Source organism: Triticum aestivum, chromosome 5B (assembly GCF_018294505.1).
Source record: "Triticum aestivum cultivar Chinese Spring chromosome 5B, IWGSC CS RefSeq v2.1, whole genome shotgun sequence".
Classification (NCBI taxonomy): domain Eukaryota; kingdom Viridiplantae; phylum Streptophyta; class Magnoliopsida; order Poales; family Poaceae; genus Triticum; species Triticum aestivum.
The window spans coordinates 27,942,964-28,087,142 of record NC_057807.1 but is presented as its reverse complement, the minus strand read 5'-3'; the positions used below and the strand labels follow the sequence as shown (position 1 = coordinate 28,087,142).

Here is a 144,179-nt window from a genome sequence, read left to right as displayed (position 1 = left end):
CAATAACCAACAGCAGGATCTGGATACCCATGTTGGCTCCCACATGCTCCTCGATGATCTCATCGGATGAACCACGATGTCGAGGATTCGAACAACCCCGTATACAATTCCCTTTCTCATTCGGTACGTTACATGCCCGAGACTCGATCGTCGGTATCCCAATACCTCGTTCAGTCTCGTTACCGGCAAGTCACTTTACTCGTACCGTAATGCATGATCCCTTGACCAAACACTTGGTCACTTTGAGCTCATTGTGATGATGCATTACCGAGTGGGCCCAGAGATACCTCTCCATCATACGGAGTGACAAATCCCAGTCTCGATCCGTGTCAACCCAACAGACACTTTCGGAGATACCTGTAGTGCACCTTTATAGTCACCCAGTTACGTTGTGACGTTTGGTACACCCAAAGCACTCTTACGGTATCCGGGAGTTACACGATCTCATGGTCTAAGGAAGAGATACTTGACATTGGAAAAGCTCTAGCAAAACGAACTACACGATCTTGTGCTATGCTTAGGATTGGGTCTCGTCCATCACATCATTCTCCTAATGATGTGATCCCGTTGTCAATGACATCTAATGTCCATAGTCAGGAAACCATGACTATCTGTCGACCAACGAGCTAGTCAACTAGAGGCTCACTAGGGACATGTTATGGTCTATGTATTCACACGTGTATTACAATTTCCGGATAATACAGTTATAGCATGAATAAAAGACAATTATCATGAACAAGGAAATATAATAATAATCCTTTCATTATTGCCTCTAGGGCATATTTCCAACAGTCTCCCACTTGCACTAGAGTCAATAATCTAGTTACATTGTGATGAATCGAACACCCATAGAGTTCTGGTGTTGATCATGTTTTGCTCGCGAGAGAGGTTTAGTCAACGGATCTGCGACATTCAGATCCGTATGTACTTTTCAAATATCTATGTCTCCATCTTGAACATTTTCGAGGATGGAGTTGAAACGACGCTTGATGTGCCTGGTCTTCTTGTGAAACCTGGGCTCCTTGGCAAGGGCAATAGCTCCAGTGTTGTCACAGAAGAGTTTGATCGGCCCCAACGCATTGGGTATGACTCCTAGGTCGGTGATGAACTCCTTCACCCAAATAGCTTCATGCGCTGCCTCCGAGGCTGCCATGTACTCCGCTTCACATGTAGATCCCGCCACGACGCTCTGCTTGAAGTTGCACCAGCTTACTGCTCCACCATTCAACATATACACGTATCCGGTTTGTGACTTAGAGTCATCCAGATCTGTGTCGAAGCTAGCGTCGACGTAACCCTTTACGACGAGCTCTTCATCACCTCCATAAACGAGAAACATGTCCTTTGTCCTTTTTAGGTACTTCAGGATATTCTTGACCACTGTCCAGTGTTCCTTGCCGGGATTACTTTGGTACCTCCCTACCAAACTTACGGCAAGGTTTACATCAGGTTTGGTACACAGCATGGCATACATAATAGATCCTATGGCTGAGGCATAGGGGATGACGCTCATCTCTTCTTTATCTTCTGCCGTGGTCGGGCATTGAGCCGAGCTATATCTCACACCTTGCAATACAGGCAAGAACCCCTTCTTGGACTGATCCATATTGAACTTCTTCAATATCTTATCAAGGTATGTGCTTTGTGAAAGACCTATGAGGCGTCTCGATCTATCCCTATAGATCTTGATGCCTAATATGTAAGCAGCTTCTCCAAGGTCCTTCATTGAAAAACACTTATTCAAGTAGGCCATAATGTTGTCCAAGAATTCTATATCATTTCCCATCAAAAGTATGTCATCTACATATAATATGTGAAATGCTGCAGAGCTCCCACTCACTTTCTTGTAAACGCAGGCTTCTCCATAAGTCTGCATAAACCCAAACGCTTTGATCATCTCATCAAAGCGAATGTTCCAACTCCGAGATGCTTGCACCAGCCCATAAATGGATCGCTGGAGCTTGCATACTTTTTTAGCGTTCTTAGGATCGACAAAACCTTCCGGCTGCATCATATACAGCTCTTCCTTAAGATAACCGTTAAGGAATGCCGTTTTGACGTCCATCTGCCATATCTCATAATCATAGTATGTGGCAATTGCTAACATGATTCGGACAGACTTAAGCTTCGCTACGGGAGAGAAAGTCTCATCGTAGTCAATCCCTTGAACTTGCCGATAACCCTTAGCGACAAGTCGAGCTTTATAGATGGTGACATTACCATCCGCGTCCATCTTCTTCTTAAAGATCCATTTGTTTTCTATCGCTCGCCGATCATCGGGCAAGTCAGTCAAAGTCCATACTTTGTTTTCATACATGGATTCTATCTCGGATTTCATGGCTTCTAGCCATTTGTTGGAATCTGGGCCCGCCATTGATTCTTCATAGTTCGAAGGTTCACCGTTGTCTAACAACATGGTTTCCAGGATAGGGTTGCCGTACCATTCTGGTGCGGAACGTGTCCTTGTGGACCTACGAAGTTCAGTAGCAACTTGATCCGAAGTACCTTGATCATCATCATTAATTTCCTCTTTAGTTGGTGTAGGCATCACAGGAACATTTTCCTGAGCTGCACTGCTATCCTGTTCAAGAGGTAATACTTCATCGAGTTCTACTTTCCTCCCACTTAGTTCTTTTGAGAGAACCTCTTTTTCCAGAAAGGATCCGTTCTTGGCAACAAAGATCTTGCCCTCGGATCTTAAGTAGAAGGTATACCCAATGGTTTCTTTAGGGTATCCTATGAAGACGCATTTTTCCGACTTGGGTTCGAGCTTTTCAGGTTGAAGTTTCTTGACATAAGCATCGCATCCCCAAACTTTTAGAAATGACAGCTTAGGTTTCTTCCCAAACCATAATTCATACGGTGTCGTCTCAACGGATTTAGACGGTGCCCTATTTAAAGTGAATGTAGCTGTCTCTAGAGCGTATCCCCAAAATGATAGTGGTAAATCGGTAAGAGACATCATAGACCACACCATATCCAATAGAGTGCGATTACGATGTTCGGACACACCGTTCCGCTGAGGTGTTCCAGGCGGCGTGAGTTGTGAAACGATTCCACATTTTCTTAAGTGTGTACCAAATTCGTGACTTAAATATTCTCCTCCACGATCCGATCGTAAGAATTTTATCTTTCGGTCACGTTGATTCTCTACTTCATTCTGAAATTCCTTGAACTTTTCAAAGGTCTCAGACTTGTGTTTCATCAAGTAGACATACCCATATCTACTCAAGTCATCAGTGAGAGTGAGAACATAACGATATCCTCCGCGAGCCTCAACACTCATTGGACCGCACACATCGGTGTGTATGATTTCCAACAAGTTGGTTGCTCGCTCCATTGTTCCAGAGAACAGATTCTTGGTCATTTTGCCCATGAGGCATGGTTCGCATGTGTCAAATGATACATAATCGAGAGACTCCAAAAGTCCATCAGCATGGAGCTTCTTCATCCGCTTGACACCAATGTGACCAAGGCGGCAGTGCCACAAGTATGTGGGACTATCGTTATCAACTTTACATCTTTTGGTATTCACACTATGAATATGTGTAACATTACGCTCGAGATTCATTAAGAATAAACCATTGACCATAGGGGCATGACCATAAAACATATCTCTCATATAAATAGAACAACCATTATTCTCGGATTTAAATGAGTAGCCATCTCGTATCAAACGAGATCCAGATACAATGTTCATGCTCAAACTTGGCACCAAATAACAATTATTAAGGTTTATAACTAATCCCGTAGGTAAATGTAGAGGTAGCGTGCCGACGGCGATCACATCGACCTTGGAACCATTCCCGACGCGCATCGTCACCTCGTCCTTCGCCAGTCTCCGCTTATTCCGCAGCTCCTGCTGTGAGTTACAACTATGAGCAACGGCACCGGTATCAAATACCCAGGAGTTACTACGAGTACTGGTAAGGTACACATCAATTACATGTATATCAAATATGCCTTTAGTGTTGCCGACCTTCTTATCCGCTAAGTATTTGGGGCAGTTTCGCTTCCAGTGACCCTTCCCCTTGCAATAAAAGCACTCAGTCTCAGGCTTGGGTCCATTCTTTGACTTCTTCCCGGCAACTGGCTTACCGGGCGCGGCAACATCTTTGCCGTCCTTCTTGAAGTTCTTGTTACCCTTGCCCTTCTTGAACTTAGTGGTCTTATTGACCATCAACACTTGATGTTCTTTCTTGATTTCAACCTCTGCCGACTTCAGCATTGAAAATACTTCAGGAATGGTCTTCACCATCCCCGGCATATTATAGTTCATCGCAAAGCTCTTGTAGCTTGGTGGGAGCGACTGAAGGATTCTGTCAATGACCGCCTCATCCGGGAGGTTAATGTCCAGCTGGGACAGGCGGCTGTGCAACCCAGACATTTTGAGTATATGCTCACTGACAGAACTGTTTTCCTCCATCTTACAACTATAGAACTTGTCGGAGACTTCATATCTCTCGACCCAGGCATGAGCTTGGAAAACTAGTTTCAGCTCCTCGAACATCTCATATGCTCCGTGTTGCTCAAAACACTTTTGGAGCCCCGGTTCTAAGCTGTAAAGCATGCCGCACTGAACGAGGGAGTAATCATTAGCACATGTCTGCCAAACGTTCAAATCATCTTGCAGTGCTGGGAGAGCAGGTGGGTCACCTAACGGTGCTTCGAGGACATATGCTTTCTTGGCAGCTATGAGGATGATCCTCAGGTTCCGGACCCAGTCCGTATAGTTGCTGCCATCATCTTTCAGCTTGGTTTTCTCTAGGAACGCGTTGAAGTTCATGTTGACATGAGCGTTAGCCATTTGATCTACAAGACATATTTTTGCAAAAAGTTTTAAACTAAGTTCATGATAATTAAGTTCATCTAATCAAATTATTTTAATGAACTCCCACTCAGATTTGACATCCCCTTAGTCATCTAAGTGTTACACGATCCGAGTCGACTAGGCCGTGTCCGATCATCACGTGAGACGGACTAGTCATCGTCGGTGAACATTCTCATGTTGATCGTATCTTCCATACGACTCGTGTTCGACCTTTCGGTCTCCGTGTTCCGAGGCCATGTCTGTACATGCTAGGCTCGTGAAGTTAACCCTAAGTGTTTTGCATGTGTAAAACTGTCTTACACCCGTTGTATGTGAACGTAAGGATCTATCACACCCGATCATCACGTGGTGCTTCGAAACGACGAACTTTAGCAACGGTGCACAGTTAGGGGAGAACACTTCTTGAAATTGTTGTAAGGTATCATCTTATTTACTACCATCGTTCTAAGTAAACAAGATGCATAAAACATAATAAACATCACATGCAATTATATAAAGTAGTGACATGATATGGCCAATATCATATAGCTCCTTTGATCTTCATCTTCGGGGCTCCATGATCATCTTGCCACCGGCATGACACCATGATCTCCATCATCATGATCTCCATCATCGTGTCTTCATGAAGTTGTCACGCCAACGACTACTTCTACTTCTATGACTAACGCGTTTAGTAATAAAGTAAAGTAGTTTACATGGCGTTCTTCAATGACACGCAGGTCATACAAAAAATAAAGACAACTCCTATGGCTCATGCCGGTTGTCATACTCATCAACATGCAAGTCGTGATTCCTATTACAAGAACATGATCTCATACATCACAATATATCATTCATCATTCATCACAACTTCTGGCCATATCACATCACATGACAATTGCTGCAAAAACAAGTTAGACGTCCTCTAATTGTTGTTGCATCTTTTACGTGGCTGCAATTGGGTTCTAGCAAGAACGTTTTCTTACCTACGAATAACCACAACGTGATTTTGTCAACTTCTATTTACCCTTCATAAGGACCCTTTTCATCGAATCCGCTCCAACTAAAGTGGGAGAGACAGACACCCGCCAGCCACCTTATGCAACTAGTGCATGTTAGTCGGTGGAACCGGTCTCACGTAAGCATACGTGTAAGGTTGGTCCGGGCCGCTTCATCCCACAATACTGCTGAAGCAAGATAAGACTATTAGCGGCAAGCAATTTGACAAGATCTACGCCCACAACAAAATTGTGTTCTACTCGTGCAATAGAGAACTACGCATAGACCTAGCTCATGATGCCACTGTTGGGGAACGTTGCAGAAAATTAAAAATTTTCCTACGTTTTCACCAAGATCCATCTATGAGTTCATCTAAGCAACGAGTCAAGGGAGTGAGTTTGCATCTACATACCACTTGTAGATCACGTACGGAAGCGTTAGATGGAGCGGTGATGATGGAGTCGTACTCGCCGTGATTCAGATCACCGGAGATCCTAGCGCCGAACGGACGGCACCTCCGCGTTCAACACACGTACGGTGCGTGTGATGTCTCCTCCTTCTTGATCCAGCAAGGGGGGAAGGAGAGGTTGATGATGATGGCTCCAGCAGCAGCACAACGGCGTGGTGGTGGTGGAACAGCAGCACTCCGGCAGGGCTTCGCCAAGCACGCGACAGAGGAGGAAGAGGTGTAGCAGCGGGAGGGGGCACCGGGACTTCAGGGTGCGGCTTCCCCTCTCCCCCCTCCCTTTATATAGGCCCCCAGGGGGGGCGCCGGCCCTGGGAGATTCAATCTCCCAAGGGGGCGGTGGCCAAGGGGGAAGGAGTGCCCCCCAAGGCATGTGGTGCGCCCCCCCCCCCCCCCCCCTAGGGTTTCAACCCTAGGCGCAGGGGGTGGGCCTAGGGGGCGCACTAGCCCACTATGGGCTGGCTCCCCTCCCACTTCAGCCCATGGGGCCCTCCGGGATGGGTGGCCCCACCCGGTGGACCCCCGGGACCCTTCCGGTGGTCCCGGTACAATACCGGGTGACCCCGAAACTTTCCCGATGGCCGAAATACCACTTCCTATATATAATTCTTTACCTCCGGACCATTCTGAAACTCCTCATGATGTCCGGGATCTCATCCGGGACTCCGAACAACATTCGGTATACTGTATACTCATATTCATACAACCCTAGCGTCACCAAACCTTAAGTGTGTAGACCCTACGGGTTCGGGAGACACGTAGACATGACCGAGACGGCTCTCGGGCAATAACCAACAGCGGGATCTGGATACCCATGTTGGCTCCCACATGCTCCTCGATGATCTCATCGGATGAACCACGATGTCGAGGATTCGAACAACCCCGTATACAATTCCCTTTGTCATTCGGTATGTTACATGCCCGAGACTCGATCGTCGGTATCCCAATACCTCGTTCAGTCTCGTTACCGGCAAGTCACTTTACTCGTACTGTAATGCATGATCCCATGACCAAACACTTGGTCACTTTGAGCTCATTGTGATGATGCATTACCGAGTGGGCCCAGAGATACCTCTCCGTCATACGGAGTGACAAATCCCAGTCTCGATCCGTGTCAACCCAACAGACACTTTCGGAGATACCTGTAGTGCACCTTTATAGTCACCCAGTTACGTTGTGACGTTTGGTACACCCAAAGCACTCTTACGGTATCCGGGAGTTACACGATCTCATGGTCTAAGGAAGAGATACTTGACATTGGAAAAGCTCTAGCAAAACGAACTACTCGATCTTGTGCTATGCTTAGGATTAGGTCTCGTCCATCACATCATTCTCCTAATGATGTGATCCCGTTGTCAATGACATCTAATGTCCATAGTCAGGAAACCATGACTATCTGTCGACCAATGAGCTAGTCAACTAGAGGCTCACTAGGGACATGTTATGGTCTATGTATTCACACGTGTATTACGATTTCCGGATAATACAGTTATAGCATGAATAAAAGACAATTATCATGAACAAGGAAATATAATAATAATCCTTTTATTATTGCCTCTAGGGCATATTTCCAACAGGTACTACCGCTCAGTTTCTGGCGGTACTACCGCTGCCTCCCAGGCGATGGAAGTACCGCCTACAACCGTTGGTATGTCCCAGGGAGCGGTACAACAGCTCCTAGGAGCGGTACAACCACTTCGCGGTCTACGGGTATATATAGGGGTCGAGGCCGAAGGGATATCTTCATCCTCCCCTCACCCGCGTTCCCCTCGCCTGCCCTGGCTGCTAGTCGCCATTGCCCGTGCCCCGGAGTGCTTGTCGATGCTCTTGATCCGTGGGCCCTCCTTGGATCTGCTCCATGGAGGCCCCCCACCCTCTCGATCTCTTCCCATGGATGCCGGTAATGCCCCATTCCCTCTTTTTAGGGTTTCAATTCTTTATTCCTTTCTTAGGGCGTTGCTTGGCATCCTGTGTTTTTGTTCAAACTATTGGGCGGAAGAGATCTATATGCCTCCTGCTATTGTTTGGGTTTCTTAGAACTTAGAATATTGCTAGGTTGATTCAAATCTCGTAGGTAGTTGTTCTCAATTTGGTGGCACTGCTCGCTTCCAGCGGTTCTACCGCCCTGCGGGCGGAACAACCGCTTGAGCGGTTCTACCATTGAAGAACCGGTACAACCGGGATTCCTGAACCACATAGCACTACTTTACTTTCTCTGATTCACATGCAATATATTCTCCTGCTCTTGTGTGCAATCCTCTCATCTTTGTTGGGTCTCTTGTGTTTCTCCCATGTGTATTTGCAGGTGGCTCTAGTTCTCGTTCTGCTCCTCGCACCAAGACCAAGAAACGAGTTCGAAGATGCAAGCGCACTGCTGAGTCAGATGGGGAGGAGGAGGTTGTGATTCCTACTAAGCCAACCCGTCGTGAGAAGTCTGCCGCTGCCAAGCAACATGTAGTCATGCCTTTGCATAAATGGAAAGCCAAGGAGTTGGATGCCTTCCAGAAAAAGAATATATACACTATTCCTATTGCTCCTCGTTGGACTAATATTCACTTCCGTAATGAGATGCAAGAGAGGATTGTTCATGAACTTTTCGAGCATAACAAGAATCGGTTCACCAAGCAATGGACCATTGACCTTGACCATTGGAGGAATAACATGGAGTACTTTGGAGAGGCCTTAGCTCTTTGTGAGGAGTTTGATTTGGTCAAACTCATGACTGTCAACTATGACTTTGATGTTCAACTTATTCATCAGTTTTATGCAACCGTTCACTTTGGTGAAGATGATGCTTGCACTCTCTCCTTCATGTGCCATGATGAGTTCTTCCATGTGCCCTGGAGGGCCTTCTGCAATGCTATTGGCTATGAGGATACTGGTCTTGAAGGGAATGGAGGTATTCGTCCTCACAACCATCCCCATTCCATGCCTAAGGAGAAGCTTGCTCCTCTGTACATTCGTGGTCGAGGTATTATTGGTGAGTCTAAGGATCTTCAAAAGGTGTATGACATCATGCATCGTGTGTTTTGCAATGTGCTTCTGCCCAAGGTTAGGAATCAGGATGAGATCTATGGGTATCTTGCTGACTTGCTTGTTGGTGTGAAGACCAAAGTGGGGTCCAGTGCTACTTTTGATGTGTCCAACTGGCTTTGGCAGGAGATGTACAATATGGTCATCCACAGAAAGGTTCCCATCTATGCACCATTTGTGATGTGCTTTCTAAACTTTTTTTTGGCTGTTCACCGTCCTGGAGAGCTCCTCACCTTGCCAGATAACCTCACCGTGCATGAGGTCAAGCAGCTCAAGAAGAAGAAGCATGCTGAGCCTCATTTTCCTACGGATCATCCCAAGGATGTGTATGCCACCTCCGATGATGAGGACTTTGAGATGGAGCCGGGTGCCAAGCCCTCCTGGGTGGCCAAGCTCACTACTAAAGTGAAGAAGACCTTTTGCCTTCATACAGATATTCAAAAGAAGATGTATGAGGCACATGTCAATGAGAAGCTTGCTCGGCGCCAATTGCCATGATGAAGCACCTCAATATGGCTGTGAAGAGTGGGTCATAGAAGAGCATCACTCCAGATGACCGGTGGATCTCTACGCACAGCACCTGGACTGATGATGAGGCTGAGGCATCTGGCCCTCCTGCCGCTTCCACGTCTGCTGTTGTTGATGATGCTATGGAAGAAGATGAAGAGTCCGAAGATACTTATTCAGATGCGACTGAAGGGTCAGACGAGGTATACTAAGCTCTGGGGTGTTAGCATCGCTCTTTTGATTTTTGGTGTCTTGATGCCAAAGGGGGAGAGAGTTCTATTAGGTATCAGGATTTGCATGGGAGTTGCTTGGGTTGTGTTTCTTCGTCGAGTTGTGTGTTGAACTTGAGTTCTTTCCTTCTTGAGTTTGTGGATCTTGTAGTGTGTGACTCGACGTGCATGGTGTGAGACATGCTTGCTCTATCTATCTACTGTTTATGTTTATCCTTAGCTTGTCTTTCCCTACTTGCATGCTTATCGTTTATTTATCTCAGTTAGTAGGTATGGTGGGTCTATAAAATCTAGGGGGAGCTATGATCCTAATGTGTGACTTTGCATTCCAAAAGCAAATTCAAAATAGCGCACACATCCGGGGGAGCTCGTCTATATTTTCTAGACCTTTTTGTGCAAATCTCGTTGTTGTCATCATCCACCAAAAAGGGGGAGATTGTTAGAAATTTTCCCATGTTTTGGGTGATGATGAAAACCCTCCTTGTATTCTAATCTTGTGTTTAGTTCTTCAGGTTTTCTATGTTCAGGTTCGCATCGACTAGATATTCTCTCTGGAAGGAATAGATCAAAGATGGAGTTGTCTGCGTGTTTACTTCTTTGGTCGTAGGAAACTCGTACTATCAAGAGGGAAACCACATCAGAAGGCATTGAGTGAACCATTGCACGTACACTCTTTTTGTCACCCACCATTTCATTATGTCCCGTGTAGAGATAGGTCCCCTATGATTCTTGCTGGTGCAGTGGCTTCTCCTCAGCGGTTGTACCGCCCACTCGGGCGGTTGTACTGCTGGCCTATTGTACCGTTTCAACCACCGCCCCAGGGGTAATACCCTGGGGTTGCACCTCCCAGATTCTTGCCAAACGGTTGTACCGCTGCCCCAGGGCGGTAGTACCACCCACCCAATGGTATAACTCTAGGGTTGCACTTTCGGCGGTTGTACCAGCCGGGTACCGCTCGGCCGCCGGACTGGGTTCTGTGATGGGGAGGTACTTGGGCGGTGGTGGCCCAATTGTCTTGGTTGTGCTCCGCATACCGGTACTACTGTGTGTCCTGAGTGGTTCTACCGCTTGGGACTTAGCCATCCCATGCACTAGGAGCAAGCGGTTGTTCCGGAAGCACTATCGCTCGACCACCGCCCATAGGGGTGACTCCCTTTTGTTTTAAGGCGGTTGTTGAGTGGTAGTGAAGTGGTTGGTCCAATTATTCCTAATAACCGGTACTACCACTCTAGCGACCGGTTGTACTGCCTGTTAGGGTTTCAGCAGCTTACCCATGATTCCCGGTTGTACCGGGGAGAGGAGCGGTTGTACCGCTGCAGTGTAAAAAATGTTGTAACGGTTGGATCTTAGGGTTTCCTATATAAAGGGGGTTCTTCCACCTACCCCTTACCTCTTGCCTCTCTCTCCACCATTGATGCCCTTCAAGCTTTCTTGCATGATCTCTCTCTCTCTCTCTAGCCAATCAAACTTGTTGATTTGCTAGGGATTGAAGGAGGAGACCTAGATCTACACTTCCACCAAAGGATATTTCATTCCCCCATACTTTCTTGTGTGGATTTTGGTACTCTTCGGTGTTTGAGCACCCTAGACGGTTGAGGTCACCTCGGAGCCATTTTCCATTGTGGTGAAGCTCTGTGGTTTCATTGGGAGCCTCCAATTCGGTTGTGGAGAGAGCCCCAACCTTGTTTGTAAAGGTTCGGTTGCCGCCTTCAAGGGCACCACTAGTGGAATCACGGCATATCGCATTGTGTGAGGGCGTGAGGAGAATACGGTGGCCCTAGTGGCTTCTTGGGAAGCATTGTGCCTCCACACCGCTCCAACGGAGACGTACTTCCCCCAAAGGGAAGGAACTTCGGTAACACATCATCGTCTCCATTGGTTCCACTTGTGGTTATCTCTTCCCTTTACTTTGTGAAAGTTATTATTGTGTTGTATCGTTTGCTTGCACTTGTTGTTGTTTTTGTTGTTAGCATCATATAGGTTGCTCACCTAGTTGCACATCTAGACAACCTATTTGTTGCTAAACCTAATTTGTTAAGAAAAGCTAAATATTGGTAGTTGCCTATTCACCCCCCTCTAGTCAACCATATCGATCCTTTCAGACGACATGGTCATCAAAACTAAACACATCGAATCATTGGTGGACGATCTCCGCCTCACATTTGACAACCTCCAAATAAACGACATACGACTCAATCCAGAAAAATGCGTCTTCGGTGTCCCAGTCAGAAAGCTACTAGGGTTCATTGTTTCCCATAGAGGAATTGAAGAAAATCTAACTAAGATCCGAGCCTTGTCGCAATTGGTCACGCCAATAGACCTAAAGCAGGTCCAAAAGCTAGCAGGATTCATGGAGGCTCTGAGTCGCTTTATCTCCAGATTAGGAAAAAAGCATTACCCCTTTACAGACTGCTTAGACGCACCGACAACTTTGAATGGACGGAAGCGGCCACGGTCGGATTGAAAGAATAAAAAACCTTACTAGCAGGTAACCCAATCCTAGCTGCCCCAAGTCTTGGCGAGCCTATGTTGCTTTATATCTCCACAACTCACCAGGTAGTAAGCGATGTACTCGGCATCGAGCGAGGGGAAGAGGGACATAAATTCCCAATCCAAAAGCCAGTCTTGAAAGCACAAGTGCTCCCTGGGTGATTTTGGTAATTAATGTCAACATATCTCTTGTTGGACTAACACTCTTGCCTAGTATGTTTCAGACAAGTTCAACAATGGAGTGGCATGGACTAAAGGATGTGGAACCCCTTAAAGATGCTAAGGACAAAGGATTGGCTCAAGCTTAAAGATCAAGACTCTACATTTTCTATTTTAGTGATCCAAGATCACATTGAGTCTATAGGAAAAGCCAATACTATCAAGAGGGGATGATGTGTTGCTTAATAGCTTGCTTGCTCAAAGTGCTTAGTGATATGCTCCAAAGCCCTCAACTACTTTCTCACATCCACATATGTCCTAAACCAAAAAGTCCAACTCGGCCCCACCGATTCTTTCTATCCGGCGCCACCGAGTTCAGATGTCTTAGCCACTGCCACAAACCCTAGGCAAATCGGTCTCACCGATGGGGATCTCGGTCTCACCGAGATGGGATTGTAATCTCTCTGTGTATGTCCATTACCAAAATCGGTCTCACCGAGTTTGAGCAATCGGTACTACCAAGATTACAATGCAAACTCTCTGGTTAGCTTATTACCAAAATCGGTCTCAGCGAGTTTGTGTAATCAGTCTCACCGAGTTTGCCTGACCAACTCTCTGGTTAGCTTATTACCAAAGTCGGTCTCACCGAGTTTGTGTAATCGGTCTCACCGAGATTACATTATGCCCTAACCCTAACAATATCGGTCCTACCGAGTTGCATGTCGGTCCCACCAAAAATCCTAACGGTCATTAAATTTACTGAATTGGTCTGACCGATTTTTTCAATTCGGTCCCACCGAGATTGGTAAATTGTGTGTAACGGTTAGATTTTGTGTGGAGGCTATATATACCCCTCCACCCACTCTTCATTCGTGGAGAGAGCCATCAGAACAAACCTACACTTCCAACCTACCATTTTTTGAGAGAGAACCACCTACACTTGTGTTGAGGCCAAGATATTCCATTCCTACCATATGAATCTTGATCTCTAGCCTTCCCCAAGTTGCTTTCCACTCAAATCTTCTTTCCACCAAATCTGAATCCTGTGAGAGAGAGTTGAGTGTTGGGGAGACTATCATTTGAAGCACAAGAGCAAGGAGTTCATCATCAACACACCATTTGTTACTTCTTGGAGAGTGGTGTCTCCTAGATTGGCTAGGTGTCACTTGGGAGCCTCCGACAAGATTGTGGAGTTGAACCAAGGAGTTTGTAAGGGCAAGGAGATCACCTACTTCATGAAGATCTACCGCTAGTGAGGCAAGTCCTTCGTGGGCGACGGCCATGGTGGGATAGACAAGGTTGCTTCTTCATGGACCCTTCGTGGGTGGAGCCCTCCATGGACTCGCACAGCTGTTACCCTTCGTGGGTTGAAGTCTCCATCAACGTAGATGTATGATAGCACCACCTATCGGAACCACGACAAAAACATCCGTGTCTCCAATTGCGTTTGAATCCTCCAATCCCTTCCCTTTACATTCTTGCAAGTTGCATACTTTACTTTCCACTGCTCATATACTCTTTGCATGCTTGCTTGTTATGTATTGTGAGTGTTAAACTTGTGCCTAAACTGCACTCCAACTTAAAGAAGTTAAAAACTGCAATTTTTGGTACTTAGTGTCTAATCACCCCCCCTCTAGACACCTCTTCTCGATCCTTTCAATTGGTATCAGAGCTTTGGTCTCCATTGCTTTGGTTTAAACACCATTGGAGGAAGATGGATGAGTCTACTATTGGGAGTCTTAGACATAGAGTGCCTATACTTGATGGAGAGTACTTTCATGAGTGAAAAAATGAGATGCTTGTGATTTTCAATCAATATCATTTGAACAAGTACATTGCTAGCCCTTGTGCACCTCATGTTGATCCTATGCATCCTACTCTTGATGAGTCAATTGACATGATTCGCAATCTTAGAACTATTGAACTTATCACTAGAGGCTTGCCTAGAAACTTGATTGGATGTTTACCTACTCTTAAGTGTGCCTACACCATATGGAAATTTCTTGAAGACGTTTTCCGAATTATTCCTTGAAAAATCTAGATGAAATTCTCCATAAGTCCATTGCCTTGAGTAAAATGAATTCCAGTGATCTTATGTTTGGTGATTGTCTATTTGAGCTTACAAACCTTATGTGTGCCAAAGGAAATGTTGGAATCATTAGCGATATTGTTTCTGAAGCTATTAAAATTCATAAACAAGATCATGGTCAAACTCACTCTAGCGAATCACCCTCTCTAGGATTTGATCCACCATATGACGATGTTGAACATGGATACTATGATGAGGATGATGATAGTGACTTTGATCTTGATGATGCAATGAGACACTTTGGTCTTATGGCAAATCTTCGGGGATATATGGCAGGAGGAAAGGAATGGGTTCTTGACAGTGGATGTACCGATCACATGACCGGAGATAAAGACATGTTTTGTGAGCTTGCTGAAAATGATGGTCCTCGAAAGTATGTCACTTTCGGTGACAACTCAAAGGGTAAGGTGGTTGGCCTCGGTAAGGTGGCCATACCACATGATAGCTCCATTCAAAATGTTATGCTCGTTGAATCTCTTGGCTACAACTTGCTTTCAGTATCTAGACTTGCTAATTTGGGTTTCAGTGTCCTATTTACTGAAGTAGATTGCCAAGTGTTTCGTAGAGATAATCATAAAATGGTCTTTACCGGTGTACATAGAGGTGATCTATATATTGTTGATTTCACTAAAAAGGCTCAACCTAGAACTTGCTTTATTGCTAAATCCTCTAAAGGTTGGTTGTGGCATAGACGATTAGGTCATGTTGGTATGCGAAACCTTGACAAGCTTATTAAAGGAAATCATATCCTTGGCGTTAACGATGTCATATTTGATAAGGATAGACTTTGCAGCGCTCGTCAAGCAGGTAAACAGGTTGGAGGAAGGCATCCCGTGAAGAACATCATGACCACAAGGAGGCCACTCGAGCTACTTCACATGGATCTTTTTGGTCCCAACGCTTACAAGAGTCTCGGTGGAAATTCTTTTGGTCTAGTTATAGTGGATGATTTTTCAAGATTTACGTGGGTGTTCTTTCTCGATGATAAATCGCAGGTTCAAAAGATCTTCAAAAACTCCGCTAGGAGGGCCCAAAATCAATTTGAAGTGAAGATCAAGAAGGTTCGCAGCGACAACGGAACGGAGTTCAAGAACGCAAATGTGGATACCTTTCTTGACGAAGAAGGTATTTCACATGAGTTCTTGGCTACGTACACACCTCAACAAAATGGAGTTGTTGAGAGGAAGAACCGGACGCTCATCAAAATGGCGAGAATGATGCTTGATGAGTACAAGACGCCGAAGCACTTTTGGGCGGAAGCGGTTGAGACAGCTTGGCATGCAACAAATCGCTTGTATCTTCACAAGCTACTCGGCAAGACGGCATACGAGCTCCTCACCGGTAACAAACCCCAAGTTGGATACTTACGAGTATTCGACTCAAAGTGCTACATTCTTGATAAGCATCATCGTTCTAAATTTGCTCCTAAGTCTCATGAAGGTTTCCTACTTGGTTATGGCTCAAACTCTCACACATACCATGTCTACAACAATTTCACCCGAAAGGTTGAAGAAATGGTAGATGTGAAGTTTGATGAATCTAACGGCTCGCAAGTAGAGCAATTGCCAATTGATGTAGGAGACAAAGATCCCTCGGAAGCAATCCAAGACTTGTCTATTGGCAAGATTCGCCCAACGGAGGTGAAGGAGAGTACCTCGTCTGTCCAAGTGGAAGCTTCTACCTCACGACAAGGTGAACCAAGAGTTGATATGGAAGCATACACAAGTGGGACACACCAAGATGAAGAAAACAAGGAAGTGCATCAAGATGAACGTCAACAACCTCCTTCTCCACCACGACAAGAGAACAACAACGTCAACAATGAAGAAGGCCAAGAAGAAGAACAAGATGAAGAAGATGTTCAACCAAGACCCAAGCAAAAGCTTTCACGAGTTCGAGCAAGAATTGCTAAAGACCATCCCGTCGAGAAAATCTACAAAGATATCCAAACCGGGAGAATCACTCGCTCTAAAACTCGTTTAGCTAACTTTTGTGAACACTATTCATTCATCTCTAGCATTGAACCTATGAAGGTTGAAGAAGCATTGGAAGATTCGAATTGGATAAATGCCATGCATGAAGAGCTACACAACTTTGAGAGAAATCAAGTTTGGACATTGGTTGAGAAGCCCGACAACAACCACAACATCATTGGTACCAAATGGGTGTTTCGCAACAAGCAAGATGAAGATGGACAAGTAGTTCGCAACAAAGCACGTCTCGTCGCCCAAGGCTACACACAAGTCGAAGGTATGGACTATGGTGAGACTTATGCTCCCGTTGCTAGACTTGAGTCCATTCGCATCTTACTTGCCTATGCTAATCACCATGACATCACCTTGTACCAAATGGACATTAAAAGTGCTTTTCTAAATGGTGAAATAGAGGAGGAAGTTTATGTTAAACAACCTCCCGGCTTTGTTAATCATAAGAAACCTAATCATGTTTACAAACTTCACAAAGCCCTTTATGGTCTTAAACAAGCTCCTAGAGTGTGGTATAAATGCTTGACCAAGTTCCTTATTGAAAAAGGCTTTGAAATTGGAAAAAATGATTATACGCTTTTTACTAAAAGGGTCAATGGAGAACTATTTGTATGCCAAATTTATGTCGATGATATCATATTTGGTTCAACTAACCCTCATTTTAGTGAAAAGTTTGGAAAGCTAATGTCGGAGAAGTTTGAGATGTCTATGATGAGTGAACTCAAATTCTTTCTTGGTTTGCAAATCAAGCAAACTAAGGAAGGTACCTTTGTCTCTCAAACAAAGTACACCAAGGACTTATTCAAGAAGTTCAATATGCAAGAATGCAAAGGTATGACTACACCCATGCCTACTAGTGGACATCTTGATTTGACCAAAGATGGTGAACCGGTCGATCAAAAGGTTTATCGCTCTATGATTAGTTCATTGTTATATCTATGTGCTTCACGTCCCGATATCATGCTAAGTGTGTGCATGTGTGCACGATATCAAGCTGCTCCTAAAGAATGTCATCTTAAGGCCGTGAAAAGGATAGTGAGATACTTAACCCATACCCCAAATTTTGGCATTTGGTATCCTAAGAGGGCCTCATTCGATCTTGTTGGCTACTCCGACTCGGACTATGCCGGTGAAAAGGTTGATAGAAAGTCCACTTCGGGTACTTGTCAATTTCTTGGTAGATATCTTGTATCTTGGTCTTCCAAGAAACAAAACTCAGTATCCTTATCCACCGCCGGAGCGGAATACATTGCCGCTGCTTCATGTTGTGCTCAATTACTTTGGATACTCAAACTCTCAAAGCTTATGGGATATATGTGAAACATGTTCCATTACTTTGTGACAATGAAAGTGCTATTAAGATTGCTCACAATCCCGTGCAACATTCTCGTACTAATTAAGCATATTGAAGTTCGTCATCATTTCATTCGAGATCATGTTGCCAAAGGGGACATTAATCTTAAGCATGTTCGCACCGAAAAGCAATTAGCGGATATATTCACTAAACCACTTGATGAGAAAGTGTTTTGCAGGTTAAGAGGTGAACTGAACATCATAGATGCTTCAAACTTGGAGTAGGAACTCCATTGGATACATGCAAGACATGAGCTTATGACTAATCCTTGATATTTCTCTTATGATGACTATCTTATATCTTGGATATATTTGCACCTTGCATGTTATCTAACCCTTATAGGTACTTGGATGAATCTAATTCCATGATATTGTAACTCACTCACATCTTGAGCAATCTCTACATCACCAAGTCTCTACACAATGGTGGTTGAAGACAAGGAAGCACGGAACCATTCAAACATATCCTTTGACAAATTCTATGTTGAGTTTCATGATTGTCATTTTGGATACATGAGTGCTCTTCCTTGCAAGCACTAACCCATATAGGTAGATGAACTCAAATTCCAAGTGGTGCTCCCAACTTTTGATGAGCTACATCAACCTTGAGCAACCCACACAAGTTCAACTACATTATCACAAACAACAACACCACCCAAGGTATGTTATCCCATCCTAGAGAAGCTTTACTCCAAGTCATGAGTCAAAGCAACTCAACAAGATGTGAATACATCAAGATGCTTAAACGAAAAATGGTAACCCCATTTTGAGCTTAAACGATGAGTATGACCTATGATCAAGTGATCTCACTTGACTCCTAAGTCAATATACTCTAACATAGGTGGCTTTGTCGCCGACAATCTCTAGATGAAGTTTTCTTGTGCTCTTTTCTGTGCTCTTGCATTTGTCTCTTGCATATTTGTTTCCTCTCTCAAAAAAACTTCATCTAGATTTCTTTTCTTTCCTATTTGTTCTGCATTCCCTGCATCCAATTCATTGCAAATCTTTCAGCTAATTCCTTGCAAATCCTTGTGAGATCTCACTTGTCTAGTGAGCTGAGGTGACAAGTGTTTTCTCTATGATGAAATTGGTTCCACCGGTTTGTTATTTTCGGTCCCACCGAAACCGTTCAGTGCTACCGAAGAATATAACTCGGTGCTACCAATCTCACTATAGGAAAAACAACCTGCCACTTATTTTTGTGATTCCTTTGATCCAGCTCCACTCAATGAATCTTGTCCTCTACCAGCATCACATTTTTCTTGCTGCTTTGACTTGTGACTCAAGGACCAAACCCATGTGACAACAAATCCAGAAGATCCTTCTTGGAAATTGATGTCAAAGGGGGAGAGATAGATCACATAAAAAGCTTTATCTATAGAGAGAGATCACATCAAAAGCTTTATCTATAGAGAGACATCACATCAATACTTTATCATATCTCTAAGGGGGAGAGAATACTCAAAGAGAGAGTAATCTTCAAGGATCCCCAGATGCTTGGTGTTCAAGAGGAGAGATGCCACATGTCTTCTTGAGGGGAAAGACATGTTCATATGTGCTCATTTGCATTAGCTCTGTTCATTTGTTTCTTTGTGCTCTGATTTTCTGTTCCCTATCTTCTCCTAGTATCCCATGCTAGATTCAGGGGGAGCGAGACTTCTAAGGGAAAGAATCCTTAAATTCATTGCACATCTTTACCTTCGGGGACATGTCTATAATCCAATGTGGTACTCAGTACTCATTCTCTACATGTCATCCCAGTCTTGGTACTCTTGTGGTTTCTTTTGTTTGCTCTGGCTAGTAGGTGTATCTGTGTTATCTAACCTTATTTTCACAGGTTCATTCCATCCTAAGCCAACTCAAGACCACAAGGTAAGTATATGCATCACAATCATGTGTATGAGGAATTCTTGCTGATGTACATACTGTTTGCAAGAAGGACTCATGAGCATGAAGGTACTTTTTTCAACATTCTTCGCTCTGATGCATATAGCCAAGATACATGTAACACATTGTCTACTCTGTCATGGTTATGCTCTCACATGCTTCTATATTCCATATTCACATGATTGCATACATGTAGGGGGAGCCTATGCTTGCTACATGTCTTTCCAAAGCTTTACTTGCTATTCTCTATATCTTTATCTAAAGCTTTGATGTATGTTGTCATCAATTACCAAAAAGGGGGAGATTGAAAGCACAAGTGCTCCCTGGGTGATTTTGGTAATTAATGTCAACATATCTCTTGTTGGACTAACACTCTTACCTAGTATGTTTCAGACAAGTTCAACAATGGAGTGGCATGGACTAAAGGATGTGGAACTCCTTCAAGATGCTAAGGACAAAGGATTGGCTCAAGCTTAAAGATCAAGACTCTACATTTTCTATTTTAGTGATCCAAGATCACATTGAGTCTATAGGAAAAGCCAATACTATCAAGAGGGGATGATGTGTTGCTTAATGGCTTGCTTGCTCAAAGTGCTTAGTGATATGCTCCAAAGCCCTCAACTACTTTCTCACTTCCACATATGTCCTAAACCAAAAAGTCCAACTCGGCCCCACCAATTCTTTCTATCCGGCGCCACCGAGTTCAGATGTCTTAGCCACTGCCACGAACCCTAGGCAAATCGGTCTCACTGATGGGGATCTTGGTCTCAGCGAGATGGGATTGTAATCTCTCTGTGTATGTCCATTACCAAAATTGGTCTCACCGAGTTTGAGCAATCGGTACTACCGAGATTACAATGCAAACTCTCTGGTTAGCTTATTACCAAAATCGGTCTCACCGAGTTTGTGTAATCGGTCTCACCGAGTTTGCCTGACCAACTCTCTGGTTAGCTTATTACCAAAGTCGGTCTCACCAAGTTTGTGTAATCGGTCTCACCGAGATTACATTATGACCTAACCCTAACAATATCGGTCCTACCAAGTTGCATGTCGGTCCCACCGAAAATCCTAACGGTCACTAAATTTACTGAATCGGTCTGACCGAGTTTTTCAATTCGGTCCCACCAAGATGGGTAAATTGTGTGTGACGGTTAGATTTTGTGTGGAGGCTATATATACCCCTCCACCCACTCTTCATTCATGGAGAGAGCCATCAGAACAAACCTACACTTCCAACCTATCATTTTCTGAGAGAGAACCACCTACACTTGTGTTGAGGTCAAGATATTCCATTCCTACCATATGAATCTTGATCTCTAGCCTTCCCCAAGTTGCTTTCCACTCAAATATTCTTTCCACCAAATCCAAATCCTGTGAGAGAGAGTTGAGTGTTGGGGAGACTATCATTTGAAGCACAAGAGCAAGGAGTTCATCATCAACACACCATTTGTTACTTCTTGGAGAGTGGTGTCTCCTAGATTGGCTAGGTGTCACTTGGGAGCCTCCGACAAGATTGTGGAGTTGAACCAAGGAGTTTGTAAGGGCAAGGAGATCGCCTACTTCGTGAAGATCTACCGCTAGTGAGGCAAGTCCTTCGTGGGCGACGGCCATGGTGGGATAGATAAGGTTGCTTCTTCGTGGACCCTCCGTGTGTGGAGCCCTCCGTGGACTCGCAGCCGTTACCCTTCGTGGGTTGAAGTCTCCATCAATGTGGATGTACGATAGCACCACCTATCGGAACCACGACAAAAACATCTGTGTCTCCAATTGCGTTTGAATCCTCCAATCCCTTCCCTTTACATTCTTGCAAGTTGCATGCTTTACTTTCCGCTGCTCATATACTCTTTGCATGCTTGCTTGTTATGTATTGTGAGTGTTAAACTTGTGCCTAAACTGCACTCCAACTTAAAGAAGTTAAAAATTGCAATTTTTGGTACTTAATTAGTGTCTAATCACCCCCCCTCTAGACACCTCTTCTCGATCCTTTCAAGTCTATTACGTGTCAGAGGTTCTCACACCATGCAAATCCCGATACCCTCACTACCAAAAGATAGCTTACATGGTCTTTATGGCATCCCAAAAACTCTAACACTATTTTCAAGAGTGTTCGATCATGGTGGCATCCGAATTAACACTAAACGACATTATAAATAATAGGGATGCTACCAGCTACATACTAAATGGGCCATTGAGCTCTTACCTTTCGAAATAACATACAAGCCACATCGAGCTATTAAATCTCAGGTGCTGGCTGACTTTGTCGCTGAGAGGACGGAAGTCGAACTCCCTAAAGAGTACAGTTCATACTCCAACTGGATCATATACTTCGACGGCTCTAAAATGCTAGCCGTACTAGGGGATGGCATCATCTTGACATCCCTATGGGGGACATAGTCCGCTACGTGTTGCAAATCATGTATACGGACTCCAATAATGTAGCCAAATACGAAGCACTTCTACATGGTCTCCGCATGGCTGTCTCCATGGGTATACAACGCCTAGAGGTGCGCGGTGACTCAAACCTCACAATATCTCAGGTAAATGGAGAGTTCGAAGCAAAAGATCCAAAAATGGTGGCATGTCGAAACGTCGTATTAAAAATATCGGCTCGGTTCGAGGGGCTTGAATTTCATCACGTTGCTCGAGACAGTAACTAGGCAGCCGACAACCTCGCTCGCATGGGCGCCAAGCATGACCCCATCCTGCCTAATACCTTTGTGGAAAGGCTCTTTAAGCCATCCGTGGTATGGCATGACGAGAGTGGAGACACCAGTACGGACCTGGCCACGCCCCTAGCAGCCGAACACAATACAGATATCATCGGAGGTTTGGATGCCAAAATAACCCCCTCTGCTCATGAGATCATGGCCGTTATTTCTCCATGGACCGAACCCTTCTTGGCCTACCTTAATAGGTAGGAGCTTCCTGATGATCAAAATGAGGCCCGTCGCATTCGGCATTCTAAAGCCTACAAAGTTCACGAAGGTGAACTATACAAGAGAAGCACTACTGGAGTTCTCCAAAGGTGCATCTCCGAACAGGAGGGATGACAACTCTTGGCTGAAATACATGCTGGTCTGGGCGTCCATCATGGCGCAGCTCGGGCCCTCGTAAGCAAAGCCTTCCGGACATGTTTCTTTTGGCCAACGGCCTGAGCAGACGCACAAGCCCTTGTCCAACGTTGTGTGGGTTGTCGGCTTTTTGCCAATCAAAGTCATATGCCTCCCACTGCCTTAAGAACAATCCCCATCACTTGGCCCTTTGTGGGCTGGGAGCTCGATATGGTCGGACCCCTTAAAGGGGGAAGCTACAAAAAGAAATATTTACTGGTTATGGTGAATAAATTCACTAAGTGGATAGAGGCCAAACCAGTAAAAACAGCTGAAGCAGGGCCAGTGATTGACTTTATATCCGGTGTGGTACACCGCTATGGTGTCTCGCACATCATAATCACTGATAATGGCTCCAATTTTACAGCTGGTGAGGTGAAAAACTGGCGTGCTAACTTGGGCATTAAACTCGACTATGCATCCCTCTACCACCCTCAAACAAATGGTCAGGTTGAATGGGCCAATGGCCTGATAATGAGCGGAATTAAACCCAGACTGGTGCGCTCCTTATGGGAGTCGGATATGCATTGGGTCGAAGAACTCGATTCCATGCTCTGGGGGCTGCGGACCACGCCTAATCGAACGACCGGACACACACCTTTCTTCATGGTGTACGGTGTAGAAGTTGTCCTGCCCTATGACATTATTCATGACTCACCTCGATCTCGATCGGCAGGATGACCTACACGGCCTTGAAGAGGAGCGCGATATTGCACAAGCTTGTTCCGCATTTTATCAACAACAGGCCAAGCAATACCAAAGCAGAGAAGTGCGGGCCAAGACATATAACGTCGGCGACCTCGTCTTGTGTCTCCCGGAGAAGAAGAAGGATAAGCTCAAACCAAAATGGAAGGCCCCTTCATCATAGATGAAGTTCTCACAGGAGGGGCCTATCGCCTTCATAATACATCGGATAATCACCTTGAGCCGAATCCATGGAATGCTGCTCAGCTCCGACGATTCTACAAATAGTTTGGTTGCACTCTTTTTATTTTTACTTTGACTAGGTTCTTATTTCTCCTCTCCTTATTATTTTTTCCTTTTTATATCCTAGGGTATGTTTGAATCTACCAAACTGTTAGGGGTACACATCTTTAAATGTATACATCCCACTATAACTGGGGGCTTCTTTGACGAAGCTTATTATTAAAGGCGTGTTGCCTCCATTGTTTCCGTGGTTTGTTCTATACATCATTTGCCATTATATGCACCTCTATGACTTAAGTTTTTGCCAAGCTGGGTTTCCTTGCTCCTATGTTTATATATACCCTATGTTCCCGATTGTTCGGCTAGGGTGTAAAGGGAGTACCTCTGCGATTATTACAATCGGGTAATCCGGATCTGTACCTCAGACGGGTGAAGCCGAAAGCTAGCGTTCTTAAGGGCATAATTGGTCGGCAAGCAACGACAAATTGTTTAGTTTATGTAATTCTTCTAACAAATACGGGATAGGCTGCCCGTAATTCGGATCAAAGCCTAGGCATGCATAATTAAGCATGCCGACCCAAGGAAAGGAACCCTTAACGGAACTTTTTTCTCTAGAAGATGTTTCTTACGTTAAATAGTAATATAACATACCTCCCTGAAGAAATTTTTTCTATTTGAGCAATATGATTGGATTGTTTGGTTTCCGGACATAATGAATGTTTATTACATTCCAACATGGTATCTAGAAATGCTCCAACTTCTTATTTTGGAGGTTGAAGCCGAAGGCCTACGATGACAAATTTTGACAAGTTTGGTTGGAGATAAGTTCGATGATAAAGTACATTGGTACATGGAATTGAACGCCTACTCTTTATCTATGTCATCTATAAGACTGTTTAAGCTATAGTCTTCTTGCGAATATTTCGCAGCTATCATCACTTGGTCATATACCAAGTTCACGGGAATATCTTTTCCATCTGGTCCCTGAGGCCCAACTCAGGCCATATGATTCGGATCGAGCCTGGTGTAGCTTGTTTTCACCATCGCCCATGCCTCTCGTGCACCTTCCCAACATGCTGACGCCTTCCATAGCTCAAAACGGCGTTGGGCACCTTTGAACAGGTTCGCCAACCCCTCCATACTTTCCAGAGGGGCATCGGATGGCCATAAGGCTCTGACCATACTCTTCATGGCTTTCCGGGCCTACTCATGCACTATAGACAACTCTTTTAGAATGTCGCCTAGGAATTCGGATACTTCTTCTTCAGGACGTTCAGTTAACAGACCTGTAAGAACATCATTATAACACTCCATATTATGGGATTATATGAGTCCCCTAGATGGCTCAAAGGTCATACCAAATATGCCGCCTTTCAACTTTTTATTATCTTTTTGTGCATCCGATAATTGAGCCATTAAGCTCTTTATCTCTTCAGCTTGCTTCTCCTTTTCCTCCTCCAGTTTGTTCTTTTGGTCACTGGTCATCGTGACTTTCTTCATTTCCTCTAGCTCTGAGATGGCGGCATGTAGCTTTGTCCGGCTCGTTTCAAGCTCCTGGGACAGCATGTTGTTCTTCTCTTTGAGAAGCTGCAGTGATAACGATCCTTAAATCGGTTGGTTTAAAACCGCTTCAAGTCTCAGGGGCTACTGGCATATATCTATTAATTCTACACAAACCATTACCTGCATATCTTTTGAAAACATGTGAGCAACTCCAGCAAGTCCATCCCAGGCAGCTCGGATACATGCATCCACGGTGCTGAGGGTAGTAAACTCCTGCTCAGTAAAAACTCGAGCACGCATGGTCTCTTTTAGTCATCGATGATTCATCACGCTCTCCATTTAAGAATTTTGTGATGGATACTTCATCCGAATCCTCCTGAGGTGGATGAGTTGGCGCTGTATCCGTATCGGCTCTCGTCCTGGTCGATGAGCCTGGTGCCGGATTAGCTGATGATCGGCTAGCTGGGACTTTGGACACGATTCACCGTGTGCTCCTCCTGGAATAAGATGGGAGGAGAAATATGAAAATCTGGTCTTATGCCTAGGCACATATTGAACGTTATACCTCTTTGATGACGGAGGGGGTTCGACGGTGCTCCCGGTTTCCTTCCATTTTGAAGGCTCACCCTGCGTAGATGCTACCTTCCTAGGGGTCGCTCTCGATTGGGTACGGCTCGCTGAGTGCCGATCCTATAAAGCACAGTTCAGTGTGATGGGTGAGACACGAGCGGGGGCTCCTCTTTTGGAGAATGATTTCCGAGCACTTACCTTGGAGAAAGGGAGAAGGCTAGGGTAGTCGGCCATAATAGCCACTTCCGAGCCATCAAGGCTCACTTGATAAAAGACTCCATCATCAAACTCTATAAATATATCTAGATCCTCGTGGAAGCTGGGGTCTTCGTTGCGAGCATGGTCCTCTAGCTGAGGGGAGGGGCAATGGACATTTTCGACTACCTTCCTCCATGTCTTCTTTAAGACAACCAGAATAATTTTATTAGTGCATCTCAATAACGGGGTAGGACAATGTTGATAATCAAAAACATACCCATTCAATGGGGTTGTACATGGAAAAACCTTCCCGGCAATTTAAGTGGATGAATTCTTCTTTCTCCCTGAGGGAGTCCTGGACTAGGGGGTGTGCGGATAGCCAAACTATCATCATCGTCCGGACTCCAAGACTATGAAGATACAAGATTGAAGACTTCGTCCCGTGTCAGGATGGGACTTTCCTTGGCGTGGAAGGCAAGCTTGGCGATACGGATATGTAGATCTCCTACCATTGTAACTGACTCTGTGTAACCCTAGCCCTCTCCGGTGTCTATATAAACCGGATGGTTTTAGTCTGTAGGACAATAACAACAATCATACCATAGGCTAGCTTCTAGGATTTAGCCTCCTTGATCTCGTGGTAGATCTACTCTTGTAATACCCACATCATCAATATCAATCAAGCAGGACGTAGGGTTTTACCTCCATCAAGAGGGCCCGAACCTGGGTAAAACATCGTGTCCCTTGTCTCCTGTTACCATCCGCCTAGACGCACAGTTCAGGACCCCCTACCCGAGATCCGCCGGTTTTGACACCGACATTGGTGCTTTCATTGGTCAGGCACACACGCGCCCCAAGTTCGGAGAGCGCGGTGCCTCTAGGGGCTATATCGTAGCCCCACCATCGAGCTCCTATGGCTAAGTGAAAGTGATAAAGCATTATAGTCCGGTTGCCTAGTTTGCTATGCAATCACCTCCTTCAAAGGACCAAGACGTTGGATTAAGTGTGAAAATGCACTTTTTTTGCAAACACCCCCGCACTATGTGCGTGGGGGCTGAAGCCAAAGACTGCCATCTTTCAGGTTATACATACATATACATTAACGGCCGCACAGGAGATATTTCAATACTTGAATGCACAAGTACAAAAAGTCGTTATATTATAAATATGATCTCACAAATCATTTGAACATGACATTTTTCGAGCACTGCGACTCTATTAAATGAGCGCCCTGCAGGACTTCCTCAAAATAGTGCTCGGTGGGTAATCGACTCTCGTCCGAACCCCGGGACGCAACATCGGTGGCATTCATCTCCGCCCAGTATGTCTTAACACGGGCAAGAGCCATCCGTGCACCCTCCATGCAGGCCGACTGCTTCATCGCCTTGATATGCGGCACCGCCCCAAGGAATTGCTGCAATAAACCAAAATAACTCTTCGGCTTGGGCCTTTCCGGCCACAGATGAGCCACCACATCCGTCATGGCTAGTCCGGACAATCTATTCAGCTCAGCCCACTTAGCTAACTGATCGGTCAACGGCAGTGGACGCTCCGGACTATGGAATTGAGACCAAAACAGCTCTTCCATTTGATGATCCTTCTGACTTCGGAAGTGCCGAACTGCGTCCGCCACACTCACCGCCAAATCCAGATAAGGATCCTCCGCACTCCACAGCTAGGCCAACTGAGCATACTTCGGATCCGTGAATTTCCTACGCAACAGGAAGGGCTTTCCAGCCACAATGTCTCCGGCCTGACGCAGTTCCTTCTTTATAGCCCGCATTGCAGAACGGGCATCCTTGGCTTTGGCGGTGGCCTTCTTCAGGTCCTCTTGCTCCGCTTGGCGTTCTCCTTCAAGAACCTCATAGCGGTCGGTAGCATCTTTTAATTTCACGGCCATTGCGGCCATTTCCTCCCTGCTTCGACAGTGAGCAGCCTTCTCGGCTTTTAGCTCCTCTGTTGCCTTCAAGGCAGCCGCATCACTTTTTCTGGCTTGGTCCTTGGCTCGAGCAAGCTCCGCCTGAAGGTCTTCCACAGCAGCGGCACCATCTGCATCAAGCATACATGTTGTAAGGAATGGGCGTCAGCTCCCTTACCAGGTGACCGCGGAAAAACCACTTACCTTGCAACTCGCCAAGTCGTTTATTGACCAGCGTGATGTCCGCATCTGCAACGTCGAGTTGCCGCTTCAATTCGGCAACTCTATCAGTCCGGCTGGCCATCGAACGCTCCGCCACCTGCATAGGAAAGGCGACATTTCGTAACTGAGATTATGATCCTCGGCATGTTGTAGCTTTCGACAACATACCGAGTCTCAGGGGCTACTATCTATACAGGGTGCACCCTATGTGCAACACTGTCAAAAGGTATGTCATTTTTTTTGCGTACCTCAAACCCCGTCAGTAAACTTCCGACGGCCTCATGTAACCCACTTTCGGCGGATGAGATCCTTTCAATCACCGCACTCATTAATGCGCGGTGATCTTCTAAGAGAGACGCCCTCTTGAGCAAACCCTGCAGCTCCACCGGCCGCACTCTAGTGGGTGCCGAACTCCCAGGCCCCGCCGGACTCGGGGAGACCCTCCGTGACAACACCTCAGGGTCGTCCGCCCCGCCTAATGGGACGGCAAAGGGAGGCATTTCGCTCTCCATCATCTCCGGACGAAGGTCCCCCGAGGATGAGCTCTGCTGGGAAGGGCTGAGATCCGAACTACAAGGTAAAAACTTTGGTTATCCTTAGAAATAAAATAGGGATGCCTCTTATTGTAAAACTTCCCTTTTTTCTACTTACGGCTCGCTGGAGGGCTGATTCCTTTAGGGAGACTGTACGGCCGGGACTCCTCCCGGTGCAGGACCTTCCGGTGCAGATTTCTTTCCCCGCTTCAAGGCTTTGGCCTCCGGGTTTTCGGAAGCGGTCCTCTTCTCCCCCTGGAGGGAGGGATTCTTGATTCCCCCCTTACTGAGAGCCTCCTTAACAGAGGTGGTAGTTTCCCTGTTCCCCCCTTTGCCTTCCTCCAAAGGCACAACCTCCAACATTTTGATTAACACGGGACCCGGCGTGGTCTCAGGGAGGGGGGCCGGACACCGTATCAGTTTCGCTTGCGCTATCCACTCTTGTTCAAAGGATAGCTGGTTAAAAGCCAAATCCATGATAAATAAATGGATGATATGTCCGGTTACAGGGCTACTTACTTGAGTACCCGGGCGATTGCAGCTTAGGCCAGCGTCCTCGGTCAAGTCCAGACACACTTCTTGTGATCCGAAGAACAGTTTGTACATCTCCACGGGTTTTGTACCCATAAAGTGTTGGAGAGCTCGTGGTCCCTACGGATTGAATTCCCACAGGCGGAGGAGGCGATGTTTGTAGGGCAGAAGACGCCGAATCAGCATAACCTCCGTCACTACGACCAGATTGATCTCCCTCTCTTGGAGATCTCGAATCCGGCCCTGCAATAGGGGGACGTCCTTGGACGGCCCCCAGTCGAACCCTTTATTGACCCACGATGTCAGCCGTGGTGGAGGGCCCGGGCGAAAGGCGGGTGGCGGCTTCTGCCTGCTGCCCCTGGGAGCGGTGATATAGAACCACTCCTATTGCCACAAACCGAGCTCCTCCTGAAAAGAGCCCTCGGGCCATGGAGCATCGGCCCTCTTGCTTATGACCGCCCCGCCGCACTCTGCCTGACGCCCCTCAATCATCTTCGGCTCCACATTGAAGGTTTTGAGCCACAAACCAAAGTGAGGGGTAGTGCGGAGGAAGGCTTCGCAGACGACAATAAATGATGGGATATGGAGGATAGACTCCGGAGCCAGGTCGTGGAATTCCAGCCCATAGTAAAACAGGAGCCCCCTCACGAAGGGATCCATCGGGAAGCCTAAACCCCGACGAAGGTGGGGCACGAACATGATGCTCTCGCCAGGCTCAGGGGTAGGAATGACTTGCCCTTGGGCAGGCAACCTATGCGAAATCTCGTAGGTTAAGTACCTGGCATCCCTAAGCTTTAGCACATCCTCTTCCGTGACGGAGGAGGGCATCCACCGGCCCTGAAGGTCGGAGTCGGACATTGTTGAAGGTCCGAAGTACCCGAATCTGGAGCCCTGGGTGTTGGAACTCGGGGCGAGGGGCGGATTCGATTGAGGATTGAAGAAAAGGAACGGCCTTGGTCTCATTATAAAGGGGGAGAATACCAAGAGCTGTCTTCGTGACCGTTTAGAACTCGCCTTCGATGGAGGGGGCGTGGCAACGGGCACGGTTGGGTTACCCACGCCCGTATTGATGAGAATCCCGGAATAAGGGGAACACGATCTCTGCTTCGACAAGACGTCCCAAGGAAACCGCTTCGCTAAAAGCGCTGAGGCGGTATAATAAAAATGATTCAAGTAAAGGCTTGGTTGTGGTGTGATGTCACGCCACGAAATACGTCAGCAGATTGAACTTGTGTAAATATTATTCTCTCTATGGTGGAATGTGGAATTTATTTTGCAGAGCTGGACACTATCCTGGTGTTCACAATCTTCTACAAATTATTCGGAGAAGGAACCCGCCTTGCAATGCCGAAGACAATATGCGCGCCGGACTCATCGTCATTGAAGCCTGGTTCAGGGGCTACTGAGGGAGTCCTGGACTAGGGGGTGTCCGGATAGCCGAACTATCATCATCGGCTGGACTCCAAGACTATGAAGATATAAGGTTGAAGACTTCGTCCCATGTCCGGATGGGACTTTCCTTGGCGTGGAAGGCAAGCTTGGCGATACGGATATGTAGATCTCCTACCATTGTAACCGACTCTGTGTAACCCTAGCCCTCTCCGGTGTCTATATAAACCGGATGGTTTTAGTCTGTAGGACAATAACAACAATCATACCATAGGCTAGCTTCTAGGGTTTAGCCTCCTTGATCTCGTGGTAGATCTACTCTTGTAATACCCACATCATCAATATCAATCAAGCAGGACGTAGGGTTTTACCTCCATCAAGAGGGCCCGAACCTGGGTAAAACATCATGTCCCTTGTCTCCTGTTACCATCCACCTAGACGCACAGTTTGGGACCCCCTACCCGAGATCCGCCGGTTTTGACACCGACATTCCCCCTTATAAAGATCTGCCAGAATGGCGAATAGAGCGGCTGGGGTATCTGGGCCCTCGTGCTTATAGCGAGATGCGTCGTCCTCCTTGTTGTAACACCATAAAGGGGTCACTCTGGACTGAAGGGGCTGGATGCATCGCTTTATCGCGATGGACATAACTTCGATTATCGAGAGTCCGGAGTGGGCAAGTAATTTGACCTTGCTAACTAACCTCATTACTTCTGCACTATCTTCTTGCTTGGGGCTCCAGGGGCGCCAATTGACTAGTTTCTTAAAAGGGGCACTGGAGAATTCGGGAAGTCCACGTCGAACTGGGTCTGGAAGGGGAACGTCCTCAATATAAAACCATTCCGAAGTCCATTCTTCAGACTCCTTCTTGGGAGTTCCGACAGGGTAGCCTGATCCGGCTATGCACCAAACTTCGGCGCCGCCCACTTCAAATATAGAACCACCTTGATGGCGAGGGACGAGGCAAAAGAACTTTCTCCATAGTTTGAAATGAGCCTTGCAGCCTAAGAACAGTCCGCGGAGAGCGACAAAACCCGAAATGTGCAGGATGGAACCTAGTATGAGGTTGTGCAACTGGATCTCGTAGAATTCCAATAGACCCCTGAGGAAGGGGTGGATCGGGAATCCTAAGCCCCTTAGTAGAAACGAGATGAAGCACACCCTCTCCTCCTTGTTGGGGCTGGGGAAATTCTCTAATAGCGCATCATTGCCAATCGAGGCCAATCCCGCCCGCACGGAGACTAGACCTATGGGAGGGAGATATCCCTGCGTCTGAAGCCGATTTAGCTGGAGGTGAGACACTGAGAAGCTTCACCAATCACCCGCTTGAGGTCCATGAAGGCGCTAGGAAGAGCCAGGAGCGCTCGCCATGTTTTGAAGTTTTTCGTGGTTCGCTCTAATGCTCTTTGCGCGATATGGGATGACATTGGGAGATCTGACCTCCTTATATAGATGCTGCCCTTACATGATAAGGGGTTTATTTGTAAAAAAATATGGACCGTTCACATTCGCCCGACATGTGGAAATCGAGGCGACGATAGGGAGGAATCATAAAGGCAGAACATGAAGGCCAAAACCGGGCTGTTGTTAATTCGGAGTATGATGAAGAACCCGCGTTGCAAAGCCGAAGACATAAGCCGGATACTACATCATCATTGAAGGCAAGTTCGGGGGCTACTGAGGAAGTCCCGGGTTAGGGGTCCTCGGGTGTCCGGTCTAATCGATATGGGCCGGACTGATGGGCCGTGAAGATAATGCAGAAGACTATCCCCCGTGTCCGGGTAGGACTCCTATATGCGTAGACGGCAAGTTTGGTGTCCGGATGTACTGTTTCCTTCTTCTGTAAACCGACTCTATACAACCCTAGGCCCCTCCGATGTGTATATAAACTGGAGGGTTTAGTCCATAGAGGCTATCAGAACGATCTTAGGCTAGACAACTACGATTTAGCCATTACGATCTCAAGGTGGATCAACTCTTGTAACCCCTATACTCATCGAATAGAATCAAGCGGGACGTAGGGTTTTACCTCCTTTAAGAGGGCCCGAACCTGGGTAAACATCGTGTCCCCATTGTCCCTTGTTACCATTGATCCTTAGACTCACAGCTTGGGCCCCCCTACCCGAGATCTGCTGGTTTTGACACCGACAATGACGTCCCTCGAACTCTTGATCCAGCAAAGTGTCGAGGAAGTAGATGAGTTTCGTCAACACGATGGTGTGGTGACGGTGATGGTGAAGTTATCCGCACAGGGCTTCGCCTAAGCACCACAAGAATATGACCGAGGGTGTAATCTATGGAGGGGGCGCCACACACGGCTAACAGATGTTGTTGTGTGTTCTAGGCGCCCCTCCCCATGTATATATAGGTGGGAGAGGGAGGGGAGCAGCAGGGGGCGCCCCAAGTAGGAGCAATCCTACTTGGGCGCCTCCCCCAATTCAGTCTCCCCCCTTATTCACCGGAGGGGAAAGGAAGGAGGAGGGAGGAGGGAAGGAAGGGGGAGGCCGGATCCCTCCCCTTCCTTTCTCTCTTCCCCTCTTTCCTTCCCCTCAGGTGTGGCCCATATGGGGGGCGCAGCAGCCCCTGCTGGCTGCTGTGTTTCCCCTCTTGGCCCATTAGGCCCATATCTTTGTTGGGGGTGTGTGCCCGGAACCCCTTCCGGTTACCCGATATGTACCCGGTACCCTCCGGAACACTTCCGGTGTCCGAATATCATCGTCCTATATATAAATCTTTACCTCTTGACCATTTCGAGACTCCTCGTCATGTCCCTGATCTCATCCGTGACTCCAAACAACATACAAAATCGTCATCGAACATTAAACGTGCGGACCCTACGTGTTCGAGAACTATGTAGACATGACCAAGACATCTCTCCGGTCAATAATAAATAGCGGATCTTGGATGCTCATATTTGCTACCACATATTCTGCGAAGATCTTTATCGGACGAACCGTTATGACAACATACGTTATTCCCTTTGTCATCGGTACGTTACTTGCCCGAGATTCGATCGTTGGTATCTTCATACCTAGTTCAATCTTGTTACCGGCAAGTCTCTTTACTTGTTCCGTAATGCATCATCCTACAACTAACTCTCACTTTGCTTGCAAGGATTCTTATGATGTGCATTACCGAGAGGTGTTGGGGAACGTAGTAATTTCAAAAAAATTCCTACGCACATGCAAGATCATGGTGATGGCATAGCAACGAGAGGGGAGAGTGTTGTCCATGTACCCTCGTAGACCGTAAGCGGAAGCGTTATGACAACGCGGTTGATGTAGTCGTACGTCTTCACGATCCGACCGATCCAAGCACCGAACGTACGGCACCTCCGTGTTCAGCACACGTTCAGCTTGATGACGTTCCCCGGGCTCCAATCCAGCAAAGCGTTGGGGATGAGTTCCGTCAGCACAACGGCGTGGTGACGATGATGATGTTCTACCGGCGCAGGGCTTCGCCTAAACTCCGCGACGATATGACCGAGGTGGAATATGGTGGAGGGGGGCACCGCACACGGCTAAGGAACGATCCGTAGATCAACTTGTGTCTATGGGGTGCCCCCCTCCTCCGTATATAAAGGGGGAGAGGAGGAGGGGGCCGGCCAAGAGGGGAGGCGCGCCCTAGGGGGGCAAACCTACTACAAGTAGGTTTGGCCCCCCTTTCCTATTAGGAGTAGGAGAGGGAAGGAAGAGAGGGGAGGGAAGAAGGAAAGGGGGGGCGGCCCCCTCCCAATTCGGATTGGGCTTGGGGGGGCGCGCCCCCTCCTTTGCTCCTTCTCACTCCCTTCCACTAGGGCCCAATAAGGCCCATATACTTACCGGGGGGTTCCGGTAACCTCCCGGAACTCCGGTATAGTCCCAATCTCATCTGGAACCTTTCCGGTATCCAAATATATCCGTCCAATATATCAATCTTTATGTCTCGGCCATTTCGAGACTCCTCATCATGTCCGTGATCAAATCCGATACTCCGAACAACCTTCGGTACATCAAAACTTATAAACTCATAATAAAACTGTCATCGTAACGTTAAGCGTGCGGACCCTACGGGTTCGAGAACTATGTAGACATGACCTAGAACTGTTTCCGATCAATAACCAATAGTGGAACCTGGATGTTCATATTGGCTCCTACATATTCTACGAAGATCTTTATCGGTCAAACCGCATAACAACATACGTTATTCCCTTTGTCATCGGTATGTTACTTGCCCGAGATTCGATCGTCGGTATCCAATACCTAGTTCAATCTCGTTACCGGCAAGTCTCTTTACTCGTTCCGTAATACATCATCTCGCAACTAACTCATTAGTTGCAATGCTTGCAAGGCTTAAGTGATGTGCATTACGGAGAGGGCCCAGAGATACCTCTCCGACATTCGGAGTAACAAATCCTAATCTCGAAATACGCCAACCCAACAAGTACCTTTGGAGACACCTGTGGAGCACCTTTATAATCACCCAGTTACATTGTGACGTTTGGTAGCACACAAAGTGTTCCTCTGGTAAACGGGAGTTGCATAATCTCATAGTCATAGGAACATGTATAAGTCATGAAGAAAGCAATAGCAACATACTAAACGATCGGGTGCTAAGCTAATGGAATGGGTCATGTCAATCAGATCATTCAACTAATGATGTGATCCCGTTAACCAAATAACAACTCTTTGTCCATGGTTAGGAAACATAACCATCTTTGATTAACAAGCTAGTCAAGTAGAGGCATACTAGTGACACTCTATTTGTCTATATATTCACACATGTATTATGTTTCCGGTTAATACAATTCTAGCATGAATAATAAACATTTATCATGCAATAAGGAAATAAATAATAACTTTATTATTGCCTCTAGGGCATATTTCCTTCAGTCTCCCACTTGCACTAGAGTCAATAATCTAGTTCACATCGCCATGTGATTTAACACCAATAATCATATCTGTATATGATTAACACCCATAGTTCACATCGTCATGTGACCAACACCCAATGGGTTTACTAGAGTCAATAATCTAGTTCACATCGCTATGTGATTAACACCCAAAGAGTACTAAGGTATGATCATGTTTTGCTCGTGAGAGAAGTTTAGTCTACGGGTCTGTCACATTCAGAGCCGTATGTATTTTGCAAATATTCTATGTCTACAATGCTCTGCATGGAGCTACTCTAGCTAATTGCTCCCACTTTCAATATGTATCCAGATTGAGACTAAGAGTCATCTGGATCGGTGTAAAAGCTTGCACTGATGTAACTTTTTACGACGGGCTCTTTTATCACCTCCATAATCGAGAAGTATTTCCTTGGTCCTCACTAAGGATATTCTTGACCGCTGTCCAGTGATCTACTATTAGATCAAAACTGTATTCCTTTGCCAAACATAGAGCAAGGTATACAATAGGTCTGGTTCACAGCATAGCATACTTTATAGAACCTATGACTGAGGCATAGGGAATGACTTTTCATTCTCTTTCTATCTTCTGCCGTGGTCGGGCTTTGAGTCTTACTCAATTTCATACCTTGTGACACAGGCAAGAAACTCTTTCTTTGACTGTTCCATTTTGAACTACTTCAAAATCTTGTCAAGGTATGTACTCATTGAAAAACTTATCAAGCGTCTTGATCTATCTCTATAGATCTTGATGCTCAATATGTAAGTAGCTTTACTGAGGTCTTTCTTTGAAAAACTCTTTTCAAACACTCCTTTATGCTTTGCAGAAAAATTCTACATCATTTTCGATCAACAATATGTCTAACACATATAATATCAGAAATGATACAGAGCTCCCATTCACTTTCTTGTAAATACAGGCCTTTCCAAAAGTCTGTATAAAACCATATGCTTTGATCAACTCATCAAAGCGTATATTCCAACTCCGAGATGCTTGCACCAGTCCATTGATGGATCGCTGGAGCTTGCACAATTTTTGTTAGCACCTTTAGGATTGACCAAACCTCCTGGTTGCATCATATACAACTCTTCTTTAAAGAATCCATTGAGGAATGCAGTTTTGACATCTATTTGCCAGATTTCATAAAATGTGGCAATTGCTAACATGATTCGGACAGACTTAAGCATCGATACGAGTGAGAAAATCTCATTGTATTCAACACCTTGAACTTGTCAAAAATCTTTCGCAACAAGTCGAGCTTAGTAGATAGTAACACTACTATCAGTGTCCGTCTTTCTCTTGAAGATCCATTATTTAACATGGCTTGCTGATCATCGAGCAAGTCAATCAAAGTCCATACTTTGTTCTCATACATGGATCCCATCTCAGATTTTATGACCTCAAGCCATTTCGTGGAATCTGGGCTCATCATCGCTTCCTCATAGTTCGTAGGTTCATCATGGTCTAGTAACATGACTTCCAGAACATGATTACCATACCACTCTGGTGCGGATCTTACTCTGGAAGACCTACGAGGTTTGGTAGCAACTTGATCTGAAGTTTCATGATCATCATCATTAAGCTTCCTCACTAATTGGTGTAGTAGTCACAGGAACAGATTTCTGTGATGGACTACTTTCCAATAAGGGAGAAGGTACAATTACCTTATCAAGTTCTACTTTCCTCCCACTCACTTCTTTCGAGAGAGAAACTCCTTCTCTAGAAAGGATCTATCTTAGCAACGAATCTTGCTTTCGGATCTGTGATAGAAGGTGTACCCAATAGTTACCTTTGGGTATTCTATGAAGACGCACTTCTCCGATTTGGGTTCGAGCTTATCAGGTGAAAACTTTTCACATAAGCATTGCAGCCCCAAACTTTAAGAAACGACAACTTTGGTTTCTTGCCAAACCACAGTTCATATTGTGTCGTCTCAACAGACTTAGGTGGTGCCCCTTTTTAACGTGAATGCAGCTGTCTTTAATGCATGACCCCAAAACGATAGTGGTAAATCGGTAAGAAACATCATAGATTGTACAATATCCAATAAAGTACGGTTATGACGTTCGGACACACCATTACGCTGTGGTGTTCCGGGTGGCGTGAGTTGCGAAACTATTCCACATTGTTTCAAATGTAGACCAAACTCGTAACTCAAATATTCTCCTCCACGATCAGATCGTAGAAATTTTATTTTCTTGTTACGATGATTTTCAACTTCACTCTGAAATTCTTTGAACTTTTCAAACGTTTCAGACTTATGTTTTATTAAGTAGATATACCCATATCTGCTCAAATCATCTGTGAAGGTCAGAAAATAATGATACTTGCCGCGAGCCTCAACACTCATCGGATCGCATACATCAGTATGTATTATTTCCAATAAGTCAGTTGCTCGCTCTATTGTTCCGGAGAACGGAGTCTTTAGTCATCTTGCTCATAAGGCATGGTTCACAAGCATCAAGTGATTCCAAAATTCCATCAGCATGGAGTTTCTTCATGCGTTTTACACCAATATGACCTAAACTGCAGTGCCACAAATAAGTTGCACTATCATTATTAACTTTGCATCTTTTGGTTTCAATATTATGAATATGTGTATCACTACGATCGAGATCCAACGAACCATTTTCATTGGGTGTGTAACCATATAAGGTTTTATTCATGTAAACAGAACAACAATTTATTCTCTTACTTAAATGAATAACCGTATTGCAATAAACATGATCAAATCATATTCATGCTCAACGCAAACACCAAATAACACTTATTTAGTTTCAACACTAATCCCGAAAGTATAGGGAGTGTGCGATGATGATCATATCAATCTTGGAACTACTTCCAACACACATCGTCACCTCGCCTTTTTACCATTTTCTGTTTATTCTGCAACTCCCGTTTCGAGTTACTACTCTTAGCAACTGAACTAGTATCAAAATGCCGAGGGGTTGCTATAAACACTAGTAAAGTACACATCAATAACATGTATATCCAATATACCTTTGTTCACTTTTGCCATCCTTCTTATCCGCCAAATACTTGGGGCAGTTCCACTTCCAGTGACTAGTCCCTTTGCAGTAGAAGCACTTAGTCTCAGGCTTAGGACCAGACTTGGGCTTCTTCACTTGAGCAGCAACTTGCTTGCCGTTCTTCTTGAAGTTCCACTTCTTCCCTTTGCCCTTTTCTTGAAACTAGTGGTCTTGTCAACCATCAACACTTGATGCTTTTCTTGATTTCTACCTTCATCGATTTCAGCATCACGAAGAGCTTGGGAATCGTTTTCGTCATCCCTTGCATACTATAGTTCATCATGAAGTTCTACTAACTTGGTGATGGTGACTAGAGAATTCTGTCAATCACTATCTTATCTGGAAGATTAACTCCCACTTGATTCAAGCGATTGTAGTACCCAGACAATCTGAGCACATGCTCACTAGTTGAGCGATTCTCCTCCATCTTTTAGCTATAGAACTTGTTGGAGACTTCATATCTCTCAACTCGGGTACTTGCTTGAAATATTAACTTCAACTCTTGGAACATCTCATATGGTCCATGACGTTCAAAACGTCTTTGAAGTCCCGATTCTAAGCCGTCAAGCATGGTGCACTAAACTATCAAGTAATCATCATATTGAGCTAGCTAAACGTTCATAACGTCTGCATCTGCTCCTGCAATAGGTCTGTCACCTAGCGGTGCATCAAGAACATAATTCTTCTATGCAACAATGAGGATAAACCTCAGATCACGGATCCAATCCGCATCATTGCTACTAACATCTTTCAACACAATTTTCTCTAGGAACATATCAAAATAAACATATGAAAGCAACAACGCAAGCTATTGATCTACAACATAATTTGCAAAATACTACCAGGACTAAGTTCATGATAAATTTAAGTTCAATTAATCATATTACTTACGAACTCCCACTTAGAAAGATATCCCTCTAATCCTCTAAGTGATCACGTGATCCAAATCAACTAAACCATAACCGATCATCACGTGAAATGGAGTAGCTTTCAATGGTGAACATCATTATGTTGATCATATCTACTATATGATTCACGCTTGACCTTTCGGTCTCCGTGTTCCGAGGCCATATCTGCATATGCTAGGCTCGTCAAGTTTAACCTGAGTATTCTGCGTGTGCAAAACTGGCTTGCACCCGTTGTAGATGGACGTAGAGCTTATCACACCTGATCATCACGTGGTGTCTGGGCACGACGAACTTTGGCAACGGTGCATACTCAGGGAGAACACTTCTTGATAATTTTTAGTGAGAGATCATCTTAAAATTCTACCGTCAATCAAAGCAAGATAAGATGCATAAAGGATAAACATCACATGCAATCAATATAAGTGATATGATATGGCCATCATCATCTTGTGCTTGTGATCTCCATCTCTGAAGCACCGTCGTGATCACCATCGTCACCGGCGCGACACCTTGATCTCCATCGTAGCATCGTTGTCGTTTACGCCATCTATTGCTTCTACGACTATCGCTACCGCTTAGTGATAAAGTAAAGCAATTACAAGGCGTTTGCATTTCATACAATAAAGCGACAACCATATGGCTCCTGCCAGTTGCCGATAACTTCAGTTACAAAACATGATCATCTCATACAATAAAATATAGCATCACGTCTTGACCATATCACATCACAACATGCCCTGCAAAAACAAGTTAGACGTCCTCTACTTTGTTGTTGCAAGTTTTACATGGCTGCTACGGGCTTAGCAAGAACCGTTCTTACCTACGCATCAAAACCACAACGATAGTTCGTCAAGTTAGTGTTGTTTTAACCTTCGCAAGGACCGGGCGTAGCCACACTCGATTCAGCTAAAGTGAGAGAGACAGACACCTGCCAGCCACCTTTAAGCACGAGTGCTCGTAACGGTGAAACCAGTCTCGCGTAAGCGTACGCGTAATGTCGGTCCGGGCCGCTTCATCTCACAATATCGCTGAACCAAAGTATGACATGCTGGTAAGCAGTATGACTTGTATCGCCCACAACTCACTTGTGTTCTACTCGTGCATATGACATCTACGCATAAAACCTAGGCTCGGATGCCACTGTTGGGGAACGTAGTAATTTCAAAAAAATTCCTACGCACATGCAAGATCATGGTGATGGCATAGCAATGAGAGGGGAGAGTGTTGTCCACGTACCATCGTAGACCGTAAGCGGAAGCGTTATGACAACGCGGTTGATGTAGTCATACGTCTTCCCGATCCGACCGATCCAAGCACCGAACGTACGGCACCTCCGTGTTCAGCACACGTTCAGCTCGATGACGTTCCCCGGGCTCCAATCCAGCAAAGCGTCGGGGATGAGTTACGTCAGCACGACAGCGTGGTGACGATGATGATGTTCTACCGGCGCAGGGCTTTGCCTAAACTCCGCGACGATATGACTGAGGTGGAATATGGTGGAGGGGGGCACCGCACACGGCTAAGGAACGATCCGTAGATCAACTTGTGTCTATGGGGTGCCCCCTCCTCCGTATATAAAGGGGGAGAGGAGGAGGGGGCCGGCCAAGAGGGGAGGCGCGCCCTAGGGGGGGCAAACCTACTCCAAGTAGGTTTGCCCCCCCCCCCTTTCCTATTAGGAGTAGGAGAGGGAAGGAAGAGAGGGGAGGGAAGAAGGGAAGGGGGGGCCGGCCCCCCTCCCAATTCGGATTGGGCTTGGGGGGCGGGGCGCGCCCCTCCTTTGCTCCTTCTCCCTCCCTTCCACTAGGGCCCAATAAGGCCCATATACTTACCGGGGGGTTCCGATAACCTCCCGGAACTCCAGTATAGTCCCAATCTCATCCGGAACCTTTCCGGTGTCCAAATATATCCGTCCAATATATCAATCTTTATGTCTCGACCATTTCGAGACTCCTCGTCATGTCCGTGATCACATCCGGTACTCCGAACAACCTTCGGTACATCAAAACTTATAAACTCATAATAAAACTGTCATCGTAATGTTAAGCGTGTGGACCGTATGGGTTCGAGAACTATGTAGACATGACCTAGAACCGTTTCCGGTCAATAACCAATAGTGGAACCTGGATGTTCATATTGGCTCCTACATATTCTACGAAGATCTTTATCGGTCAAACCGCATAACAACATACGTTATTCCCTTTGTCATCGGTATGTTACTTGCCCGATATTCGATCGTCGGTATCCAATACCTAGTTCAATCTCGTTACCGGCAAGTCTCTTTACTCGTTCCGTAATACATCATCTCGCAACTAACTCATTAGTTGCAATGCTTGCAAGGCTTAGGTGATGTGCATTACCGAGAGGGCCCAGAGATACCTCTCCGACATTCGGAGTAACAAATCCTAATCTCGAAATACGCCAACCCAACAAGTACCTTTGGAGACACCTGTGGAGCACCTTTATAATCACCCAGTTACGTTGTGACGTTTGGTAGCACACAAAGTGTTCCTCCGGTAAACGGGAGTTGCATAATCTCATAGTCATAGGAACATGTATAAGTCATGAAGAAAGCAATAGCAACATACTAAACGATCGGGTGCTAAGCTAATGGAATGGGTCATGTCAATCAGATCATTCAACTAATGATGCGATCCCGTTAATCAAATAACAACTCTTTGTCCATGGTTAGGAAACATAACCATCTTTGATTAACAAGCTAGTCAAGTAGAGGCATACTAGTGACACTCTGTTTGTCTATATATTCACACATGTATTATGTTTCCGGTTAATACAATTCTAGCATGAATAATAAACATTTATCATGAAATAAGGAAATAAATAATAACTTTATTATTGCCTCTAGGGCATATTTCCTTCAAGAGGGCCCAGAGATACCTCTCCGATACTCAGAGTGACAGATTCTAATCTTGATCTACGCCAACCCAACAAACACCTTCGGAGATACTTGTAGAGCATCTTTATAATCACCCAGTTATGTTGTGACGTTTGATAGCACACAAGGCATTCCTCCGGTATCCGGGAGTTGCATAATCTCATAGTTGGAGGAATATGTATTTGACATGAAGAAAGCAATAGCAATAAAATTGAACGATCATAATGCTAAGCTAACAAATGGGTCATGTCCATCAAATGCTAAGCTAACAAATGGAGAATGATGTGATCCTGTTTATCAAATGACAACACATGTCTATGGTTAGGAAACTTAATCATCTTTGATCAACAAGCTAGTCTAGTAGAGGCTTACTAGGGACACGGTATTTTGTCTATGTATCCACACATGCATCAAGTTCCCGGTTAATACAATTCTAACATGAATAATAAACATTTATCATGAAATAAGGAAATATAAAATAACAACTTTATTATTGCCTCTATGGCATATTTCCTTCAAGTGGGACCCATGAGGTCAAGTGGTGCGCTACCCCAGGAACGCGCCGTGTGAGCTCATGACTTCCCAGTGCGGCTTCTGTTCCTCTCCCAAAGCTTCTAGGGCCCCTTCTGGTCCAGAAAAAATCACCGTAAAGTTTCATTGTATTTGGACTTGGTTTGGTATTGATATTCTGTGAAACTAAATAATAGACAAAAATAGGAACTGGCACTGGGCACTAGGTTAATATGTTAGTTCCCAAAAATGATATAAAATGACATATAAAATATAAAAAATTGATAATATAATAATATGAAACAATAAAAAAAAATATAGATACGTTGGAGACGTATCAGTGCCTTTGCCCGCTAGTCTCACAAAAGGAGCTCAATTTCATATGTAATCATAGGATGATGTTTTGCTTAGCCACCAACCATTGAGATTCAATATCCCATGATGCTCGTTGTCGTCTGTCGGCTTGTAGAATACCATGGTACAACACTGTAATGCATAACGCCTTAATTTGAAAACTAGAGTTTTCCAGCCCGCAAGATGCTCTATTTTGTTTTGTGTATGTAAGACGGGAATGAGTTTTGACTGCAACGTTTTATGTATGTTGTCCAATGGTATCAAGCATCAATGAAGACATATAAACACAAGAGTCTAAATAGAAGGTTTGAATACAAGAACCGTAACACATCAATAAAAAAACTGCAGAACACCATACAATACCAAAGAGCCCCACATAAAAAAACACATGTAATGATGCACCAATTTTCTCTATGTTCGCGTGGAATGAACCACGTTGCTCTCAAGCGGTTTATTTAAAGTAAGAGTCGTAATTCAAAATAGAACCAAAGCCACAAGACTTGTGTGAAAATGTGTAGAGAAAGATTCAAATATAAATACAACAACTATGCGGATCAATACCACATGAAGTTAATTATTGTCTATTCACTCGCTAGATGGCATCGTACAAGATTTTGACTATCAAAAGCACCCCATTTAAAATTAACAAACAATTATATATTTCTTCATTGCTCTTAGTGGGTAGGGTGGGAATCAATTTCGGCTGAACTTTTAGCTATCCATTAGTAGCAAGCATTGACTTTAATAGGAACCAACACCATAGCTTGACTAGAGAGCGAAGGCGGATGTGGCTCTACCCATCGGGGGTCCAACATCAACATTGATGGCATATGTGTCCAGTGAGTGAAGGTGGATATGCCTCTAGCCCATCAAGGCTGCAACTTCAACATTGATGTCATGTGTGTCTCATCAATGCATATCTATCTACTACTCTCTCCGTAAACTAATATAAAAGCATTTAGATCACTACTTTAGTAATCTAAATGCTCTTATATTACAAAAAGTAAAATAAAGCTAGCTACGAGGCAGCACGGCAACTTGGCATCGTCAACTGTCCGATCCAGCACATGAACCGTCCAGATCGTCACTTCGTCCCATCGAGACATTTAGTGCGTTTTAACCGCGTCGCGACCAACTAGACCCACGTAATCGGGCCGCTGCTCCGCAGACCGAGTCAGGGATCATCCCGTTCATTGGACCAACCAGCCCAAAAGCCCATATAGACAGAGCGACGGAAATCTTTGCCCCCGCCCCGTGAGTTCTCCATACATTCGTCCCTATCTCCGATCCGATCTTCCAATCCTCCTACCCCCCGTCGATGCGTGGCGATGCGGAGTGGCTACTCGGCTGGTGGAGGATCTGCCTCGTGACTGTGAGGGAATCATGCCTTACGACTAGCGGCGACCTAGGACTCGTCCATCGCGTCGGCGGTGACACCCTACCTCCTGCGTCTAGGGATCACAACGGCAAGCGGCCACTCCTTATGGGGCCTCTTCTCTTTGAACTTATTGGTCGCCGGTGATGCTCGGAATGCTGCTGTTGCTACGCGCCTGTGCAACGCCCCCACCGGGTAGTCCATGCTGACCCAGGACGGGAGTGTGGCACTAAGCCCCTGGTCCTCTACGACAGGCAGGTTGGACGAGACAAGAAATTTTCTGTGCAAATTCTCTCTAATTAAGGAAATCCTTTAACTCTTCTAATGTTATGATTATATCATGCAGGAAGGCTCTTGCCATCTTTCTGTATGGTGATTTATTCATCTGCCTTTCCCATGTAATTGGTGCGTGACCGTCCAAGATTGGTGCTCATCAGGCATGTTCTAAAATATTGTCTAAATTATAAGTTCAACATATTTCGATTGTAGCCATAGAATACTACCTACTTAAGATTATTGATATCAATGGTTCAGAAATGTATTCTGAGTTTGGCAAGCTAGCCAAGTTCGCAAATAAGTTTCTTTGCTTCTTATTTCTTGCTAACATATGTGTGATAGTTCAAGTACTCAATTATTATTCTGTTGTAGCTTCTATATTTCCAACACCACCCAACGATTTGGCATCATCTTGTAACTATTCCCTCCCCAAAAATATCAGTGGGATATGATAAGGATCATATCCTTAGATGTTAGACTAAAAATTTCAAGAGTTTTTTTTGCGAATCGAATTTCTAGAGTTAACTCCTAAATAATATATAAGAACAAAATATAGGTTGCTTAGTAATGGTTACGGACTTACTGGAATGAACACATTTAGAGTGCACACAAGTTTATACCAAATGTAATCTCTTAAGATAAATTAAAGGAACACAATCATTATTAGTTTTAATAGTATTTCCATGTTCTTTTTTATTAATAATGTGATTGACACCCCCTTTCCATTAAGCATGTTGATATTTTTAATGCCAATATACTAAACCTTTTTTATTCGTAATTGTCTCTACAAACACCAAGCCTTTCTAAAAATTTCCATCATCTTGCCACACTACTTTGCAGTTGGCATGTGCACACGCATACTATGGCATACCATGCTCCCCATTGGACCGTTTAAATTTAACATTGTGTGTATACATGTATTCATTCTTACAATATAAAGAAAAATATCTCAGATATTTAAACAACCTTAATTAATCCAAAGTATTAGTATATTTTCTTATTACCATGGACGGGCGCGACAACGCGCGCCTTTAAGTTCTAGTTATTTACAAAAGGAGTACATCACTAAGTTCCCTAGGATTAGAGGCATTTAATTGAGGACATTGGTTTTGGATTGGGTTCCTAATTTTTATCTAGTCAAAAAATTTCAAGGATCTTTGTTCAAGTGAGGTGCCTAATTTTTAATTTGGTTCACGATTTTGATAGGTCAATGATTTCTCAAATCAATCGACGACAACAAACAACTTATAAAAATATACCAGTCTCGCGCAACTATAATCGCCTAACAAAAGAAATGCCAACATGCAACACTGTGACACCAAATATGATTTTGGATTGAGTTCCTAATTTTTCATGTGGTCAACAATTCCACAAGGAGCTCTCTCATTCAAGTGAGGTGTTCAATTTTGAATTTGGTTCACCATTTTGACTAATTAGTGATTCTCAAATCAATCAAGAACAACCAGCTTATAAAAATACATCAGCCTCCCACCCTCTCAGCAGCTGAAATAAATAAATGAACGCCAACATGTGGCACCGTAGCACAAATATAATACATGTAGTCACCACTATAAGAAACTTTCCAGCATACGTGTGGGTTAATTTGCAGATAATACATAATTATACTCCTAGAAAGAGCCCATCAAAATACCACGTTATAAAAAAAAAAGAAAACACACTTCAACATCTCCCCCACACGCCAAACCAATTTTTTTTTATTGCAATCCCAACAACACCAATCGCGCAGCAAAGCGCGCCCGATCCTTCTAGTTATTCTTGAATCTCATTTACATCCAAGCTATGCAAAGCGTTTATAGTTGACTTCATCATTTTTCAAAGCTCCACTACTACATACTTACTCCATGCTTTCTATAGGCAAACATGAGCGCGGTGATGCGCATCGCAGAAGTCGTACCCAATGTCACGAATGCAATCCCAAAACAAATCGTTGTCGTGCCATCTAAATTTCAAGATCCATGGTTTGAAGAAATGCCCACATGCCATATTCTGGCCAAAACAGGCAGGAATTAAGTCCTCTTAAAGAGCCTCATTTAAAACGGAGCCAGCAGCGTCAAAACCAAATCAAAACGCATTTCTTTTCCTCCTAAAAAAAGATCGCATTTTTCGAATACAAATACAGAAAAAATCCTCGCTTTCTCCCACCCACGTCGCTCCTCTCCTCTCCGCCGTCTCCGTCACTCCCTCCCTCCCTCCGCGACAGACATCTTCCGCCCCGGTCCCCGAGCTCCGCCGTTATCCCGCGCCCGCCCGCCCCCCGCCTCCTCCCTCGCCGCCCGCGCGAATTCCCAAATCCCCAGGGGCTCTCGCGCGCTCGCCTCCCTCCCACTCCCACACCTCCCCGCGATCCCATCTCCTCGCGTGGCCGCCGGCGGAGCCTAGGGTTCAGGCGATGGAGGCCGCCGGGGACCGGTGAGCTCCCCTAAAGGCGGCTGTCTTAGTTTCCGTGACCGCGCGGGGGATCTCGAGCTCGCGGAAACCCTAGTAGCTAGGTGCGACGGCGGCGGCCATGGACGTGGACGCGCGGATGGCCACGGAGTCGGACTCCGACTCGGACGCCGCCGCGGCGGCGCAGGCCGGCGGCACCGTGAGCGTCCCCGTCAGCGGGACCGAGACCCCCTCCGTGTCGCCGCCACCCGAGCCTGCCACGGGGGCGGCGGCTCCTCCCGCGGCGGTGGCGGGGCCGAGGCCGGCCCCCGGGTACACGGTGGTGGACGCGTTGATGGACAAGAAGGAGGACGGGCCGGGGTGCCGCTGCGGGCACACGCTCACGGCCGTGCCTGCCGTCGGGGAGGAGGGCTCGCCGGGCTACATAGGCCAGCGGCTGATCCTCTTCGGCGGCGCCACCGCGCTCGAGGGCAACAACGCCACTCCACCCTCGTCGGCTGGGAGCGCCGGGATCCGTACGGCCCCTTCTACCTGAGCTTTTTTCCTTGTTTCAAATGGGTTTGTTGGGTGCTGTAGGCTCCTGCTTTCTAGCTTGTGTTGTCCGTCCGAGAGCCATAGCTTGAAGGGAGATTGAACAGTAGGCACTGATGTAGTTGGCGATCTTGCTTTTGGACTGGGAGGGAGGGAAAACACGATTTTGAGGGGAATGTTTTACTGGGGATAGACCGACTGCGAATTTAGTCTTCCAGTTTCTCATTAAGAGGTGAAGTTCAGAGTATTGCCTCGCGCTCGTGCGGGTTTAGGCGGGATTGGGTTAATTAATGATGCTGTGAGAATTTGAGGCGCTACCTTGTTTTTTGGATACTAAAATGAGTTGGACATTGAGGCGTTATTCGCCGTGTAACTCTGCTCACCTTAATTGGAAGGCTAAATATAGGTCTCTTATATTGTTTGAGGTGTAACATAGTCTGAAGGTAATTTGAACAGTAGTGAATGGTTTAGTTGGTAATCTTGCTTTGAGAGAGGGAAAAATAAATCAATTTTGGGAGGGGATGTTTTGTTGGGGATAGAAACTATGTAGGATGGATTGTGAATTTAGTGGTCCAGTGTCTCATTAAGAGGTGGAATTTAGAGTGTTGGCTGCTTGGTGCTCTTCCGGGTTTAGGCGGGATTCGGTTAATTAATGATGCTGTGAGAATTTGAGGTGCTACCTTGTTTCGGAAGTAATAACGAGTTGGAAATTAAGGCGCTATATTGCCGTGTGATTCTGTGCTCACGCTTTTAATTGGATGGCTAAATATAGTGCTCTTATATCGGTTGAGGTGCCAAACTTAGTACTCCGAATGTGAGTACAATTAAATTCCACTCACGAGATCTCAGTCTCTGTGATGCCTGCCCTAGTCGTGTTGTCCCGTTAGAATTGTTTTAACGTGTTAGAAATAGTACACTATGGTCTCAATCTGGAAATGTTGATTTGAACTTTTATGTGTCCGTACTTTATGGAGGTCTAACAAAGGATCAAATAAATTGCTCAAAACCCATACTTAGAGGTGTTGGAGGATCTTAGCTGGTTGGAAGGAAACTTGGTTTATTTAATTCCTTTACTTGAACATGTCTGACTGGTTGTACATACAATTGATTTGCTTAATGATCTCCTTGATGGCAGGTCTTGCTGGTGCCACCGCGGATGTTCACTGTTATGATGTGTTATCAAATAAATGGACCAGGTACTGTTTTCTATTTTTCAGTTTGGTGCTTCGGTGCTGTGTATTACTCCTTTTCCTAAGTTCTTTTTATAGATCCCACAGCCTTTTCTGGCTTTATAGTTATTAATTCTGATATACCACAACACAATGTTGTTAGGCTTACTCCACTTGGTGAACCCCCTTCACCAAGAGCTGCACATGTAGCAACTGCTGTTGGAACCATGGTGGTCATTCAGGTACTTTACATTTCTGCTTTCTTTTTGCTTTACATTATTAGGTGCATCATTTTTTGTCAGGTCAGTGCTAATATAAAACTAATTATAATTTTCCTTTCTCATTGTTTTCTGCCATGCAGGGTGGTATAGGCCCTGCTGGTTTATCTGCAGAGGACCTTCATGTTTTGGATCTTACACAACAACGTCCGCGATGGCACAGGTGTTTTTCACTTCACTATAATTTCATTTCAGAAAAATACTTTTGCTACCATCTGTGCTGAGGGTTCTAAGCCTTCTATGCAGAGTCGTGGTTCAAGGGCCTGGTCCTGGTCCACGATACGGACATGTCATGGCCTTGGTTGGGCAGCGATTCTTGTTGACCATTGGCGGAAATGATGGTAGACAATTTTCTTATGTGCTTATATGGCCTAGAATCGTAGCTTCTTGCAGATTGTTCCATCCTAATTGTTAGCATTCATGCTAATGCTAACAATACATACTTATTTCAGGAAAGCGTCCCCTGGCAGACGTTTGGGCCCTTGATACTGCAGCAAAGCCATATGAATGGAGGAAACTTGAACCAGAAGGCGAAGGACCGCCTCCATGCATGTAAGTGAAAGCCTTCTCCTTTTGACTGTAGTTAGATTAATGAGAGAGAAACTTTTCTATGGTGGCATTGTCTTGGAATCCTGCAGTAATTATTAGCAAGCTGCTGTTAGTGGTGATGATGAGTTAGCTTTTTTTGTGCATTGCTACCTTGCCTTTATTAATTATAACTACAAGGCTCTCAGCAGTCCCATTACACTTAGGTTTGCAGTGCAGCGCTTTATTTTGCTCTGGTAAATATGGAAAATCTTTGTCATATATAACTCATTGCTATTGCTATTTTCCAAAGCACTCGCCAGCCAAAAGTGTTTTCAGGTTTGTTAAGTCGTCTTTTATGAGAAACATCACAAATCTAAATAGAACCTTTTGCTATCTACTGTACTTCAGAGTTACTAGTTATTTGCTGCAATGAAACCTCACATTTGAGTAGCCGCAAGATATTTTCGTATGTTGCTGAAAGCAGAGTTGACTCTAGTTTTTTTATCCTTATGCTGACTGTAGTCTTGTATAATGTTGTTGCTCAGGTATGCAACTGCAAGTGCCCGCTCTGATGGTCTTCTTTTGCTCTGTGGTGGGAGGGACACTAATAGTGTGGTAAGTGACATACTACTTGGCAGTAAGTTCTTCAAGAGTATGGAGCGCAATTTATGAATTACTGATTGGGTATATTTAGTTATTTGACCATTTTGTTAATTTTCTTGTAATAGGAATATATGGTATCTATTTCACTGCTCGTAGTTTTTAGGTTCAAAGCTGCCATAAGTCACAACAAGGGCTCATGCACTTTTCTCGTACAAGTGATAGTCAGAAGCACTCATGCTTGTACAGAGTCACCGGCGGTCATTCTTTTACATGCATGTACTTCTTTGCAGCATAGGATCAGTGAGTCCATCATGATTTTTGAGTGTGCACATTTTAGTCAGTTCACTTGTTAAATCATGCCCTTTAAACAATTTTGGATCAGAATCTGAAACAACCTTTTCAGGGTCCTTTTGGGATTACAGTATTTTACTGTTAGTTTTTAGAGGCAGCGATTTCTGTTATTAATGTCTTCTAAATTTGTGCTCCAGCGTACTCTTCACAGCTAACAATATGCTTTTTTTTTTGGCTAAAATCATCAGCCTCTGTCAAGTGTGTACGGTCTCGCAAAGCATAGGGATGGGCGCTGGGAGTGGGCAATTGCCCCTGGTGTCTCTCCATCACCCAGATATCAACATGCAGCTGTAAGTTGCCATTCTTTTCCTGCTGGTTTGATTTGTTTGTTTAATTTTGAGATTGTTCTCACTTTATTGTTGGTGCAATGCAATATTGCTATTTCATTTTCATGCTTTAGGTTTTTGTCAATGCACGACTTCATGTCTCAGGAGGGGCTCTTGGAGGCGGTCGCATGGTAGAAGACTCCTCTAGTGTGGCAGGTTCTATTTTTAGAACTATGAAGTTATTACCATTTTATTTATTACTCCCTCCGGTCCATTTTAATTGTCTTGATTTAGTACAGCTTTGTACTAAATCTTTCTTCCGTTGGTAACTAAAAGAAATGGATCTTAGTTGGCTGTAATGTGCAGGAAGATAATTTTAAATGAATTAGTTTCTTAGATTATATATTTGACTATGCTGAACTTCATTTCGCCTCCCTGTTGAGTGTTGATACATACGGCCTTTTTTTTTGCTCAATGGTTTTGTTTTGGAGTGAACTCAATGGTTTTCACTATTTACTAAACATGGAAAGATGCATGCTGTTACTGGTTATATGTGCAGCACATATATCCCTTTTATAGAAGTAGATAGATGTTATGTTCAAATACTTGATATTTTCAGCATTGACCACTTGGTTGATGTTCAAATGCATTACTATTTCCAATCCTTATTTGTTGTGCCATTCTGTCATTCTTAGTGTTGGACACTGCTGCTGGAGTTTGGTGTGACACAAAATCAGTAGTTACAACTCCAAGGACAGGAAGATATAGTGCAGATGCAGCGGGTGGTGAGGCTTCTGGAGAGCTTACACGAAGGTGCAGGCATGCAGCTGCTGCGGTTGGTGATATGATATTCATTTATGGAGGTTTACGGGGAGGTAAACACCTCAGTTTCTAAGCCTCTCCTTACTCCCGACATACATGAATTTTCCTCTGTTGTCCTGCAAGTTCTGTTCCTACGGTGGAATGCGGAATTGTCCTATTGAATCAAAATGTTTGCTAAACCAGTGGTTGCAAATTTACAAAGGGCAGCATGCTAAAATTACCATTCCTGCTTTAGATGTTTGAACTTACTTCACATGGGTGGCCATTTCTTACGAATTTGTAGTTTAGTTAGTTATATGCAATTTACCTGTTCTGCTTCCTGTTTGCTAAGTGTAAATTCTGTTTATGGGGAGCTATATTGCTAGTTTATCCAGATTAACTGAAGCAACTGATCACTGATATATATGAGATGCTGATCAGTTAAAATGAGACATTCATTCGAAATGGTTTTGCTTGTTTACAAATTCTTACTCAGATTTAGTACAGAATGGTCGATAACCTCTCCGAGAACATGTGATTTTTTTTCTCAGTGATTTGCTGTGTTTTGTTAAATGATGTTAGTACTTGGTAGTGCTCTTGTGCATGAAGCTTGGATATTGGCATCTTCCTGTGGGATAGCAAAGTCGCATGGTTGGTTGATGTTATAAACAATTCAGCCATATGATTGCGCTATTCACAAAATGTTGTCATTCCAGTGTTCGTCCATTGAGGCATCTTTACTTGTATGCTGGTGATGATATTCCTTCTAAGCCTTTTCTTTGTTAGGAAAACAGTAGGAACATCCAGTATTAGGCAATCAGCACATAATTAGATTTTGACTATGCTTACATATTCTTTTTTCTCTCAAAAAAGGTGTGCAAGGGGTTCAATATTCAAACTTAAATAATCCCTAGTTCATTAATATGATTAAAGCCTCCTGTTCTCAATGTAAATTACCGCAGTGAAGTGTTAACTTTGGCACCCATGTTTCTTCTTGAAATTTGACATCTGAGTTAGCAGAGTCAGAAGACCCCCAATTCGAACCCGTACACCTTATTATGGCCAAATCTCACCAATTTTGGCAACATTTGGAAGCATTATTTCAACAAGTCTGTTTTTCTCATTCATAGAAATCTAGAAAATCCAATTCCATAAATCTGTGTTGGTTACCTGTTTAGAGGTCAGTGGAAGTGCTGCTTCTGACTGATTGGAATTTGGAAGCTGGTACAAGCAAGTCTTTGAACTGTGTCCAGGATTGGTTTCAAATCCTGCTCAGAAGTGACCACACACATAATTGCTATTCCTTGCACAGTGCATTTCAATAAAGCACAGTGTAGCTATCTTATAATTTATCTTTGTTGTCTGTTTACTTTGTTGATTTTGTTTGTGGAGTAGCTGGGAAGAATGTTTTTTTTTCATTTCTTTAACATTTCCTCCAGTTTCAAAGTACATAGGTGTTCATTTGTTTTCTTTCTGTTGATGCAAGAATTCATATGTAATTGTACCACAGGTGTGTTGCTAGACGACCTTCTTGCTGCAGAAGATCTTGCTGCTGCTGAAACAACAAGTGCAGCTAACCATGCAGCTGCAGCTGCCGCTAATATGCAAGCTGGAGGAACACCTGGCAGATTTGCTTACAATGATGAACAAACAGGGCAAACGACTACAGAAACAACTGCTGATGGAGCTGTGGTTCTTGGAACCCCAGTTGCACCTCCTGTTAATGGGGATGTGTATACTGATATCAGCCCTGAGAATGCAGTGATCCAGGGACAGAGGTTTGCATCATTTCTGTTCTAGACTTGTGCTGTCCATCTTTCTTTGCATGGGTCTTCTGTTCATATTAAATTTGAGCTATATTGAGACGTGCGTTTCAAATCTTTCTTTTTTTTGGTGTGTGTGTTTAGGAGATCGAGCAAAGGTGTTGATTATTTGGTTGAAGCATCTGCTGCAGAGGCTGAGGCAATCAGTGCTACTTTGGCTGCTGTAAAGGCCAGGCAAGTTAATGGTGAGATGGAGCATTCACCTGACTCTCCAGACGCCACACAAAGCGGGAAGCTAAATTCAAGCCTTATCAAACCAGATGTTGCTCTTGCAAACAATTCAACACCACCTCCTGGGGTTCGGTTACACCATAGAGCAGTGAGTAAAAAATACAATTAATCTGAGCTTTGTATCCTTATTAATTCCATGTCCTTCTGTTTATTTATTTTCTTGGTGGATTATCCTTCAACTGACAGCAATATATTACTCCCTCTGTCCCACAGTATAAGATCGTTTCTCAAGCTAACATAGCTTGAAAAATGATCTTATATTATGGGACGGAGGGAGTATATCTTAGAGGTTGTCCTCTGAACAGTTTAGCTCAAGTTGCTCGGTGGCATGCTTGACAACATTTTTCTTTTTGTAGGTTGTGGTAGCAGCAGAAACAGGAGGTGCCTTAGGTGGCATGGTTAGGCAGCTGTCAATTGATCAGTTTGAAAATGAAGGAAGAAGGGTTATCTATGGCACTCCTGAGAATGCAACTGCAGCTAGAAAATTACTGGATCGGCAAATGTCTATTAATAGTGTGCCCAAAAAGGTATTCTACTCTGCAGAAACCAAGTTATCTGTGAAAAACAAGACATGATAGAAGTACTTTATTGTAGATTTGAAGAATCTGTATGATAAAAGGTTATATAGTACACCCTCCATTTTTGTGTGAGATGCGGGTATATAGATGAAACTTACTTAGAGGGAGATTTCTAATTTGCCTTAAAATTCTACTCTTGGGTCATTTACCAGGTAATTGCCTCTCTCTTGAAACCCCGTGGTTGGAAGCCCCCTGTACGAAGGCAATTCTTCTTGGACTGTAATGAGATTGCAGATCTATGTGATAGTGCCGAAAGGATATTTTCAAGTGAACCAAGTGTCATAAAGCTTAAAGCTCCCATTAAGATATTTGGTGATTTGCATGGTCAATTTGGTGACCTAATGCGCTTATTCGACGAGTATGGTGCTCCCTCAACAGCAGGAGATATTGCGTGAGTGTCTTTTTTTTCACCTTCTCCTATTTTGAGGGTTTGTTACTATCTTGTCAGAGACTATGTTGATGATCTCACATGTATTTTTTTTAAATTACAGTTACATTGATTATCTCTTCTTGGGAGACTATGTTGATCGTGGTCAACATAGTTTGGAGACTATTACTCTTCTCCTTGCACTGAAGGTAGTAACTATCATGCTGTGAGAGCGTACCATTAGGTTTATTTTTTTTGAATTGTGATGCCAAGCTCACTGTGCAATTCAGGTTGAATATCCTCAAAATGTACATTTGATTCGAGGGAATCATGAGGCAGCAGATATCAATGCGCTGTTTGGGTTCCGGATAGAGTGCATAGAGCGAATGGTAATGGTTCATCTTTTCATATTACATGTCTGATGTCGCTACGCTTTTATTGCGTGCCTAAATCACTGTTCTCTGGTTTAAAAATTAGGGTGAGCGGGATGGAATCTGGACCTGGCATCGTGTTAATAGGTTATTTAATTGGCTTCCTTTGGCTGCCCTAATAGAGAAGAAAATAATCTGCATGCATGGTGGTATTGGGCGTTCCATTAACCACATAGAGCAAATTGAAAATCTTCAAAGACCGATAACCATGGAAGCAGGCTCAGTTGTTCTAATGGATCTTTTATGGTTAGCAATTTAACTGCTCTTTTTTTATCACACTATTATTGAAAGATCCTCATTCAATAATTTTTTATTGTTATAAAGGTCGGATCCAACTGAGAATGACAGTGTTGAAGGACTCAGACCAAATGCTCGGGGCCCAGGTCTTGTCACCTTTGGGGTAAGCACCATCTGTGTTTTGATTAGATCTTTTCTCCATGTTGGTTCCTGTGGCCTATGAAAACTAACATGCACTGTTACCACAGCCTGACCGTGTTATGGAGTTCTGCAACAACAATGACCTACAGTTAATTGTGCGAGCACACGAGTGTGTGATGGATGGCTTTGAGCGTTTCGCCCAAGGTCACTTGATCACCCTCTTCTCGGCAACAAACTACTGTGGTATGGACATGTTATTCTTGCATAATTTACTCTTGTCATCCCTTGCAGTTGGACTGGCCCCATTTGCTCATACATTATATGCACAGGTACGGCAAACAACGCAGGCGCAATCTTAGTTCTGGGAAGGGACCTTGTGGTTGTCCCAAAACTCATTCATCCGTTGCCACCTGCCATTACATCTCCTGAGACATCCCCGGAGCATCATATTGAGGACACATGGATGCAGGTGGGCTGCTTTATTGAAAGACACTGATGTATTTGCACGAGGTCATAACGTTGTTTGCCCACTTCTAACTCCCATCTTGTGTTAAAACCAGGAACTAAATGCCAACAGGCCACCAACTCCGACCAGGGGCCGCCCTCAAGCAGCTAGCAATGACCGAGCAGGCCCTCTTGCGTGGATATAGCGGCTTTGCGGCGTGCTGAAGCGTATCTGTTCTAAGTCTCCGTCAGTGGGTCCTGGCTATATCTATCCATTCTGCCCACAGGCGGATGATCTCATATGCCCAGGTGACATGCTATCCCACAGCAATGGCAACAGGAAATCTTTTGCGGGGATCATCTAAGCTTAGCGATCTGAGGGCAAAGGCGGAGAAGTTTTGCCGGTCACCGCGGACAGAGCTCTCCAAGCTTTTCCCTAAACATGACAAGTAGAGGAGCCGGCCGTCGGCTTACCGATAGATCCTGCCTGCTAGGCTTCACCTGTACATATGCGCAGATGCCAGCCGGCAGATAGATGGGGTGTATGTTGTTTTGTCGACAGATTGGAGGGGGGAGCAGAAGGGGATGATAGTGTTACTGTACTAGGTATTCTTTTCCTGTGTCTAGTTTCTTTTTCCCAACATGTTGCAAAGTAATGGAGTGGCCAAAGGAGGAGTAAACTTATTTGATGGGGGCCTGTCTGCCAGTGCCAGCCCTTGTAAAATAGTCACCTGTTTGTGTAATCACAGTGCCCCCTCTCACTGTAATTTCTGTCTCTGCTGCTTGTGTACAATACCATTCTTTTTCTGTTTAAAGGTTTTTGGTGGTGGTGAGCACAATTTTGGTGATTTAATTTAATTTATTGTAGGAGCTGCCCAGTTTTTACATCTTTGTTGTGTTTATTTTGGTGGATGCAGTTTTACCGGTTCTTTTTAACCCTGGACAGTTCTGATAGGAAACAACTTTGGCACTGTAGAAGTATTTATATTTGTCAGTGAACGATGTTAGTAGATATCAAAACCAAACCTTGCCATGGAGATTCTGTTTATGTGCAGTACTGTATATTGTGGCAAAATATCATTGGAAAAATCTGAACCTATGCAGATTTACATTTTTTACTGAATTAGCAAACATGTGAGAACTCTACAAGTTAACTCTTTTCTTTTTATTTTGAAAATGACGTAGATATGTTATAAAGATTCGCTAGAAACACAAAGCATGCCAAATATATTGAAAGTTACATTAAGGTTTCTAGAACGAACTAGAGGAATTTATGTCGAAACTCTGTCTAATCCATCCCAACATGCAAATTTTTGGTGTATTGGAGCCTGGAAGACCGACTCGAAGATGAAGTGTCGTCCTTGCAAGGGCTAAACCCCTCACCTATCTACTAGTCAGAGTTAACCAATAAAGGTCGTTTTTCACTGAAAAAGAAAGAGAGTGGTGCTTTAGGTTTTGCAAGGGCACGAGTGAGCAATTTTCCCAAACAATCTCTATACGTACTCCCTCCGTCTCAAAATAAGTGTCTCAACTATTTTGTATTAGCTCTAGTACAAATTTATACTAAGCTCAAGATACTTATTTTGGGACGGAGGGAGTACTTGATTACTTAGTTTCAAAAGATACATATTGTAAAATTATTGCAATGAGTATCTAACAAATCCAAATAATTATTTACAATTAGCAAAGAATATATATATAAATTGATTGTGGTGTTTTTTTTATGTAAATGACAAACTATTTTCTTGATCCAGATTATATGTACTTTAGGACATTGACATAGTTCCCTACAAGGTAATTTAATCATTAGTTTAATTATGTGCAACGATGTCGTCCCACATATATGAATAAACATACACACAATAGGACATTTTATGATAAATCTAGTAATACTGATTTGATGCTTGTGGATGCTACTTTCTTGTTCCGACATTGGACTTCAGTAACAGCAACATCTACGTGCCATTGACTCCTCGTGGACTGGATTGTATTTTCATTCTACTTCCTCTGATTTTGTTATAATTTTGGTATTCAATCAATATGCAGTTTCGTCTATTCTAAAAAAAAAGCAATTTCGTCTAAAAATACAAAGACTGGGCTTTTTGTATGCTATACAAAGACTGTGCTTGTGAAGTGTTCGCAACACCGCTTGTTGGTTGCAGCGAGGCTCCTCTTATTCTCAATCTTGTGTTAGCGGATTGTAACCATCTAGTTGTGGAATAAAGCTCCCTTTTACCCCGGAAAAGAAGACGTGGTAATCCACTCAAATTACCAAGCCAAGCAAGCAGTCACTATGAGTCGTCTTGTGGTAAGATTTGAGTGGCTGGCGAAGCGGGAGAAGGAAGACAATCTACCGGCGAGAGGGAGAGAGTGTGGCCACGGAAGGCGTGATAGCGAGAGGTGAAGGAGAGCCCATGAGAGGCGGAGGAGACCTTGCGCGGCGCTCCGCTCTGCCTCAAACACCTCTCCTCCCTCGCTCCTTATCTTCCTCCCAACGGATAGCTCCGGACTCCCAAGTCCCCGCACACAACCAATGGACGACACATGCCTCTCCTCCTTCCTTCCGGCACTGCAACCAACTGTTGCGGCGCCATGGCGGCGGCGGTGGCATGGTGCTTCCCGACGGCTGCTGCTACGCGTCGTCCTTGCGGTCGCGGGTGACGTCGGACCCCTCTTGACAATTTGGCTTTCACGGAGAATATATGGTGGATATTGAAAAATATGAGTTTTGGCTATCTTGGTGGCAATCAAACGTGGATATAGAAATGTACCAACATGAGTTCCATCATAAATTCAAGAAGCGACCCCTCTTGATAACGCGTCTTTCCTAAGTCTCAAATAAAATCGAAAAACCTTCGGAGTCTTCGAAGAATCGACACATTTTCCTTTTTTCAATTAGGAGGCCATCCATCTCCTCAATAACTACTTAGCAACCAATGTCCTCAGATAACTTGATAACCGAATTAGTCCTCACTAACTCCATTATCATCAACAAGAAAATACCACTGGGGAAATGATGCACAACAATATGAGGACATAAATTCTCATAGGCCCTTCCCTTGCGCCAGACTGGACGTCGTCAAGGTAAGTAGAGACCTCATTCCAACACGCCATCATGACCACCACTTCATCGATGTCGCCGGCGGAACAAAACCCAAGGAGGAAAACCTGGAATTGACGAACGGGTCTCCACTCCTCTTTCCCGACGAGGACGCTAGATGGGGAAGAGGATGGGGACGATGCGGTAGCGTGGGGGAGAAACTTGGTAGTAGCAACTAGGGTTGAGAGGGGCTGCGTTGGGTTTTGTTTTTAGTTGCCAATTGATTCCGCGTATGATAATTTTTGATGTAAAGAAGAGATAAGGTGAGGAGAGAGAACAAAATTGACCCTTGGTCAAGTGCATCCATAAGGTAGAATCCCGCCCCTCCACTTGACCACATCATTTTAAGCTGCCTTTATATAATGTGCTAGCATTCAACGAGACAACACACAGACATAAAATAGTGTACATATCACACCGCACGACTCCTAGCCCTCTCTCGTGAAAATTTGCCTCGATCTAGGGTTCCCACGCCAGCACCCATCCTCTGTTGGTAGATTGTCGTCCTTTTCCTCCTCGGATTGCTCTACCGGCTCCATTGGTGGGGTGTGCAGTGAGGTCACGATCTACTACTGGGAGTTGTAGTTTATTCCATCTTGGGGCATTAGGTAGGTACCACTTGTCCGTTGCTCCGGCCCTTCTAGTGGCGGTGTTCAAAATTAGTTCCCCCACTTGCTTCTTAGTCCTAGGCGGTGCATGCGTTGTTGTCTTTAGCGACGAGATCGGGTGGACATGTAGGTCTTTCACTGCCCGTCACTTCGGTCCTTTTGACGGTGGTGCTTAATAAGATCTCTTTCAACTTCTTCTTCTCTAGCTTCGATCGTGTGCACTACCGTCAGGTCTAACAGCTATTTTTGGAGGGACATGTTTGCCTTTTCCTCTGGAGACGGAGCAGTAGTCATTGCGTCTTTGTTGGGCCGGTGGTGCTTCGGCAGCAATGGCGCCGATTTGACTATTCCGCTGACTCGGGCAGACGTCTAGGTCTGATCGACCCAACGCCCTTTTCTTTTCCACGCCGTGGATCCTTCAGCATCGGCATCGCCCCCACTTCTCGGCCCCCCTGCATGGATTCCACTTTCTTGCTCCGTCGACGACACGGAACTCCAGCGACGGCGGCATCCGCTCGCCATCGGTACGTGTGCGACGGGGAGGGGTGGACCGGATTGTATTTTCACATTCTTTCGATGGTTTTCTTGTAATGCAGGTGTTGGATTAACATGCTTGTAGCTAGGGCGGTAATCCACCCATCAAATTACCAAGCCAAGCAGTAGCTTGTGGTAAGATGTTTGTGGCTGGCGAGGCGGGAGGAGGAAGTCGGTCCACCGGCGAGAGAGAGAGCGTGGCCGCGGGAAGCAGACCGCGACAGCGAGAGGCGGAGGAGACCCCGCGCGGCGCTCCGCTCCGCCTCAAACGCCTCCTTATCTTCTTCCCAACGGATAGCTCCCGATCGACTCCCGATCGAGTTCCCGCGCGCGCGCGCACACCCACCGGACGGCACGCGTCTCGCCTCGCACTGCAGCGGACTGCTCTGGCGCCATGGCGGCGGCGGCGGTGGCGGGGTGCTTCCCCGCTTGCTGCCGCTGCGCGTCCTCCTCCCGGTCCCGGGTGACGGCCGCGTCCACGTCTGTCGCCGCCTGCGCGCTCCAGCCGCGCCGGAGGAGCAGGGCGCCGTCCCTGCCGCGCCTGGGGCTCGGGGAGGCGGCGGCGAGGACGACGACGGTCAGGACGACGACGAGGAGGGGGCGGCGGGCGTTCCGGGTGCGCGCGGGGGTGGGCGTGGAGATCGCCAGCGCCGTGGAGGTGATCAACGACCTGGGCTTCGACACCCTCACCTTCCTCGGCGTCACCGTCCTCGTCGTCCCCGCCTTCCGCGTCGTCAAGGCTAGCCCGGTGATGTCTCGCTCCGCGCCTGCCTCCGCTAGCTCCCCGCCGCCTCCGCTCGGCCCCGCCTTCCTGACATTACCTTCCCGTGTTGTGTTGATTCCTTCCGCAGATCCTCGGCTTCTTCTGCGCCGGCGTCGTCCTCAACCAGTTCGGCCTCATCAGGAACCTCACCGACGTCAAGCTCCTCTCCGAGTGGGGGATCCTCTTCCTGGTACTTCTTCTCACCAGTTCGGCCTCATCAGGAATTCAGATGATTCGTTATTGATTTGCCGCTCCGCCTCTGGACTGCAGCTGTTCGAGATGGGGCTGGAGCTCTCCCTCTCCCGCCTCAAAGCCCTCGCCAAGTTCGCCTTTGGGATCGGCTTGCCTCAGGTGTGCACTGCATTTTTCTTGGCACCAGGGCATTCCTTGGCTTTGTTCATTGACTTGCATACATAATTTCGGAACGCTCCATGGGAACTGATCTTGTGCCTTTTGATACATTCTCAAGGTTCTTCTGTCAACGCTGGCCTTCGCGGCATTTGAGCTTCCCCCTAATGGTGCCATTGGAACAAGAATCCTGCAGTTCCTCTTTAATTCAAGACCTGACCTGGTAAGGACTAAGGAGTACTCTTAAATCACAAAAAAGTTATGTTACCTGTATTTCCACACATGCATATAGCTTGTTTTCCTTTACAGCTTGGGTCAAAGAATCTTTCGTGTCATCTCATTTCTGTTTTACTCCCTCCGGTCCTTTTTACTCTGCATATAAGAATTGTCTGAAGTCAAACTTCATAAAGTTTGACCATATTTATATGGAAAAATATCAACATCTATCATGCTAAACTTATACAATATGAAAATTTAAGTCATGACACATCTACTGATATTGATTTCATATTGTGAATGTTGGTATTTTTTTCTATAAAGTTGGTCAAACTTTACGAGGGTTGACTTTAGACAAATCTTATATGCGAACTAAAAAGGACCGGAGGGAGTACATTTCAACAATGGTTTCTCACTCTCTTATTCTGATTGCTTATACTCTCGGGGGCGTGAAGTATGCATTGTTGAAATATTTACCAATAACACAAACTATTCTTCAGTTTGTGATCTCGATTTTTTTTTCTTGATATGTGTATTGCTAAAATTGTCCGGCTTATCAATGCTAACTCAGCTGTTTATTCTATTTAATAATTACGTTTAATTTGGATCTACATATGCAGGTGAATATCAGGAGTGTCGATGAAGCAATAGTGATTGGAGCTGCTCTCTCCTTATCTTCATCTGCTTTTGTTCTTCAGGTATACACTAATTGTACTCACTGGCTTACTGGCTAGCAATGTATCAGCTGTTTTCTGATTTTTTTTATGTCATTAAACTCTTTTTTTCAAGTATGAACCTTTCAATGAGAGCTTATCCAAATTGGGTACATTGCAATTGCCTCTGCTACAATAGCACACCTAAATTTCTTAGTACACAAAATATGCCCCTCCCTCTTTTTTTGCATCTGCACAAGATAACAACATGCAGTGCTTGTGGATTTTGTATGCAGCTTCTCGCTGAGAAAGGTGAGCTTGCAACAAGATTTGGTTCGGCCACACTGGGAATCCTCCTCCTCCAGGTGATTAACCGAAGCCCTCTTTCCCATTCCTTTTCTCCTAATGGTCCATTTTAAAGATTTTTTCCCCAAAGAGTGTACGGTGTATTAATTCCAGTATGTATTCTGCCGATACACAGGATATCGCCGTTGTTCCTCTCTTGGTCATACTCCCTGTTCTAGAGAGTCAGGTACGCAAAAGGTTAGCACTTGAGATATTAGCCTGCATGAAAGTTGTTCGAAAAATATCAACCTGATAGGCTTTCTCATCACATCATAATCTAAATAAGAAGACTTAAGGATTCTGTGTAATAACTTGGAAGATGTTCACCGCATGAAATTTGCCTTAGTGAGCGAGTAGCCAGATAGTATTGGAAAATGGTTTGCAAATATTTATTCTTGTTATGTTCCCCTACCTAGTGAACTACTGTATTGGTGTCTAAGCATGAAAATGCAGCTCTGCCTTCGCAACATATGAGTTTCCGCTTTATAAACTAGGCTATCATCAGTATTTGTTATGCATTTTATCGCAGAATGTTGTGGAGCAAAGTGTGTGGCCTATGCTACTAGCTGAAAGCTTAAAAGCACTGGGTGGACTTGGCATACTTTCACTTGGAGGGAAATATCTCATCAGGCGCATCTTTGAGGTCTTTTACTTTATGATTTTTCTGAATACAAGCTCGCACGTTAATTTCTATGCAATGAATATTGGTTAAGCTTTCCTGCAGTTTGTCGCAGAGTCGAGGAGCTCAGAAGCATTTGTTGCCCTCTGTCTTCTCACAGTTTCAGGAACTTCTCTTCTCACACAGTGGTTGGGCTTTAGTGATACAGTAAGCCACTAAACCGCCCACATAGTTTTAAATGCTCAAGCCAAATACAAATTATGCTCTTCTAGTCATCATTATTTGCTGATTGTTGAACTCGTGTCCTATGTAGCTAGGGGCTTTTCTGGCTGGGGCCCTCCTTGCAGAAACAAATTTCCGCACACAAATAGAAGCTGACATAAGGCCGTTCAGAGGATTGCTGCTTGGATTGTTCTTTGTGACTACGGGAACTTCCATCGACATGCAGGTTAAACAACATTGCCATGATCTGTACTGGTGAACATTAGCTCATGTCTCATGTATCTAACTGAGCAGTACGTCTAGGAGAGACCTAAGTTGCCACATTCAGGCTATTGCTGCAACATGTTCTTCTTAAGCAGCTTAGAAAGTAACATTGCCACATTGTTTTATCTTCTTCAGTGGAATATTACTGCAGGATCTAGTAACGCGCCTTGCATTTTTTTCCTGATATTTTGCAGCTTCTCATCCGTGAGTGGCCTAATGTGCTATCGCTGTTGGCTGGCCTTATTGCAATCAAGACATTGATAACTACTGCATTAGCAACCAGAGTCGGACTAACTTTTCAAGAAAGTGTAAGGATAGGATTGCTGCTTTCTCAAGGAGGGGAGTTTGGGTTCGTGGTATTTTCTTTGGCAAACAGGTCAGTTTTTATTACAAGTCTTCCATTATATTGTTCTTGTCTTCTCAGACATCTTGTTTTCAGCCCTTGGTACCTTGATTGAAACAGGCTTGGCGTCCTACCGCTTGAGCTGAATAAGCTGCTCATTATCGTCGTTGTGCTGTCGATGGCATTAACCCCGTTACTGAATGACCTTGGAAGAAAAGCAGCAGGAATCATTGATGAGAGATCTGAAACAAAAGAAGTAGTACGTGACTGCCATGTCTTATACACTCACAGCGGTCATGGTTGTTGCCTATTTTCGTGAATTCTTAAGGCAATCTTTTACAGAAACCAGCTGAGGAGGCAAATTATGGCGCGACTGAACCTATTGTCATTCTTGGCTTTGGAGAGATGGGACAGGTATATTACATCATATTTTCCTTTGTTGTCAAAGCTGGCCAGCTGAACTGTTATATCATATGCTTCGTAATATTCTTACAGGTCCTTGCAAAGTTTTTGGCTGCACCATTATCTTTCGGGCTCGAGCGAGATACAGAAGGATGGCCGTATGTCGCATTTGATCTAAATCCTGCTGTTGTAAAGGTTGGCATTAAGAGAATATTTGGTATAACAGCTGATGCAGTCTTCATACATATGTTAAACTAAAGCATCTGCCTTCATTCCTTACCAGTCGGCTAGAAAATCAGGATTCCCAGTGCTATATGGAGATGGTTCGCGCCCTGCCGTTATGCAATCTGCTGGCATATCATCTCCTAAAGCTGTCATGATCATGTATACCGGGAAGGAAGAAACTGTCGAGTCTGTCGACAGATTGCGACAAGCTTTTCCTGCGGTAAAATATATGATCCATTTCTCATGATGTATTTATCAAGTTAGCACATAGTACTTGTTATAAATGCATTGTGAATGAACGAACACTTTGATAATACCTTTTGCTTTCGCAGGTTCCCGTGTATGTTAGGGCTCAAGACATGTCTCATTTGTTGGATCTAAGGAAAGCAGGTGCGACCGATGTTGTTCTAGAAAATGCCGAGGTAATATAGAAATAAGTTTTCATCGCAATAAAAAAATAAAATATAGAAAAAAGTTTGCATCGACTGAGAAGCTCTTTATGTATTGATATATGAAACAAAAATTTGCATCAACTCTTTTCTTTTGTTGATCCCTTCCTGCAGACTAGCTTGCAACTAGGCTCGATGCTTATGAAAGGGCTGGGTGTCATGTCTGATGATGTATCTTTCTTGAGTAAGCTTGTGAGGGACTCGATGGAGTTACAAGCTCAGGAGGCACTCAACAACGTCGAGGATCGTGAAACTACTACCATGGAGTCACTTCAGGTTCATAAAATCATTAGTGCTCAGAACTGACTCTAATCTTACACTCCCTACAGATTAGTACTAATTTGAACTAAAACCACGACAAGTATTTTGGAATGGAGGGAGTAGTTCTTCTTTCATGGTACTTGATTTCCCCATATGACCTGAATAAAATACCTGTTGCAGGTTAGAGTATCGGACTTGGTTGAGTCCAATGGGAACGGTTCCGGAATGATTCCCCGGGAGCAATCGCTAGGTCTAAGCAGTCGCCCGGAGGTACGGGTGATAAAAACGACTCCGGAGAATTCCATGCCTAATTTGAACACCAAAAATGAATCTGAAGACGGTGTGAAATATTGTCTCCTGGAAACCGCCGACGGCGAGGAAACGGTGGAGCCTCCAGCGGAAGCAAGGAGATGATGGACCAGACCCGTTTGTGTAAGGGTGATGAAGCGAAGACACTGAACTTGTGGTTTTCTCATAGGTAATAACTCTCTTTGTACAGCACATCTGGAGACTGAACTACTGAAACCTGGAGGCACACAATCCATGGATACGACGATTACACCGCGTCGTGCGAGCTGAGATTTGCAGCTCGCAAATTGAAACCGGGCAGGCCAATTTGGGTGGATTGGGATTTACGGCCGTGATTGCAATTCGCGGTGGGCATTTACAAATTGAAGTACCAACATTTCAGAATCACTGAAAAGCATTATTGGCAGCGAGATTTGTGCAAGTAGAAGTCACCTGTATGGCTAGATACTTATTTACTGTATCACATTTCTCTGATTTGTGTCTGTTGTATACTACTAGGACCGTAGGCCAAACAATTCCTGTAAAAAATTCATGTACATGCACACATGCAGAAACTAGTGAGTGTATAATAATACTGGACCAAACGGTTTATCCTCGCCGTGACAAGTCGAACTTTCTGAATGAACTTGAAGCATTGCCTGCTCGGCTCTTTGTATTGATAGCAGCAGGAGTAAAAGATCAGGAACTAAGGAGTTCAAATCTTGCTACTCGTTAGATTTGAACAAGTGCCATGCATTATTAATAATGAAAATAATAATAATAATGGATTTTTTATATTAAAAATCAAAATTAACCTCTGCAGGCATGGAAGGCCGGAGGGTGTGACAAACTAACAATAGGTTAGACCTGCCCGCAGCAGACCGCAGACGACTAAAAAGGAAGTGTCGATATGTGGCAAGGTTGTCTGTGTTTTATCGCGCACACACATGTGGTATGTTGCAATAATTCTAGGTGTCTGTTGCTAATGTCATTTTCATGTTTCAAAGCTGTTTTCACGTTGTTTTGTACTTCCGTTTCCATGTTGCATATGTTCTAATCAGTTTTCTCAATGATTTGTTGCATAGAAAACACAAATAATGTTACACGATAGGTTTGAAATGTTGTGATATTTTTGCATGTCTTTGGACATGTCGTGAAAACAAATATTGCATTTATGGTGCGCACATACATATTTTTTTTTGCTGCCGGAGTTTGATGTTTGAATGTCAGGCGACATAATATGGTGATTAGGTCTATCAGATGGTCTGTGAGGTGGGCAATCCACCTCATCGGACGCCTAGCATGCACCTATAATAATAATAATAATGTCACACACCCACTGAATTTCGATCCAACCGTTCCAACCCGCCCTTTTCTTTCCCTCAAGATTATATTCCCCGCGCGCCTATCTTCTCCTTTGCCTCTAGCAACACACACACACACACACACTCCCATCATGCTTGCCTCCTCTGATGATGCAGCTTCCATTAGCATCGTCCCCAGAGGATCAACCATATCACCCCCGCTATTATGTTAACCTATTTTCACACCCACATTGACTCCTTGGCTCCCCTAATGCTGCAACCTTGCACTTAGTCCCTTTGGCAATTCCCGCCGACGGGTCGTGCATTCGTCTAGGATCGAGGGGCTATAACGATCCCCTTATCCATGACCACTTACGGCAATGTCCTCCACCCTAGGCTTCGATAACATCACTGGTCTTGGGTCACTCTAGCATGGTCGCTTTCCACAATCACGCCGTCGTCGTTGCTCTGGCGACGCCTACAGATACAAGCTTCGTCTTTTGGTGCTTCTAGGTTCTTATAAGCATAAGCTCAAGCAAACAACAGAAACATACACCGGTCTTGTAAAAGCACAAGCCCAAATTTGCACCGCGAAGTTCTGTCACCCCTCCCAAATGAAATGAATGCCATATTCTCTAAAAAATGAAAAGAAAAAACAATGCCATACTTGGGTGTACTGGAATTATGCATGAAAACATCCCTGACCAAGCCGCCGCCGCCATCTCCGACCACCCCGCCTCGCCCCCTCCCCTCCCCGACTGAGTCGCCGCCAGCCCATACTGGAATTTGTGGCCTGATGTGGCGCTACTAGCAAAATGTATCCTCTTTGCTACAGATTTCACAAATGTTAGCTATTGTTATTGCTGCAGATAAGCCAATCAGATTGCCGACTTTTTAGCTAAACATTCTTTTAGGTCTAACTTATCTGAACTTTGGGATTCTAATATCCCAGACTTTATCCTCCGCCAAATTGTAAACAATATGGAATAAAGTCATTTTATGTTAAAGAAAAAACCCTACACCGGGCTCGTAAAAGCACAAGCCCAAATATGTACCGTGAAGTTCTCACCGAATGCCATATTCTCTCTCTCTCTCTCTCTCTCAAAAAAAAAGAATGCCATATTATTTAGACCCCCTTCACAATTTCCCTCCCCCCCGCAGCCCATTTCCCCCCGACCAAGCCGCCGCCGCCATCTCCGGCCACCCCGCCTCTCCCCTCCCCCTCCCCCTCCCCGGCCTCGCCGCCGCCGACCCATACCGGAACAGGAGGGCCGCCACCGCCGTCAAGCCTCCCTGCCAGCCGCCTCTCCGTCGGCCACGCTGCAACCAGAGCAAGGTGAGCTCTCCCCCACTTCTTCCCCACCCCTTGCCCACTTCTAGATTCTTAGCTTGACGAGGAGGAAAAGAGCGAGCGCGAATTATCGGATTGGATCTCAATCCAGTGACTACTTAATCCCGAACTAACCTCCACGATTTTTTGGGTGCGCCGGTGCGCCATCCGGATCCCGCCCCTGGCCGCATCTCAGAATGGCGACCCTGAGGAACCTGAAGATCAAGACGTCGACGTGCAAGAGGATCGTCAAGGAGCTGCGCTCCTACGAGAAGGAGGTGGAGAAGGAGGCCGCCAAGACCGCCGACATGAAGGAGAAGGGCGCCGACCCCTATGATCTCAAGCAGCAGGTGACTGAAAGATCTTCCATTCAGCAGCTCTGCTTACAGTTCTTCTTGCTCTTTAGTTAACAGCACAATTGCTGACCATGTATAGTAATACTTTCGTGTAGTACTCTCTGCTAAGGAGTATGTTAGTTATCCTTAGGATGGTCCCTTGTAGCATGGTTTCAGTAGTTTATGGATGCTAATCTAGTCAATACAAGCTTGGTGGATAGTAATTCGTGTCATATGGACACTAATTGGTTTTCCTTGGTAAATTGGACTGGTCAATCACATGTTTTGTTATCGATTTCCTTGAACGGATTTTGTTATTAGAATGGCATATCATTGAATTTGCTGTGGATAAGTATAGAAGGACCTTCTACCCTGTGAAGCCTTGAGGATTGGTTGGCCCGAGTAACATTTTGGTGTTTGTCAACTGTTGCATAAGTGTTATGATTTGCTCTGAAATGGCTGTGACATAGTAGCGATATGGCTGGGTATCCATGATGTTACTGATAAATTCTATCAATGCAACCTATGTAACGGTTTTATGTTGGTTAGAAGTTCAGGTCTCTGCTTCTAGTCCATCCCAGTTATTATCCTTAAGGCCTGGCATAAAAAAATTCAGTACGTACCACGCCTCTTGTTTCTCTTTTAATGTGGATTACCTTCTCTCTTTCTTTGCGTTAGTCCATGTGGATTGCTTGATATATAAGATCGCCTATATCTTTCCTTCAGCCAAGATTTTCTTTTTTTATGTAAAAAACTACCCCCTCCGTCCCACAATATAAGACATTTTTGCAAGCTATGTTAGCTTGCAAAAACATCTTATATTGTGGGACGGAGGGAGTATATCAGATGTATACTAGATGGAATAGAGCATCAGAATGGATGTAGTTATACTCCCTCCGTTCCTAAATATTTGTCTTTTTAGAGATTTCAAATGGACTACCACATACGGATGTATATAGACGTATTTTAGAGTGTAGATTCACTCATTTTTCTTCGTATGTAGTCACTTGTTGAAATCTCTAGAAAGACAAATATTTAGGAATGGAGGGAGTAGTTTATAACTCAGAGGGAGTAGTTTATAACTCAGAAGCAGAATTGTGTATTAAATTAACAAGTGGCATATGCATTCCTCCGGGTAGTATTATCACATTCTTCTGGGCTTTACGTATAGTTTTAGTATTATCAGACATGCTAAGATATGTAAGGCATACATATGTTTGATGAGTTATGAAATATTTTTTGATATAATTGGGATTGGAAAAGATAGTTGTTCACATTGATTGGTCTCATACCTACAGCGAGATGTTATGATCTGTTTTTGGACACGCAACACGAGTACTTGGTTGTTGGTCTCCCTGCTCCTCTTCCAAGTCACTGTTCCATGTGAAGATCCTGGTAGTAGATCTGAATAAAGCCTTGTACATGTGCAGGAAAATGTTTTAGCTGAGTCAAGAATGATGGTCCCAGACTGCCACAAGCGGCTTGAAGCTGCACTGACAGACTTGAAAGCAACTCTGGTAGCATTTTGCAGAAATTTCTACCTATGTTAGAAAATTGTCCACAGCCAACCTTGTCTTCAGCTAGTTCAACAAATGTTTGGTTATCCTGTTGCAGGCTGAGTTGAAGGAGTCAAATGAACAAGGCACTGAGATTGGTGAGGCTGAGGCTACAATCACTGAAGTTGAAGCTGTCTACACGCCAACAGAAGCTGAAGATTAAGCTCGCAACTTCCTTTTCGCTGAAATGTCAGTATGCATCATCAGACTTGCTCTTGTCGACAAGTTAGTCCCATTTCATATGACGTTGACGCGGAAGCTTGTATGTATCACGACTCATGATCTGTCTCGAGATGTGCAACTGGTAATATCACGGACGCAGCTCCTCTGACGTGCTGTCAGCCCACTGACATGTGGGCCCGGCCCCACGCGTCAGTGAGCCAACGGCAGGGTGCAGTACGGCAGAGGAGCCCTAATATCACTGTACTGGAACATGGTTAGGTGTTTATGGTGTGCTGGAAATGCTGCATGTTGTTGGCATTGTTCCATTTGAGTCTCGGATGATGTCGCTTGTTGCTTATTTGTTTTCAGTTAGTGGGGTCATAATCTTTCATGCTTTGATGTAGCCCGAGGGAGGGCGCATCGTGGGCCTTGTCTAAATTTCCTGCAAGACGTAGATTTGTGCAGTTTCCCCCTTTGATTTAGAACGACAATGCACTGTAACTTTGTATATGGTTTTGCTAGTTCTCACCCGCCTCATGTTTTTGGTAAATCTCAGTCACAAATCGTGGCATAGGAAGTGTGCAATTTTCTCAACCCTAGCCGTTCCCGTCAAGTTTCTACCCCACACGCCGCTGCATCGGCCCCCCTCCTCTAACTTGCCTGGTGGCAAGAGGAGGAGTGGGTACCCGTCCGTCCGTTCCCTTTTGTTCTCCTTAGTTTTAGTTTCCTCCATGACATCAACAAGGTGGTGGCGATGATGACGTGTTGGAGTAAGAACTCTCCGCTCTCTCCCTACCTTGATGACGTTCATTCTGGTGCCGGCAAAGGGCCTGTGGGAGTTTGTGTCCCAGATCTGTTGGCTCTTTTTAGATCTTGGCAGTTGTCGTGTCCTTCAAAGGGAGTAACTGGTTGGCCATTGGTGTGGTGACTTCATCATCTTCTTCCGTGTTGTTCTGTGGCAATGGTGCGGGTTTCCAACCCTCTGGACCGGGGGTGATGGATTGCAAGTATGTAATGCGTTGGGTGATGCTTGAGCCGATGCTTCTTCAACGACTTCTAGATCTGTGTCAAGGCACACCATTTGCTCTCTTTAAAGCGTGATATGTCGAAGATGTTTGCAGGTGTCTCTTTTCTCTACCGTTGGTTTAATGCAATTTTTAATCACGGATGAGCAGCGTACAATTCAAGGAAGAAAAAGTCCAGTGGCATGTTTTACAATCTCAGGCGTTCGGAGGCTCGCCCGTGAAAGAGTGTTTTCGGAGTAATGTTCGGATCAGGAGTGGCTTATGTCCTCAATAATTATTCTTGTGAGCATCCCAAGGAGAGAACAGATCAGCCCCGAGCCCGAGATGAGGACGGTTTTCTTGTTGGACGCCGATGCCGAGAGAAGAGCAAGGCAAGGCGGCGATCTAGCAGCGGCTACCCGAGGACGTGCTCACGGAGGTTCTCCGCCTTTTCCCACCGTGCAGCCTCGCCGTGACCCACTGCGTGCGCAGGTCCTGGCACACCACCGTCGACGCTCGTCGTCTCCTGGACCGGGACCTCCGACCAAAGATATTTTGGCAGCTCCAATATATACAGTGGTGCATATAGTCTGAGCGAGTTTAAGGGCGGACGCACGCTCTTAAACTCACATGAATTTACCCATTTGAGGGGCGGCAAATCTGGCACCACCAACCAAATGAATGAACATGATGATAAGAGTAGGTAGCATCAAGTAGCACCGCCTGGTGTGTGCAGCAGCTCCGCTCCGTTTTTGTGCACGACATCAACCGGAATAGTGTCGTCAGCTCCTGCTGACCGGCGCCTTCCAGAAAGGGAACTCTGACTAAACCGTCCTTCAAGCCAAAATTTTGAAAAAGAATGAAAACAAGTTTTGTATCCGTTACTTTCATTCGGGGCCGCTAGATCCTCATCGTCGTCCCTGCCTTGGGCAATGTACTGGCTCGGCCTCGCTGTAGACGACATTGAAATCGACTGACCGAACCAAAATTTGAAGTTCAGGAAGAGAGAGGAGAAAGAAACAAAAAATGCTACACCTACGTCATCTATTACGTAAGTTTCATAATGATATGGATCTACTGCTCTATGCTACAGTGAATCCCAAAGTAATCCAAATCAGAGTGGATCAACAGCATGGTGCGTTTATACGTGTCGAGACACACGCCATGTGCAGTTGCCGGGACGGCGAATTCAGAGTTTCTTTTAAATACTACTGTATTTACTCAACGAATTTACGTTTATTATCGTTAGAGTTAACCCCTCTCGTTAAGAAAAAACACTTAACAGAGAGAGGTTTTTTGACGAAAACAAGAACACATAGAGGTAGAGGAGCCGGCTGCTGAAGAAACCAGAAAAAAGAATCAAGCTAACAAGGTAGAATCTCATCGGGGGATTGGGGACGTGAACTCAAATCTCAATCGGTTGTGTTCAGGCGCGGGAGCACTCGGCGGGGAAGCCCTGCGGGAATCGCCAGCCGTCGTCGCAGTAGTTGTAGCGCATGTAGTCGCGCTTGGCCCAGGCGACGGTGCCGCGCTCGGCGTCGTCGAGCTGCCGGTTCATCCAGCGGTCGGTGCCGGCGGGGCAGGAGAGCGGGCCGGCGTCCGCCGCGGGCACGCAGGCGTCGGCGGAGTAGGCGCGGTAGGAGACGAGGAAGGGCGCGCCGGACCAGTCGACGGGGACCTTGCCCTTGAGCGTGGCCCAGTAGCTGCCGTCCCAGAGCGTGGCGTGCACGGACATGGGCTTGACGCCCGGGTAGGGGAGGTCGGCGTAGCGCGTGAAGGAGCGGATGAAGAGGTCGTCCACCTTGAAGAGGACGTTCTTGTGGTTCCAGATGATGGTGTAGGTGTGGTAGTCGGCGGCCGGGTCGAACCAGAGGTCGAACTGGTGCTCCTTCTTGCCGTCGCCGTTGGCCCACACGTTGGTGTTGAGCACCACCGGCTGCCCCGTGGAGTTGCCCATGAACTCCATGTCGATCTCGTCGTGCCCGGGGCCGTCGCCCGACGACAGCTGCACCATGAACTCCATGTCGATCTGAACTATATCTATTCTGTGCTCGAATCTGAATTGAATTGAATGGAATGCTTTACGTAGAAGGAGGTGACGGTGCCGGCGGAGTTGCCGGGGACGAGCTTCATCTGGATGCTGAACTCGCCGTAGAGGTACTTCTGCCGGGAGCCGAAGGCGCCGCCGCCGGACTGCTGGGTGAGCATGAGCGACGCCACCTGCTGCCCCTGCGCGTTGTAGTCCGCGCGCACGTTGCCGTCCGTGGTGAACTCCTCGTACAGCCACGACTCCGCCGCCGTGGCCGCCGCCAGCAGCGCCACGGCCACGCCCACCGTGACGGACACAGCCCGCAGCATCGTCATGGTGCTCTGCTCTCCTTCTTGGAGGCTAGCTAGTGGGAAGTGGAGTGGAGCGAGGTAGGATAACTCCAGTGTGCTTGGTTAGGTGGCCGCACATGAAGACGGCCGGGCAGGAGTCGGTGCTCTGCTGTCCGGTTTGTTTGGTGTCGGCAAGGCGGACGTTTTTGCGCGCGGTGTCGGTGACCTGCCGGTGCGAAGCTTCACATCGTGATACTATGAATTTGCCACGAGAAAACTCCTTGTTTGCCATCGGAATATCTCATGCTCATCACGTATGAATTTGGAAAAAAAATATATAGTACATTTTGCTGCCCCAGCCGCCTGCAAAATCTATCGAATTTTGACGTCAACTTTTTTGGCATTTGCCGTGATTAAAAATCTGACATTAGATTTATAGTGGAATCCGAATATATTTCATGCTATTGCAAGAGCTAACCACTGTTAGAGATAATTTGTGGTCTACCCCTATTTCTTCGCGCTTATATGTGGTGCCGCTCAGGCCAACTTCACCGTGCGACCCCATCCTGTCCAGGCCCGTCCGTTTGGGGTAAAACGGACAAATGGGGCAGCCCAGCGCGCGGGAGCAAACGGACTTTTATCCGTTTTGTGTCCGCTTTCGACCCATTCGCGGCCCAAGTTTGCGCCGCTTTTGCGATGAAACGGACACCATGCGAACGCGCCGGCCATCTGCGCGTGTCCTTCCCTGGCCCGCCTGTCGATGGCACATGACGGGCCTTTTTCTATCCACCACCCTCCCTCTCTCCGGCCGCATCCCACTTCACTCTTCCCCACTCTTTCCCACTCTTTCTCTTGCCGCCGCCGCCCGCTGCCATTGTAGCCGTGCAACTCGGACGCGTGATCGCCCAGCCCCTTCCCCTCGTCACCGCCGAGCTACCCAAGCACGGCCACCTGGTTTGCGCACCCGCCGGCCGGATTTGGGGCGGATCCGGTCGGTCTTGGGCTCGCCCGGCTGTGGGAGGCCGGGCCGCGCCATGGACTGGCCGGGCACCTCGCTGGAAGGCCCTGGCAGGGCCGCAAGGCCACATGCAGGCAATGGCTCGTCCTCTAGCTGCTCGGATCTGCACCGTCGGTGGTCCGCTGGCAGATACGCGAATGGCGGCCGGCCGGGCTCGGTGCTTGCCCAAAAGCTCGTCGGCGCACCGTTGCCCCTCATCAAGTGCGGCCACTGCCCAAGGGTGGTCGTGCACCGCGTGTCTACAACGCCGGAGCATCCCGGATGGGTGTTCATCAAGTGCTGAAACGATGGGGTATGTGCTCTTTTTAGCTTTGGTTTGTGCTCTCGGATTACACTAGTGGTGCTAACTTTAAGTTTTATTGTGTAGAATGCATGCAAGTTTTGGTATTGGGAAGAAGAGTACATCGATATATTAATAGAGCGAAATGTAGTACATGTTCGTGCACTTTTAGCTAGCCTAGAGGGTTTAGATGAGACAACTGCACTTGTTGCTAGATTAGAGGCTAGGCACGATACTACGTGCGAAGAAGCAATAAGGCACGATACTACGTGTGAGAAAGCAACATCGACTTCTGGCTTGAAGAAGAAAGGAGGGTGCAACATCGAGCCTCCTCCATAGATCAACAATGAGTGCATCGAGAAGACCCTCACCCAACTCAAGGGAGCAGTTATGGAAGTTGGGTATCTTCTCAAATGTATTCTTGTGGTTCTTGTTTTCTTTGGCCTTGTTTTACTAGTCAAAATGTAATGATGTATTGTCATGTATCAAAAATGAATGATAAAAAAATTTGAAGGACTTGCAAAGAAATGTGCACACGGACAAGATGCGGCCGGGATGCGTCCGCGCGCTGGGCACACGGTCACCGCATCCCAGAAACTGCCCGGACACGACCCCATTGCCCTACCCAAACGGACAGAACCAGACAAAACGGACGTCCGTTTGGGGTCGCGCGGTGGAGTTGGCCTCACAATTCGCATATCCGAGACTAGGGGGTAGGGACCGGACGGGGAGTTTTGGCCCCAAGCTCATCTGCACTCACGTTCAGAAAAAAAATCAGAACAAATACTAGAAAAATTCAAAAAAATTCCAAATTTTTTTGGGTGGTAGATAATTTGACGCTTGAGGTCTGCTCCAAAATTCAACTCATTTGAGCATCTGAGCAACTCTCGGCAAAAAAGACAAAATCAGGGTATGTAAAAATGTTTACTGTTCACGCACTGTTTTGACCCGATTTGTCTTTTTTGCCGAGAGCTACTCAGATGTCCGAATAAGTTATAATTTGGAGCGGACCTCACGCGACAAAATTATCTATCACACACAAAAAATTTGGAATTTTTTGAATCTTTCTAGTATTTATTCTGATTTTTTTTCTGAGCGGGAGCAGATGAGCCTGGGCACCGAAGTGAATATCCCGTAGGGACCTTCTTATATTGTCTTTCCAAAGAGTCCACCTTTTATACAGATAAGATTTCTAGTTGTTACAACTAGTTTTCGGGATAGAGTCCAGATCAAATTACCAACCACAATCATATTTTTCTGTTAACGGATTCTACCAGTTATGTCCCCGAAGCACGAACTTGTGAGTAACGCGCCATAATAGAGTGCACAATCCTCTAATTACGTAGATCAACATTAGGGTTGTAATCTAACTATACAATCTTGCTCATTCCAATCATCAGTGTATCCGGGTAGCCTTTTCAATATAAATTGTATATTGTATTCCACTGATAATCGATCAGCTTCCTTAAACATATATTACTTAAGTACATTCCAACAAATAACAATTCCATGCTAAACCTGTAAAGCAATTTCATGTATAAATACATGTATAATTCTATAATGAGGTATTACTAATATTAACAATTCCAAGTAATTTGAATATAGTTGCAGGACACATAATTCCAACATATCTCCCACTTGTCCAAAACAATCATTCAAATATTTGTAAACTCATAGTCTTAACATGCTTACCAAATACATTATGACTAATATGCTTAGTCAAGGGATCAACAACTAGATTAATACTATGTTGAAAATCCAAGGAAATATATAGTGATACCTTCCCTCATTATGTTTCCTTGCGGGAGCGACGCGGGGGCCAAGGGGAGATGCTAACTAATCTTGACCTGGAAAGTCCTAATTAGCTCCTGTTTTCATTATTCGTGTTTCTTGTGACTGACCATGACGACTTTCCAAGAAATATATGTCAAGTTTCAACGTTCAAACTTAGCCACGTTTTCTTTCTGCCTACGACAGACACAAGACAAAAAGAAAAGAAAAAACACTTAAAGTTTTATCTATGAAACTTCACACATGCGAGCGAGGAAATCGCAATGTTCGTATGCAAAATCACAGGTTTCGATGTTCAAACTTAAAACTTACCGCGTCCTCTTTGCATGATTCTATTACTTCTCAAATCGCGAGGCTAAACGAATCCATCCTCTTTGCATATCTGTTATGTAAACGCATCGAACATGTAAAACATCCATAACAATATATTTTAAAACATCCATATCTTCCGCCTTAGCTAATTTAAAACATCCATATCTTTTAAACCATATATTTCTTTTTGAAACTTTTTTTATATTTGAACTCCTTGTGCCAAATCTTTTAAAGTGAGATCAATCTTGGATATATTTTGAGCACGTTCAAATTCGACCTATATTTCACATGTCAAAATAATCAGTTTCACAATGATACATTACAATTTCACTTTCATAGTGACTGTTACACAGTCCAAAACCTACATTTCACTTTTCACTAGCTTGCTTCACAAAAGAAAACACCTATTTAAATTGCACATTTTTCAAGTAACATATTTTACTCTTTTGAACTAAACTACTACACATGTTCAAATAATCAGTTTCACAAACTATACAATATAATTTCACTTTCTATAGTTACTCTTCCATAATTCCAAACCTACATTTCACTTTTTACTACCTTGTTTCACAAAAAATAAATGACATATATTTCAATTGCACAATTTTCAAATAACCTATTTCACTCTTTTGAAATAAATTATTACACATTTCCAAAAAAAATCAATTTCACAATGATACATTGCAATTTCACTTTCTATATTTATTGTTTCACAATTCAGAACCTACATTTCACTTTCCACTAGTTTGCTTCACAAAAATCACATCTATTTCAATTGCACATTTTTGAGAATGATATATTTCACTCTTTTGAAATAAACCATTACACATTTTGAAATAACCAGCTTCACAAGTTGACATTTCAGTTTCATATTTGGGTAAAAAAGTTTTCTGTGAAATAATTTGGTTCACATATTTCTATTGAAATATGAGTTTTCATAATTTTCTAGTGAAATGGGTTTGTTACACATATGAAATGTGAAACATTGAAATTTGAACGTGTTTGAAATGTATCCAGGATTGGTCTAGTTCTAAAGGTCTTAGAGTCTGGAATTCAAATATATGAAGTACTTAAAAAATGAACTTATAGTTTAAATGATATGGACGGTTTAATTTAGCTAAGGTGAAATACAAGGGTGGATTTATGTGTGAGCGAAGGGAGTGAGTGGGCTGTCACATGCTGCCATGCCTGTCATATCACTGACAAAGGTGGGGGCTACTAGTTGTATTTGATGAAGTATATCTCTGGTACAGCAAAAAGGTGAGAATGGAATATTCACAGCGGCACGAATCTGAATGCATGCATGAACGATGGATTGGTTACCGGTACATGACGGAACTGCTCAAAATGACTTTGCGTGCCATGGGGCGCATGCGTCGGCGATTGGGAGCGCGAGAATGGAAGGGTGGGTGTTGGGCTGTTGGGGTTCAAATTCAATGGGCGGCGCCGCTTCGTTTAAATGACTGATTAAATGTACGTACGAGAGAAGATCAAATGACTGATAAAATGCATTTGAATGAGAGAAAGTGTTAGGAGAGGTGACTGAGTTGAAACTGAATGACAAAATGAAATTTGAATGAGAGAATGCATTTTCAAGTTTTTTTCTCTCTCTTGGTGTAACTTTTACCTTCATAGTGAAACTTGAAATGCTGAATCTACACAAACCAATTTGCAGGAGCCAAGAGGTACGTACTCCAGAGTTTGCAGGAATCATTCATTCAGTGAATGGAAAGGGGCTGGTAGCCCTCTGGCTCCAAAAAATATACTGTAGTTCACAGAAAAATGTGAAAATCCATGCGCACAATGTCATTCCACTACGTACATGTGATGAAATATAGTCCAGTTTAGCTACATTTTCAGTCAGCTGACTTTTCGAGTTCAGGTCAGTCGATTTTTGAATGATGGAAGGAGAAGGAGAAGGAAGGCCTCGCCGGAGAGAAGGAATGGGCTCACCGTCATCACCCCACTATCTATCTTAAGGTTCGGGGCGGGGGCGGTGGTAGCCGGCGGTGGTGACCGGAGAAAAAGCTCGGTGTGAGGGATGGCCGGGGTGGCGGAAGACCGGTGGTGGGGGGATGGTTTAGGGGAGGGCGGGGCGGCGAGGCGGGGGCCAGCGGTTAGGGCTGGGCTGAATGGGCAGGTGAGCAAGAGGAAGAAGAGATGGAAGGTTGAAGATGAACAGTGTCGGTTGGATCTTGGTCTAACGGTTGAAAGAGGAGGAGAATCGACTGACCCTTTCTCGGATTTCAGTCAACTGTCGCCTAGCCGCTCCCGATATAGTCAGTACTCGAATAACGGTTAGCAGCCTCATCAAAACTCAAAAGAGTGCTTCAAGATGATCTTCGCATATGTATAGTTATATGTCCATTGTTGAAAAATTACAAAATGCCATGCGTATCACAAGTCACAACCCATGTTATATTCACAACAGCAATAGAATCTTTTTGACATGCCAAACATGAGTAATCTCTCCATGTTCGGACACATTATCAGGAAATCATCTTCACGTCAGTATCTCATCCATCTACCAGAGCAGATTCAGTAATCGGCACACAGCCAGAAGAAGCAGCTATATTATGTGTAGATATACTTCTTGACCTTTTTGCATTCAACATCCATCTTCCCGGCAGCAGCAACGGTGACGTGCGGTTGTTTAGGATGCTAGGGACGCTGGCACTAAACATTTCCGCTCACGCTGACCGTGGGAGTACTGACGGTGGGCTTCTGGAAGTCCCTTACCACCGCCGTCCCATCGCTGCCATCGTTGCTAGCCCTCCAGGACCGGTCCTTCTTCCGCTGGGGTTTCCTGTGCTGCTTCTGTGATGCCTGGTGCTGCTTCTTCTTTCCAGTGACATTGGATCCTTCGGTGGCGGCCAAGTCGAAAGACTCGAGGTCACTCAAGAGCAGCCTCATGTCTGGACCTCCTGTTCTACCATCCTGTTCATCGGAGTCCTCACTGCCAGATTCGTCAGCTGCTGAAGCAGTCGGGCCTTCTGCTGCTGCTGCAACGGTAGATTCTCTTGCTTCTACTTCATCATCCGTGACAACACCAGGAGGGAGTTCATAGTGCGGGATTTTGCCGTCGATGTAGTCCTTGAGTATCTGCCTAGCAGCCCTGGTCTCGTCAGGCAGCCCGCCATGGCTGACATGGCCCCGAGACGCGCAGTATGCCCGCAACAGCTCGGCTGCAGTCGGTGCCCGGGATTGTGATTCGTATGGCTTTGGCTTCGGCAAGGTGATTTTGTAAATCTGCTCCAGGACGTCTCTTGGGACACGATCTGCCACCACTTGTATGGCTTCCCTGTGCTTTGTCATCCGATCGATCGGCAAGACACCGCATGACACCATCTCATGCCTCGAGCTTGAGAATGAAGGGAAGACCAGACCAGGACAATCACACAGCATGAGCTCTTCAGAGATTATCAATGTCTGGAAATGTTTCGTCTTACCGGGTGTGTGAGTGACACCGGTCTTCTTCTCGCCAACTAAAGCATTTATCGTGGAACTCTTCCCGACGTTTGGATAACCAACAAATCCAGCAACTACATGTTTAGCCACTGATGGAACAGAATCGGTAGAACTTGCTTCTTGTTCCCCTTTACTAGCTGACGTCCTTCTTTGTGCTGCGATAGATTTCGCTTCAGCTTGCAACCTCATCAAAAGCTCTTCCCTGCCATATATCTTGGTATCCATATCAGGTGAAGCAGAATTTTCTTCACCACTCGACATCTTTCCTTCTAATGTGGCAGTAGCAGCTTTAGCAGACCAGAAAACATGAAGAATATCGTGCTCCTTGAAATAATCTGCCCATATTTTTCTGTATTTGGGCCAAATTTACAAGGACGTCATTTCATAGTCATGCTATATAGTACAACAAATTAATCACAATGGACAAGGTGCAGACCTGATATTTAAAGGTAGTAGATCAGCCTTGTTGACAAGGAGCATTGTTCTCTTGTGTTCGTCAAGTTCCTTTGCATATACCTAGTACATATAAGACTCATCAGATCAAGAAAAGGCTGCAGAATCCGCAACAGAACACATTAGGTACAACAAATGATTTTGTTGTCAACACATGTACCTATCATGAATGCACAACAGTATTTTACTTTTGTAGCAGAGAACATGGAAAGTTCATCTTAATATGGAGAAAAGAAAAACAAGACTGAGATCACAGATCATGCTAGCAAGATAATTCTAATAGAGAAGATCTATGAGAAGGTCGCATTATGTATGTTTGCTCATGATAGACAGAAAACCAGGATTTGCTTCAGCCACAGATACAGGAAACAAGCACATTCTAATAATATAGCTGTTGCAAGCTTCCAACTTGCAAATACTTGCACCAGAAGATTAATAAGCATGTAGTCTCCGAATGAGAATTCATGAACAGCTCTTCTGGACCAATGTTGCTACTATTGGCTTCCATGCACAAAACTGGACACTGGACAAACTTAAACCAGGGACAAGCTGCAATCATTTTGCTATGCGTGGTAAATATTCCTTGAGTTAACCAAGTTACTACAGGAACAAGATAAGAAGTACCTCAAGGTCAGGACATCGGTAGAATAAGGGATCTCGAGCATCAACTACCATGACCAGCTTCATGGAAGACAGAAAACAATAGTCAGTACTTCTGCATGATATTCCTTATGTGTTGCTTATCTTCAGTCAAGGTACAGTAATAGGATTGAGCACAACAGAGTAGCATATTTACAGGATAGGATATACAGTAGTAAGAGTACGCGTTATATTAATTCAGCGTCATTACTTAGCACAGAAAGAGCATGTGTGACCTTACAAATGCATCCGCTACTCATTTCTTAGAGAATATAACACAGCAGATGGGGTCAAACAAAAAAATATTGTGCTAACACCTAACAGGATTTATGGGTGACAATGGCAGCGAAAGTGGAGCATTACTCACCAAATCACTGCGTTCAATTACTCTCCAGAGCTGTCTCCAGATGTCAATGTTCTTCTCGAAAGGTGTAAGGACAAGCTTATCATTCTCTTCCAATCTACGTACAAGAATTAATCAGAGCATTTTAGTATGTCAAATGGCACAATAAGACACAGCAAGCACCACATTTGTAAGAAAAATGACTGCCACAACATACGCAGAAGATGTACACTGATGCTCACGCACGCAATCCATGAGAAGAATCCATGACACAAATGCTCAAAACATGGTGCTACTACTACCAAATACCATTATGTGTTCCATACAAAAATCAATGGTACAGGCGTACGGCTAATAAGATAAGCTGAGATTATCAGTCCTACAACATGCATTTTGCAACCGAATTCTCTTCAAACTAGAAAGTTCCGAATCACAAATTAAGTAAAAACACAGCTCGGCACCAACCTCGCAAGATTCCTCCGCCACTCAAGGAACGCCTGCCGCTCGCTCGTGTCGAGCTCCTCCGCGGTCATCCGATTAGTCCACGGCGGACTGCAATCACGGGGCCACACACACACACACAGTCAGATCAAAACCACAACCCCTAATGAACTCAAAACAACAGAACAAGTAAAGCAAGAGCAATCAGGGGCACTCACCGCCTTGGAACCCCCAGGCTGTTGGCGTGCAGCGCCTCTTGCTCCTTCCGAAGCCTTCGCCTCTCCTCGGCTGTCTCCCCCGTCGCATCCCTGCGCCCCAATCAATCCAACCGTTTCAGACCAAACACCATTTCCAACCAATACAGCCCGGAACCGACGAACATGTCTCGCTGGAGGGAGGACAGGTCAGGCGGCTTACAGGTCGATGATGAGGTTGGAGGAGGAGGCGGAGGCGGCGGCGGCGAGGGCGGAATGGAGGCGGTCCTCCTCGGCGGCGCGCTGGAGGACGGCGTCGATCTCGCTGACGTCGATGACCGACTCGAGGGGCGGCGCGCGGCGGCGGGAGGAGGAGGCGAGCGCCTCGCCCCGCTCCTTGGCGGCGGCCGCCGCCCTGTTCTGCTGCCGTATGAGCGCGCGGCCCAGGTCCTCCGCCCCCTTCCCCCCGCCCTTCTTCCCGCGGCTCGCCATCGCGTGGAGACAAGGGACGCCGGCCCTGGCCCAGGAACCGTCGGGGATATCGGCCGGCGGCGAGGAGCTTGGAGGCGGAGCGCTGGGCGGGGCTAGGGTTTTAGCGAGGAGGAGGGGGGAGGAAGAGGAGGCGTGCTGGAGGAAGAGGACGATGCGACGAAGAGGAGAAAAGGTGTGGCAAAGGGGAGACATGGAGTTCGTTTTCTCCTGTGGGTGAGCCTCTGACGTCGGGACCCCACCTGACAGAGGGCGTATGCGCTGACGCAGCCCACAAGCCAGTTTCAAACAGTACTACTCCCTCCGCCCGAAAATACTTGTGATCAAAATGGACAAAAAAGATGTATTTATAACTAAAATACATTTATATACATTTTTTTATTCATTTTGATGACAAATATTTTCGGACGGAGGGACTACTATATTTCAGATCCTCTTTCCACACAAATTCCAGCTGTAAAGATGGTAGAAATGAAAAATAAAGGACCCTGATAAGTGTCATATCTGGCATGAAACAATTTCACCCTAATAACTTTTTATGGCAACTTTTTAAAGAGGATTGCAACTTTAGTAGTGAGAGCATCTTACACAGGCGCGCGGTTGCGAGACACGCTATTTTTTTCCAGCACATAAATAGTGTTTTAGCGCGCGCATGAGGGTTTTTGCTTTAGCATAATTCAAGCCCCACGCCACAAGCTAGTTCATACGATGCAAATAAAACTAGATAACTAGATATAAAACGGTGCAAATAAAACTAGATAATAAAACTACTCCTCATCCTCCTCGGTGGTGTAGTCCGACGACGTAAACGCATCGACCCATTGAGGATCGTCCTTGTCCCAGGTCGACGCAGGTCTCACCTTGCACTGAGCTTCCGCCAGTTCCTTCCACGCACGCTTGTCCGTCCGACGCGCGGCTAGCTTTGCCCACCTCTGCGGCCAGAACTCGTTCTCGGCGATGACATCATGTGGGAAGCGGTCGCGCCACACCACCATGGCGTGCTCATTTGCCTCGATGATGAGGAGGCGGCGCTCCCGCCTCCGCTGGAGGCGGCGATCCTCCTCGATGATTCGTGGGGGAGGCGCGAGTTCCTGCGCCTGCTCGCGCGTCCGCACGTCAGAGAACTTCATCTGCGCCCGTGGCCTCCCGACGCGCCATGTCACCGCATCGTATGTGCAGGCAACCTCGTCGGCAGTTTCAAACGTTCCGAGCCCAAGGCATGTATCGCCGGAGCGGATCTCCACGTACACGCCAGAGGGGCGGAGGCAGACGCCTCGGAAGCCCGAGCTGCTCCGGGTGCGCGGCGGCATGGCGGGGCGCTGGAAGAGGCGGGGGAGAAGGCGCGGCGGCGGCGGTGCTGGAAGAGGCGGGGGAGAAGGCGCGGCGGGAGGGAGCGATGGGCATCGAAAGAGGCAAGGAAGAAGGCGCGGCGAGAGAGAAAGGGTGGCAGTTGGCAGATGCACGCGCTCGGCTTTTAACCGCGCTGGATGACGTGCGGCGATGCTGCTTTTTCCCTTACGCGCGCCGATTTTTTTCACGCGCCGGCTGGAGCACGCCAAACGACCTCCCGCGCGCCAAATTGTTGTTTTTTCAGCGCTCTGGTAATCTAGCGCGCCCTGTTGAGATGCTCTGAAGCATGACAACTTTCTGTTTGGATGGCATGTTTGAGTTTTTAGGATTTGTTTCTTTTTCAGATGGCAATTTCGTGTAAAAAACGTCAGAGTGGTATTACTTCGTGCCACACGTGTGGCATTTATCATTTGAGGGAAAAAGCAACATAGAAACAACAGAGACAGTTCTACTCTCTCCGTCATAATATAAGAGTGTCAAAAGACGCAAGGAGTAACAACCAGCAAGTTTCATATATACTCATGAATATGTTAGAAAAAGATATTGGAGTGAATGCTGAAAACCCTAACAGTGTGTTTTATCTATAAAACCATAACTTTAAAGCAATCAAGAAAATGTGTGTTATCTATGTAAATCAATATATACACAATGTTGCAGCATCTATAATGTCAGGAAGATATGGATCTTAAGCAATAAACGTCGCTTGCATATACCTACGTAGATACACTGGATACAATGTGAAGAAAACACGTTAATGCTCCAAGGGTACACAAACAAGTCAGCAAAAATATATTGGAGAAGATATAACATTAAAGCTGTCTAGAAACGTTATTACATACAAAATATCATTGTCCACGATGTAATGTAGAAATATATAGATCTTGAGCGATAAAAAATAGGTTGCAACTTTAGGATATGGACATCAATGTCATAGATATAAGGGGAATGAGCCTTAAAGAAAGGAAATTTTCAGAGCCTTTTTTATCCCTGTATTACTATTTGTAGTTTTCTTACCATGTGTGTTTTTTCCTGTTGGATCGTTAAGCATTGAATTGAAATGTTTGACACATTGTGCAATTAAGCAATATTTTCTATGTTTTCACATGGGGCCTTGGGGTATTTTTTTGGGTAGAGTTATACGCGGTAAGGGCTTTTATACTCACGGAAATATATTTTTGACCCGGGGTTTGCCCGTTCCTGGTTGGGCCACTAAAGCCAAGCAAATACAGTGTAATGTTATATTATAATGTAACACTTGTACAATCAACTAAAATTTATTATTTTATACAAAATGATGGTTGACATGTGTATAAGTGCTTCTATTAGGTGGGATCTATCTTAAGACTCAGACATGGTCTTAAAGACTATTATATTTTCTCGGTTTTCTGTTGAAAGGAACATTTTGAGTGTTTTATTTTGTACGAGGCGTGTCAGGTTTTAAATTATACTTTAAATTTAAGAAAGGGAAATGGTACAAAGGACCTACTAAAAAATTCTTCCTAATGATTAAAAATCTACAAACATCTTAGGAAATTTGCACCATCCAAAGAAGAGCAAAGGTTTCTAATTTTGCATGCGACACTTCCAATCAAATTCATGTAAAATAATTCCATTTAAAACACTAAATTTGTAAACCTGAGAATTCATCGAATACAGTTTCGATATGTTGTCAATACAGTTTCTCCGTCCATCTTTCTTTGCCACAAAATATACCTACAGTGGTAATTAATTAAACTACAAAAAATTCAAAAATAAAGTACTACTATTGGCTTCTGCAGCATACATGAGATTCTGCAACTAACTGAAATTTCATAAAACCAAATGTATAAATGCAAACTTACTGCAAATATAACACCTCTGTCTCATCAAAATAAGAAACAATCATCACCTATATGTGCCATAGCACGGGGAGATCAGCCACAAAACACACCCACCTATCTGAATAAATTCATAGTTTTCGTATAAACATAGAAATAAATAGATCCACACAATCATTCATTATCAAGCACAACAAAGTCCATAACCAGAGTCTCATCAGTGGCACACCTGCATGTGTATCATTCTTCTGAGCAACATCCTTTTAGCAACAAGACGAGCTCGTTGTAGGAGTCATCTTCGACAATATGTTGCTCGAGGATGTTCATGAACTGCAATAGAGTGGAGAATGCAGTATCCTGGAGGTGAGTGATGTTGCCATGGCACCACACAACCTCAGTCAAGTACCTTTCATCGTTCATGATTGTTAGGAGGGTAGTGAAGTTAGGTGGTTGGAGGTTCAGGATCCCGTGGCAGGGGTTTATTTCATTCCATGAGAAGCATACACTAGTGCTTGTCTGCCTTTAAGATAATCGTAAAATCCTAAAGTAATAGCTCGGTGGTACAAAGATTCAAGATGCATTCTAAATGGTATAGTAGGTTCATTTTTTTGTTAAGCTAGCTATTGTCAAATGCATTTGAATATAATTGTTATTTCTTGTAAGTGAACAAGATGAATTTACCTGGCCACGACTAATGTCACAACCCTGATAGGCTTGTGGTCCATCACCTAGATCCCAATGCCACAAACCATGTGTATTATCAATAAAAATATTCAAGTGAACTAAGACCAAAAGGTTGCGACAGATAACTGAAACCCCTTTAACCAGTATAACAAAAAAAATCTAGGACTTTTTATACTAGCAAGATCTGTCGAATCCCTTCAACCAAACTAATAGCGGGTTTCATAGAGAACTAAACATCGGTTTGGTTGAAGGGATTCGATAGATCTTTCTAGTTTAATAAGTCCTATTTTTTTGTTATACTGGTTAAAGGGGTATAAATTATCTGTGGCAACCTTTTGGTCTTAGTTCACTTGAATATTTTTATTGATAATACACATGGTTTGTGGCATAGGGATCCAGGCGATGAACCACAAGCCTCTATGGGTTGTGACATCAATCGTGGCCAGGTAAATTCTCCTTGTTTACATACAAGAAACAACAACTACAATCAAATGCATTTGACAATAGCTAGCTTAACAAAATAAATTTGAACCTAGTTTACCATTTAGAATACATTTTGAATCTCTATACCACCGAGCTAATACTTTTACATTTTATGATTATCTTAAACACAGACAAACACTGTCTGCTTCTCGTGGAATGAGATAAACCCCTACGACCGGATCCTAAACCTCCAACCACCTGACTTCACTACCCTCCTAACCATCATGAACGGTGAAGGGTAGTTGACTGATGTTGTCGAGCACACTGGTAGCATCGCTTACCCCCGAGATATTGCATTCTGCACTCTATTGCAGTTCATGAACAACCTCGAGCAACATACCGTCAAAGACGACCCCTACGACGAGATCGTTGTGTTGCTAAAAGATGTTGGTCAAAAGAATGGTACACATGTAGGTGCCACTGATGAGACTCTGGTTATGAACTTTCTTGTGCTTTATAATGAATGACTGTGTGGATGTGGGTTATTTCTATGTTTATACGAAAACTATGCATTTTATTCAGATAGGTGGGTGTGTTTTGGAGCTGATCTCCCCGTGTTGTGGGGCTGGTAGGTGGTGTTGTATTTACAGTGATTTTCATCTGTATATTTGGTTTTATGGAATTTCAATTAGTTGTAGAATCTCAGGTATATTACAAAAGCCAATAATAGTACTTTGTTTTTTGAATTTTCTATAATTGAATTATTTGGCATGTTAGGTATATTTTGTGGCAAAGAAAGCTGGATGGAGAGATTGTAGTGGTAACTTATCAAAAGTGTATTCCATAAATTCTCAAATTTAAAATTTGAGATAGTTTTAAATGGAATAATTTTACATGAATTTGATTGGAAGTTTGACATGCAAATTAGAAACCTTTGCACCATTTTGGATGGTGGAAATCTCCTAAGATGTTAGTATAATTTAATCTTGAGAAATAATTTTATAGTAGGTCCTTTATGGCACTTCCCATGCCTAAATTTAAAGTAGAATTTAAAACATGACACACCTCAGACGGAATAAAGCACTCAAAATGTTACTTTCAACAAAAAACCTAGAAACTATAGCAATCACTAAGACCATGTCCGATTCTTAAGATAGAGCCCACCTAACAGAAACACTTGTACATGCGAACCATCATTTTCTGTAAAATAGTAAATTTTAGTTGATTGTACAAGTGTTGTGTTATTATATATCACATTGTATTTGCTTAGCTTTCGATGGCCGAGCCAGGAACGTCAAAATATATTTCTATGAGTATGAAAACCCTTACCATGTATAACTACCCAAAAAACACCCCAAGACTTCATGTGAAAACGTACAAATCATTGCTTAACCGCACAATAAATCAAACATTTTAACTTAATGTTTAACGATACAAAAAAGATAAAACATGAGACAAACTACAAATAGCAATACAGGTATGAAAAAGACTCTAAGAGTTCCTTTCTTTTAAGGAGCATTCATGTTATATCTATAATATTTAGGTCTAGATCCTTGAGCTACAACCTAAATTTATCGCTCAAGATCTATATATTTCTACATCATAGATGCTCGGCACATCATGGACAATGATATTTCTTTAAGTACTAACATTTCAAGAGTAGCTTTAATGTTATGCCTTCATTGGTAGGATTTTCAACATTCACTCCAATTAATTTTTCCAATCTTACTCGTGTATCCTTATAGCATTAGCGTGTTTTCTTGACATTGTATCAAGTCTATCTATGTATTTGTCTAAAGCTTCAAGTTGCATTTATTTCTTATGATCCATACTTTTTTTTATATTAGAGATGCTGTCATATTGTGTGTATATTGATTTGTATAGATGACACACATTTTTGAGATTGCTTTCAAGTTATGTCTTCGCTGGTAGGGTTTTCATAATTGTGCCGGTTTTTTTTTCATTTCTACGATTTTACAACAAGAGTTTGTGCGGAAAATGATTTTAAGTGTTTGAGACTAGCTAGTGGGCTATGTCAGTGCACATGCCCTCTGCCAGGTGGGCCCTCACTGTCAGAGGCTCGCCCACATGAGAAAACAAACTCGATGTCGAGAACGTATCATGTGAAACTGGAAAATCTATGCACCTAGTTAACCACGTGATTTTGAGCCATTGGATGGAAATCTGAGGAATGTGGTCGTGCTAGAAGATGGATTGTTGGCATATTTGAAAATTTGTCCTTCTGTTTTTTGAATTCAATCCACACACCACATCTTACTTTCCCATCCATAAATATATTTGTTTAATTTTTTGTTCTAGACATAAAATGGGTTATATATTTTTAACAAAATGTCTGATTTTGGATGCGTTTTGGCTATAATATTTGTTTCGACAAGATCTTTGAAACAAGACCAATACTGATTAATATCTTTTGTTTCACTTGGAACTTATGAATGTCACGGTCAAGTCTCAAAATAATAACAATAATATCCAACATTAGCCGAACATCTCATAAAAACAAAGATGATGCTCAAAACAAATCTAAATTAGGATATAAGGTTCAACATATATGGTCATTCATATGTTTGAAGAAAGAAATTACAAATATGATGAGAGGAGAAAATGGTGGAGTGTGGGTTGATTTTTATAATGCATGAGGGTTTTGTTGCTAATGTGCCAACAATCCATTTCTCAGCTAGCTTACATCCGTTAGATATCCATTCAAAGGTCCAAAGTACCTTGGTGCACCCGGAGCACATATTCCTTCACTGCATTTGATATGTTCACACTACACCCACTTGTGCATGTACACAACATTCTCCACATAAAATTTTGTAAGATTTCATAAAATATGTGACTATAAAATTTGTTGTCAAGCTTATATATGGGAGACCTTCAATGTCTATAGTGACGTTGTTATGGTAGCGGAGGGATTATAAGACATAAATAGCATATTATAGATAATATAACATGCACACCTAGGTATCTAATTTACTAAGCCAAATCCATGCACCACTACGTGCACCACTACGTCAAAGAGATTTGGTGAAATCCCTAGAATATGATTTTACTATAATACATTTATATGTTACTTATAAAAGTCATCAAGATGGTAATTTCTTCTTTTTTGGGGCGGATCATGATAATTTCTACAACAGTGATAGAGAAAGTTATGAAAGATTATCTCACATCTATGTTGTTTTCTGTTCTTAGATGAACATCAAGGAACATGGGGTTGTGGCTCAGGTAAATGCAGAAGAACACAAAGCATTGGCTCCAGGGATTTGTATTGACACCAGAAAATGTTTAATTAGGTAAGGAATACTAAGATAAAATTATGTTTTACTTCAATTTCTGTAACTATTTGATATCCTAGAGTCCATCTTTCACTATCATAAGTACATGTGCAGTTTGGCTCTAGAAAGTCTGAATTATCTATAGTATACCATATTATATTTGTATAAAAAATATAGCTAAGTAACAAGAACAATATCTGCTAGTCCTATTCCAAATTCCAGCTATAACTCGGTATAAATTGTTGCATTCCAAGAAACCATTGGATGAACTTGAAAAAAGAAATGCAACAGATGCCACGTCAAGCACCAACATATTTCTTTTTTACATAGTTCTGATAATTCCATATTATCGCTAATGGTAAACATAGAAAAGGTTCCATATCAAACCGGATGATGGCACTATCGTCGGTGAGAACCGACTTAATTAAAATCTACATTAGTAATTTTATAAATTGCTTTTTAGTTCCCCTGTCTCCGACTATCCCCTACTTGATCAGAATGTCAGAGGTAACAACCCTTAGCTATCGATGGAGAAGAATGCCATCCTACAAGCCCCATTTTCTTACAAAGAAGTTTGTGAAGCTATCTCATAGATGGAACAGAATAAAGCGTCGGCACCAAATAGGTTTGACGAGGAGTTCTATCAGTGCTTCTTGCGAGTCGTAGAAAAGGATTTTGTGTGTATGTTTGTTGAATTATACAATGGGGATTTGGCTTTGTATAATTTCAATTTTTTGTATTATTTCCATTCTTCTAAAGCGGTAGCTAATTGGACGGTGATCGCTCACAATGTGGATAGAACGACACAAACGACGTTCATGCCAGGGCGACACATCCTGGAGGGGATTGTTGTATTACATGAAAGGATCCATACGTTGCGATCGACGAAACTTGACCGAGCTATCTTCAAAGTAGATTTTGGAAAGGCCTATAACAAATTTAAATGGCCATTCTTGCAACAATATATGCATATGAAAGGCTTTCCAACAAAATGGCGTCAATGGATTGACTCATTTGTTTCAAGGGTGGAGACTCCTCCTTCTATTTCCTCTTCACATTGCCCTCTAATCCTTCTCAACGAGGTCAAAGGCCAAATGCTTTCCCCGTCACCCTCGGCAGTTGTTTGTACCTTTCCTGGGCTATCCCATGCTACAACATACAAACGAGCAATGATTTAATGCTCAATATTATATGCAATATGGCATTTAAAAAGACGACAAGAGTGCTCACATACTTGTTAATGGTAACACTACCAGGAGATGGGTTCCTTACTTGCTCCAAATACCTTCCTTGATGGTTAGAACTCTCTTTTGGTCACTTCCAATACTTTATACTAGTTTGACCATTCTTGGCAACCGCATCCAGAGTGGTATCATGCCATGCCAACAAAACAGAAGGTCTTCTTCATTGATGTAGTTTGAAACCGGAGATGCTTTCTTTGTAGAAGATTAGGAGGCATGGAATTGATCCAGTTGCGCATCTTTGCTCGCAGTGTCTGACCACTCAGAGTGCTCAACAATATTTAATGAAGAGAGAAGTCTCTACTATTCAAATTATTGGTATCAACTGAATCTTGCGTCATATCCCTCAATAAGGATTCATTATTAACAAGCAATCCTCTGAAATACATAAAAGCAACACTACGCACAAAGATTACATAGCTACCACCATTGTTCTACTAACACCTTGCATTGAAGCAAACAAATGAAAGGACAAAGGAAGGAGGTTTATTTGCCAACTTTGCATATCACCAAATGCTTCAAAGTTCGAAGGCGCCAATGCTTCGACAACTGCTTGAACAAAGTGGGGAGTTGAAATTCACCTTCTTCCTCCATTTTGTATTGTTCTTCGCTATGGTTGGGCAACCAACACAATGTGGTGGCTGTGGGGGAGGTTGGAGGATGGAGTTGATGCTTGACAGCAGAGGGTCTGTAGCCTGTGTGGTTGCATCGTCGATGGAAGATCCAACGAGGTGGTGTCCTCGGCAACGTGATGTTGAGGGGGGTTGCGCTGAATAGTATGGAGGACAAGGATGAGAGGGAAGCGCATGATCCCATGGGAGATCGGAGGAATGGGATGCAGGGGTCGTGTCGGAGTTGATGGTGTCATCAACATGGCATGTGGTCGAACGGAGGTTGTTCTACGAGGAGGTGTGTGAGGTGGCATCACGGGCGGGAAGAGGGGACGGAGGGGAAATGTCGCTCACGCCAAGTAGGTCTTGATTCGGAGTTCCCTCTAAACATATGGCAATGGAGTGGTGGATGGCGACTCTGCTAGAACGGCTTTTTTGGTCAAAGTCGCCATACAGGTTATTATGTTGTTTGGCTTGATATGACAACTCTGCTGGAGTTGTTCTAGTACTGCAAATTTCCTTAAGAAGTATTAGACTAAAAATTGTAAATGAGGAAAGTTTGCTACACATGGAAAGAAGACAAGTAGTGTTTACTATTTCAAGTATGATTACTTCGAAATTTGAACTGAAATGGAAAAAATAACTCCTGGTTTCTTAAAAAAACTACGGAGAAAAACAAACAAACTTAAATGGCCTATGATTAAAATCGAACCCGGAAATTCCCAGTTGGTAATAAGCAGCCTGAGGGCGTCTCTAGTGTAAATCCCTAAAACAGACACTACAATGTCCTTAAACGTGTCCGGACGCTGTCAGCGGACAAGATGTGGAAGGCAACCATCCAAAGCTATTTGCAAATTTCGTGAAAGAAATTGCAGTGGGAGAAAGGAGGAGAGGGCAAGTGGGTGTGTGGTCCCTGTATGCATCACTACTCCTCTTGCTTTTGGAGGAGAGAGGGGAGAACGGAATGCGTGGTAGCGTAGGCACATGATAGCTTTTTGTTGGTTTGGAGGATGTTCGAACTCCCGCATAGCCCCCTGACGCCTCATGGTTGTTTCCAGGATATCGGATTTTAAACATGCGGACTAGTCCGTGGACATACGAGTTCGTATTGAATGGCAAAAGCTATCCAAATATTGTGGTCCGGATATATATGTGGACTTTGAGGATCTGCTTTGGAGATGCTCTTAAGCAACGATATTATCAGTAACCTATACTCTACTCAAGATGGCAAAGATATGTGTGGTCATATTGCAGAATCTTTCCAGTTTACTATAATATAAAATACGGTACTATTTCAATATTCAGTCCACGATATCTCGTGTGGCCGAGCATCAAAGTAAGAATGAGCATTCTGCCTATCGTGGTAGCAAAGAGAAATGTTCTCCGCGGTGCAAGTTTTCTTGCGACATGGAAACTTGGGTACAAGTTTCAGACTTTCAGTTCCCACGCCACATGCTGAAAATCAGTAGATGACTAGAATCAAAGTTTAAGGCAAACCTCATGGGGCATCTGCTCGCATCATTCGCCTCCCCTGGATCGACCTAGCGTCCCATGCATGGCTGCAGCCTGCTGCATGCAAAACAAGTCATCACGATCCACAAAGTGAAGATGAATAACAAAGAGATCCGAACAAAGGTAACTGAAGCTCACCATCGCAAAACATGGATCTGTTTCTCCTCGTGCTCTTTCTCTACCCTGCGTCCAACCAATCCTATTGGTCAAAGTTCATTAGTACAGCACGAGCACCTGATGAAGTGAGGTAGAAGTAGAACTGAACCCTTACAGATCTCGGAGGAAGGCGGCTGGACGAGGAAGGTAACGTATGGGCTGCTGCGGCGTCGGCGGCCGAGGAGAAGCGCCTGCCCGGTGCCTCTCCCTGACGTACGGCCACCGCGCCGCACCAGAGAGATTCGGCATCCGCTTGCATCAAGGTCACTCTGTATCATCCTAGCGTCCCATGGCTGCAGCGTGCCAACAACAGAAATCATCACGGTACACAAAGCGAAGAAGAACATCAAAGGTAAATGGACCATTACCACCGCTGGACCCGGATCTGCTGCTCCTCCTTATCTGCTGGCTGTTCCTCTGCTCCCCGTCTACCTTCTGTCCAACCAATCCGATCGGTCAAAGTTATTCAGTGCAGCACGCGGAAGTAACTCAGTGCAGCACGCGAAGAAATGAGGTGGAATACTTACAGATCTATGAGGAAGAAGGCTGGACGGGAAGATGTTGACGGCGGCGGCGGCGGCGGCCGAGGAGAAGCGCCCGGCGCCTCTCTGTGACCCCATGACGTCTCCCGGCCAGGCGGTCACCATGCTCCGCCGCGGCGCCGGGTTCCAGCGTGCAGCCCAGCCACCAGCCCCTCGCCAGTCGCCAGCGCCAACTCGGGATCCGGAGGGCGGCAGGCCGTAAACCTAGGTGGAATTCTAGCGGGACGGGAGGGATCGCGTCGAATCGAAATTGGAGATCTGGGGTCCTGGCCGGCTGGCCGGCCTCGTGGGTATAGACGGGTGCGACGAACTGTAACGGCTGCCCTCGTCATGGACACGCAAGGCTGGCAATTTGCATCAATTTGGTAGGTAGGCAGAGGCTTTTGGCCATCACACTTCACGCAGTGAACTAGTAATAGACAAGTAATAAATGTACTAGTAGCAAGATTTGCATGCTTATTTTTGTATTCTAAAAAATATAGATCTGCATCAATATGTTGAGTAATGGTGCAATATTTGGTGAATTATTAGTAGGCAAGTAAATTAATCATCCGGCGAAATAATAGGCAAGCAATAAATGCATTAGCAAGATTTTTCTTTGTATGGATGTATTACTAAGATTTGCATCCGTATATTTCTTTAAAAAGTAGATTTGTATCCGTATGTTGTATCAGTATTTGTATTTGCTATCCCCTGGCTCGTGAATTAAATGCACAGGACCACCACTTTCGTTTCATGATTAGCGGAAAACCACTGCTTTACGATTTGTGATATTTCGTGTCGAACCGAAATTCTAACAGTGACAAAAAAAACACAAAGTAAAAAAAGATCTGGTTTTGGCCTGGCCGATCCCGAGCCAGTGAGTAGCGGTGACGGCGCGGCGTTAACGGCCGCCATTTTTTTTCTGTCCTCGGGGCGAAGATGATGGGTCGGGCCAGCGCGTTCGCTTGTTTTCGTTTACTGGATTGGGCTTGTTCGTAAACTGGACTGGCGCATTCGCTCTGCTCATTCGATTCTTTTGAAAAAAAATTAGCGACCGTTCGATCGACTAACTGTGCCCGTTCAGTTTCTCCTTCTTCCAGAAAATCCCAGTCTCCACAGTGCATTCATTCACTCTCCCCTCGCAGATGACCACCTGCCCCTCCATCCAACCCCCCTCTTCTAAGAAACCACAACCACAACAAGAAAACTCCCATCGCGCCATGGCGTTTGGCCTCAGATGGGACTAGGCTCTACATGAGATCTTCGACGACGACCGCACCAATCTCTCCTACGCGCGTGAGGTGAGCACCTGGTACAACAACATTGCAATCTTGAAGAGTCATGCGCGTGCAGTGAGGGCCTACGCCACGCAAGAGGAGAGGTCAAGAATGCTAGACCTCCAACGCCTACTCATCGAGAACTTGGTCTTGGCGATGGAGGAGGCCAGGGATTCCCCGGATCCATTCCAGCGGTCACGCTGGTACATGTACCAGAGCCGCTACCAACTCCGCGTGGACTACAAGATCGATAGGGTGATGCCAGTGCTGCCTGTCGGTCTGATGGAAATGGAGCCGCTGCAGATGGAGCAACAGGAGGTGGAGACTGACACAAGCAACAGGAGGAAGTAGAAGAAGCAGCATCGCATCCTAGGGCCAGTTCGTCGATCATTCTATCTTCTAAAGCTACAACAAGAGTGAGTTTCATCTAGCACCTAGGTCTTAGTAGTTTCTGCAGCAAGATGTGACCAATATATGGGTTTAGTTTGTTTGTGAACTTAATTGCGTCTGGAGAACTATGTGTGCTTTCTATCTGAATGGTGTTATGATACCTATCTATCTAGCAGTACTCATTGTCTAAAGAACTCTTTTATCTATGATATCTCTATCTATCTATCTATCTATCTATCTATCTATCTATCTGTATGTCAGAATGTTTGCGTCTGATGAAACTTTATTATGTGTTTGTGTTTGAACAATTTTGTGTGTTTGTGTCTAATGAAACTCCTATATCTGAATATTGCAAGCTAGTTGTGTCTGATGAAACTCATGGTGGTCATATTATCTAAATGTCAAACTTTGGTGCTCATATTATTTGAATATTGCAAGCTAGTTGTGTCTGATGAAGCTTTTGGTGGTCATATTATCTAGATATCAAATTTTGGTGCTCTAGGTTTCAATGCAAAGTACATGTCTATAATTTCTCCAGTCAGCTTACCATGGAACTATATGTGTGCTCTAGGTGTCAATGCAAATATAAAATGTTAGAATGCTTCTATTTTGTAGTGTTTCATAGTTTGATTGAATAAAGTCTCAACATTGCAAGTCGTCTTTCTCCTAGTTAGGTACACTTTTGTCTTTAATCAACACAATTTTGAAACCAAATTAAACATTAAATTGAGCACACCTACTAACACTTCACATCAGTCAAATCACTTAAAACCATGTACACTAACTCACCCCTCCTGTGGTCAACTTGTCCACTTCACGACTCAACCAAAATTTAACTCATGTACCCACTGCACAATACCCTCCAAATTTCAGTAGTATCAGTTGCATCCAGTGCACAAGGATAATTCAAATGCAAACTACATCTACTAATCAGTAAAGTAACTAACCCTAGATTGAAACTCTATTTCAAAACCTTGAAATTTAGGCAAACATGATAGGTTTCAGTTAATCTAGAGTCCTAAAATTCAGTCAAACATGACATGAACATTCAGTTAATTCATATTCCTAAATTCAGTACTTCAGTTCATTCAGTCACAAACAACAATAACAAGATTCAGTTAACCTAGGTCCAGCAATGGCATTTGCTAGAATTCCAGCAAACCCTAGTTTCCAAATTTGGATCCTTTCAGTTCCAACAACGAAACTTGCTAATACAGAGAGGCAGGCAGCTCACCTAGGGGCTCGACCACCACCGTGAGGGTGTGCGCGACATCTGCCACCGTCGGCAGTGGCGACGATGAAATGCTCGAGTCTCTGAAATACTCGGAAATGAATATGTTCTTTTTTTGGAAAAGGGGATAACCCCCGGCCTCTGCATCAGAGTTATGCATGCAGCCATAGTAAAAATGGAAGAGATTTTCACTTCCTGTCCTCTGCACCAACTAGTGATGCATACAACCATTTTAGTATGAGTACCAAGATAAACATGCTCCTCAAAAAAATATAGAATGAGTATCAAGATGTTTCTTGATGAGTGGTTTCACCATACACCAAGCTTGATCCTCAATAAATGGTGGAAAACCCCTGTGCATCACCGGTCAATTCTAGGAATTGAACTCGGGTCCTTAGGCTGCACAACAACAAGCCCAACCATTGAGCCAAGGCTCTCTCTGCCGCAACAATCTTCCTTCTCACCGCGAGTGCCCCCTGCCACGCCGGCCAGCCACGCTTTGTGCTTTGTCCACCGCACCTTTTCCTCATCATTCCCTTGTCGATGGATCCGGAGTCGCCACCGCCGCCAAGTCCGCGAGAGAGTGAAAGGAAGAGAGGGTGAGGAAGGGGAATGGCAGAGGGAGTAGTCGGGTTGGGCCGACCCATTCTCTTCGGAATGAGCCGTTAATGTCCGTTAACGACGCGTCATCACCGATGTCGTCCCACGAGTGATCAGCCACATCAAAACGCGCTCAGTAATTGACTCAGTGTTTTTTGCCACTGTTAAATTTTCAGTTCGGTGCAAAATGTCAAGAATCGTAGAGTGGTGGTTTTCTGCTAGTCGTGACATGAAAATGGTGGTTCTGTCCATTTGACTCCCTGGTGATTGTAAAGATACTTTGATTGAGTGATAAAAGTTTTATCCCCGCAAAAAAAACTCCCTGGTTGGTACAAAATGAAGCTATTTTTTAACATAATAAATAGAATTTGGATCATCCTTGCTCTTCATCGTGTGCCCGATGATGCACATGTTCTTGTCCCACCTTGTGTTGAACCCTTGAATATTACGAAGCTCCTTTTAGGTGGGATATAAGGGCATCTCCAAGGCAGATCCGCAAACCTCCCATAACTGTTTAGACCACGTTGTCCAGACTGCCGAAGCCATCCAACGCCGACATGTGCCGGTCCACGGGACGGTCCAGACGCAATTTCTACCGCAAATTGGACACAAAAGTGTGGGAGGTTTATGGGAGTCCGGACACCCGAAATGTACGACTCCGACACCCCCGGCCCACCCAATCCCCCTCCCGGTTTAATTTCCTCACTCTGCCCCTTCTTTCCCTTGTATTGCATCCGCACCCTTGATACGTCTCCAACGTATCTATAATTTTTGCTTGTTCCATGTTATATATTAACATTCTTGGATGTTTTACAATGATTTTATAGCAACTTTATCTCATTTTTGGAACTAACCTATTGACATAGTGCCCAGTGCAAGTTGCTGTTTTTTTCTTGTTTTTTACTTCGCAGAAAAGCAATACCAAATGGATTCCAAACGCAGTGAAACATTTTGGAGAATTTTTCTGGACCAGAAGACACCAAGTGGGCCAAAGAAGTACCGGAGGGGGCTCCGACGGGAGCACAACCAACCAGGGCGCGCCCAGGTGGGTTGTGCCCACCTCAATGGCCATCCGCACTGCCTCTTCACCCTATAAATCCACAAATATTCCAAAAACCCTAGGAGAGTCGCTAGATCAGGAGTTCTGCCGCCGCAAGCCTCTATATCCATGAAAAACCGATCTGGACCCTGTACCGGCACCCTGCCGGAGGGGGAAATCATCACCGGAGGCCATCTTGATCATCCTGGCGGCCACCATGATGAGGAGGGAGTAGTCCACCCTCGGGGCTGAGGGTTTGTACTAGTAGCTATGTGTTTAATCTCTCTCTCTCTCTCACTCTCTCTCTCTCTCTCTCTCTCTCGTGTCCTTGAGATGTCAGATCTTGATGTATCGCGGGCTTTTTTAATATAGTTGGGTCATATGGTGCTTTCCCCTCTCTATCTTGTTGTGAATTGAGTTTTACCCTCGGGGTTGAGGCATAGGGAATGACTTTCATTTTCTCTCTATCTTCTACAGTGGCCGGACATTGAGTCTGACTCAATTTCACACCTTGTAACACAGGCAAGAACTCTTTCTTTGACTGATCCATTTTGAACTTCTTCAAAACTTTATCCAGGTATGTGCTTTGTGTAAGTCCTATTAAGTGTCTTGATCTATCTCTATAGATCTTGATGCCCAATATATAAGCAGCTTCACCGAGGTCTTTCATTGAAAAACTCTTATTCAAGTATCCTTTTATGCTATCCAGAAATTGTACATCATTTCCAATCACCAATATGTCATCCACATATAATATTATAAATGCTATAGAGCTCCCACTCACTTTCTTGTAAATAGAGGCTTCTCCGAAAGTCTGTATAAAACCATATGCTTTGATCACCTCATCAAAGCGTATATTCCAACTCTGAGATGCTTGCACCAGTCCATAGATGGATCGCTGGAGCTTGCACACTTTGTTAGCACCTTTAGGATCGACAAAACCTTCTGGTTGTTGGGGAAAGTAGTAATTCAAAAAAATTCCTACGATCACGCAAGATCTATCTAGGAGATGCATAGCAACGAGATGGGAGAGTATGTCCACGTAGCCTCGTAGACCAAAAGCGGAAGCGTTATGTTAGCGCGGTTGATGTAGTCGAACGTCTTCACTATTCAACTGATCCAAGTAGCGAGCGTACGACACCTCCGCGTTCAGCACATGTTCAGGTTGATGACATCCCTCGTGCTCTTGATCCAGTTGAGGACGAGGAGAGTTCCTTCAGCACAACAGCGTGGCAACGGTGATGATGAAGTTACCGGCGCAGGGCTTTCGCCTAAGCACTACGACGATATGACTGAGGTGTTAAACTGTGGAGGGGGGCACCACACATGGCAAAGAGATTATCTGTTGTGCTTTGGGGTGCCCCCTGCCCCCGTATATAAAGGAGGGAGGGAGGAGGTCGGCGCCTAGCGGGGGCGCGCGAAGGGGGAGTCCAACTAGGATTCCCAATCCTAGTTGGTCTCCCTTTCCTATTCCAAGAAGGGAGAAGGGGAAAGGTGGAGAGGGAGAAGGAAGGAGAGGAGGGCCGCGCCCTCACCCCTTATCCAATTCGGACTGGGCTTGGGGGGGCGCCACCTCCTGGCCACTTCCTCCTCTTCTCCACTAAGGCCCATGTAGGCCCATTAACCCCCCGGGGGGTTCCGGTAACCTCCCGATACTCCGAAAAATGTCCAAACCTCTCTGAAACCATTCTGGTGTCCGAACAAAACCTTCCAATATATCAATCTTTATGTCTCTACCATTTCGAGACTCCTCGTCATGTCCGTGATCTCATCCGGGACTCCGAACAAACTTTGGTCATCAAAACACATAACTCAGAATACAAATCGTCATCGAACGTTAAGCGTGCTGACCCTACGGGTTCGAGAACTATGTAGACATGACCGAGACATATCTTCGGTCAATAACCAATAGCGGAACCTGGATGCTCATATTGGTTCCTACATATTCCACGAAGATCTTTGTCGGTCAAACCGCATAACAACATACGTCATTCCCTTTGTCATCGATATGTTACTTGCCCGAGATTCGATCGTCGGTATCATCATACCTAGTTCAATCTCGTTACCGGAAAGTCTCTTTGCTCGTTCCGTAATGGTTCATCCCGCAACTAACTCATTAGTCACATTGCTTGCAAGGCTTATAGTGATGAGCATTACCGAGAGGGCCCAGAGATACCTCTCCGATATACGGAGTGACAAGTCCTAATCTTGATCTATGCCAACCCAACAAACACCTCCTATAGATCATCTTTATAATCACTCAGTTACATTGTGACATTTTATAGCACACAAGGTGTTCCTCCGGTATTCGGGAGTTGCATAATCTCATAGTTAGAGGAACATGGATAAGTCATGAAGAAAGCAGTAGCAATATAACTGTAACGATCATAATGCTAAGCTAACGGATGGGTCTTGTCCATCACATCATTCTCTAATGACATGATCCCATTCATCAAATGACAACACATGTCTATGGTCAGGAAACATAACCATCTTTGATTAACGAGCTAGTCAAGTAGAGGCATACTAGGGACACTTTGTTTTGTCTATGTATTCACACATGTACTAAGTTTCCGATTAATACAATTCTAGCATGAATAATAAACATTTATCATGATATAAAGAAATATAAATAACAACTTTATTATTCCCTCTAGGGCATATTTCCTTCACTGGTTGCATCATATACAACTGTTCTTTGAGAAATCCATTAAGAAATGTAGTTTTGACGTCCAATTGCCAGATTTCATTATCATAAAATGTGGCAATTGCTAACATGATTCGGACAGACTTAAGCATCGCTACGGGTGAGAAAGTCTCATTGTAGTCAACTCCTTGAACTTGTCGAAAACCTTTTGCGACAAGTCGAGCTTTATAGACAGTAACATTACCATCATCGTTAGTGTTCTTCTTGAAGATCCATTTATTCTCTATGGCTCACCGATCATCCGGCAAATCCACCAAAGTCCACACTTTGTTCTCATACATGGATCCTATCTCAGATTTCATGGCCTCAAGCTATTTTTCGGAATATGGGCTCATCATAGCTTCTTCATAGTCCGTAGGTTTGCCATGGTCTAGTAACATGACTTTCTAAACATGATTACCATACCACTCTGGTGTCGATCGTGTTCTTCTTGACCTACGAGGTTCGGTAGTAACTTGATCTGAAGTTTCTTGATCATCGTCATTAGCTTCCTCTCTAGATAGTTGGTGTAGCTAGGCATCACGGGAACGGATTTCTCTAATGAGCTACTTTCCAAATAGAGAGAAGGTACACTTACCTCATCAAGTTCTACTTTCCTCCCACTCACTTCTTTCGAGAGAAACTCCTTCTCTAGAAAGGTTCCATTCTTGGCAACAAAGATCTTGCCTTAGGATTTGTGGTAGAAGGTGTACCCAATTGTTTGCTTAGGGTATCCTATGAAGACACACTTCTCCGATTTGGGTTCGAGCTTACTAGGGTGAAGCCTTTTGACATAAGTGTTGCAACCCCAAACTTTAAGAAATGACAGCTTAGGTTTCTTGCCAAACCACAATTCATATGGTGTCGTCTCAACGGATTTAGATGGTGCCCTATTTAACATGAATGCAGTTGTGTCTAATGCATAACCCCAAAACGATAGTGGTAAATCAGTAAGAGGCATCATAGATCGCACCATATCTAATAAAGTACGGTTACGATGTTCGGACACACCATTACACTGTGGTGTTCCAGGTGGCGTGAGTTGTGAAACTATTCCACATTGTTTTAAATGAAGGCCAAATTCGTAACTCAAATATTCGCCTCCGTGATCAGATAGTAGAAACTTTATTTTTTTGTTACGATGATTCTCCACTTCTCTCTAAAATTCTTTGAACTTTTCAAATATTTCGGACTTGTGTTTCATTAAGTAGATATACCCATATATGCTCAAATCGTCTGTGAAGGTTAGAAAATAACGATGCCCGCCGCGTACCTCAACACTCATTGGACCGCATACATCGGTATGTATTATTTCCAATAAGTCATTGGCTCGCTCCATTGTTCCAGAGAACGGAGTTTTAGTCATCTTGCCCATGAGGCATGGTTCGCAAGTATCAAATGATTTATAATCAAGTGATTCCAAAAGTCCATCTGCATGGAGTTTCTTCATGCGCTTTACACCAATATGACCTAAACCGTAGTGCCACAAATATGTTGCACTATCATTATCGACTTTGCATCTTTTGGCATAAATATTATGAATATGTGTATCACTACGATCGAGAATCAACAGAAATAGACCACTCTTCAAGGGTGCATGATCTTAAAAGATATTACTCATATAAATAGAACAACCATTATTCTCTGATTTAAATGAATAACCGTCTCGCACTAAACAAGATCTAGATATAATGTTCATGCTCAATGCTGGCACCAAATAACAATTATTCAGGTCTAAAACTAATCCTGAAGGTAGATGTAGTGGTAGCGTGCCGACGGTGATCACATCGACCTTGGAACCATTCCCGACGCGCATCGTCACCTCGTCCTTAGACAATCTTAGTTTAATCCGTACCTCCTATTTCGAGTTACAAATATGAGCAACCGTACCAGTATCAAATATCCAGGCGCTACTATGAGCATTAGTAAGGTACACATCAATAACATGTATATCAAATATACCTTTGTTCACTTTGCCATCCTTCTTATCCGCCAAATACTTGGGGCAGTTCTGCTTCCAGTGACCAGTCCCTTTGCAGTAGAAGCACTCAGTTTGAGGCTTGGGGTCCAAATTTGGGCTTCTTCCTGGGAGTGGAAACTTGCTTGCCATTCTTCTTGAAGTTCCCTTTCTTTCCCTTGCCCTTTTTCTTGAAACTAGTGGTCTTGTTCACCATCAACACTTGATGCTCCTTGATTTCTACCTCCACAGCTTTGAGCATTGAGAAGAGCTCGGGAATTGCCTTCTCCATCCCATGCATATTATAGTTCATCACGAAGCCTTTATAGCTTGGTGGCAGTAATCGAAGAACTCTGTCAATAACACTATCATCTGGAAGATTAACTCCCAGCTGAGTGAAGTGATTATGATATCTAGACATTCTGAGTATGTGTTCACTAACAGAACTTTTCTCCTCCATCTTACAACTATAGAACTTGTTGGAGACTTCATATCTCCCAACTCGGGCATTTTCTTGAAATATTAACTTCAACTCTTGGAACAACTCATAAGCTCCATGATGTTCAAAACATCTTTGAAGTCCAGATTCTAAGCCGTAAAGCATGGCACACTGAACTATCGAGTAGTCATCAGATCGAGCTTGCTAGACGTTCGAAACATCAGCATCTGCTCCTGCAGCAGGCCTTTCACCTAGCGGTGCATCAAGGACATAATTCTTCTATGCAGCAATGAGGATAATCCTCAAGTTACGGACCCAGTCCGTGTAGTTGCTACCATCATCTTTCAACTTAGCATTCTCTAGGAACGCATTAAAATTCAAGGGAACGATAGCACGGGCCATTGATCTACAACATAAATATGCAAATACTATCAGGACTAAGTTCATGATAAATTAAGTTCAGTTAAACAAATTACTTAAGAACTCCCACTTAGATAGACATCCCTCAAGTCATCTAAATGATATGTGATCCAAATCAACTAACCCATGTCCGATCATCACCTGAGATGGGGTAGTCATCAATGGTGAACATCTCTATGCACTAGTGCAGAACCGGGCAATAGCACCGGTTCGTAAGGCCCTTTAGTGCCGGTTCCATAACCGGCACTAAAGTGTGGGCACTAAAGGCCCCCCCCTTTAGTACCGGTTCAGCATGAACCGGTGCTAAAGGGAAACCACGTGGCACGAGCCAGCTCCAGGGGCCTGGAGCCCTTTAGTACCGGTTGGTAAGACCAACCGGTACTATAAGGTTTGGGTTTTTTTTAGTTTTATGATTTCTTTTTCATTTAATTTTGTGTTTCCATTTTAATTCTTTTTCGTTTGCTGGTATTTTACGATACTACACATTGTACACATTATGCATATTTTTTTGATGGTATTGAACTACGGTATGCGACCAATAGAATTTCTAGTAGAACCAATCATTGAGTTCAACATGATTGTCATGATATTATAAGAGTTCATATATAACACCACAAAAGCAAATCACTTAAGTTCAGAACGAAGAACACGGACATGAAAGGACAAGTACTAATTAAGAGCAGCATGAAGAACTAGCTAAATCACTCCTGCTAGCTACTCTCTCTCTGGTAAAATAGCATAGAACATGTATAGCTCTCCTGATTGATCATACTGGAGCATGCCGATGAACGTGTCTCCTAATCGTGGGCTGCGCTTCTCATTGCTGCCCCCTAGTACTTCTCTGCGATCATTAACAATTTTCCTCCAATCTTTCACTATTAAGCATTCATCGCTTCTAGAAATCTTGAATGCATTCATGTGCAATGCAGGATATCTTGGCCGTAAGCTAACAATTGACATCTAACCTTTAGTCTCGATCCCCTGAGGCACAACTGTCATCGGGAGTCCCTGTTGAAGAACATCGTATAGTACTTAATTAATATACTTAGCAATGAAAAGTTTAGCAAAAAAAAATGTATGCAAAATATGCACTGAGGACAAATAGTAAATATCTTACCATCATTCCTAAATAGATGTGACCGTAGTTCAATACCATCACTATTGGTCGCACGTTTTGAGTACTAACATTTCTAAGTGCAGGAAGAAAATTTGTCTTCACAGTATGAAGATCCTCAAGCCATGAAACATAATGACTTATCTCCTCGCAGTTTAGTTCAGCGCCGGGACAGTAGTAGGTCCTGTCTACCAAGCGCCGGACATGTTTGGTTGAATGGAGATAAGCTGTCAATAGAAATTAGTTGTCAGTTATTTTTGAATAAGCAATATCAAAGACAAAAATATAGTTGAGAAGAACTCACATAATGGTAGAACTGGAGGCGTCTGCACATCGACCCATATGTCTCTATTACCTTCAATATCATCTTCTGGACGAATATCAAAGGTGATAACCATACCAGGCTCAAATGCATAAGCCTTGCATAGTGCTTGCCAAGTTTTGCATTCAAAATAGGTGTACGTGTGTGCATTGTATACTTTGACGTTAAAAGTATAACCATCATGCTCAGTTTTCAGGTAAGCTCTCTTTACCTCCATAGTTTCCATATCATTGAAACCTATCTTATCCAAGACAAAAATTCTTGCATGGCAGGGGATGCGCTAGTAGAATAGTGAAAATTAAAAATTATAAGTCAGGCAAATGAAGCATATATAAGTCATGCTTAATTACGAAAACAGACTTGTCGTTGTGACTTACTGTATCGAATTCGAAAATCTCATCCAGCTTGATACTGAATCGCCTACCATCAACAAGGAAATTTCTGCTGCATTGGCCGCGCTGGTCTTCACAGTATTCGCACATAATGAAATTTTTTCCGTCGTCAGACGACATTTCCTATGTTCATATTAGGCGAAACATTAAACACTTACTAATTCAATTAATTCAACTACTTCTATTAATTTAACTAAGCATTTACTAAAAATAAACTAGTTATATTAATTCAATTAGTTCAACTAAGCATTTACTAAAAATAAACTAGTTCTATATATTAATTCAACTAGTTCAACTAAGCATTTACTAAAAATAAACTAGTTCTATATATTAATTCAACTAGTTCAACTAAGCATTTACTAAAAATAAACTAGTTATATTAATTCAACTAGTTCAACTAAGCATTTACTAAAAATAAACTAGTTCTATATATTAATTCAACTAGTTCAACTAAGCATTTACTAAAAATAAACTAGCTAGTTCTATATATTAATTCAACTAGTTCAACTAAGCATTATATTTACTAAAAAATAAACTAGTTATTATATTAATTCAACTAGTTCAACTAAGCATTTACTAAAAATAAACTAGTTATATATATTAATTCAACTAGTTCAACTAAGTATTTACTAAAAATAAACTAGTTATATTAATTCAATTAGTTCAACTAATTAAGCATTTACTAAAAATAAACTAGTTCGTTCTATATATTAATTCAACTAGTTCAACTAAACATTAACATATTTCTAATTCATCGATGATAACATTTCTAACATTCTAAAAATAAACTAGATAGTTCTAATTCATCTAAACATTATAGAAAACAGAAAATAAATAAAAATATATGTGTGTGTAGTACGTGTGTGTGTGTACGTACATGTGTAGTGTACGTGTAGTGTGTGTGTGTGTGTTTGTGTGTGTCTGTGTGTATGTGTGTGTGTGTAGTGTGTGTGTGTGTATGTGTGTGTGTGTGTGTGTATGCGTGTGTGTGTATGGAGTGGGCCGGGCGCGTACGGGTGGCGGGGGCAGCGATGACGGGCAGCGGGGGCCGGGGACGGCGACGAGACGGGCGGCGGCGGCCGGGGACGGCGACGAGACAGGCCGGCGGCGGCCGGGGATGGCGACGAGACGGGCGGCGGGGGCGGCGACGACGACGGGCGGCGGGGGCGCGCGGCGACGACGATGACGGGCGGCGGGGGCGGCGAGGGCGATGGCACGGCGGCGCGGCGGCGTCGACGTCGTCGTCGAGATCGAGACTCTCTCGCGCGAGAAGTGGAACGAAGCGGCGACGAGATAACTAATTTTTCGTAAGTGTCATATATGTAGGGGGAGCCTTTAGTACCGGTTGGAGCCACCAACCGATACTAAAGGCCAATTTTGGCCAGCCCAAGCGGCAGGAAACTGGGCCTTTAGTACCGGTTGGTGGCTCCAACCGGTACTAAAGGGCAACCCATTAGTACCGGTTGGAGCCACCAACCGGTACTAATGGCTGTGCGTTTTTCTGCTATTTTTCTTTTCAGCTAAAGTTTTTATTCTTTTCTGCTATTTTTTCTTTTTTGCTATTTTTTCTTTTCTACAAAACTTGATGGTCAAAGTCTAGAGTTATAAATTAAAAAAAAGAAATGTCGCACTGGTTTATAAACCCAGCCACGGCTGCCCTTTCGAACTCCTCTATTTAGCAGGCTTCTGGGCCTAACTAGGGCGCGCTGCCCTGTGAGCCTGCTGGCCCTACTGGGCATGTATTTGCACACCCAAGGTCTGGCAGGCCCACAGGACAGCGCCCCAACATTCTTCTTCCTCTTCTTCTCCTTCTTCTTCCTCTTCTTCTTCTTCCTCTTCTTCTTCTTCTTCTTCTTCTCCTTCTTCTTCCTCTTCTTCTTCTTCCTCCTTCTTCTTCCTCTTCTTCTTCTTCTTATTATTATTATTATTATTATTATTATTATTATTATTATTATTATTATTATTATTATTATTTTTGCGTAGTTTTTTGTATAGTTTTTTCTTTTCTGTTATATTTATTTTCTTCTATTTATTTGTGAGTAGTTTTTCATCTAGTTTGCCAAAATTCAACATTTTCAGAGTTCATTTTGTAGTGATTTTTAATTTCATGGTCATTTTGTAAACAATTGAAATATAGCAAATATAATTTTTTTTTCTTTTCTGCTTTATTTTTTCTTCTATTTATTTCTGAGTAGTTTTTTTCTTTTCTGCTATATTTATTTTCTTCTATTTATTTCTGAGTAGTTTTTTATTTTGTTTTTCTCTTTTCAGCTATAGTTTTTCTTCTTTTCTGCTATTTTTTGTTTTCTGCTATTTTTTCTTTTCTGCAAAACTTGATGGTCAAAGTCTGGAGTTATAACTTAAAAAAAGGAAATGTCGACGTGCAATTAGTTTTTGCCATAACAGAAGAAGTCCGGAGTTGTAATAAGTTATTAAAAATAAAAAAGAGGTGCAATGCTCGTTAATTTGCTTCAAGCCTTTGGAATAGTGTAAACTGCACTGCGCATAGCTCCATGCGGTCTACCGTATTCTTGAAGGATTGAAGCTAAGCAACGTGAGCATTGAGCCTCTTCTTCATCGTCTCTGCACTCAGGGCTTATAAACCGCTCTTAGTCCCTCTCACTTCGCGAGGTGGGACTAAAAAACAGCTTGCCATAACCTCATTAGTACCAGTTCGTGGTACGAACCGGCACTAAATGGTGATGGTGGGGCCATAGCCTGACCGCAGGCTGACACAGCCTCTTTAGTACCGGTTCGTGGCATGAACCGGTACTAAAGGTTTGCCACGAACCGGTGCTATTGATCGCCGCCACGAACCGGCACTAGTGTACACATTAGTGCCGGCTGAAATTCCAACCGGCACTATTGTGCTTCACATTTGACCCTTTTTCTACTAGTGATGTTGATCATATCTCTTATATGATTCACATTCGACCTTTCGGTCTCCAGTGTTCCAAGGCCATGTCTGTACATGCTAGGCTCGTCAAGTTTAACCCGAGTATTCCGCATGTGCAAAACTATCTTGCACCCATTGTATGTGAACGTAGAACCTATCACACCCGATCATCACGTGGTGTCTCAGCATGACGAACTGTCGCAACGGCATACTCAGGGAGAACATGTATACCTTTAAATTTAGTTAAGGGGTCATCTTATAATGCTACCATCGTACTAAGGAAAATAAGATGCATAAAAGATAAACATCACATGCAATCAAAATATGTGACATGATATGGTCATCATCATCTTATGCTTTTTGTCTCCATCTCCAAAGCATCATCATGATCTCTGATACGTCCATTTTGCATCATGCTTTTATATCAATATTTATTGCATTATGGGCTGTTATTTCATGTTATCTCACAATACTTATGGCTATTCTCTCTTATTTTACAAGGTTTACCATGAAGAGGGAGAATGCCGGCAGCTGGGATTCTGGCTGGAAAAGGAGCAAATATTGGAAACATATTCTGCACAGCTCCAAAAGACTTGCAACTCCATGAAAGTCATTTTTGGATTTAATAAGAATTATTAGGCAAATAAAGTACTGGAGGGGCCCCACACCTTGGCAGGAGGTTGGGGGGGGGCGCCCTTGTCTCCTGGGCCCCCTGGTGGCCCTTCAGTGCCCATCTTCTGCTATATAAGGTCTTTTATCCTGGAAAAAATCAGAGGCAAGCTCACGAGACAGAACTCCGCCGCCACGAGGCGGAACCTTGGCGGAACCAATCTATGGCTCCGGCAGAGCTGTTTTGCCAGGGAAACTTCCCTCCGGGAGGGGGAAATCATCACCATCATCATCACCAATGATCCTCTCATCAGGAGGGGGTCAATCTCCAACAACATCTTCACCAGCACCATCTCCTCTCCAAACCCTAGTTCATCTCTTGTATCCAATCTTGTATCAAAACCACAAATTGGTACCTCTGGGTTGCTAGTAGTGTTGATTACTCCTTGTAGTTGATGCTAATTGGTTTACTTTGTGGAAGATCATATGTTCAGATCCTTAATGCATATTAATACTCCTCTGATTATGAACATGAATATGCTTTGTGAGTAGTTACGTTTGTTCCTGAGGACATGGGTGAAGTCTTGCTATTAGTAGTCATGTGAATTTGGTATTCGTTTGATATTTTGATGAGATGTATGTTGTCTATCCTCTAGTGGTGTTATGTGAACCTCGACTACATGACACTTCACCATTATTTGGGCCTAGAAGAAGGCATTGGTGAGTAATAAGTAGATGATGGGTTGCTAGAGTGATAGAAGCGTAAACCCTAGTTTATGCGTTGCTTCGTAAGGGGCTGATTTGGATCCATATGTTTCATGCTGTGGTTAGGTTTACCTTAATACTTCTTTTGTAGTTGCGGATGCTTGCAATAGGGGTTAATCATAAGTGGGGTGCTTGTCCAAGTAAGGGCAGTACCCAAGAACTGGTCTACCCACATATCAAATTATCAAAGTATCGAACGCGAACCATATGAGCGTGATGAAACTAGCTTGACGATAATTCCCATGTGTCCTCAGGAGCGCTTTTCTCATTATAAGAAATTGTCCAGGCTTGTCCTTTGCTACAAAAAGGATTGGGCCACATTGCTGCACCTTATTTACTTTCATTGCTTGTTACTCATTACAAATTATCTTATCACAAAACTATCTATTACCAACAATTTTAGTGCTTGCAGAGAATACCTTACTGAAAACTGCTTGTCCTTTCCTTCTGTTCCTTGTTGGGTTCGACACTCTTACTTATCGAAAGGACTACGATAGATCCCCTATACTTGTGGGTCATCAAGACTCTTTTCTGGCGCCGTTGCCGGGGAGTGAAGCGTCTTTGGTGAGTGGAACTTGGTAAGGAAACATTTATATTGTGTGCATAAATTTTCTGTCACTTGTTACTATGGAAACTAATCCTTTGAGGGGCTTGTTCGGCGTATTTTCGCCCCGACCAGTAGAGCAAAGATTGCTCCTAAACCTACTGAACCTACTGAAAGTGTTCACTTTGAAATTCCTTCGGGTATGATAGAGAAACTGCTAGCTAATCCCTTTGCAGGAGATGGAACATTGCATCCCGATTTACACCTTATCTTTGTGGATGAAGTTTGTGGATTATTTAAGCTTGAATGTATTCCCGATGATGTTGTCAAGAGGAAGGTTTTCCCTTTATCTTTGAAGGGAGATCCATTTACATGGTATAGGCTATGTGATGATACGGGATCTTAGAACTATAAATGATTGAAGTTGGAATTTCACCAGAAGTTCTATCCTATGCATCTTGTTCATCGTGATCGTAATTACATATATAATTTCTGGCCTCGCGAGGGAGAAAACATCTCTCAAGCTTGGGGGAGGCTTAAGTCAATGTTATATTCATGCCCCAATCATGAGCTCTCAAGAGAAATGATTATTCAAAAAATTTATGCTCGGCTTTCTCTCAATGATCGCACCATGCTCGATACTTCCTGTGCTGGTTCTTATATGCTGAGGACTATTGAATTCAAGTGGGACTTATTGGAAAGAATTAAACACAACCCTAAAGATTGGGGTTCCGACAATGGTAAGGAGTCAGGTATAACACCTAAGTTTGATTGTGTTAAATCTTTTATGGATACTGATTCTTTTTGAGGATTTAGCGCTAAATATGGACTTGACTCTGAGATAGTAGCTTCTTTCTGTGAATCGTTTGCTGCTCACGTTGATCACCCTAAGGAGAAGTGGTTTAAATATAATCCTCCCATTGAAGTAAAAGTAGTTGCACCTATTACAGTTGAAGAAAAGACTATTACTTATAATGATCCTATTGTTCCTACTACTTATGTTGAGAAACCACCTTTTCCTATTAGAATAAAGGATCATGCTAAAGCTTCAACTGTTGTTCGTAAGAGTAATACTAGAACGTATACACCTCCTGAGCAAATTAAAGTTGAACCTAGTATTGCTATGGTTAAAGATCTCTTGGATGATAATATAGATGGGCATGTTATTTATTTCTGTGATGAAGCTGCTAATATTGCAAAACCAGATGCTAAGATACATAGACCTATTGTAGGCATGCCTGTTATTTCTGTTTAAATATGAGATCATTGTTATCATGGCTTATGTGATATGGGTGCTAGTGCTAGTGCAATACCTATTTCCTTATACCAAGAAATTATGCATGATATTGCACTCGCTGAAAAAATAGAAGGTATTGATGTTACTATTAAGCTTGCCAATACAGATACTATTTCACCACTTGGGATTGTTAGAGATGTTGAAGTCTTGTGTGGGAAAGTTAAATACCCTGCTGATTTCCTTGTTCTTGGTTCCCCACAAGATGACTTTTGTCCCATTATATTTGGTAGACCCTTCTTGAACACTGTTAATGCTAAAATTGATTGCAAAAAGGATGTTGTTATGATTGGCTTGGATAATATGACTCATGAGTTTAATTGTGCTAAATTTCATAGACAACCTCGTGATAAAGAATTACCTAGTAAAGATGAAATAATTGGTCTTGCTTCTATTGCCGTGCCTCCTACTGATCCGCTAGAACAATATTTGCTAGACCATGAAAATGATATGTTTATGAATGAAAGAAGGGAAATAGATGAAGTATTCCTTCAGCAGGTTCCTATCTTGAAACACAACCTACCTGTTGAAATCCTAGGGGATCCTCCTCCACCCAAGGGTGATCCCGTGTTTGAGCTCAAACCATTACCTGATAATCTTTAATATGCTTATCTTGATGAAAAGAAGATATATCCTGTTATTATTAGTGCTAACCTTTCAGAGCAGGAAGAGGAAAGATTATTGTAAACTCTGAAGAAGCACCGTGCTGCTATTGGATATACTCTGGATGATCTTAAGGGCATCAGTCCCACTCTATGCCAACACAAAATTAAAGTGGAGAAAGATACCAAACTCGTTAGAGATCCTCAACGATGATTAAACCCTAAGATGAAACAAGTGGAAAGAAAGGAGATACTAAAGCTCCTTGAGGCAGGTATAATTTATCCCGTTGCTGATAGTGAATGGATAAGCCCTGTCCATTGTGTCCCAAAAAGGGACGTATTACTGTTGCTCCTAATGATAAAGATGAATTGATTCCGCAAAGAATTATTACAGGTTATAGGATGGTAATTGATTTCCTTAAGTTAAATAAAGCTACTAAGAAAGATCATTACCCTTTACATTTTATTGATCAAATGCTAGAAAGACTATCCAAACATACACATTTCTGCTTTCTAGATAGTTATTCTGGTTTCTCTCAAATACCTGTGTCAGTGGAAGATCAATCAAAAACTACTTTTACTTGCCCTTTCGGTACTTTTGCTTATAGACGTATGCCTTTTGGTTTATGTAATGCACCTGCTACCTTTCAAAGATGCATGATGGCTATATTCTCTGACTTTTGTGAAAAGATTTGTGAGGTATTCATGGATGACTTCTCAGTCTATGGATCTTCTTTTCATGATTGCTTGAGCAACATTGATCGAGTTTTGCGGAGATGTGAGGACACTAGTCTCGTCCTGAATTGGGAAAAGTGTCACTTTATGGTAAATGAAGGCATTGTCTTGGGGCATAAAATTTCTGAAAGAGGTATTGAAGTTGATAAAGCTAAATTTGATGCTATTGAAAAGATGCCATGCCCCAAGGACATTAAAGGTATAAGAAGTTTCCTTGGTCATGCCGGTTTTTATAGGAGATTCATTAAGGACTTTTCTAAAATCTCTAGGCCTCTGACTAATTTACCGCAAAAGGATATTACTTTTGTCTTTGATGATGATTGGGTAGAAGCATTTGAAATACTTAAGAAAGCTTTGATCACTGCACCTATTGTTCAGCCACCTGATTGGAATTTACCCTTTGAAATTATGTGTGATGATAGTGATTATGCTCTAGGTGCTGTTTTAGGGCAGAGAGTTGATAAGAAATTAAATGTTATCCAATATGCTAGTAAAACTCTTGATACTGCCCAGAGAAATTATGCTCTACTGAAAAAGAATTCTTAGCAGTTGTATTTGCTTGTGATAAGTTCAGACCTTACATTGTTGATTCTAAAGTTACTATTCACACTGATCATGCTGCTATTAAATATCTTATGGAAAAGAAAGATGGTAAACCTAGACTTATTAGATGGGTTCTCTTGCTTCAAGAATTTGATTTGCATATTATTGATAGAAAGGGAGTTGAGAACCCCGCTGCAGACAACTTGTCTAGGCTAGAGAATGTTCTTGATGACCCACTACCTATTGATGATAGCTTTCCCGATGAACAAATAGCGGTCATTAATGCTTCTTGTACTACTCCATGGTATGCTGATTATGCTAATTACATTGTTGCTAAATTTATACCACCTAGTTTCACATACCAGCAAAAGAAAAAGTTCTTTTATGATTTAAGACATTACTTCTGGGATGACCCTCACCTTTATAAAGAAGGAGTAGATGGTGTTATTAGACGTTGTGTACCTGAGCATGAACAGGAACAGATCCTACGCAAGTGTCACTCCGAATCATATGGAGGACACCACGCTGGAGACAGAACTGCACATAAGGTATTGCAATCCGGTTTTTATTGGCCTACTCTCTTCAAACATGCCCGTAAGTTTGTCTTGTCTTGTGATGAATGTCAAAGAATTGGTAATATTAGTAGACGTCAAGAAATGCATATGAATTACTCTCTTGTTATTGAACCATTTGATGTTTGGGGCTTTAATTATATTGGACCTTTTCCTGCCTCTATTGGATATACACATATTTTAGTTGTCGTTGATTACGTTACTAAGTGGGTAGAAGCTATTCCAACTAGTAGTGCTGATCATAACACCTCTATCAAGATGCTTAAAGAAGTTATTTTTCCAAGGTTTCGAGTCCCTAGATATCTTATGACTGATGGTGGTTCACATTTTATTCATGGTGCTTTCCGTAAAATGCTTGCTAAGTATGATGTTAATCATAGAATTGCATCCCCTTGTCGGTGTCAAAACTGGCGGATCTCGGGTAGGGGGTCCCGAACTGTGCGTCTAAGGCTAATGGTAACAAGAGTCTGGGGACACGATGTTTACCCAGGTTCGGGCCCTCTCGATGGAGGTAATACCCTACTTCCTGCTTGATTGATCTTGATGATATGAGTATTACAAGAGTTGATCTACCACGAGATCAGAGAGGCTAAACCCTAGAAGCTAACCTATGGTATGATTGTTGTTGTGTCCTATAGACTAAACCCTCCAGTTTATATAGACACCGGAGGGGGCTAGGGTTACACGGAGTCAGTTTACAAAGAAGGAAATCTATATCCGAATCGCCAAACTTGCCTTCCACGCCAAGGAGAGTCCCATCCGGACACGGGACGAAGTCTTCAATCTTGTATCTTCTTAGTCCAACAGTCCGGCCAAAGCATATAGTCCGGCTGTCTGGATACCCCCTTATCCAGGACTCCCTCAGTACCCCCTGAACCAGGCTTCAATGACGACGAGTCCGGCGCGTAGATTGACTTCGGCATTGCGAGGCAGGTTCCATCTTCGAATACTCCAAGGTAAATTCCGAACACAAGGACCGTGTCCGACCCTTCACATACCGCCGTAGAGAGAACAATAATCCACGAACTAATCTGCTGACGACCCTCTGCAGCATGACAACACGCCGCGACCTGGTCATTGTTCGAACCGCTTTTCACATCCAGCTCTCCCACACATCGCGAGGTGGTTTCTTTGGCACGTCTTATCAAAACAGAGATCGTGTCCCCTTATCGCGGGATCTCCATCAATACGGGTATGGGTAACCCAACCAGCACCATCAATCGAGGCGCTTGGAAAATAAATGATTTCGAGGGGCAAGTGGGGAGGCGCACATTCTGCACCGCCTTTATAAAAGGGACAAGGATCTCCCGTTTCCACCCACGCCTTCTTCCTCCTTTGCTCATCTGTTCTCGCATTCTCGAGCTCCAGCGCCCAAGCTCTCACCTTCTCCGTAGGACCGCAGCATGTCCGGAGCGGGAGGCAAGTGGATGGCCTCCTTTGTCAAAGAGGAGGACATTACCAAGCTTCGGGCGGTCGGATACCTGGCTGAGAACATCGCGCACAGGCTTCCGGCAAAGGGACAGATCACCCCCACCCCAAAGTCTCGGGAGAGAGTAGTATTTCTCCCTCACTTCGTCCGCGGACTAGGATTTCCACTCCACCCATTCGTCCGCGGGCTCATGTATTACTATGGGCTAGATTTTCACGACCTAGCCCCGAATTTCGTCCTCAACATCTCGGCGTTCATCGTCGTGTGCGAGGCCTTCCTCCGCATCAAGCCTCACTTTAGCTTGTGGTTGAAAATCTTCTGCGTGAAACTGAAGATCGTGAGCGGCCAACAGGCGGAGTGTGGAGGTGCCATGGTGGGCAAGATGCCCAACGTCACATGGCTTGACGGCTCCTTCATGGAGACCATAAAAGGGTGGCAATCAGGGTAGTTTTATATCACTGAGCCGCGCGACGCCAACTGGGTGGCGGCCCCCAAATTCAGATCCAGAATCCCCATGTGGCTCACTTCTTGGGAAAAGAAGGTTCTGGCCTAGGGCGAACCCACAGAGCTGACCAGACTCGAGACCTGCATCAGAAGTATGAGGGACAAGAAGATAAAGCTTGTCAACGTGGTCCAGGTTATGCTCATTCTGTCACATCCCTAGCTTCTGGTAATACTCTAGGCTAGCTTCATGTGTGCATCATGTCTATATTTTTGAAACTTGAATTGAGGAATTTTCAAAGCCTCAGAAACCTCTAAAAATAACCAACAATTAAATCTTCTCAAATGTGTCCAAGGAAATGTTCCTCTTAGTCTCTGAAAATATTGCAGGGAGGTAAAACTCAAAACAATATTTTGGTATCTCAGAGTTAATTATTTTGGGCCATTTGAATTAATCCAATAACTATTTGCTTTGGAGTTATATTTAATATATATTAAATATGACTCCAATAATTCTGGAGGTTTGTGAGTGGCTCTGTATATATTTTAGCAAGCCACATAAAAATCTACAGAATTTATTTAAATGATTTAGTTGCTAAACTAAATCAAAACAAACTACAGAAAATAGAAAAACAGAAAAATAAAGAAAGAGAAGAGAAGTACCTGGCCTCACCGTGCAGCCCAGCCGGCCCAGCTCCCCCCCCCACCAGCGCGGCCCAGCCCACCTTCCCCCCCTTGTCCTCTTCTTCCTCTGCCAGAAGGCAGAGGCGAGGCGTGGCGCGCGCCCGAGCGCCCCGGCCACCTCCTGCTTCGCGCTAGAGGCCGCCCTTCGTTCTAATTCGCGCCACGACGACGCCCCGTGTCCCCTCTCTCCTTTCCCTCACTCGCTGCATCCCCTCTCCCTCCTCTGTTTCTCTCCCTCGCGACCACCGAGCGTGCTTGTCGCCGCCGACGTGCACGACCGCAGCCACCGCCTCCCCCTCGCCTCCCTGACTGGCTCAGAGGCTCTGGCTCGACCCCCTCTTTCTTCCACCCCAAGCCACGTCACCGCGGGAGCCCCACATCGCTGCCACGAATCGTCTTCCCCGAGCACGGCCGCCGGACTCCATCGACGAATTCGTCGCCTTCCGGTCGTCCCCGAGCCAGCTGAGCTCCGCTTCGACCTCGCCGTGAGCTCCTCTACCAAACCCCTCTCTCCCCGCCGTGTATTTCCTCCTCTAGCCTCACTAACCGCCGTGGCCGAAGCTCGCTGCCGCCGTACCTCATCGCCGCCATGGCCACAGCTGCCGCCACCCACGCCCGAGCTTTGCCTCGTGCTTAGCACTCTCCCAGGAGCCGGGAGCGCCCACACGTTCGACCTGCTGTGCCCCCTAGCGCCAACCCCGACCTCGCCCGAACTCCGGCCACCGCAAAAGTTGCCGCCGCCGTCGATTTAGTCAACCCCGGCGCGAGGTATTGCCACCACTGGATGCGCGAGTCTCCCAGCTCGTCGTGGCCGCAACCCACGAGCGAAACGTTGCTCTGTAGCTCCGTCCCGAGCATCTCCGGCAAGCCACCGCCGTGCTTTTGGTCGCCGGCGTCGACCGCTGACGTGGTCGCTTAATTAAGACTAATCACCACTAATCCCTCCCTAACAGACGCTGACAGACGGGCCCCACCCGTTAGTTAACCACAGGGTTATACCCTGTTTAATTTAAGCTAATGACCGTGGCCCCACCGGTCAGTTTGACCTGGCCACGTCACCGTTGACCTGGTCCCACACGTCAGCTTTGACCGTGCTGACGTGTCTGTTGACCCGGCCCCACCTGTCATTGACACTATCCACCCCCAGTCACTGACCAGTGGACCCCACTGGTCAGGTTTGACCTGGACCCGCCTAGTTGACCTGCTGACATCAGCATGACCTAGTGCTGACGCAATAAATCATTTTCTAGATTTAATTTAATTCAGTAAATTCCAGAAAATGCCTAAAACTTCTAAAAATCATAGAAAATTAACCGTAACTCCAAATGAAATAAATTATATATGAAAAATTATCAGAAAAATTCAAGGAATCCATCTGTACCATTTTCATGCATGTTAGAACAACTTATAGCTGCTGTTTAGCACAAATCAAATAAAGGGCATTTAAATAATCACATATGGAGTTTGAATTTGAATTTTATATTCAAACCAACTTCATTTAATCTGTTGCTAGTTGCATTAGCCCAAAAACATTCATCTTGCCATGTCATGATCATGCATCATATTGTGCATTGCATTGATTGTGCTCCTTTCTGTGTTGCCGGTACTTGTCCCCTCTCGATAGACGTGATACCGATGATGTGATCGTTGACACTGATGAAGACTCAATGTTATCTTCAGAAGTGCCAGGCAAGCAAAACCCCCTTGTTCATTCCGATAAAATCCCACTCTCTCGCTCCTGCTCTATTTTACTGCATTAGGACAACACCGATTCATCTGTTACTTGCTGCGGTAGCTGAACCCCTTTATCCTCTGCATGACCTGTCATTTCCACAGTAAATAGATGAAACCCACTAGCATGAGTAGGAGTTGTTTGAGCCCTGATGTGCCTACTCATTCATGTTTGTTTGTCATGCCTGCTATTGCTTAGAGTTGAGTCAGGTCTGATTCATCGGGGATGAATCAGAGGCGTGTGAACCTGTCCTACTGTGTGTGAGCTAAGTGTGTGAACACGATTTGGTAAAGGTAGCGGTGAGAGGCCATGTAGGAGTACATGGTGGGTTGTCTCATTGCAGCCGTCCTCAGGAACTGAGTTCTGTGTTTGTGATCCATGATTCAGCTACTACCACGCATTGGGCCCGAAACCAATGGACCCTCTCGGCTTCTTAATCACCCTTGCCCTCTGTCCAGGAGTTGCAAGTAGTTTCTGGTGTTTGTAGTATGCTGGAGGCCGTGGACAGCGCTGACCGTAGGGGTGGGCTGTGATGCGGTAGGCACGTGGCCGGGTAAACCGGGCGCCCGTTTGGTGTCACGGAACCCTGTTCACATCGTTTGGGGCTGTGAGCGAAACTCCGGCCGGATCTCCTCATGGATGGAACCCGAATAGGCGATAAACCTGGACTAGAGACTTGAGTGTTTAGGCAGGCCGTGGCCGACACCCACGTTGGGCTTCCGCTTGAAGGTTGCCGAGTACATGTCGTGTAGACGGCGGTAAGTGGTGAGAGCGTGTGTGAAGAAGTACACCCCTGCAGGGTTAATATGATCTATTCGAATAGCCGTGTCCGCGGAAAAGGACTTCTGGGTTGCTTATATCAGTTCATAGACAAGTGAAAGTGGATACTCTAAAGTACGCAAGATAAGCGTGAGTGCTATGGATGGCGTTCTCGTAGGGAGACGGGAGCGGATCCATAGTGGTGTATTGATATGGTGAATATGTGGACTCGTGTGCGCCACCTCAAAAGAGTTACTCGCAGTCGTAGTTTAGGATAGCCACCGAGTCAAAGCTGGCTTGCTGCAGTTAAACCCCACCATCCCCTTGTTAAAATGATGCATATGTAGTTAGTTCTGATGTAAGTCTTGCTGGGTACATTTGTACTCACGTTTGCCTATTTTATGTTTTTGCAGAGAGACTTCAGTCTCACTAGTAGTTCCACGTGGACTTCGACGTTTAGCTTGATACCTCAGCTACGATCTTGTGCCCTCGGCAGGATCTGATAGATAGTCAGGCTTCTCAGCCTTTTTCATTTATAGATGTCTGTACCCAGACATGATAGCTTCCGCTTGTGCTTTGACTTGTATGCTCTGATTGTTGGGTCGTGAGGCCCATGTTTGTAATATCTCGCTCCTCGGAGCCTATTGAATAAACTACTTGAGTCGTAGAGTCATTTTGTGATGCCATGTTGTATTGCACATATCGAGCATATTGTGTGTATGTTATTGAAATGCTTGGTATGTGTGGGATCTGACCATCTAGTTGTTTATCTTTAGTAGCCTCTCTTACCGGGAAATGTCTCCTAGTGTTTCACTGAGCCATGGTAGCTTGATACTGCTCCGGAACACTTAGGCTGGCCGGCATGTGTCCTTCTTCGTTCCTGTGTCTGTCCCTTCGGGGAAATGTCACGCTTTGAGTACCGGAGTCCTGTTAGCCCGCTACAGCCCGGTTTACCGGAGTCCTGCTAGCCCAGTGCTACAGCCCGGACCCATTTGCTGATGACCGACACGTTCGAAGCTGGGTCATGGATGCCTGTCCCTGTAAGTCTGTGCCACTTTGGGTTTACGACTAGTCATGTCAGCCCGGGCTCTTTATCATATGGATGCTAGCGACACTATCATATACGTGAGCCAAAAGGCGCAAACGGTCCCGGGAAAAGGTAAGACGACACCCGTGGGAATACCGTGCGTGAGGCCGCAAAGTGATATGAGGTGTTACATGCTAGACCTATGTGGCATCGAGTCGGGGTCCTGACAGCGTTGGTATCAGAGCTTGACTGCCTGTAGGATTACCAAGCCAAACTGGTCGAAGTTGAGTCTAGAAATTCTTTAGTTATGTAAGGGAATTGATTGTGGGATGGAACGTAAGGCTCTTTTTACTCCTTATACCTCATGGCCTCCTGATCTGAGTCATCATCTTCTCTTCTACGGGGATTAAGAACTAGGATATCTCTTTTTTCTATTAGGATCACGTGTTACTAATCAGTAGACCTATAAGATTGTTGGATTTAAGTCTCAGTTCAGTTCCTACTACTTCCGTATGTTAATTGTTGATCTCGAGACCTTGATATTGTGCTTCTGAGTGCTTATGCCACCATTTTTGTGAATGTCTCAAATCTTTTCTGAGCGTTTACAGCCGTTATGCTGTCCGAGTCATCCCAGGTTTCTAAATAGTCCGATGCATTTGCAAATCCCTTCCTTCTGTTTCCAATGTTCCCATGGGCCAGATTAACCACACTAATCGGTGTGTTGAGGTAATTATTGCCTCGACATATATGTTGGAATTATTATTATGACCCTAGGTGTCTTAGGGGATCATCTAGTGGTCTAACCATGATTTGTGTCCTAGTGTGAGGATTCTGGCCATCATTCTCGAAAGCATCCCGTGATGCTACTTAGTAGTAGGTATTCTACTCCTTGAGCTTTGAACCCGAGATTCACTCTACCTACTTCATGTTGATAGTAATTGCTAGTGCCTTTAGGATATTAGTAACTTTGCGGTAGTCCTCGAGGTCCGTGGTATTTCCTTCTTCCAAATACTATGAACCGCTTATGGCAGATGTTCCTCGCTGATCGAAAGATCACAATCAGAGTGCTCTCGATAGGTTCTCGATTCTACATTGTGACTCTGCCAGTTCTACCTTTCTGCATGGGTTATCCGGAAGAAATATGTTGAACTTGGTTCGACATACTAATCTATGCATCCACAACTCAGAAAATTATATGTTCCTTGGAGTTGTTCTCTTTAGTTGCATTCTGACCCTCGTCTATCAATTGATATTCAAGAGTATGCGTGCGTTCGGTTATCAATGCCTAATACTCTTGTGGTCCGTCAAGCCATTCTATCGCAGAATGACTAGGAGAAACAAACTCCAGTACCTCCTCCATATCTAGGATTGGGTCAAAGTAGTTGTATTCCGCAGATCAAATGTCAATCCAGCTTTTGGTTCTGCTCTACCTTGGAGTATTACATATTTTATATCGAGATTGTTATAGGAATTGCACATCATTCCATGAACTCCTGGTATAGTGATACTTCTTGCCATCACTGTTCATTCCTCGGCCCTCGTGTTGATGCAACCGGAATACCGACAAATGAATTGTGATGTGTGAAATCAATACTGCTAGCAACTCTGTTGCTTGGTAGTTAAAGGATAATAATTTCATTCTTAGCGTGTTGGTTTTGAATCATCATTCTAAGATTGATCGTGCTACCTAGTCCATTCTCCTGGTTCACTCCTCGATCGATGAGTTAGGATTATTTCAAATTCTTACTCTATTGATCATATCGTCTTGCCCTGAAAAGCAAGATTGTTCTCGAGCTTAGTAACATACCGGTGGCTCGTGATTCTCTGAATATCTTCTTAGAAGTATTACCAGGTTGCCACCTGACCGCTATGTTGAGCTCGTGATCAAGTTGGTTTTTGTGAACCATCCTTCTCCAAGAATCTGTGTTGGATATCCCTGAGCTAGTTGGTTAAGTTAGACAACGACTTGGAGAGTTGGAAGATAAAAACTTGTCTGACTTAGTTCGTTCCAAAGGGATATTCTTGTGTAGTGTGTGTTGAAGAAAGATGATATCTTCATCGATTGGTCCCTGTGATCAGTTGCTGGACCTATTGTCTTATCAATCCTTTGATTTGAGTGTGGGCTATCGTCAAATCAAATCAGTACCAACGATGCTCGTAATGTTGTCTTATTCGTGGTTGATCCCTCGAGCATACACCATTACATCTTTGGTCTGACCAATGCTATCACCGTATTCACTCAATCATGGAATTCCTTTTAAAAGGGAACCTAAATGAATTGTTGTTGAGCCCATTGACAACATCCTTATCTCCTCCATAATTTTGTTGAACATTAAGCTAGTGTTGGAAATTTTGAAAGCATTTGTTCATGCTAGCTCATGAAGCATATGTTTGGATGAAGGTAGTGACTTCCTTTAATCCATGTGCATTTGATGCAAGTTGCCGCCGTGGATTCGAGAAAGTCAATGTTGTTTCCTTTGGAATCATCCCAAATCAGTCATGCATACGTGCGAAGTATTCTGTGGTTCGGAGACTTGCAACCTCCATTCTATATGGGTCCCTAGCACACCAAGCCACTGATTGATTTGTTCAAGGTTAATAGGTTCTAAGTGCTAGTCCCGAAGGTACCAGACGGATTTGTACAAGACTTCGATATCCTCGATGATGGTTCCCCTCCTGAACTCGGTAGTGTTTTATTATAAGACTACTTTGTGGTCATGCTTGTCTTGGACATCGTGTTCACATGTTGTAGCAGAACCAGCTCATGTTTTGGAGCTTGCTATCGTAGTTCATCTCCCGAGAATCCCGCAACGTCATCTCGTCGATTTGTGTTGCAACTTTCATTTTTCTTCCTAGACTCGATGAGTCTGGAATATCCTGACACCAATCAGATCTGAATCTCAGGCAGATATGATGGTTTGGAACATTTCCCAAGAACTATAATATCGGTCCCTCGAAAACCGGTAAAGTGGATGTCGTGGCCAACACACCCAGCCGGAAGACCTGTTATTATAATATCTTGATTGAGGAAGTTGGCCACCTCCCCATAGGGATTTCGTAGGATTTACTCCCTAGTTGCTCCTATGGATTTTGAGATCCCGAAGTCCGACCTTTTACTTGATGTTCTAGATATCAAACCATATCTATGAATGGGTTACGCTAGCACATCAAGGAGAACATTAGAAGCGGAGTGCTAAATGTCTCTCGGTCGATCATCCAGATTTCGTTTCCCTTGGCCTCGCTAAGGTGAAATCTGAGAAAGTGTTATCCTCCTTTGCATCTGCATCCTCCATCACCATTCATCATGGTAGTAAGTTGTGTTACCGGATCCTTGACATGGATGTTGATAAAACCTTGATGATTGTGGAAATGCTCAAGTTCTTGAGAGCACGCACAAGCGCTACGTCTTATCATCGGCACTAGCTGGGATTGCCCCAGATTTCCTCGGTTATGCTATAACCACTCCAACAGTGAATTCACTCTCTATTGTTGGGTTCTTCCCCAGTTACCAGAATCGTTCCCAGCATTTGCATTTTGTTCCCAGCTTGCACCGCCAATGGGCCATTCTACCATGGGTCCCTTCCATTTCCGGTGATAAGCAAAATTCATCCATTACGTTGTCTTCAACAAGGTAATCCACATCATCCAAGTCCGAGTATGCCATTCTACCGACCCCCGCCAATCGATTGCTGTGATTTGCCTTAGGCTGGTTTAAAGAGTTTCAATGATCTCTGAATCAAAGGTAATTCTTTTTGCCACTTAAGATAATAATCTACGAATCACCCTTCTCCAGGATGTTTCATTGTGGTATCATGGCAACTCAACTCCTCGCTACGTTGACAACCGATTACCACCTTCTTAAGTGTGGAATTGTTGTCCGCCTAGTGAACCTTCGTCATCCGTTTCTTTCCACCCCTCTTGATGTGTATCTCGTGTCTCAACCCGAGAGATGGTTCTATGTCTCATTCCGTGAGTTGTTCGATCTTGAAGAAGTTCGATCCTTCTAGAGTTTCCCTTTCCCCTTCATGTCATGATTAGCTGAGGTTCTCGAAGCAAGACATCAAGACAATGATGGTGATCGAATCAACGTTCCTATGAAGTGCAACCTGGATCGTGAAGATTATACTAGTTGCGTTTACCTTTCACCTTACCCTACGCTTGAATCTCGAGACGAGATTCTTGTTTAGTGGGGGTGAGTTGTCACATCCCTAGCTTCTGGTAATACTCTAGGCTAGCTTCATGTGTGCATCATGTCTATATTTTTGAAACTTGAATTGAGGAATTTTCAAAGCCTCAGAAACCTCTAAAAATAACCAACAATTAAATCTTCTCAAATGTGTCCAAGGAAATGTTCCTCTTAGTCTCTGAAAATATTGCAGGGAGGTAAAACTCAAAACAATATTTTGGTATCTCAGAGTTAATTATTTTGGGCCATTTGAATTAATCCAATAACTATTTGCTTTGGAGTTATATTTAATATATATTAAATATGACTCCAATAATTCTGGAGGTTTGTGAGTGGCTCTGTATATATTTTAGCAAGCCACATAAAAATCTACAGAATTTATTTAAATGATTTAGTTGCTAAACTAAATCAAAACAAACTACAGAAAATAGAAAAACAGAAAAATAAAGAAAGAGAAGAGAAGTACCTGGCCTCACCGTGCAGCCCAGCCGGCCCAGCTCCCCCCCCCCCACCAGCGCGGCCCAGCCCACCTTCCCCCCCTTGTCCTCTTCTTCCTCTGCCAGAAGGCAGAGGCGAGGCGTGGCGCGCGCCCGAGCGCCCCGGCCACCTCCTGCTTCGCGCTGGAGGCCGCCCTTCGTTCTAATTCGCGCCACGACGACGCCCCGTGTCCCCTCTCTCCTTTCCCTCACTCGCTGCATCCCCTCTCCCTCCTCTGTTTCTCTCCCTCGCGACCACCGAGCGTGCTTGTCGCCGCCGACGTGCACGACCGCAGCCACCGCCTCCCCCTCGCCTCCCTGACTGGCTCAGAGGCTCTGGCTCGACCCCCTCTTTCTTCCACCCCAAGCCACGTCACCGCGGGAGCCCCACATCGCTGCCACGAATCGTCTTCCCCGAGCACGGCCGCCGGACTCCATCGACGAATTCGTCGCCTTCCGGTCGTCCCCGAGCCAGCTGAGCTCCGCTTCGACCTCGCCGTGAGCTCCTCTACCAAACCCCTCTCTCCCCGCCGTGTATTTCCTCCTCTAGCCTCACTAACCACCGTGGCCGAAGCTCGCTGCCGCCGTACCTCATCGCCGCCATGGCCACAGCTGCCGCCACCCACGCCCGAGCTTTGCCCCGTGCTTAGCACTCTCCCAGGAGCCGGGAGCGCCCACACGTTCGACCTGCTGTGCCCCCTAGCGCCAACCCCGACCTCGCCCGAACTCCGGCCACCGCAAAAGTTGCCGCCGCCGTCGATTTAGTCAACCCCGGCGCGAGGTGTTGCCACCGCTGGATGCGCGAGTCTCCCAGCTCGTCGTGGCCGCAACCCACGAGCGAAACGTTGCTCTGTAGCTCCGTCCCGAGCATCTCCGGCGAGCCACCGCCGTGCTTTTGGTCGCCGGCGTCGACCGCTGACGTGGTCGCTTAATTAAGACTAATCACCACTAATCCCTCCCTAACAGACGCTGACAGACGGGCCCCACCCGTTAGTTAACCACAGGGTTATACCCTGTTTAATTTAAGCTAATGACCGTGGCCCCACCGGTCAGTTTGACCTGGCCACGTCACCGTTGACCTGGTCCCACACGTCAGCTTTGACCGTGCTGACGTGTCTGTTGACCCGGCCCCACCTGTCATTGACACTATCCACCCCCAGTCACTGACCAGTGGACCCCACTGGTCAGGTTTGACCTGGACCCGCCTAGTTGACCTGCTGACATCAGCATGACCTAGTGCTGACGCAATAAATCATTTTCTAGATTTAATTTAATTCAGTAAATTCCAGAAAATGCCTAAAACTTCTAAAATCATAGAAAATTAACCGTAACTCCAAATGAAATAAATTATATATGAAAAATTATCAGAAAAATTCAAGGAATCCATCTGTACCATTTTCATGCATGTTAGAACAACTTATAGCTGCTGTTTAGCACAAATCAAATAAAGGGCATTTAAATAATCACATATGGAGTTTGAATTTGAATTTTATATTCAAACCAACTTCATTTAATCTGTTGCTAGTTGCATTAGCCCAAAAACATTCATCTTGCCATGTCATGATCATGCATCATATTGTGCATTGCATTGATTGTGCTCCTTTCTGTGTTGCCGGTACTTGTCCCCTCTCGATAGACGTGATACCGATGATGTGATCGTTGACACTGATGAAGACTCAATGTTATCTTCAGAAGTGCCAGGCAAGCAAAACCCCCTTGTTCATTCCGATAAAATCCCACTCTCTCGCTCCTGCTCTATTTTACTGCATTAGGACAACACCGATTCATCTGTTACTTGCTGCGGTAGCTGAACCCCTTTATCCTCTGCATGACCTGTCATTTCACAGTAAATAGATGAAACCCACTAGCATGAGTAGGAGTTGTTTGAGCCCTGATGTGCCTACTCATTCATGTTTGTTTGTCATGCCTGCTATTGCTTAGAGTTGAGTCAGGTCTGATTCATCGGGGATGAATCAGAGGCGTGTGAACCTGTCCTACTGTGTGTGAGCTAAGTGTGTGAACACGATTTGGTAAAGGTAGCGGTGAGAGGCCATGTAGGAGTACATGGTGGGTTGTCTCATTGCAGCCGTCCTCAGGAACTGAGTTCTGTGTTTGTGATCCATGATTCAGCTACTACCACGCATTGGGCCCGAAACCAATGGACCCTCTCGGCTTCTTAATCACCCTTGCCCTCTGTCCAGGAGTTGCAAGTAGTTTCTGGTGTTTGTAGTATGCTGGAGGCCGTGGACAGCGCTGACCGTAGGGGTGGGCTGTGATGCGGTAGGCACGTGGCCGGGTAAACCGGGCGCCCGTTTGGTGTCACGGAACCCTGTTCACATCGTTTGGGGCTGTGAGCGAAACTCCGGCCGGATCTCCTCATGGATGGAACCCGAATAGGCGATAAACCTGGACTAGAGACTTGAGTGTTTAGGCAGGCCGTGGCCGACACCCACGTTGGGCTTCCGCTTGAAGGTTGCCGAGTACATGTCGTGTAGACGGCGGTAAGTGGTGAGAGCGTGTGTGAAGAAGTACACCCCTGCAGGGTTAATATGATCTATTCGAATAGCCGTGTCCGCGGAAAAGGACTTCTGGGTTGCTTATATCAGTTCATAGACAAGTGAAAGTGGATACTCTAAAGTACGCAAGATAAGCGTGAGTGCTATGGATGGCGTTCTCGTAGGGAGACGGGAGCGGATCCATAGTGGTGTATTGATATGGTGAATATGTGGACTCGTGTGCGCCACCTCAAAAGAGTTACTCGCAGTCGTAGTTTAGGATAGCCACCGAGTCAAAGCTGGCTTGCTGCAGTTAAACCCCACCATCCCCTTGTTGAAAATGATGCATATGTAGTTAGTTCTGATGTAAGTCTTGCTGGGTACATTTGTACTCACGTTTGCCTATTTTATGTTTTTGCAGAGAGACTTCAGTCTCACTAGTAGTTCCACGTGGACTTCGACGTTTAGCTTGATACCTCAGCTACGATCTTGTGCCCTCGGCAGGATCTGATAGATAGTCAGGCTTCTCAGCCTTTTTCATTTATAGATGTCTGTACCCAGACATGATAGCTTCCGCTTGTGCTTTGACTTGTATGCTCTGATTGTTGGGTCGTGAGGCCCATGTTTGTAATATCTCGCTCCTCGGAGCCTATTGAATAAACTACTTGAGTCGTAGAGTCATTTTGTGATGCCATGTTGTATTGCACATATCGAGCATATTGTGTGTATGTTATTGAAATGCTTGGTATGTGTGGGATCTGACCATCTAGTTGTTTATCTTTAGTAGCCTCTCTTACCGGGAAATGTCTCCTAGTGTTTCACTGAGCCATGGTAGCTTGCTACTGCTCCGGAACACTTAGGCTGGCCGGCATGTGTCCTTCTTCGTTCCTGTGTCTGTCCCTTCGGGGAAATGTCACGCTTTGAGTACCGGAGTCCTGTTAGCCCGCTACAGCCCGGTTTACCGGAGTCCTGCTAGCCCAGTGCTACAGCCCGGACCCATTTGCTGATGACCGACACGTTCGAAGCTGGGTCATGGATGCCTGTCCCTGTAAGTCTGTGCCACTTTGGGTTTACGACTAGTCATGTCAGCCCGGGCTCTTTATCATATGGATGCTAGCGACACTATCATATACGTGAGCCAAAAGGCGCAAACGGTCCCGGGAAAAGGTAAGACGACACCCGTGGGAATACCGTGCGTGAGGCCGCAAAGTGATATGAGGTGTTACATGCTAGACCTATGTGGCATCGAGTCGGGGTCCTGACACATTCGCCGGATTCTCCCGTGTCAAAGACGGGCATTTGATATGTGGGAGTTCGACCCGGCCGAACACCAGATGCTGCTGGAGCTCTTCGACACGACACACAAAGAAATCTGGAAGGTGTTGTTCAAGGCCGGCGAAGTTCCTCCTCCCCTTTCCGAGGACCGTGGGCTCAGTGCAGCGCGCCTCTCTAATCCGGTAAGTCCTTTGATTATCACAAGATGTTCCTTTCCTAGTACATTCGTGGAAGGATCTATAAGTCACCATGTTGACCGAACAGGAGTGGGTGGAGAGGGCGGAGCGGATCGATTGTCCGGATCCATTGACCGAGGACCCCGTAGATGCACTCCTAGCGGAGATGCTGGTTCCGGCACCCTTCAAGGTGTCGGATAAAAGGCCGAAAGAAGGCCGCGGGGACCCGGAAGGGTCTTCGGCGCGAGGCCGCATCCGACGCCTCGCCAGAAGAGGATGAGGCACACTCCTCCCACAAAGGGGAGGAGAGAAAGAGGAAGGCTGCCTCAACCGAGGGGGCCGAAGGGTCCAAGAAGGCGGCTGCGGGGACCAGAAAGGGTCTCCAGTGCAGGGTTGCGATAGAATCATCATCCGAAGATGACGAGGAAGATTCCCCCCCCCCCCCCCCCGAAGATGGGGGGAAACATGAAGAAACGCCTCCTCCCCATACTGGGGAGGAGAAGAAAAGGAAGGCCGCCCCGTCGGAGGAGGCCGGGACACCGAAGAAAGGAAAGGCGTTGATACGTCTCCAACGTATCTATAATTTTTGATTACTCCATGCTACTTTGTCTACTATTTTGGACTATATTGGGCTTTATTTTCCACTTTTATATTATTTTTGGGACTAACCTATTAACCGGAGGCCCAACCCAGAATTGCTGCTTTTTTGCCTATTTCAGTATTTTGAAGAAACCGAATATCAAACGGAGTCCAAACGGAATAAAACCTTCGGGAACGTGATTTCCTCACCGAACGTGATCCAGGAGACTTGGATCCTACTCCAAGAAGTGCGAGAGGCGGTCACGAGGGTGGAGGGCGCCCCCCTGGGTGCGCCCCTACCTCTTGGGCCCCATGTTGCTCCACCGACGTACTCCTTCCTCCTATATATACCTACGTACCCCCGTCAGATCAGAACAGGAGCCAAAAACCTAATTCCACCACCGCAACCTTCTGTATCCGCGAGATCCCATCTTGGGGCCTGTTCCGGAGCTCCGCCGGAGAGGGCATCTACCACGGAGGGCTTCTACATCAACACCATAGCCTCTCCGATGAAGTGTGAGTAGTTTACTTCAGACCTTCGAGTCCATAGTTATTAGCTAGATGGCTTATTCTCTCTTTTTGGATCTCAATACAATGTTCTCCCCCTCTCTTGTGGAGATCTATTCGATGTAATCTTCTTTTTGTGGTGTGTTTGTTGAGGCCGATGAATTGTGGGTTTATGATCCAACTTATCTATGAACAATATTTGATTCTTCTCTGAATTCTTTTATGTATGATTGAGTTATCTTTACAAGTCTCTTCGAATTATCCATTTGGTTTGGCCAACTAGATTGGTAGTTCTTGCAATGGGAGAAGTGTTTAGCTTTGGGTTCAATCTTGCGGTGTCCTTACCCGGTGACAGAAAGGGTTGCAAGGCACGCATTGTATTGTTGCCATCGAGGATAACAAGATGGGGTTTTTATCATATTGCATGAATTTATCCCTCTACATCGTGTCATCTTGCTTAAGGCGTTACTCTATTTTACTTAATACTCTAGATGCATGCTGGATAGCGGTCGATGAGTGGAGTAATAGTAGTAGATGCAGAATCGTTTCGATCTACTTGTCTTGGACGTGATGCCTATATACATGATCATACCTAAATAATCTCATAATTATTCGCTTTTCTATCAATTTCTCAACAATAATTTGTTCACCCACCGTAGAATACTTATGCTCTTGAGAGAAGCCACTAGTAAAACCTATGGCCCCCAGGTCTATTCTCATCATATCAATATCCACTACTTTATTTACTTGCCTTGTTTTTACTTTGCCTTTTACTTTTTACTTTGCATCTCTATATCAAAAATACCAAAAATATTATTTATCATCTCTATCAGATCTCACCCTCGTAAGTGACCGTGAAGGGATTGACAACCCCTAATCGCGTTGGTTGTGAGTAGCTATCGTTTTGTGTAGGTACGAGGGACTCGTGCGTGATCTCCTACTGGATTGATACCTTGGTTCTCAAAAACTGAGGGAAATACTTATGCTACTTTACTACATCATCCTCTCCTCTTTGGGGAAATCCAACACAGTGCTCAAGAGGTAGCAGGCGTCGCTTCCGAATCACTCCTCAACCGCTGCTCATAGCGACGAGGAGTGGTTGCCCAGGGGCAAGCCCCGGGCGAGGTCGGAAGTATCCGCATTCTGTAATATTTTCTTTCGTGCGACTTTGACCTTATGGCTTGCAATAACACCGGACACGTATATGTAGTCCAGCCGGGTCCAATCTCGGGGTATCCTCTTCGGAGGAGTCTCTGGGCGAGTCGGAGATGAATTCACTCCCGACGGCCACCTCCCCACGTCCTGCGGATGACACCGAGGTGTTGTCCCGAAGGATATCAGAGCGGGAGGTGATAGTTCTGGAGACACCCCAAGGCAAGATCCCAGACGCCGGACGCATGGGGGTAAGACCCCCATGGATTGGGAAGACAGGAGCCGGAGCAAGCCTGGCTCCCAGCCGATTACTGTGCCGGAGCCTTCAAAGGTTCCGGATTCTAGTAGGCAGCCCCTCGCAAAGGAGAGCGAGCCGGCCGTGCCAATGACCTCCGCCCAGCCGGAGGCATCGGATAATTTGTTGGAAGTGCTTCGAGGTGCTTCCATCGATGACGAGCACCGTACTCTTATGAGTATGGTGATTGAAAAGGTTCGGTTCTCCAAGAGCGGATTGACCGAAGCCTGCACCAGCCTACTAACAGGCTTTGAGGTAAGTAATGAAAAAGTGTGAGGAAATGTCACATGGTAGACAGTAGCCCCTGATACTCTGATTGGTGTTCAGGAGAAAAAGCCAAACGGAGGGTCAACTAAAAAACCACACGAAGCTAATAGTACTTGTCTTTGTGAACAAACATGCATTGCTGCTGACTGCCGCTGCACGCATGGCTGAGGTTGCCGGACTCAAGCACGAACTGGGGTAGGCCGAAGAAGAGCTCGACCTCGTGAAGAAGCAGCTCGAGGAGAACAAAGGTAAGTGAAACCCCGTCCATGTGTCGTATAGAGGGGAAAAAGTGATGATGCTAACAAAAAGCATCATGGTTTTTGATAGGGACCGCGACAGAAGTGGCGGCCCTGAAGGAAGCACTGTTCGCAGCTGAAGCCAAGGCGGCTACGGAGCTTGCCGAGCGCGAGAAGCAGGATGCTTGGGTGGGAGAGGTACAGCAAGAGCTCCAGGATCTCGGCAAGAAATTTGAGTGCCTGGAGCATGACTACCAGACGCAAGAGTCGGAGCTTGCGAAGGCCCTCCAGAGTGCGATAGATGCCAAGGCCAAAGCCCAAAAGGCCCTCCAGGAGATCCAGGTGGCCAAGAAGATAGCGGAGGGTAAGGCATTTTTTATGCAAAGCAAACATGTGGAGGAGTCATTTCTATTACTTACATGAATTTGGAGCTCTCTAGGGGTTTTGCAGATCTGCCACGCAGCATTTCAGATGCCGCGGAGTTCTATCGTGCTGAAGAGGGGAGCTCAACGGAGAAGCTGTTCTGGTCCCAATACATTGCAACCGAACACCCGATGCCTCTAAGTGACCAACTTAAGCAACTGGTCGAACTCCACAATGCGGTTGAACGGGCCATGAAGGACCTCATAGTCCGGATGTGGCCTGGCGAGCCCCTTCCCGTCAGCTACTTTGGCCTGATAAAGCGGATGGTGCATGTCTGTCCACGGCTAGAAGTTATAAAGCAGTCCGTTTGTATTGAGGGTGCCCGACGGGCCTTTGCCTGCGCGAAGATGCATTGGGCCAAACTGGACGCTGAGAAGCTCGTGAAGGATGGACCCCGGAGGGTAAGGAGCATCGCTACCTCGAAAAATATTATGATGGTGTTATGAAAGGCGCTCGACTTGTGGCAAATGAGTGTCCTAAGAACATAATTTTTGAGTGAATGTACTCATATTGTCTCTGTAATGTGAGAACGAGTTTGTTTGCGCTATATAACACTTTGTTTGATTTAAAATATTACCTTCTCTGCGGCCGTTTATCAAAATCTGAGAATATGCCAGTCGTCGGCTTCCGCCCCCTTGTAACTAGTACTGGGGTGTTCGTGGAAAACCCAAACACTCTTTATCCAAATTCTTGGTCCTTTAAGGAGGTGTTTAGCACAGCGAACAAGGCAATCGGACTATTCGGCTTTATAACTCTCACTTGGCCATAGAAGTCTATAATTTTAAATTTCGGCGAAGCCCCTAGTATTCGGAAGGCCAAACTGGGGCGCCATACACGCCTAAATCAGGCAAGGCCTATTCCTCGCCTTAAGTGGAAAAAATCTTTAAGGATTTAGTACCTCGCGAATAGGGACCAGCTCTCGCCGCATCATGACAGTCAGTTTTCGGATTTCTCTACTGAGGTGCTCATCCGGAAGAACCGGGACACAATCGCGGTAGTTCTCCCTGCGCTACCTTAGCCGATATAACAGAACGTAAGGTACCAAAACAAGGGAGCCGTGCTAACCCAACTATTGGCCCAAGACATGATTCGGAGCTGATGCATATAATGCTAGAAGTTCGGGGTGCCGCACTGTCAAAAGTGTTCGGACTTTTCTTGCCATATTATGGGGCTCGATAAGAAGCCCCTGGCAAACCGAGCGTACCAAAATGTACGGATGCAATATTAAATAAATATTCAAGGGAAAATATGAAGATATTAGTAAGAAGCTGACACTATTATACCATTTCCCATTGTTATTTGTATAATACGTCAAGGCATATGTTTACAATTAATGCATTAAGCGAAAACAAATAGGACCATTTGACATGTCCTATCCAAGGGCAGGCTGCATGCAGGTATGTGAAACAGGTATAACGATCATTAACAGAGACCACCTGGGTACTCCCTTGTGTGCAAAGCCTCTTGCCTCCTTGGTGTTCCCTCCTGTAATGATTCCGGTTATCCGATCTCTCTAAAGGGGCTGCCCGAAAGTAGGGTCCTGAAAGAAAGAAAAAAAATGGTATGTGGGCCTTATGGCGGTTCAACCGCACTACAGGTCGTATTGTCGTCTTGCCTCCACCTATGCTCATGGTATTTTAAGTGCGTATTTGTGTACGTGTGGCACGAACGCCACCTGGATGGGACTGGGGTGGAGGCCGGATTGCTAATCGAGCTCCTGGCGTGCCTGACGGTCCTGTTGCGGGGTGCTCCGGACTCGCTGGACGGTGTTCGGGGTTGTCGTTGCCGAATTGGCTGTTTGTCGAAGGAGGCTGCTTTGTACTTCTGCCGCGAGGGCCGCAGTGTGCTCTTCCGTACGAAGGGACCGGTCTGTGTTTCCATTGACTGTTATAACCCCGCGAGGTCCTGGCATTTTGAGCTTGAGGTATGCATAGTGCGGTACCGCATTTAATGGAGCAAACACGGTTCGTCCAAGTAGTGCGTGATAGCCACTACGGAAAGGGACGATATCGAAGATTAACTCTTTGCTTCGGAAGTTATCGGAGATCCGAAGACCACTTCCAGTGTTATTGAGCCCGTACAGCGGGCCTCTACCCCTGGAATTACACCCTTGAAGGTGCTTTTGGTGGGTTTAATCTGTGACGCATCGATGCCCATTTTGCGCACTGTGTCCTGATAGAGCAGGTTCAGGCTACTGCCACCGTCCATAAGGACTCGCGTGAGGTGGAATCCGTCGATGATTGGGTCAAGGACCAACGCGGCTGAGCCGCCGTGACGGATGCTGGTTGGATGGTCCCTACAATCAAAGGTGATCGGGCAGGATGACCATGGGTTGAACTTTGGGGCGACGGGCTCCATCGCATAGTCGTCCCTAAGTGCACGTTTTCGCTCCCGTTTGGGGATGTGAGTGGCATAGATCATGTTCACTGTTTTCACCTGGGGGGGATTTCTTCTGTCCCCCAGTGTTCAGATGCCGGTGCTCCTCGTCATCATCGTTGTGCAGCCCCTTTTCCTTGTTCTCGACATTTATCTTGCCAGCCTATTTGAACACCCAGCAATCTCTGTTAGTGTGATTGGCTGGTTTATCAGGGGTGCAGTGAATCTGGAACGAGCGGTCGAGTATGCGGTCCAGGTTGGACGATCTCGGATTGTTCCTTTTAAACGGCTTCTTCCGCTGACCGGATTTGGAGTTGCTGAATCCGGCATTGACTGCCGTATCTTCGACATTGTCGCCATTGTTCTGACGCTTATGTCTATTGCGTCGTGGCTTTCCGCTACTTCGGATATCTGAAGTGCCAGAGTTTCCTGGCACGGTGTTACTGCGAGCCAGCCAGTTGTCCTCACCCGTGCAAAAGCGGGTCATTAGTGTCGTCAGGGCTGCCATGGACTTCGGTTTTTCTTGGCCGAGGTGTCGGGCAAGCCACTCATCACGAATATTATGCTTAAAGGCCGCCAGGGCCTCGGCGTCCGGACTGTCGACAATTTGGTTCTTTTTAGTTAGGAACCGGGTCCAGAATTTCCTGGCCGACTCTCCGGGCTGTTGGGTAATGTGACTTAAGTCATCAGCATCCGGTGGTAGCACGTAGGGCCCTGGAAGTTATCGAGGAATGCGTCCTGAAGATTTTCCCAACTGCCAATGGAGTTTGCTGGCAGGCTATTCAGCCAATGTCTGGCTGGCCCTTTAAGCTTGAGTGGGAGATACTTGATGGCATGTAGGTCATCACCATGGGCCATGTGAATGTGGAGAACAAAATCTTCGATCCACACCATGGGGTCTATTGTTCCATTGTATGACTCGATGTTGACGGGTTTAAACCCTTCTGGGAATTCATGTTCCATTACTTCAACGATGAAGTAGAGGGGGTGTGCGGCACCTCTGTGCCGGGCTATGTCACAGCGCAGTCCGATTAGGTCTAGTCGGTTATGTTTGGCCCGACCGGATTTATCAGTATTGTATCCGGCATGACGATCGGTGTCATGAGCTGTGGGGCGCCCTCGTGATCCGTAGATCGATCTTGGTTGTCCTGTGTTGTTTTACAACATGTCTCGCAGGTCCTGCGTATTGCCCCGGGCCGTAGTGAACCGGCATGGGGGTGCGGGCTGGTATCCGGCCTGATATGCCGGTTTATCCCGGCCAAGGGGTGGCCAGTCAGCCTCATCTTATGCTGGAAGTTCAGGCTCTTCGGCCTCTTCTTCTAGCAATTTGTGCTTTGGTTATCCCCTGATGGGGGGCTCGAGTCCGTATTCCTCGGCCTCCAGGACTTCGGTCCATCTGTCTGCGAGCAGGTCTTGATCAGCTTGGAGCTGCTGCTGCTTCTTTTTCAGGCTTCTTGTAGTGGCTATAAGCCAGCGCTTGAAGCGCTCCTGCTCTATGGGATCCTCTGGTACGCCGAATTCGTCGTCACCAAGGCTCACATTGTCTTCTGAGGGAGGCATATAGTTATCGTCCTCCAAGTATCCGTCTGTCGCCTGTTCGTCTGGGCTAACCTGCCCGGGTTCCTGTTCGGCTTGCTTGAAGGTCGGTTGATCAGGATCGTATTCTTCTTCAGCACCATCTGGATTTTCTTCTCCAGTGCCGGTGTTGCTGTGGCGGGGCTTGGAGCGGCGCCGGTGACGCCCATGCTTTGATTTCTTCCCTGAGGGGTTATCCCCTGTTGCCTCATCGTCGTTGTTTTCTTTGGGAGTATCCACCATGTATATATCATATGAAGAGGTGGCAGTCCGGCGCCCTGAGGGCGGTGGTTCCTATTCTTCTCCCGCATCGTCATCTATATCGTCGATGTCTTTGAAATCAAAGTTAAGCACGTCGGTCAAGTCATCGACCGTGGCTATTAAGTGGGTGGTGCGTGGGTGACGAATTTCTTCGTCGCCTGCTTCCCGCTCGAGCCGAACATAGTTCGGCCAGGAATCTCCTGATAGAGAGAGAGACCTTAATGAATTTAGCACATCGCCGAAGGGGGAGTGCTGGAAGATATCTGCTTCGGTGAATTCCATTATTGGAGCCCAATCAGATTCGATGGGCATGGATGCACGCGGTCCGGGACCTACGCCCGAAGGTCAGTCATGGGGTCCGGAGACACAGATCTCCTTAGGAACGGAGTCTGTGCTCGGCTCTAACGCCGAGGAGTGTGCGGCCTCCGGGGCAGGGTCCATCCACCCATCCTCGGAAGGCATGACCTGCTCTGGAACGAAGTCCGGAGCCGTAGGAGGTGCGATGTTCCGAATACTGTCCGACGACAGATCTAGGTCATGCACGTCGTGATCGTTTGGCGCTCCTGACATGGGCCCGAATCCGTCGAAGATCAAGTCTCCACGGATGTCGGCGGTGTAGTTTAGGTTTCCAAACCTGACCTGGTGGCCAGGGGCGTAGCTGTCGATCTGCTTTAGATGGCCAAGCGAGTTGGCCCGCAGTGCGAACCCGCCGAACACGAAGATCTGTCCGGGGAGGAAAGTCTCACCCAGGACGGCGTTGTTGATGGTTGTAGGAGCCATCGAGCCTTACGGCGACGACACAGAGGAACTCTCAATGAAAGCACCAATGTCGGTGTCAAAACCGGCAGATCTCGGGTAGGGGGTCCTGAACTGTGCGTCTAAGGCTAATGGTAATAGGAGGCTGGGGACACGATGTTTACCCAGGTTCGGGCCCTCTCGATGGAGGTAATACCCTACTTCCTGCTTGATTGATCTTGATGATATGAGTACTACAAGAGTTGATCTACCACGAGATCAGAGAGGCTAAACCCTAGAAGCTAGCCTATGGTATGATTGTTGTTGTGTCCTACAGACTAAACCCTCCGGTTTATATAGACACCAGAGGGGGCTAGGGTTACATGGAGTCGGTTTACAGAGAAGGAAATCTATATCCAAATTGCCAAACTTGCCTTCCACGCCAAGGAGAGTGCCATTCGGACACGGGACGAAGTCTTCAGTCTTGTATCTTCTTAGTCCAACAGTCTGGCCAAAGCATATAGTCCGGCTGTCCGGATACCCCCTTATCCAGGACTCCCTCACCCCTTATCACCCACAGTCTAGTGGTCAGGTAGAGTTGAGCAATAGAGAGCTAAAATTAATTTTGCAAAAGACTGTTAACAGATCTAGAAAGAATTGGTCCAAGAAACTTGATGATGCATTATGGGCCTATAGAACTGCATATAAAAATCCTATGGGTATTGAGGGAGTCCTGGATAAGGGGGTATCCGGACAGCTGGATTATATACTTTGGCCGGACTGTTGGACTATGAAGATACAAGATTGAAGACTTCGTCCCGTGTCCGGATGGGACTCTCCTTTGCGTGGAAGGCAAGCTTGGCGATTCGGATAATAGATCTCCTTCTCTGTAACCGACTCTGTGTAACCCTAGCCCCCCTCCGTTGTCTATATAAACCGGAGGGTTTAGTCCGTAGGACAAGAACAATCATAATCATAGGCTAGCTTCTAGGGTTTAGCCTCTATGATCTCATGGTAGATCAACTCTTGTAATATTCATATCATCAAGATCAACCAAGCAGGAAGTAGGGTATTACCTCCATCGAGAGGGCCCGAACCTGGGTAAACATCGTGTCCCTAGTCTCCTGTTACCATTAGCCTTAGACACACAGTTCGGGACCCCCTACCCGAGATCCGTCGGTTTTGACACCAACATTGGTGCTTTCATTGAGAGTTCCTTTGTGTCGTTGCTATAAGGCTTGATGGCTCCTTCAATCTTCAACAACGCAGTCCAGAGTAAGACTTTTCTCCCTGGACAGATCTTCGTGTTCGGCGGCTTCGCACTGCGGGCCAATTCGCTTGGCCATCTGGAGCAGATCGGCAGCTACGCCCCTAGCCATCAGGTTAGGTTCGGAAACTTGAACTACACGGCCGATATCCGTGGAGACATAATCTTTGACGGATTCGGGCCTGCATCAGGAACGCCAAATAGTCACGACGAGCACGACTTAAATCTGCTGTCGGATATTTTTGGGGTATCGTCTCTGCAACTGCTCCAGACCTAAATCTGGGGCAGACCGCATCGTCCAAGGACGGGTGGATGGACCCTGCCATGGAAGCCGCATACTCTTCGGCGGTAGAGCCGAACACAGATTCCGCCGTTAAGGGAATCAGCGTCACCGGACCCCCTGACTTGTATCAGGATGTGGGTTCTGAACCACGCGCGCCCGGGCCCATCGAGTCCGAATGGGCTCCAGTAATGGAGTTCACCGCCGCGGATATCTTTCAGCACTCCCCCTTTGGCGATGTGCTAAATTCATTAAGGTCTCTCTCTCTGTCAAGACACTCCTGCCCGAACTATGTCCGGTTCGAGAGGGAAGCAGGCGACGAAGAAATTCGTTACCCACCCACCACCCACTTCATAGACACGGTTGATGATTTGACCGACATGATTGACTTCGACTCCGAAGACATCGACGGTATAGACGACGATGCAGGACAAGAACAGGAACCACCGCCCACAGGGCACTGGACCGCCACCTCTTCATATGATATATATATGGTGGACACTCCCAAAGAAAACAATGGCGATGAGGCAACAGAAGATCACCCCTCAGGGAAGAAATCAAAGCACGGGTGTCATCGGCGCCGCTCCAAGCCCCACCATAGCAATACCGGCATAGGAGAAGAAAACAATCCAGATGGTGCCGAAGAAGAATACAACCCTGACCAGCCTACCTTCGAGCAGGCCGAACAGGAACACAGGCAGGTCAGCCTAGATGAACAGGCGACGGACGGATATTTGGAGGCCGACAACTATATGCCTCCCTCCGAAGATGAGGTGAGCCTCGGTGACGATGAATTCATCGTACGGGAGGATCCCATAGAGCAGGAGCGCTTCTAGCGCCGGCTTATAGCCACTGCAATAAGCCTAAAAAAGAAGCAGCAGCAGCTCCAAGCTGATCAAGATTTGCTCACAGACAGATGGACCGAGGTCCTGGCGGCCGAGGAATACGGACTCGAGCGCCGAACAAAAAGTTACCCAAAGCGTAGGCTACTACCTCAATTCGAGGAGGAGGCACTAAAAACCAAACGCCAGCCTAAACCCCGCCGCCAGCAGACTATGGCCAGGGGCTACACGCAAGACCAACAAAATATACTAAACAACAACATCACAAGCTCCCTGGGCACATCAGAAGCCATGGACAGCATCTTCAAACCTCGACGCAACAAACACAAGCGTCCCAATACAAGTGATGATGCCCAGGACGTGTTAGTCAATGCAGGAGTCCGTGGCCCTCAACCCAGTCAGCGGGAGAAGACACTTCAAAATTCGGGTCCATCCGGCCGGAGCTGCATACTCGACCGCCCATGTCAAATTCATGGTACCCCAGGAACGGCAGCCAATCATACCAACAGAGAATGCCGGGTCTTTAAATAAGTCGGCAGGTCGGTGTTGAAAATAGTAAGAAGGGGTCTCAGTTGCCCCACCATATAAAAATGCGACCGATCATTTTTGATCGTCTAGACCGTCTGGCTAATATCAACAAGCGATATCCTCCTATTGACGGATACAACAGTCCAAACTTGCTGCAATAGGACACAGTGCGCCCGATAGGTATGGATCACTTAAAGATCAAACCCACTAAAAACATCATTTCAAGGTGTCATACCAGGTGCGAAGGTCAGTCCTATAGGCCCCATCTCTCTAAAGATGGTCCTCGGACGACCAAAAAGCCACCATACCAAAGAGTTGGTTTTCGACATTATCCCTCTAGGCAGTAGCTATTACGCCTCGCCAGCATGAACTGCGAGTCAACGCGGTATCACGCTATGCCTATGGAAATCTTAAAACACAAGGCCCACATGACAAAGTCACAATTACGGGCAAGACCGAGCTTCACCTCAGCGCTGAAGAGTTTCAGCCAATTTAGCAACAGAAGCAGCGAGTCGCGACTTTTTCAATCGAACCTTGATTCGACAGCCAAACTTTCGGACACCGATAGAGGAGTCCGAACTACTTCACGATATCTCAGACTAATCAGGGCTCGGATAAACCCTCCGGCATAAGCCGGGACGGGCTACTTCCTACGACTCAGCCGCTCCGTGGCACACAAACGCCTCTCGCATTTTCTTTGCAGGTTCGCCTTTGCGCACAACTGGGCCAGCGACATGGACTCAGCACAGACGTACAAAGGGAGAATCTTCATACATCCCCTAATACAATTCGGACATTACTTCGGATCCGTACACCGCTCACCACCGCCCGGTCCCAACAGGTTCTGCCGTCATACCTCTCCTTTATAATATGCACCGTACTCATACGCATAGCCGTATTACTCGAATACAACATGTAGAGTCATCTGACGCTTATTTGTTATCATTTTCCATTGACATTTTGTCATAACGGCATCCGAACATCGTGTTATGCCTTAAAACGCTAGGGGCTTCATTGTACCCGCACTATGGCAACAAAGTCTGACCACCTTCTCGGTCGCTCAGCACCCCGAACTTAGAGCATTACACTACAGGAATCAGCTACTTTGCCGTCTGCCACGGCGGACGGCAAAGGCATGAACGGCGGAAGGCAAAGGCCTTTGCCGTCAGCCGCGGACGGCAAAAGGCTCCGGCAAAGTAGGCTACGGTAAACAACTACTTTGCCTTCTGCTTCCTGGCGGCTGACGGCAAAGGCCCTTTGCCGTCTGCGGCGGACGACAAAGAGAGCGGACGACAATAATTGCGCTGTCAGTCCGTTAAGTGGCTAACGGCAGGCCTTTGCCGTCCGCCGCTGACGGCAAAATTTCTAGTGTCTTTGCCGTCCGCCGTATGATGTCATCTACACGTCACTACATGGCAGGTTCTTTGCCGTCTGCCACTGATGGCAAAGTGCAGGTTCTTTGCCGTCTGCCACTGATGGCAAAGTCTTTGCCGTCTGCCACTGTAGGCAAACTGACCAAATGGGTCAGCTCCCAGGAAGCACAGCTAGATGCCACGTGTCTTCTTTGCCGTCCGCGGCAGACGGCAAAGAGCCCGTTGCCGTCGGTGGCAGACGGCAAAGAGCCTGCATATTGGCTCTTTTATCTGTTTTTTATTAAATCCAACAATTTTCATCACAAATATATATGACATATATAGATATATTTCAAAAGGCCATTACAGAGCAAACATATAAGATATCCAACACATAACTTCATCATCCAACCATATATATTACATGCATAGTTCCACCATACATAACAAGTTCAACATAGAGGCATCCAACCATATATATTACAACAGTTTCATCCAACGATACATGCATAGTTCAACGATACAAAAGAAACAGAGAAAGGGATAAGGAGCACTCCATCTATGCAAGCTTTCGTCAAGTGAATGAAATCTGCAAAATGAAAAATAAGAAAGTTAGAACAAGAAGAGTAGAACAAGAAGAAGAGTAGAACAAGAAGAAGACTAGAACAAGAAGAGTAGAACAAGAAGAAGACTAGACCAAGAAGAGTATATCATTTATGAGCTAACTTATGTGAAATGGATCATATATGAGCTAACTAAGTTGAAATGGGTCGTTTATGAGCTAGCTAAGGTGAAATGGATCATTTATGAGCTAACTTAGTTGAAATGGGTCGTTTATGAGCTAACTAAGGTCAAATGGATCGTTTTTGAGGTAACTAAGGTGAAATGGATCATTTTTTAGCTAACTTAGGTGAAATGGATCATTTATGAGCTAACTTAGTTGAAATGGATTGTTTTTGAGCTAACTTAGGTGAAATGGATCATTTATGAGCTAATTTAGTTGAAATGGATCTTTTTGAGCTAACTTAGGTGAAATGGATCATTTAAGAGCTAATTTAGGTGAAATGGATCGTTTTTTAGCTAACTTGGTGAAATGGATCGTTTATGAGCTAAATTAGTTGAAATGGATAGTTTATGAGATAACCTAGGTAAGATGGGTCATTTTGGAGTTAACCTAGGTGAAATGGGTCATTTTAAAGCTAACGTAGGTAAAATGGATCATTTAGGAGCTAATCTAGGTAAAATGGGTCATTTTTGAGCTAACTTGGATGAACTGGATCATTTATAAGCTAACCTAGGTAAAATGGGTCATTTTAGAGCTAACTTAGGTAAAATGGATCGTCTATGAGCTAACTAAGCTAATTATGCAATTTTTGA

The 144,179-nt window shown here is 45.0% G+C and overlaps 4 protein-coding genes, 1 long non-coding RNA gene and 1 pseudogene across 5 annotated transcripts; 3 read left to right on the top strand and 3 right to left on the bottom strand.

Annotated features, from left to right (window-relative positions):
* Nucleotides 1-47,435: 47,435 nt before the first annotated feature.
* Nucleotides 47,436-57,167, top strand: LOC123110232 (serine/threonine-protein phosphatase BSL2 homolog). The gene is made up of 21 exons (XM_044530710.1): nucleotides 47,436-48,064; nucleotides 49,216-49,276; nucleotides 49,413-49,491; nucleotides 49,611-49,690; nucleotides 49,774-49,868; nucleotides 49,980-50,079; nucleotides 50,601-50,670; nucleotides 51,198-51,299; nucleotides 51,410-51,491; nucleotides 51,971-52,150; nucleotides 53,587-53,854; nucleotides 53,984-54,218; nucleotides 54,487-54,657; nucleotides 54,861-55,099; nucleotides 55,200-55,284; nucleotides 55,366-55,464; nucleotides 55,553-55,752; nucleotides 55,831-55,906; nucleotides 55,992-56,127; nucleotides 56,214-56,353; nucleotides 56,445-57,167. The coding sequence occupies exons 1-21, from the start codon at nucleotides 47,671-47,673 to the stop codon at nucleotides 56,532-56,534; spliced, it is 2,982 nt and encodes a 993-aa protein (XP_044386645.1). The 5' UTR covers nucleotides 47,436-47,670; the 3' UTR covers nucleotides 56,535-57,167.
* Nucleotides 57,168-60,742: 3,575 nt separating this feature from the next.
* Nucleotides 60,743-66,595, top strand: LOC123110231 (K(+) efflux antiporter 3, chloroplastic-like; annotated as a pseudogene).
* A 1,819-nt stretch (nucleotides 66,596-68,414) lies between these two features.
* Nucleotides 68,415-71,046, top strand: LOC123110230 (tubulin-folding cofactor A). Its single transcript, XM_044530709.1, has 4 exons — nucleotides 68,415-68,608; nucleotides 68,799-68,952; nucleotides 70,368-70,454; nucleotides 70,552-71,046. The coding sequence occupies exons 2-4, from the start codon at nucleotides 68,800-68,802 to the stop codon at nucleotides 70,654-70,656; spliced, it is 345 nt and encodes a 114-aa protein (XP_044386644.1). The 5' UTR covers nucleotides 68,415-68,608; nucleotide 68,799; the 3' UTR covers nucleotides 70,657-71,046.
* A 1,808-nt stretch (nucleotides 71,047-72,854) lies between these two features.
* LOC123110228 (xyloglucan endotransglycosylase/hydrolase protein 8) lies at nucleotides 72,855-74,118 on the bottom strand. The gene is made up of 2 exons (XM_044530708.1): nucleotides 73,745-74,118; nucleotides 72,855-73,664 (listed from the first exon to the last, which is right to left on the bottom strand). Exons 1-2 carry the CDS (start codon nucleotides 74,021-74,023, stop codon nucleotides 73,086-73,088), a joined length of 858 nt encoding a protein of 285 aa, XP_044386643.1. The 5' UTR covers nucleotides 74,024-74,118; the 3' UTR covers nucleotides 72,855-73,085.
* Nucleotides 74,119-79,705: 5,587 nt separating this feature from the next.
* LOC123110227 (GTPase LSG1-1) lies at nucleotides 79,706-83,568 on the bottom strand. Its single transcript, XM_044530707.1, has 7 exons — nucleotides 83,141-83,568; nucleotides 82,942-83,031; nucleotides 82,748-82,834; nucleotides 82,307-82,400; nucleotides 81,925-81,981; nucleotides 81,284-81,363; nucleotides 79,706-81,196 (listed from the first exon to the last, which is right to left on the bottom strand). The coding sequence occupies exons 1-7, from the start codon at nucleotides 83,407-83,409 to the stop codon at nucleotides 80,056-80,058; spliced, it is 1,818 nt and encodes a 605-aa protein (XP_044386642.1). The 5' UTR covers nucleotides 83,410-83,568; the 3' UTR covers nucleotides 79,706-80,055.
* Nucleotides 83,569-91,780: 8,212 nt separating this feature from the next.
* Nucleotides 91,781-94,374, bottom strand: LOC123115521 (uncharacterized). The gene is made up of 3 exons (XR_006456649.1): nucleotides 94,326-94,374; nucleotides 92,211-92,471; nucleotides 91,781-92,125 (listed from the first exon to the last, which is right to left on the bottom strand). It is a non-coding gene; the product is annotated as an uncharacterized lncRNA (long non-coding RNA).
* Nucleotides 94,375-144,179: the final 49,805 nt, after the last annotated feature.

Coding starts and splice junctions, on each gene's coding strand:
- LOC123110232 (XM_044530710.1), top strand. CDS start 47,671: ATGGACGTGGACGCGCGGATGGCCACGGAGTCGGACTCCGACTCGGAC. Junction 48,065..49,215: donor GGCTGGGAGCGCCGGGATCC/GTACGGCCCCTT, acceptor CCTTGATGGCAG/GTCTTGCTGGTGCCACCGCG. Junction 49,277..49,412: donor TTATCAAATAAATGGACCAG/GTACTGTTTTCT, acceptor CAATGTTGTTAG/GCTTACTCCACTTGGTGAAC.
- LOC123110230 (XM_044530709.1), top strand. CDS start 68,800: ATGGCGACCCTGAGGAACCTGAAGATCAAGACGTCGACGTGCAAGAGG. Junction 68,953..70,367: donor CCTATGATCTCAAGCAGCAG/GTGACTGAAAGA, acceptor GTACATGTGCAG/GAAAATGTTTTAGCTGAGTC. Junction 70,455..70,551: donor CAGACTTGAAAGCAACTCTG/GTAGCATTTTGC, acceptor ATCCTGTTGCAG/GCTGAGTTGAAGGAGTCAAA.
- LOC123110228 (XM_044530708.1), bottom strand. CDS start 74,023: ATGACGATGCTGCGGGCTGTGTCCGTCACGGTGGGCGTGGCCGTGGCG. Junction 73,665..73,744: donor GCACCGTCACCTCCTTCTAC/GTAAAGCATTCC, acceptor TTCATGGTGCAG/CTGTCGTCGGGCGACGGCCC.
- LOC123110227 (XM_044530707.1), bottom strand. CDS start 83,409: ATGGCGAGCCGCGGGAAGAAGGGCGGGGGGAAGGGGGCGGAGGACCTG. Junction 82,401..82,747: donor TGGCGGAGGAATCTTGCGAG/GTTGGTGCCGAG, acceptor TCTTGTACGTAG/ATTGGAAGAGAATGATAAGC. Junction 81,982..82,306: donor TAATTGAACGCAGTGATTTG/GTGAGTAATGCT, acceptor TCTTCCATGAAG/CTGGTCATGGTAGTTGATGC.